This window comes from Erpetoichthys calabaricus, chromosome 16 (genome assembly GCF_900747795.2).
Source record: "Erpetoichthys calabaricus chromosome 16, fErpCal1.3, whole genome shotgun sequence".
Taxonomy (NCBI): Eukaryota; Metazoa; Chordata; class Cladistia; order Polypteriformes; family Polypteridae; genus Erpetoichthys; species Erpetoichthys calabaricus.
The window spans coordinates 91,298,627-91,408,908 of NC_041409.2; the positions used below are offsets into that span (position 1 = coordinate 91,298,627).

At 40.8% G+C, this 110,282-nt stretch overlaps 1 protein-coding gene across 4 annotated transcripts; it reads left to right on the forward strand.

Moving 5' to 3' along the window:
* Positions 1-55,230: 55,230 nt before the first annotated feature.
* Positions 55,231-110,080, forward strand: spint1a (serine peptidase inhibitor, Kunitz type 1 a). 4 transcript variants are annotated; one of them, XM_028821273.2, is made up of 11 exons: positions 55,231-55,382; positions 55,748-56,151; positions 78,663-78,817; positions 82,776-82,917; positions 97,913-98,083; positions 98,280-98,330; positions 98,466-98,591; positions 99,629-99,679; positions 105,796-105,966; positions 108,997-109,056; positions 109,405-110,080. In XM_028821273.2, the coding sequence occupies exons 2-11, from the start codon at positions 55,749-55,751 to the stop codon at positions 109,590-109,592; spliced, it is 1,518 nt and encodes a 505-aa protein (XP_028677106.1). In that variant the 5' UTR covers positions 55,231-55,382; position 55,748; the 3' UTR covers positions 109,593-110,080. The 4 variants fall into 4 exon arrangements, with proteins under 4 accessions (XP_028677106.1, XP_051775782.1, XP_028677104.1 ...); XM_051919822.1 differs by having other exon boundaries at positions 55,234-55,507; positions 55,748-56,145; positions 78,657-78,817; XM_028821271.2 differs by having other exon boundaries at positions 55,235-55,507.
* The last annotated feature ends 202 nt before the right edge of the window (positions 110,081-110,282 follow it).

Here is a 110,282-nt window from a genome sequence, read left to right on the forward strand (position 1 = left end):
CTTCTGTTTTCTGGATTTTTCTAGCTTGTGTCATGCATGCGCGTGAAAGGGTCGCCATCCAGGTTCCTTCCAAGCATGTTAAAGGGGGCCACTAACTGTGTTGTCTCCCTTTGCCTCCACAGTACCGGTGAGGGCAACTGACTTTGCACCTTCGAGCCCCAGGACCATAAAAGCCCACCTGCGGGAGACGAGAGGGCAGGAGAGTTCCTTCGAGCCTTAATAAGAAGCCTTACTAGAAGCCTTGATAGGCAGCAGGTTTTCGTTGGAACGCCAGAGGGTGACATTTCTGTTTGTAATCGCACCATTGAGCACAGTTACATTTTGAGGTAGAAGCAAACGGTGTGACCAGTAGGGGGCGATGCGGCACCTCAAACCCAAGACACAACTTCACAGACACAAATCCCAGTATAATAAAAGGTTTATTGTTACAAAATATCTTCCACAAAGACTCCAAAAGTATCACAAACACAATTCTCTCTCTTTCTTCTCTTCCACCCCTCCCTGGCAAGCTTTGTCCTCCTTCCACCCGACTCCAACTCACCTGGATCAGGTTGAGTGGTCTCTTTCATCCTGGACCCGGGAGTAGTTCTGGTGTTATGGCCTCGCCCAATGGAAGTACGTCTGGGTCAGTCAGAAGTCCCAAAGATTAGGGATTTTGAATCCCCTTCAGCTTTCCCTAGCAGCCCCAACGGAATCCAACAGGGCTGCCTCACTGGACTACAGGTCCCAGCATGCTCTGTGGGAACTTCATGTAAGGATACTAACCCCATTTAGCATATTGGGGGAGAAAATATTTGTCAGTGTGCATCTCCCCCCTGTCCTTCCATTGTACTGGTTTTGCAATCTTGGCCAGGATGCCAGTCTATGCGTGTTGTCCATTACAACATCGACAGCTGGTTTGGCACCCCAACATTTATCATTGTTATCAACCTGTTACTACTTTTTTTTTTAAAGTGTTTGTTTCACTATATTAATCCCTGAGGGGAAATTGAATATTTATATGGCCTTTAGGGGTCAGAGTGCAGGATCAGCCAATTTACAGCACCCCTGAAGCAAATGCCCTTGTATGACGACACTTGTTATGGTTCTGCCTTAGCCGAAGACAGAAATGATTTGAATTATAGGATTAAGAGAAGAAATGATGCCAAGAAATACGTGCAGAATAGTTAGCAGAGAGAGACCAGCTGATCTCTCAACTACCCAGGCGTAGGTACTGACTTTTTTTTTTTAGACCCTGTAACGGACGCCCGTCAGTTTATTCCAGCTGGGACGCCCCAGTACTGGAAGGATGGGGGAAGGCAGCTTATCAAAGACACTGCCTTCCCTAAGATGATAGATGGCAGTTTCCCTGGACTGCAGCGGTGCCCCGGATGCCCGCTGGGCACAATGGGACTTAGAGATTGGCAGCACAGCCCTGCTGGGTACTGTGGGTGCCACCGGGGAATGCTATGGGAAGTTGGTGGGAAAACAAGTTCTCACCTAGCCTGGAAGTACTAATGGACTATGACAACGGAAGTCCCGAAGTACTTCCGGGATGATTAAAACTTAAATTCTCCAGCTGACCCGGAAGTGCTGGCACGTCATGTGGGAGGAAGAATAGAAGCACTTCCGGGTCAAGGACTATATAAAGGACTGCTGTGAACCCAGCAAGTAAGCCGGAGTTGGGAGGTAGTAGGACAGAGCTTGCTGGGAGGAGTGGAGGAGAGATTTGTGTTGATTATTGTGCGGATTATTGTTGTTTTGCCTGTGTATGGTGGCAGAGGTGCTTTTGGGCACTAGTTCAAGAAGAAAGAACATTAAAGACCTTCTTGGTGATTTTACCCTGTGTTCAGTGTGTCTGTCTGTTGGGTTGTTTATCAAAGCAAGGGTGGGGGTAAGGGGGCACAGAGATGTCATAGCCAAGGAGTATCCGATTGGGTTAATCCAGCTCTGGGTAGGACAAGAAGAATTTAAGCTGCTCTGAAGGCAAATAGGGGAGTCCTACCCCGTATTAGGTCCTTGATGTGAAGAGATTGTTGAGTGACTCTCTAACACAACCCCTTACCACCCCAATAAAAGTGAACCCAAGGGAACCACACAGTGACAGTGCCCTGGCATTCGACTTGACTTCGTATAATATTATCGTATGGCCAGCATCAGTTTGGTGATAACGAGGCCTCAAGGCACATTTTCAGAGCACCTTCTACTAGTCCTGGTCCTGGCCCAGTGTCCTAAATAATTCAGCCAAATCACGTCTTCTTGTGTTTTGTTTAATTCATCTGTGAAAGTATTTAAATGAAACACACTGAAATTGTAGGGGAGGAAAGAAGAAGGACAAGGATGCAAACGCACCAAACATCTGAACTGACCGGATAGACGAGTCCACACAATCAACTGAGTCCATCACCGTCAGCAGTTATTTGAGTGTTGCTAGGTAAAGTCACTGTTGATATTTGAAGAAGGGTCACTAAGCACATGAGAGAGTAGAAGGACAACCTAAAATGGCTGAAAAGTCCACAAGTCGTCATAATGAATTCTTGATGTGTTCAGGGAAGCACATGGATAGCCCTAGAGAGCAAGTGTTTAGCTAGCAGTGGAAACGAAAGCCACCCTTATGGGACTGACACAGAGAAACCTTCCAACGTGTTGAAGGACAGTCAGTCACAAGATGAAGCAGCAGTCAAAATCTGAATTTTGGGTCCTATTTGTTGAGTGTAGTTTTGATTCTAATTTAATGTCACTTGAGCAGGTCTTGCTACGTTCTTTGGAATTTCCACTTACGCCATCTCACCTTCATTGTTGTCTCATGAGTTTCCAGTGCCTGTTGTTTTGCTGCATGGTCATTATGACAACTGACCAGTGGCCCCTGTGTCGCACATCATGAAGACCTTTGAGAGGCTGGCCCTGGACAATACGGTACAAGTCCTCTTGTAAAACCCCAAAAGGATGAACTACAGTTTACACATCAGAAGAAGGCTGGAGTGGAAGACGTGATCATCCATCTGCTCCACCAGACTGACCAAAGCTGGCCGCACTGTGAGGAGTAAGTTGTTTGATTTCTCCAGTGGCATACAGCATAGTTGTGTCAGGGGTGTGTGATGCACCCTATGGGCCACACACTGTCCTCTCTACACGCAACACCAATCTTGTTTTGGAGGTCCTCTTTTCTGTCATGGCGCTACCCCTCTCGTGATGTCCAATTATTCTGGCCACAGAACCCTTAGATACTTGTTGGCTCTAATTGCACTGCCACTCCACTAATTCTGATTTTTGCATGTAACTGATGCAGATGGAACACCCAACACCATATGGCATCTGATTTTTTGAGATTTTGTGTGTTATGTTATTGCCAGGGTTCCTTCATTTTTGTGGTTGTTTTTGCTAATTTTCACATTTGTATGTTATTCCTGCTAATTTCACTTATTCGTTGTGTTCTATGACTTTAAATATGCTGTCTTTTCTGTGCTTTGTCACTGAAGCCTCAGGAGGTGGAGCTACTCTGACCTCACAGCTGCTGGATTTATATTCAGTTGGTGAGCAGTCAGGCACTGGGTTTGTATTTAGAGTCCATAAGTACTGCGTTTTCTTTGAATCTTCTGTTTTCTGGATTTTTGTAGCTTGTGTCATGCACGTGTCAAAGGGTCACCATCCAGGTTCCTCCCAGGTATGTAAAAGGGGGCCACTAACTGTGTCGTCTCCCTTTGCCTCCAGAGTACCAGTGAGGGCAACTGACTCTACCACTTCAAGCCTCAGGACCATAAAAGCCCATCTATGGGAGAGGAGAGGGCAGGAGAGTTCCTTTGAGCCTTGAAGACCTTTGAGAGGCCGGTCCTGGACTATATAGTTCGAGTCCTCTTGTAAAACCCCCAAAAGGACCCATTGCAGTTTACACATTAGAAAAAGACTGGAGTGGAAGATGTGATCCTCCATCTGCTCCACAAGGCTGGGCAAGCTGGCCACACTGTGAGGATTAAGTTGTTTGATTTCTCCAGGGGCTTTAATACCATCCAGCCATTCCTGATGAGGACTAAGCAGAGGGATATGTGGGTGGTTTTAGTCTACGACATCCCAATGATGGACTGTCTGTCCAGCAGAATGCAGTTTGTGAGGCTCAGGGACGGTTTCTCTGATATGGACCTAAACAACACTGGAGCACCACAAAGAACAGGCTTGTCACCCTGTACACCTCACACTGGATGCAGTGGATTCTCCATGATTGACAGGAGTCTGCTCAGCACCCGTCGCTCTGCCACAGATGTCAAACTGTCCAACTCCGTGCCTTCCTCACCAGTTTGTCCAGGCGTGAGGCATCTCTCTTCTTTATGCTGCCTCCCCAGCACACCACCGCGTAGAAGAGGGTGCTCGCCACAACCGTCTGATAGAACATCTGCAGCATCTTATTGCAGATGTTGAAGGACACCAGCCTTCTGAGGAAGTATAGCCAGCTCTGTCCTCTCTTGCACAGAGCATCAGTATTGGCAGTCCAGTCCAGTTTATCATTTATATTTCAGAAAGAGGATTTTAAAACCCGGTTAGTTGAAAGCAGGTTGAGTTTGGTGATATTGCTAGACTTGTGATTTTGAGTTATGCTCCTGGATTTACCCGCAGAGCAGCAAGTCTGCCCATATTGCATTACAGCAGTCAATTTTGCCTGAGGCAAACAAACAAACAAGCTTTTCAAGATCCTGCAGCTTCAGAAACTGCCTTGATTTTGCAATACTTTTTAAACAGGAGAAAGCAGGTTTGGCAAAGTTTAGAAATGTGTTGATAGAGAAACAGAATGTCTTTAAAATAAAAAACATATATGCCGACAAAATTACAAAAAATTATGAAACAACAATGTAACACGTAACTCCAAAAAATGACCATGTCTGGTTCCCTGAAAATGGTCAGAAGAAGTGATGATCTAAGTCATGGTCCAGGCCCCCTTCTTCCAGACACCCATTTATTAATATTTTTAATCACATTCAAGGTTGTGGGGAGCCAAAGTCTCTTCCATTAGAACATCAGGACATTCCAACACGCGTGACAAGAACAGGCCCTTCTGTCCTAAACGCTCTCCAATCCCATTCACCTGATTCTCTGAAATAACATCAAGTTGAGAGCCGAAGGCCTCTAAAGGCCTGCTGTTCACCACACTACGTGAGTCTGTGCTCCTCTGTTTGGAGATAGACTTGTAACCTTTGTGTGAAATTTGCTCTTAACAAGATATTGTTAATACTACCACTACTACTGATACTATGATACTAATACTATAACTTAATAATAATACTAATGCTATGACTAATACTAATTTGAATACTATGACCAATAATAATATTATGACTAATATTACTAATGCTATAACTAAAACTAATAATATGACTAATAATAATACCAATACTATGACTAATAATAATATTAATACTATGACTAATAACAATACAAATACTATGAGTAATAATAATTCTAATACTATGACTATTAAGAGTACTAATACTATGACCAATAATAATACTATGACTAATAATAATACTAATGTATAACTACTAGCAATATTAATGTTATAACTAAAGCTAACACTATGACTACTAAAAATACTAATACTTGGACTATTAATAATACTAATGCTATGACTAATACTAATTCGAATACTATGACCAATAATAATACTGTATTATGACTAATAATACTAATGCTATAACTAAAACTAATAATATGACTAATAATAATACCAATACTATGACTAATAATAATTCTAATACTATGTCTACTAATAATGCTAATACTATGATTAATAATAATAATAATGCTATGACTAATACTAATTTTAATGCTATAACTAATACTATGAGTAATAATAATTTTAACACTATGATGATTAATAGTAATAATACTGTGATCAATAATAATATGACTACTAATAATTCTAATGTAATAACTACTAGTAATAGTAATGTTATAACTAAAGCTAACACTATGACTACTAATAATACTAATGTTTTGACTAATACTATTATTAATACTATAACTAATACTAATGCTATGACTAATATTAATGCTAATACTATGAGTAATAATAATTGTGATAATGTGACTATTAATAGTACTAATAGTATGACCAATAATAATACTGTGACTAATACTAATAACACTGATGCTGTGACTAAACTACTGCTGCTCATGCTGCCCCAACAAAGCCCTGAACAAGTTAACAGGGTCAGCCAATGGGCACACAGATGTTCTTTTGTTCTTCGAGTGTCACATGTCACTGACATCATTGAACTTTCTCAGCTGTAGCCTTTGCAGCAGACACTGAGGTCCTTGTTGACTGGCCTTTGTACGCACACACACACTGATGGCGAGTAACGCTCATGTGACTTTAGGTAATGGGGAAGGCCAATAATTGTGATGAAGTTATTCTTGTGCTATAAAAGATGGTGGCCCATAGCGGGGCATCTGAACTTCAGAGAAGAAAATGGAAGGTCTTCTTTATGCTGCATTCATGTGCTATCAGACTTCAGTGCGTATTCAGACTTTCACTTTGTCACGTTTTCTTATATTACAGCCTTTTTCTAAAATCATTTACATGCATTTTTTTCCCTCATCAAGCAAAACTCAACACCCCAGAATGACAACGCGAACAAAGGATTTTAGAAATTTTGGCAAATGTATTAAAAATTTAAAAAAAACTAGAACATTCCATTGCCACAGGTATTCAGACCCTTCACTCAGAGCCTCATTGAAGCCCCTTTGGCAGTTTTTCCAGCTTGGAGTGTTTTCGGGTCTGATGTGCCAAGTGTCACAAGCTTGAATTTGGGGGGTATTCTGCCATTTTTCTCTGGAGGTCCTCTCAAGATCTTTAAGGCTTGATGGAGACCATTGCTGGGCGGCTATTGTCAGGTGTCCCCAGAGATGTTTCATTGGGTTCAAATCCGGGAGCTGGCTGGGACACTCCAGGACATTCACAGAGTTGTCTTTGCTTTAGTCTTGGGGTCAAAGTCCTTTTAGGAGGTGACCCTTCGGGCCAGTCGGAGGTCCAGAGCACTCTGAGCGGGTTCTTATTAAAGGCATCTCTGTACTTTGCTCCATTCAGCTTTCCCTTGACCCTGACTTGGCATTGAGTCCCTGATGCTGCCACCACCATGCTTCTCCCCTGGAATGGTATTGTGCAGGTGGTGTGCGGTGCCCAGGTTCCTCCAGATGTGATGCTTAGAACTAAAGACAAATAGTTTAACGTTGGTTTCATCAGACCAGAGATTCTTGTTTCTCACTTTCTGAGAGCCCTTTAGGTGCCTTTTTGCAAACTCCAAGATGGCCTTCATATGGCATCTGGTCACTTTATCATTAAACCCAAATTGGTTGGATGTAGCGGTGGTAGTTGTCCTTCTAGAAGTTTTTCCCATCTCCACACTGGTTCTCAGCCTGAGTGAACATTGGCCTCTTGGTCTCCACTCTTACCAAGTTCCTTCTCCCTCGATTGCTCAGGTTGGCGGGGCAGGCAGCTCAAGGAAGACTTGTGGTTGTTCCAAACTTCTTCGACTTAAGAATTCAGGAAGCTGCTGTGCTATTGGGAACTTCCAACACTGCAGACATTTTTTGTAGCCTCCCCCAGATCTGTGCCAACAGACAATCCTGTCTCTAAGTTCTGCAGGCATCTCTTCCAAACTCACGGCTTGGTTTTTTGTCAACTGTGGGACCTCCTATAGACAGGTAGGTTTCTTTCCTAATCAGTTCAGCCAATTGAATTGACCACAAGTGGACACCAAACAAATGCTTGGGTGTTTGGCAGGGTCGTGGGGTCCAGCGGCTGTGGGGCATCTGTTGGTGAAGAGAGATTCACTGATCTTGACTTTGTTGATGATGCTGTGATCTTCATGGAGTCAAAGGAGGCTCTGATCAGGGCTCTTGAGAGACTGAGCGAGGGGTCTGAGTGTCCTAATAACAAAAACCAAGATCCATGCCTTTAACGGTCCCTTGGGCACAGCCATCAGCGGTGTGTCTGTCTGCAGAGAGAGTGTCGACCTCGTCGAGAGGTTCAATTACCTCGGCAGTGACATTCATGTCTCTGGTGACTCTTCCTATGAAGTGAGTAGACGGATTGAGAGAACATGGGGGGTCATGAGGTCGCTGGAAAGGGGTGCATGGTGCTCCCGATATCTATGCAAAAGGACGAAGGTCCAAGTCTTTAGAGTCCTGGTGCTTCCTATCTTGCTATATGGTTGTGAGACATGGGTGCTATCCAGTGACCTGAGACGAAGACTGGACCCCTTTGGTACCTGTGTATCTTAGGAGAATCCTTGGGTACCGTTGGTTTGACTTTGTGTTGCTCAAGGAGTCCTGAATGAGGCACATTACCTGCATTGTGAGGGAGCGTCAGGCTCATTGTTGAGGACCCGAGTGGCTGGACCAGGCCAAGGGGATAGCAACGTAATACCTGGCTACAGCAGGTAGAAGGTCATTTCCGGAGTGTGGGATTAGACCACATGTCAACCTGGTGGGGTTGCCAACCAGGATCCCAAGGTGTTTCGTTGTGTGGTGGGTGCAGCAACACTCTGTACCAGTGCATGCTTCCCAACCTGACCTGACCTGACCTGGACTCTCAAAGGAGATGTGGAAACATCTCGATAAAGAGCAATGGAATAAAATACACCAAAGCCAACACAAAGGGTCCGAATTCTTGTGTCAATAGTTCATTTATTTTTATGAAAAACAGGAAACATTTTGAAAGTCCTGTTTTCGTTTTCTCTTCCTGAAGTGTTGCTTGATGAGGTAAAAAATTGAATTTAAACAATGTTAGCACAAGGCAGCAGCATGTCAAAATGTACCAAAGTGAAGGGGTCTGAAGACTTTGGGAAGGCGCTGTATTCATGCATAGCCAGTGTGGCGGACGGCTGGGACCTTTATTATGGAATGACCGGGAGAGAACCAATACCTCTCCTGGAACACGAGAGGGTAGCCCCCCTGGACTGCATCAGGGCCAGGGGCTTGGAGTTTAGAAGCTTAACCCTCTGCCAGGGGGTGCCTGGACACTCGGAAGTGCTGCCAGAAGAGGATCCGGGTGCACCTAGAGTACTTCCGGGTGCCCATGCGGCACTTCCACCACACCTGCCGGAAGTTAATTGAAGAGCGTTTCTGGGTGCACTATAAAGGAGGCCGCCTCACTCCGTTTGAGGAGCCGGAGTCGGAAGGTGGAGGACAGAACCTGCAGGAGAGGAGTGGAAGTGATAGAAGAGAAACAGAGAAGAGGAAGGGACGGAGTCATTTGTGTTGGTGATTTGTGCACTGTGTAAAATAAAAGCGTGTTGCTTTTGGACTTGTGTGGTCTACCTGTCTGTATCAGGGTTAACTTCCACACCAGACGTGGCCACACAGAGCCAAGCTTTAGGATTGTGTGACGAAACCTCCGAGAAGTGCCAAGCAGAGGATGTGGAAATGCCACACAGACAGACACTTGGCATCTGAGCGGCACTGCTAACTGCTGGGCCACTGCAGCTTTGATGATGTCAGCAAATTGTTCCCATGGTGTGACCTGCAGGTGGGCCACAAGTGCACCGTAGTATACGATTAACCAGCTGCTACAAGCAATAAAGGCATTTAATAATGGCGTGTAAACCGAGCAGGTCGCCACTGCTGTGACGCGACACCCGCTGACGTAACGTAAGGATGTGACAGGTCAGTGTAAAAGCTGCTGGAACTCTGTTGGGTTTTTACCAAGTGTGGATGGCAGCGTAAACGGGAGCCATTGAACAACACGGCGGCCTTTTCATCACGTGAAAGGGGCTTTAATGTTTAGTGGTGGCAACCATTCAGCAGGACAAAAGAGACACTGAAAGGTGGAATCTGATAAGGGGGCACATCGAGGTCAGCTTGAAAGAGCTCAGCAGCCGCCTGGGTGACCTGCAGGGGCCGACATCATAAAATGGTTCATTCTTCAAAGAGGAAAAAATTAGCCCGCTGTAGAGTGAATCCCGCAAATGCTGAAATTCTGAAACAAATATACAAAAAAAATATAATGAGACGTGAGTGGGAAGACGGCGGTGCGGATGGTCGGTGTTTAAGTGCTCTTACGGGCGTGTTACACCCTGGGTGTGGTGCCGCGGATTGATTCTTGAATTTTTTAATTAACACGTTTCAAGAGTTTCTGGACTCCCAGTGATTTCATTTTTGGGGCTTCTGTTTAATATTTTCAAATTTATTTTATGATGTGAATATTTAGCATCTCTAGGGACGCTAATTTGTGATTTCATCGTGGTGACGCAAGTTGGTCCCACATTCCAAAGACATGCAGGTTAGGTGCATTGGCGATTCTAAATTGTCCCTAGTGTGTGCTTGGTGTGTGTGTGTGTGCACCCTGTGGTGGGCTGGCGCCCTGCCCAGGGTTTTTTCCTGCCTTGTGCCCTGTGTTGGCTGGGATTGGCTCCAGCAGACCCCCGTGACCCTGTAGTTAGGATATAATGGGTTGGATAATGGATGGATGGATGGACGCGAGTTGGTTCTTTTGGGGGCGTGGCCATACGGGCCGATTGTGATGATGCGTTAAAAGGGTCGTTTTTTTCAGCCATTTTTGCAGATAAAACTATTTACTAACTGTTTAGTGAAAAAAGGAAAAAGAAGTCCTACAAGAAGTGGGTGTTATTCGTGTGCAGACCCCTTAATAATCAAGGACGTGGCTGAGTTCAGAATCAGCCAATCCCAACAAGTCTCGTCTCAAACAGTCGTCACTACACACCTGACATCCACCCAAGTGGCTCTCAGTGAGCTCCGGTACGGTTTGGCTCTTCCTGTCGGACTATTCTGATATCCCGTTGGTTACAACACACTCCAAACACCATGGTCTGCAAAGAGCTTCTAACACATGAACGGGGTCTCATCATTGAAAGGGACCGGTCAGGACAGGCGTACATAAAAAGTATCCAAAGCATGAAACATCCCTCGGAGCGCAGTGAAGACAGCCATCAACAAGGGGAGGAAACACGAGTCAACAGCGACTCTACCAGGATCAGGACATCCCTCCAAGGTTGATGAGAAGACAAGGAGACAACTGGTCAGGGAGACCACCAAGAGGCCTACAGTAACATTAGAGGAGCTGCTGGATTTCCTGGTTGTTCCCCTACATGTGACAACAATCAGTCGTATTCTTCATATGTCCGAGTTCTGAAGTAGGGTAGAAGGACGAAAGCCTTTTATCACAAAGAAAATTTTGCAGATAGTTTAAGGAGTACCTTAAACATTAATAGAGCATCAGTGGTTTTCCGACTTCTATCTCTATTTCTTCTGGTTTTTAAAGTTGCCATCTTGGCCTGGCCTAAGGAAAAATTTCAGAGCAAACATTCCCTTTTACATATTCTAGACTCAGACATTCCATAGATAGATAGATAGATAGATAGATAGATAGATAGATAGATAGATAGATAGATAGATAGATAGATAGATAGATAGATAGATAGATAGATATGAAAGGCACTATATAATAGATAGATAGATAGATAGATAGATAGATAGATAGATAGATAGATAGATAGATAGATAGATAGATAGATGTGAAAGGCATTATAAAATAGATAGATAGATAGATAGATAGATAGATAGATAGATAGATAGATAGATAGATGTGAAAGGCATTATAAAATAGATAGATAGATAGATAGATAGATAGATAGATAGATAGATAGATAGATAGATAGATAGATAGATAGATAGATAGATATGAAAGGCACTATATAATAGATAGATAGATATGAAAGGCACTATAAAATAGATAGATAGATAGATAGATAGATAGATAGATAGATAGATAGATAGATAGATAGATAGATGTGAAAGGCACTATAAAATACATAGATAGATAGATAGATAGATAGATAGATAGATAGATAGATAGATAGATAGATAGATAGATAGATGTGAAAGGCACTATAAAATAGATAGATAGATAGATAGATAGATAGATAGATAGATAGATAGATAGATAGATAGATAGATGTGAAAGGCACTATATAATAGATAGATAGATAGATAGATAGATAGATAGATAGATAGATAGATAGATAGATAGATAGATAGAAATGAAAGGCACTATAAAATAGATAGATAGATAGATAGATATGAAAGGCACTATATAATAGATAGATAGATAGATAGATAGATAGATAGATAGATAGATAGATAGATAGATAGATAGATAGATGTGAAAGGCATTATAAAATAGATAGATAGATAGATAGATAGATAGATAGATAGATAGATAGATAGATAGATAGATAGATAGATAGATGTGAAAGGCATTATAAAATAGATAGATAGATAGATAGATAGATAGATAGATAGATAGATAGATAGATAGATATGAAAGGCACTATATAATAGATAGATAGATATGAAAGGCACTATAAAATAGATAGATAGATAGATAGATAGATAGATAGATAGATAGATAGATAGATAGATAGATAGATGTGAAAGGCACTATAAAATACATAGATAGATAGATAGATAGATAGATAGATAGATAGATAGATAGATAGATAGATAGATAGATAGATAGATGTGAAAGGCACTATAAAATAGATAGATAGATAGATAGATAGATAGATAGATAGATAGATAGATAGATAGATGTGAAAGGCACTATATAATAGATAGATAGATAGATAGATAGATAGATAGATAGATAGATAGATAGATAGATAGATAGATAGATAGATAGAAATGAAAGGCACTATAAAATAGATAGATAGATAGATAGATATGAAAGGCACTATATAATAGATAGATAGATAGATAGATAGATAGATAGATAGATAGATGTGAAAGGCATTATAAAATAGATAGATAGATAGATAGATAGATAGATAGATAGATAGATAGATAGATAGATATGAAAGGCACTATATAATAGATAGATATGAAAGGCACTATAAAATAGATAGATAGATAGATAGATAGATAGATAGATAGATAGATAGATAGATAGATAGATGTGAAAGGCACTATAAAATACATAGATAGATAGATAGATAGATAGCTAGATAGATAGATAGATGTGAAAGGCACTATAAAATAGATAGATAGATAGATAGATAGATAGATAGATAGATAGATAGATGTGAAAGGCACTATATAATAGATAGATAGATAGATAGATAGATAGATAGATAGATAGATAGATAGATAGATAGATAGATATGAAAGGCACTATAAAATAGATAGATAGATGTGAAAGGCATTATAAAGTAGATAGATAGATAGATAGATAGATAGATAGATAGATAGATAGATAGATAGATAGATAGATAGATAGATAGATAGATAGATAGATATGAAAGGCACTATAAAATAGATAGATAGATAGATAGATAGATAGATAGATAGATAGATAGATAGATAGATAGATATGAAAGGCACTATAAAATAGATAGATAGATAGATAGATAGATAGATAGATAGATAGATAGATAGATAGATAGATAGATAGATATGAAAGGCACTATAAAATAGATAGATAGATGTGAAAGGCATTATAAAGTAGATAGATAGATAGATAGATAGATAGATAGATAGATAGATAGATAGATAGATATGAAAGGCACTATAAAATAGATAGATAGATAGATAGATAGATAGATAGATAGATATGAAAGGCACTATAAAATAGATAGATAGATAGATAGATAGATAGATAGATAGATAGATAGATAGATAGATAGATATGAAAGGCACTATAAAATAGATAGATAGATGTGAAAGGCATTATAAAGTAGATAGATAGATAGATAGATAGATAGATAGATAGATAGATAGATAGATAGATATGAAAGGCACTATAAAATAGATAGATAGATAGATAGATAGATAGATAGATAGATAGATAGATAGATAGATAGATAGATAGATAGATAGATATGAAAGGCACTATAAAATAGATAGATAGATAGATAGATAGATAGATAGATAGATAGATAGATAGATATGAAAGGCACTATAAAATAGATAGATAGATAGATAGATAGATAGATAGATAGATAGATAGATAGATAGATAGATAGATAGATAGATATGAAAGGCACTATAAAATAGATAGATAGATGTGAAAGGCATTATAAAGTAGATAGATAGATAGATAGATAGATAGATAGATAGATAGATAGATAGATAGATAGATATGAAAGGCACTATAAAATAGATAGATAGATAGATAGATAGATAGATAGATAGATAGATAGATAGATAGATAGATATGAAAGGCACTATAAAATAGATAGATAGATAGATAGATAGATAGATAGATAGATAGATAGATAGATAGATAGATATGAAAGGCACTATAAAATAGATAGATAGATAGATAGATAGATAGATAGATAGATAGATAGATAGACAGATAGATAGATATGAAAGGCACTATAAAATAGATAGATAGATAGATAGATAGATAGAGAGGTACAGTACCAACGCTAAGCACAAGGCCACTGTTAACAAGAAGAAGCTTTTTTTTTTAACTGAAACCCGTTATTTTGACAACAGTAATTACAGACGGCGTTCCAATTCCAGTTTTTAAGGAATATTTCTTTGCTGTGAACAAATTCCCTTTGGCCAACTGGTCGGATCAAAGGCTGCTTAATTTCCTCGCCAGTTCTAACATACTGAAGTTCCTTTGTCTCGATTTTCCTCTGTGCTGCGTAATCTGACATGTAAAAATCTTCACCCCCCCATGCCCCCCCAGGAAATAAAAGCTGCCGAGGGCAGGCAGGCGGGCACACACAGAGCCTCGTTTTGTTCTCCGTGGGTACGTCAGCCGCCTAGCCACAGTTCCGCAGGTGCCACCCTGTTCTTTGCATCCCGTCTGTTACGCACACTGAATTATTGATATTCTCACCAGCTCGGCTTTCTGAAAGAACAAGTTCATTGAGCCCTGCCATAAACACCTGTGTTCTGTGTCACTAGTCACCCTGAATAGGAGTAAAAATTAAATTTAGAAGCAGACAGTTTCACCTTTCTTGCACCCTCATTGTTGGCTTTCATTTGTGGGGCACAACCTGTGCCGTAGCTGCATGGCAGATCTATTTCTATCCCGGGCAGCGTTATGCGATTCTTTTACAGACCGATTTGCATTGTGTTGTTATCGTGTGGGCTTTGTAAAGTTCATCGAGGCGTTGGGCTCCATGTAAACTGCTATATAAATTAAAAACGCCGGTCATCTGAACAGTTGCACTATGAATTTGTTTCTGCTGTGAAATATTATAACACCTGTAATAACCGGCAGACCATAATAATAATATTCTAATCATTGCTAACTTTCCTGTCTCCATTCCCCATCTGCCTTTGTCACACATGCACATCAGAGAGTCACCCTCCGAGTTCTGTACAGGTATGTCCTACCACCACAAGCTGAGAGGGGGCGCCACCACTATCTGGCTTTCCTTCTTTTTTCTTCACTATGCATAGAAACTGCCATTGTAGCAAACTGAAGAGGGGAGTGACAGGCGCCTGTCTCAGCTGGTTAAATACAAGATGGGCCGCTGTATTCCAGACCACCTACAGCGACTTGTGGGTACTCCAGCCAGGAGATGTGTTGCAGTAGTCCAGCCGTGACAAGGCCAAAGCCTGGACCAGAAGTAGCGCTGCATATTCCATCAGATAACAACAACAACAACAACATTTATTTATATAGCACATTTTCATACAAAAGTAGCTCAAAGTGCTTTACATAATGAAGAAAAGAAAAATAAAAGACAAAATACAAAATTAAAATAAGACAACATTAGTTAACATAGAAAAGGAGTAAGGTCCGCTGGCCAGGGGGGACAGAAAAAAAAAAAAAAAAAAAACTCCAGAAAGCTGGAGAATAAAATAAAATCTCCAGGGGTTCCAGGCCACGAGACCGCCCAGTCCCCTCTGGGCATTCTACCTAACATAAATGAAATAGTCCTCTTTGTAGTTAGGGTTCTCACAGAGTCACTTGATGCTGATGGTCATACAGACTTCTGGCTTTTAATCCATCCATCATTGTTGGAACATCATGGTGCTTTGGGTAGATGGTGGTGGCGCAAGCTAAGGTCTGATCTCGGGGACGTTGTACAGCGTGAACCTGCAAGAGCGAGAAACAGTAGAAATGTGGTCAGAAAAAGAAAGCTGCCCATCCATCACCACCCCAAGGCTGCGTACTGACCTGGCAGGTGTTTGTGACAGTGAGACAGGGGGAGCTGAACAAACTGGCTGGCCGGGATCACAATAAACTTGTTTTTTGCCAGGTTGAGCTGCAGATGGTGGTCCTTCATCCAGGTTGAGATATCAGTAAGACATGCAGAGGCTCCAGCTGATATTGTATTGTCCTCAGGAGGGGAGGATGGGGTCAGCTGTGTATCGTCAACATAGCTCTGATAAGAGAAACCAGGGGATTGAATGATGGAGCCCAGTGATGTGGGGTAAAGAGAGAGGAGGAGAGGACCCAGCACTGATCCTTGGGGCACCCCTGTGCATGTCTGATGCCCAGAGGTGTAGCTAGAGTTTTCAGTGCCCGGGGACAACTGAAGATTTCGCGCCCCCTCCTGTTTGCCAAAATGCAATGGGGAAGGGAAATTTGGCACCACCTGGATGCTGCGCCCGGAGACAGATGTCCCCCCTTGCCCACCCCCAGCTACGCCAATGCTGATGCCCCTTTGATAACTCTCCTCGCCAAGGCACGCTGTAGGATCTGCCCCAAGATGTTGGACTCCAACCATCTGACAGTGGGCCCAGTGATACCAGGGTCAGAGTGGCTGGCTAGAAGGATGTGGTTGACTGTGTCAAAGGCGGAAGAGAGATTGAGCAAGATCAGGACAGATGACATGTTAGTAGCTGTAGCAAGTCATAGCTGGCCGACCACCATTAGTAGAGCCGCCTCAGTCAAGTGATTCCTCTTGAAGTTGGACTGGTTAGAAACAGCATGTTCTAGTGTTTTATATAGTGCCTTTCACGTCTATCTATCTATCTATCTATTATATAGTGCCTTTCACATCTATCTATCTATCTATCTATCTATCTATCTATCTATCTATCTATCTATCTATCTGATATTTTTCCCTTCTGATCCCTTCTGCAGTAGTCCACCCTGCTGCCCTTCAAGCCCAGACTCCTGGTTTCAGTCTCTGACGTGAACAGAGATGTCTCTGTGAGGTCTGCCATTATTTCTGTGTCTTGTCTGCAGACACCTCAGTTTCCTTTGACATCCTTAAGACCTGCAGATTGCACTCATTGAGAGACTGTGGTCTTCTGCGTGAATGAGTCCTACATGGCCTGTCATCCTGCTGAGCGTCGGGTCCTACCTTGTCGCCTGTACAGCCGTGTTAAGTGAGTTCCTTAAATGGATAAAAGAAAAGGATGAAAAATACAGTACGTGAATTACTGCACCTCTATTTAAAGCAATGTCTCCCCCTAGTGGTTTAAATATTAAACTACAAACATAAGCCTGACTCATCGTTGTAATGGTCATAATTGTTGCCATAGTTTATAGGGTCATTTGTGACACGTATACAGAGAACAGTGACACCCTTAACTTGAATGTGCAAATCAATGTGTAACACGTCGTCACTCTCCAGCGCCATAATTAGTGAGTTTGACTACCTGACCTCAAAACTTCTGCCTTCTTTACCTGAAATCCTTATGACAACCAAAAATATGGATGGATGCTGAATGGACAATATGGATACAAGCAATACAAAATCATGAAGCTGATGGTTCAGTTTTCTCCTCTGATTTACTGTTTGCCATTTAATGAGTCACTTCACCTTCCAGTGGACCCATCATAGAAAAACACCGACGATGATAGATAGATAGATAGATAGATAGATAGATAGATAGATAGATAGATAGATAGATAGATAGATAGATAGATAGATAGATAGATAGATAGATAGGCACCATATACTAGATAGATAGATAGATAGATAGATAGATAGATAGATAGATAGATAGATAGATAGATAGATAGATAGATAGATAGATAGATAGATAGGAAATGTATTATATAATAGATAGATAGATAGATAGATAGATAGATAGATAGATAGATAGATAGATAGATAGATAGATAGATAGATAGGAAAGGTACTATATAATAGATAGATAGATAGATAGATAGATAGATAGATAGATAGATAGATAGATAGATAGATAGATAGATAGATAGATAGAAAAGGCACTATATAATAGATCTATAGAGGACACCAAGACTGAACCAGCCTTTTTAATCAGTTTAGTTTGTTGCCGTCTCCTGCACTAACACCGTTTCCCCAGCACACTGACCACTAGCTTGGCAGCAAACACGTCAGAGGGCCCGGCTTACATTGATTCATTCATGGCGAAGGTGCCTGACAACTCCACAAGACCCCAGAAGGTAGACGGCTAAGCGATTATAGTTGTGTGACACCATAAAGCAGTGAGGTGCAGCATAAAAATACAAATCTGATGTCATGTTTCCCACCTACGGTTGCGATTTTAGCAGTAAACTTTTGCAGGCTAACAGTCTTGACATTTCCCAAGCATATGAATTCTGCTTCTTATTTGGGGTGGTAGGGCTGGGTGGTCTCTTAAAAATGGACAACAGCTTGAATATCAGTTGGAAAGCAATACGACTCGATCACGGGGTCTTCGTGCGTTTTCACTGCCCCTTTTCCTAGAGAGCCTTGCCGTGACGTAACTCTGCAGACAAAAAGCCTACAAACTGCCGGTCTGTATCAGGAAAGCTTGACCCTAATGGCGACAGAAACACTGGATGTTTACAAACTCTGAACGTTTGGTTTAGGATCTCCTGGAATGTTTTAGCCTGCAGCACATCTAAGTTTTATTTATTTATTTTTTTTTACTTTTCTCTTTCTGTATTGGCTGCACTTCCACTAACAAATCAGGTCCTACCAGAATGACGACACCGGAGGAGTCTGCGTGAGGTGCTGTCACCGTGACTTTGTCATGATCGACGGGCAAGAAAATACAAAAGAAGTAAATGCTATACAGTATACAGGCCGTACATTATATTCAATTCAGCTCCGCTTATTTAGTATAGCACTCCTCACCGAGTATAGACTCACTAGTAAACAACAGCAATAATATTTATTTCTAGAGCACATTTTCATACAAATGATGTCACACAAAGTGCTTTACAGGGCGAAGAAAAAGTAAAAAAGACAAAATATATAAGAAATAAATTTAGGCAATACTAATTAACCAAGAACTGCGGTGGGTTGGCACCCTGCCCAGGATTGGTTCCTGCCTTGTGCCCTGTGTTGGCTGGGAATGGCTCCAGCAGACCCCCGTGACCCTGTGTTCGGATTCAGCGGGTTGGAAAATGGATGGATGGATAATTAACATAGAATAAAAGTAAGGTCCGATGGCCAGAAAGGACAGAAAAATAAAAAAAACACTCCAGACAGTTGGAGAAAAAAAATAAAATCTGCAAGGGTCCCAAGGTCACGAGACCATCCAACCCCCTCTAGGCATTCTACCTAACATCAATGATCTCAATCAGTCCTCATGGTATTCAGGGTTCACATGGAAGAACTTGATGATGACGGTCCTGTGGACTTCTGGCCTTTAATACATCAATGGAGGGACATCACTGTGCTTTGATCAGATGGTGATGGCGCAGATCACCAGCACAGAAAACCGGAAAAGGAGCAGCAGAGAGAGTAGGGGTTAGTAAGGATTTCACAGCCACCATGAATGATAATGATAACTAATTGAATATACAGAGCATTAGGGTTAAACTAAAATGAAGCTATGAGAAAGCCATGCTAAAGTATTGTGATTTCAGCAGTTTTTTAAAGTACTCCAACCATATCAGCCTGGCGAATTTCTATCGGTCAGCTATTCCAGATTTAAGGTGCATAACAGCAGAAGGCCGCCTCACCACTTCTTTTACGTTTAGCTCTTAGAATTCTAAGCAGACACTCATTTGAAGATCTAAGGTTGTGATTTGGAGTGTAAGGTGAAAGACATTCAGAAATATAGGATGGAGGAGATTATTGAAGGCTTTGTAAACCATCAGCAGGATTTTAAAATCAATTCTAAATCACACAGGTAACCAGTGTAATGACGCTAAGACTGGGGTGATGTGTTCAGATTTTCTTTTCCTAGTTAAGATTCAAGCTGCTGCATTCTGCATTCGTTGCAATCGATTGATGTCTTTTTTTGGGTGGTCCTGAGAGGAGTGTGTTACAGTAATCTAGCTGTCTAAAAACAAAAGTGTGAACTCATTTCTCAGCATCTTGCAATGTTATAAGAAGTCAAATTTTTGCTATATTTCTTAAGTGAAAAAATGCTGTCCTAGTAATCTGATTAATATCACTGCACAACAATTTTTTTTTAATGTCTTGCTTCCTGAAAAGTTTTTGCTGATTGTGACAGGTACCTACTGGTATGCACAAATATAATTTTGGTTTTACTGCATCACATAGGAACTCTGAGAAATAGACATTTATATGTTTACTGACAATAACGTATTTAGTCACGTTTATGTTTTGCATAAACTATTAAATTCAATAGAATTAAAAGTGTTTTGCTCCTGATTTTCTTTTGTATTCAATGTCTGGTGCATCACGTTGTAGTATCCGACAGTACTCAGCAAGCATTGACGGATTCCAGTTGCCCTGGTATCGTTTCTCCATCGTAGCAATGTCGTGGTGAAGCCTTTCACCGTGTTCATCACTGACAGCACCGAGATTTGCGGGGAAGAAGTCCAAGTGTGAGTGGAGGAAATGAATCTTGAGTGACATGTTGCACTTCATTGTCTTGTATGCTTTGAGAAGTTTGTCTACCAGCTGAATGGAGTTTGGGGCTCTGTAATTGCCCAGAAAATTGTCGACAACGTCTTTAAAGACTTTCCAGGCAATTTTTTCCAGCCCAACTAACAGATCTTTAAACCACTTGTCACCCATAACATGTCTGATCTGGGGGCCAACAAAAATGCAATCTTTGATCTTGGCATCAGTTATTCTTGGGAACATCTGTCTTAAATAACGAAAACCTTTGCCTTCCTTGTTCAGTGCTTTCACAAAATTCTTCATGAGTTCCAGTTTTATGTGAAGAGGAGGCAAAAATATCTTTGCCGGGTCGACAAGCGATTCATGTGCCACATTTTTCTGTCCAGGAACTACCTTTTTACGGAGTGGCCAGTTCTGTCGACTCTTTGGCACGGCTGTCCCATTCACAGATGAAACAACAGTACTTTGTATAGCCAAGCTGTAGTCCTAGTAACAGAGCCAGACTCAATAATTACCCCTAAATTCTTTACCTCTGTCTTGACTTTTAATCCTAAGTTTATTTCTAATACCCTCATTATATACATTTTTGCCAATCACTAAAATGTCTGTTTTCTCCTTATTTAGTTTGAGAAAATTACTACTCATCCATTCAGAAACACAAGTAAGACATTGTGTCAGTGAATCAAGAGAGTCGGGGTCATCAGGCGCTATTGAGAAATACAGCTGTGTGTCATTAGCATAGCTGTGGTAGCTCACGTTATGCCCTGAGATAATCTGACTTAAAGGAAGCATGTAGATTGAAAAGAGCAGCAGACCACAAACTAATTACCACAACTAACAAAGAATTTTCTACCTGCCAGGTAGGATTCAAACCAATTTAAGATGACATTGCAAACTTCAGTAATCACATAATGAACTCCCATAAAGACACCAATGTGTTTAAACATGCAGGAAAATAAAAGTGGTTTCAAAATGAGTAACAACAACAACAACAATTTATTTATTGTACAGCCCAAAATCACACAAGGGGTGCCGCAATGGACTTTAAGAAGGCCTATTTTTTGATAGCTGGCCTTGACTCCCTAAGAAGACAAGAAGCAAAAGTAAAATTCTTGCAGGGAAAAAACAGAAGAAATTTTGAGGAGGGCAATTCAGAGAGAGACCCCTTTCCAGGTAGGTTGGGTGTGCAGTGGGTGTCAAAAAATGGGGTAAATGCAGCACACAAAATAGAACACAAGTAATCCTCTTCACAGATCTCGGTGGCCAGTCCATCATGGCCACCTCAGAAATACAACACAACAGTACAAGAACAACAGGACAAATGACAAAGCAAAATGCAAGAACAGATTATAACACTCACTAAAGACAGAACTGTCACATAACAGGACTTAGAGACCTCAGCCAACAAGCCGCCTCCCCCCTACTGGCCAATCAACATCTCAGTCAGTGCTGAGCCGGCCAATCAGACGAAAGGAGCCTTCTACCCGATGATTCCAGTGCTCCTCCATTACAGATGACTTTTCCATATAGGCAGTTGTTGTGCTTCAGTCAACATTTTCCTCCTGGCTGGGGTACATATTTGTGTCGTGGATCTCTTTTGTCTAACTTTATTTCAGTTATATTGTATTCATTTTTATTTTAAGAAATATGTACATTTTTGTGTTTGTATCTTGGAAAAGGAAAAGGGCCTTAGTTATGTCTTTTATACTTTGTGGGTGGTTCCACAAGGGGCGGGGCCACCTACCCATCACCGCCAGGAATGGCCCTCCGCTCCATTTAAGGGGGCCCTCCCATAGTTCCTGATCGTGCAGGGAGTGGAGAGTGTGTGTTTTTTTTATTGTCTTTTATTGAATTCATTTAAAGCATGTAACAGTCCATACAATCAAATCAAATTAACAAATCTAAATTCAATTCAACAACCCACACCTATGAGAAAGAGAGGAACAAACTTTGAGAGCAGTAAAGAGGGAAAGGGGTCTTTCTCCCCAACATAAATGCTTATTCTAAAATGTTATTGATTCAACCCTGCCACGTTTTAAAAACGTTTTGAACAGATCCTCTAAGCGAGAATTTGATTCTAGAGAGTGTTTTGGTGAGTTACTGTGCTATTGCTTTGCTTTGTGTTTCCTGGATTTTCGACCCCATGCTTTGTTTGTGATTACGCCTCTCGGATTCTGTGTTGGAGCTGCGCTTACTGATTTTTTGAACTTCTGACCCATCCTGACTGCGATTTTTGGATTTTGTATTGGCACTGCGTATTTGAAATTTTTTGAACCTCTGCTCTGTTTTTGACCACAATTTTTGGGGTTCTGTATCGGTCTGTGCTTGTTGTGTCTCTGCCTTGTCTTTTGAAGGCATCTCCTTTGTGCTCTTTAGAGCTTTGTGCTTGCACAGCCATTTTTGTGAAAATAGACCTTTAGTTTTATCAAGTTTTGTCTTGTCTTTTTGGGTTTCTGGTCGGGATATTTTGACAGTGTCTCCCCACACTAGTGGATAACCTCGGAACTGTTTCTTGGGAGCTGTGCATTCAGAACTCACTCATTTCACGACAGCAGTAGAGCAGTGCCAAACAAGTGCCACAACGAGAAAAGAAACAGAGTAGGCAAAGGTAAGTAACAGATTATAAATATCATATTACTTATGTTTTAGTACTAATGACTAACAACAGAGATGCAGTATGAACAACTAATCAGCAGCTCTAGTCAGGGTGTGCTAATCTAAAGTTGGGAGTCTTCAGCCGGGTTTTAAAAGCTGAAACCGAAGGGGCATCTCTTATATTAGCAGGCAGACCATTCCACAGCTTCAGGGCCCTGTAAGTAAATGCTTGACCTCCCACTTTTATTTTATTAATCCTTGGAAAAACAAAAATGGAACCTAACATCACTGTATATGTCCATTAACATTACTTTTGTGTTATGGCCAGATGACAACTGAGGTGAGGAAAACAAAAACTCACAGTCAATAGCATCTCTGAAGAGAATAATTCTCTGGGGGGGGGGGGGAGTTAATGGTCAGTTAAAACAGATACAGTCACAGTCCTGGAGACCCTGGCCAACTGTCCATGCAGGAATGTCTAATTTGATGGCGGAATCTTTTCATATATTGATTCTAAGGCACCCAGTATCTCAGGTGTCCTTCCATGGACAGGGAAACAGCTTGAAGGTGGAGCAGTGGCATGAAAGGGGACAACAGGACACCGAGAAGAGAAACAGAACAGAGGAGGGTTATTAACCCTTCATGAATGTTGCTGTACTTATATTTTTTGTACAAATGATTAACAAACAGAGATGCAGTATGCACAGCTAATCAGCCGCTCTAGTTAGGGTCTAAAGTCAGGATTTAAACTTTTAAGCTCACCTGATTTGTTTTAGACCCGCCAGTGGGACCGAATGATAATACAAAATTTTTAAATAATGCATAAAATTCATTCATTTTGTCACTGCTATAATTAAAGTACAGCATTTTTCTAATAAAATGCTCTAGGGACTGTGGTGGGTTGGCACCCTGCCCAGGATTGGTTCCTGCCTTGTGCCCTCTGTTGGCTGGGATTGGCTCCAGCAGACCCCCGTGACCCTGTGTTCGGATTCAGCGGGTTGGAAAATGGATGGATGGATGGATGCTCTAGGGAATGCACCAATACCACGCTGCAATGATTTTCTATCTTCTCTCAAAGATGGACGAATTGCTGTATCACAGCAGCACCTGATAAGAAAGGCTTTTTTTTGAACATCCTGATTCAGTTGTGTACAATTTGACGGACAGACTATTCTCTATTAAATGAGAGGGGGTTCTTCAGCGTTCAAACGACACCATGTTCCACTTTCTGTGGTTCAGAATTTCATTTCTTTTTTTGTAAAGACGCTTTTGAATCTCACAGCTGTTGGTGTTGTCATTTGGATACACAACATACAGTTGTCTATGCCCTCCATGATGTTTGGGACAAAGACACATTTCTCCTTCATTTATCCTACTGCTCCACAGTTTAAAATTACAAATCAAACATTTAAGACATGATAAAAGTGCACATTTACGTGGATTTCCAAATCACACAACCCACAGTCCCTTGCGGTTCATTGTCAATGCGTGCGAGGTGGTGGTGAGTTCTCCTGTGTCTTTTGCTCCTTTATGATTATTGTGATTTATTGGATTTTGTGCATTTTCGCTTTGAGTTTTGGCAATTCTTTGATTATCATATTAGGACTTTTAAAAGTTCACTTTTGGGATTGCCTGTTTTTGAAGGTATCACCTTCTGTGCCTTTGTGCTCATCGGAGCTTTTTATTTTTTTAAACAGAAAATAGATTGTTGAAATAAATCTTTTCATTTATAAAGATTTTTTATTGCCCTCTTTATGACCAGCCGGGGTTTGATGGTTTTCCCTCCACTGGTGGGCATTTTGAGGATTTTTAGGGCTTGCTGCTTAGGAACTCTCTTGCTCATGACAGATGGGGCTTTGTGGTGGAAACTGGGTCAGTCATTGCTTGTGAGCTCCTGAACTACAGATGGAAAATGAGATGGAGTTAATGAGAGCGCCCCCTCTCTGGTCGGGGTGGAACTGTCTACCTTACCGAAGCCTTGAAGATGTCCCCAATGCGTGCATGATAGCACCACAATGTCATTAGTGAGTATTTACTGTTTTATATTTAGTGTTGTATGCTTTTGTTCTTCTGCAATGGAATGGCATGCCATCCAGGTGTCGCTCCTGCCTTGTACCCATTGATTGCTGGGTTAGGCTTCATCTGCTGCACGACCCTGCCCTGTATAAGTGGGTGGATGCTTTTGTTCTGTATTCCTGTGTGAAACTTAAATGCCTTCAGTTAGCAAAAGTAGCAGCGTCTTTCAGACTCAAGAGACCTGCTGAGGTCCGGGCCACACACGCTGCCTTTAGCCTGTGGCCATAAACTATAAATAAAACAAAAAAGAGCGAGAGGCTTCTTTAGAAGAGCAGAGCACTATTAGCCACAAGATGGTAATCGGAGGAATTGGCTTGCAAGGTTTTAAATACTTATTATCGAACTGTTTCCTGTTGTGTGTATTGTGTGTGATTTGAATCTCCACTTATGTATTAACTTTTATACAAAGCAGACAACAAACAAGGGAGGCTAACAAAAGGTTCACAGATCAACACTCATATGAAGCTCTGGTCACACAGAAGACCGACACCAACCTGGAAAGCGGCATCAGGAATGTCAAAGATTCACTCTTAAGTGCGGGGAAGCCTTTTGGCCCAGAGTCGTGATTTACTGCACACAAAATGGCAAAAAAGGGGTGCAGATTTCAGAATACCCCAAACCCATCCAGAGCCCGTATGTACCAAGCATCTCAGGATTACTCCTAGGAACTGTGCTAAGAGTCTGATCAGGATAAGAATTGAGAAGATATGAGAAGTTACATGGCATCCTCCACTTACTCAAAGCTAGGAATCGATGAATTAGAGGATGAATGACGTCAACCTGAGCAGCACTCATGATACCCACACTGAGGCGTTACCACAAAGGTATTAATAATAATAATGAAAATAATTCCCGCTGCCACTTCCAACTCCTACTAAATATTGATCAACAGTTAGGTCGCTGATCTCAAGGTCCATCAGGAATGGCAAGAGCCCAAAACTAATAGAGTGAGTGCAGGTGTGGCACTGCCTGACCTAGAACTAAACCACTGGACTTTCACCCTCCGTCCTATTTTATCACAGCTGTGTCTTCCCCCTCATCCCTGTCTGTAGAATCCTCCCTTGCTTTCCCACTTTCACTTCAGGGTGCTCTCTTTACCTCCTTGAAGTCTAAAGCCACCAAACCAAGAGTGGCACACTTCAAAACTATACCTCCAGACTTGGGTGCCATACCTCTCTCTTTGATACCAACCCCAAGACCACTACAAGGCACCATTTATGCAATGCCAAGGGAGTCTCCACTTGTCTTCTTGTAGATTCCTGGGCTCATAAACTGAAACATGAATGTTCCAGGTGGGGGTCCCAAACTCCGGTCCTGGAGGGCCGCAGTGGCTGCAGGTTTTCATTCTAACCCTTTTCTTAATTGGTGACCAGTTTTTTGCTGCTAATTAACTCCTTTTCCATTCATTTTAGTTGACGTGGTTTTTAAGATTTGCTTCATTTCTTCCTTATATGGCACCCAAACAGAAATGAAATGTGAAGTGAGTGAGCCAGCAGAAGACCAGCTAAGTCAGGGCCTCAAACTCCAACTAATTTCACTCCAACCAGTTGCTCCATTAGGCGCCGATTCTTGTTGTTTGTTAAACCCGCTCTTGGGTTGGTGGCAAGATTGGCATTCCAGCCACCGTAAAAAACCTCATGCTGTTCCAGTGTGGTGCTGAGGTGTGTTTATAACTAGTGGAGTTACCCATCTGTGACGGGTTGATTACAGCTTCAGACTTGTAGAAGAATAAACAGCACTTGATTTACTGTCATTTCTTGAATAACGAAATATGTATTCCGTTTTATAATGCATATCGATATATTTACGGAAGTATTAGATAGATAGATAGATAGATAGATAGATAGATAGATAGATAGATAGATAGATAGATAGATAGATAGATAGATAGATAGATATAATTAAACTGAAACAATAAACATTCTGTTATTTAAGCATACACCATCTGAGTTGAATAAATGTCAGATGTCAACTGATTGCTCTATGGCAGTGGTTCTCAATCTATGGGCAGGCCCCCCTAAGGGGGGCGCAAACTAACAAAAAGGGGGGCGCGATGATGTGAAAAAAAGAAAACAATCAAAAATATGAAAAATGCATCTATTGAAACCAAAACAAATTAACTTAAACTACATTCTGATACTAGAAAAATAAATATAGAGTTAGATAAATGTCGATAAAAGTTAAGCAGGTATAATAAAATATGCATCTATGATATATCATTAATTAAAAAAAAACAAATTGGTATTAGTGGGCTCCTTTCAAAAAAAACGTTAGGGGGGGTGCAATTAAAACTGTTATGAAAACTCGGGTCACAAATACTTAAAGGTTGAGAAATGCTGCTCTATGGAATGAATACTGGCGCTAATCACATAGAAGGTTCTAGTTAAAGCCGAGTTGAATTTATCTCCCAACTCTCGCAGTGCCCCTCTGGCATTTACTTCTGGAGCAGACCGCAAACGCAGGGCATGCCTTAAGGGGTTAGGTTCTTAACACTCTCCACACTAAACGTCTGACTGGAGGTTTTCACAATGAATCTGTTATTATAACTTTAATTCTCTCATATGGCTTCCTTATCTTTAAACAGAAACATTCAAGTAACCCACATAGTACTGCAGAGAAGAAGTAATCCTGCATTTCAGTTCTGCTTTACGTGTCTTCTAATTTGAAAAATTAAAACTGGGTCACAGTTTGTATACTGGCTGTGGTTTGTTATCTGACAATCACAATCGCACAGTCTGTTGCTTGGTTAGCATCCCAGGTGCCACTGCAGGGTGCACTGATGGCTTAACGGGTATTTACCTAGCAGCATAAAAGTATTAAAGTCATTCGTAATGAAATCCATAATAAAATGCATAATAAAATCCAAATACATAAGCATAAGCAAATATGAGTGCATACAGTAAGTTTACCCTCATAATAGAGAGATAATGAAAGGCCCTACTGTATATAGCATGGGAGGTGCTAAAGTATATATAGAAATGAGAAACTGTTCCCCACAAGGTTGGCAGTATGTGCCGATTACAGCACATTGCCACACAGCGAACCACCCGAGTGCAGCCGTGCAACGGGTGCCACCTCAGCACCACACTGAACAGCGTGAAGTTTTTTTTACAGGGGCTGGAGTGCCAGTCCTGCCACCAACCCCCAGGTCTTCCCTGCAAGTTGGAGGACCTCCTCGCTGGGCTGGGTGCAGATTAACGACAACGGAGCAATTACAGGTTAAGGGCCTTGCTCAGGGGCCCAACGTTCCCCCCCACAGTTCCTTCCGCTTTGTTCTTTTAGAACAACCGAATAGGACTTCAGTTCTGAGAGATTACAGAAGGACATTAAAGGATAAGGGGCTGGCAGGTGCAGGATTACGGGGAGTAGAAAGGTAGGATTGAAAGTTATGGTTGTGTAAACTGGGGAACTTTCAGGAAGTATGGTGGTATATTAAGACAGGGGGCCTGAACCCTAAGCACATTAGTACAGGCCGAATCAGAAGGTGACACTAACAATCATATTCTCAATCACTATAAGCTGCCAAAATACACTGACAAATTAGCACAAAGTAAACGATTACAACCAAAGGTCCAATCAAAGGGACATAAACGTATTTCAACTAAGGGGGCATCAATGCCAACCAGGAGGTGAACCATTGGTCATCAGTCTTACAGATGAAGAAGCGGGGCTCACAAAGAGTTCACAGGCATCACAGACCTGTTAATGCTCAATCTCACGTGGTTTAAAGCCACTTGTCCCTCTAAGAAGTTGGACGCTGACCGGTTGGCGATCGCGTAACTATTTAGCAGTAGGGAGTCTCATTCGTTTTCGGAATTAACCAGACAAATCGCTCCACCAATTAAGAACGGCCATGCATCACCGCCCACAGAATCGAGAAAGAGCTATCGATCTGTCAATCCTCTCCGTGTCCGGGCCGGGTGAGGTTTCCCGTGTTGAGTCAAATTAAGCAAAATTTGTGTGTGGTGAGTTGTTGCGTCTGGGCACATGAGCAGGCACTGTGAATGCCTTGAGAGCGTGGGTGGACGCGTGCTCGAGTTGGTGGGCTGGGCTTTGTGAGTTGACTGACATGGCTATTTTTTGCATATCCCATGGTTGTCTTCCGGCAGTGTGAATACCTCGAGAGACAGAGTGTCCTTGTCTGGTGAGTTGTTGCAGTTTGTGAGTTAATAGCTGTGATGGTTTTACACGCTGGTAACAGTCAGGCGGGCAGGCGTTCTCATCCCATGGTCTTAGAGTTGGTGGGCATGGCTCTGTGTTGTCGGTGGGCGTGGCTCTGTGAGTTGTCGGCATATCCCATCGTCTTAGCGTTGGTGGGCGTGTCTCTGTGAGTTGGCGGGCGTGGCTATATCGTGCGTATCCCATGGTTGTCTTGCCTGTTCTGTCGGCTTAGTGAATTATATATATAGATTTGTGAGTGGCAAAAGTATGTGAACCTTTGCTTTCAGTATCTGGTGTGACCCCCCTTTGCAGCAATAACTGCAACTAAATGTTTCCGGTAACTGTTGATCAGTCCTGCACACTGGCTTGCAGGAATGTTAGCCCATTCCTCCGTACAGAACAGCTTCAACTCTGGGATGTTGGTGGGTTTCCTCACATTAACTGCTCGCTTCAGGTCCTTCCACAACATTTCAATTGGATTAAGGTCAGGACTTTGACTTGGCCATTCCAAAACATTAACTTTATTCTTCTTTAACCATTCTAGAACGACTTGTGTGCTTAGGGTCGTTGTCTTGCTGAATGACCCACCTTCTCTTGAGATTAAGTTCATGGACAGATGTCCTGACATTTTCCATTAGAATCTATACATATTAATAAAAGGCAAAGCCCTCACTGACTCACTGACTCACTGACTGACTGACTGACTGATTGACTGACTGACTGACTGACTCACTCATCACTAATTCTCGAACTTCCCGTGCAGGTGGAAGGCTGAAATTTGGCAGGCTCATTCCTTACAGCTTACTTACAAAAGTTAGGCAGGTTTCATTTCGAAATTCTACGCGTAATGGTCATAACTGGAACATATTTTTTGTCCATATACTCTAATGGAGGAGGCGGAGTCACGTATCGCGTCATCACGCCTCCTACGTAATCACGTGAACTAAAAACAAGGAAGAGATTTACAGCACGAGTCAAACGCGGGAACGAAGGTAAATGACGTTAATTTTTGACTGTCTTTTAATACTGTGTAAGCATACATATTAACACATGTGCAATTAAACGTGTGCATTTACGGGGTGATTTCTCAGGCTTAAAAGCTCACCTTTTATCAAACGCGGGAACAAAGGTAACTGACGTTGTTCACTGTCTTTTAATACTGTGTAACCATACATATTAACACATGCGCAATTAAACGTGTGCATTTACGGGGTGATTTCTCAGGCTTAAAAGCTCGCCTTTTACTAAAAAGGTAAATGCAAAACTATTTTCAATCATTCTATGATCTGCTTCTCACAACTGAAGGCACCGTGGCTGATGTTACGTCACTTGCTGTCCAACCATAAGCGTTACCTGCTAGGTAACCGGACACTCACTTCACTCCCTTTCGGGAATCGAACCTCTGAGGTTTTCTTTTGTTCTTAGTTAAAATTTAAAAGCAATACTTCACCGCCGCTAAGCCCCTCTAGCGCTGACGTCCCAGGTTCGATTACCGTAAGCAAGTGCAGTGAGTGTGTAATTACATTCACGGCATTCGTAGTCTGATTCACAATCTGATTGTATGGGTGGTTAGCTACCAGGTAACGCTTATACTTGGCCACCAAGTCAGGTCGAAGTGATCACTCGAGTAAAGGCAGCTTCACAAAAAAACTGATCCTTAACAAACTGTTATTAGTATATTTTCCCTCAATTTAAAAACGTTTTATTTTCTTCTTAATAAAAATTTAAAAGCGGTACTTCGCCGGTGCGAAGCGCGTGGATTTGACCGACTGACACATACAGACATATTCATGAGTGCAGGTACTTCGGAAAGAAAGCACCGTGTAAACCTAAAGTTTAAATTAACTTCATAGACCTACAAAAGGTTGCCATTCATTTGAGGCAAGATTGCTTTTGTTCTGTACAACTATACGTTGCATTCTCAAAAGAGTGTGCTTGCACGGCTTCAGATATATATATATATATATATATATATATATATATATATATATATATATATACATATATGTATGTCTATATATAAATATGTAAGCTTATAAGTACTGCCTTACTTCTCTTTAAGAAAGGAAGATGTAATGATACTTGATTTAAACGATTCCATGTCTTCCTGGGTTTGCGTAGCTTATTGTCAATATCTTTACACCTGTTTTTAACACTTATTTACTGAAGTTAGGGCTTTGCTACAGGATACACCCTCCACAAGTTAAGCAATTAAAAATAAAATATATATTTCTGTTTTATTTAAACCTTTTAAGTTCGTATGCATAGCCCCATTTGGCTGTTTAATTTTTTTTTTTCTTTCTTCAGTAATATTTAATCTCCTTAAAGAAAAAGAACATATCCATTTTACTTTTTTTGTATCTCTTTAGTAATATTTTAGTGTAAAAGGATAACCAGTATTTAAACCTTTTATGTTACTTTATACATTTATTTTACACAATGTTGAAAAATTAATAAGAAAGCTACATATTTTGGCAGCTGCTGCTTTCATTTTCAATGAAATGAAAAAAGCTCTCCAAGAGAAAACGTCAATGAAGAAGAAACAGTTTGCACTATCTAAAAATCAGAAACCCTCATTTATAAAAGTTTGCTGCAGATGACTTAACTGAAAATAAATGAATAGTTCCTATGTGTATAATACATATTTATCTATTTTACTTATGCCTTTATTCCACCAACTTACAACATCTGAGGTACAATTTGTTACATTACTTTTGTTTTTTGCAGCACAGGCAGGTGAAGTGACTTCCTCAGGGTCACACAGTGGTGTCAGTACCAGGATTTGAACTGACAAGCTCCGGGTTTACTGAAATATTACTGAAGAAAGAAAAAAAACGAAAACGGGCAAATACGGCTATGCATACAAATGTCCATCCGTCCATTATCCAACCTGCTATATCCTAAATACAGGAGCCAATAAGTAGATATGTATATATACAGTATATATATATATATATATATACAGTATATATATATATATATATATATATATATGTGAATGTATGTATGTATATATGTATGTCTATATATATATATATATATATATATATATATATATATGTAGATATGTAAATTTGTATATGTATATATATGTTTATGTGGATGTGTATATGTGTATATACGTATGTATATGTAGATATGTGTATATGTAGATATGTATATATATATGTATATGTATATATATGTTTATGTGTGTGTGTGTGTATATTATATATATAAAAGACAGCAACACTCATAACAATGACAACACAATTACATTGACAATCATGTTACGTTATTTTTAAAATGTTTCCTTTTTTTTTTTTCATAACCTCTTTAACACACTAATTCTCCGCTGCGAAGCGCGGGTATTTTGCTAGTTCTCTGATATAATTCAGAATTCATTGTTCCATCAATGAAGGCAAACTGTTCTGGCCCAGATGCAGCAAAACAGGCCCAAACCATGATATTACCACCACCATGTTTCACAGATGGGATAAGGTTCTTATGCTGGAATGCAGTGTTTTCCTTTCTCCAAACATAACACTTTTCATTTAAACCAAAAAGTTCTATTTTGGTCTCATCCGTCCACAACACCTTCTTCCAATACCATTCTGGTTTGTCCATGTGATCTTTAGCAAACTGCAGACAAGCAGCAATGTTTCTTTTGGAGAGCAGTGGCTTTCTCCTTGCAACCCTGCCATGCACACCATTGTTGTTCAGTGTTCTCCTGATGGTGGACTCATGAACATAAGCCAATGTGAGAGAGGCCTTCAGTTGCTTAGAAGTTACCCTGGGGTCCTTTGTGACCTCGCCGACTATTACACGCCTTGCTCTTTGAGTGATCTTTGTTGGTCGACCACTACTGGGGAGGGTAACAATGGTCTTGAATTTCTTCCATTTGTACACAATCTGACTGTGGATTGGTGGAGTCCAAACTCTTTAGAGATGGTTTTGTAACCTTTTCCAGCCTGATAAGCATCAACAACTCTTTGTCTGAGGTCCTCAGAAATCTCCTTTGTTCGTGTCATGATACACTTCCACAAACATGTGTTGTGAAGAGCAGACTTTGATAGATCCCTGTTCTTTAAATAACACAGGGTGCCCACTCACACCTGATTGGCATCCCATTGATTGAAAACACCTGACTCTAATTTCACCTTCAAACTAACTGCTAATCCTAGAGGTTCACATACTTTTGCCACTCATAAATATGTAATATTCAATCATTTTCCTCAATAAATAAATGACCAAGTATAATATTTTTGTCTCATTTGTTTAACTGGTTTTTCTTTATCTACTTTTAGGACTTTAGTGAAAATCTGATGATGTTTTAGGTCATATCCATATTACTAACCGAGAATACACCGGATATGGACGCAGGGACACGGCGATGGGACCATGAGACGTACTGCGCAGGCGCGTGTTCCATAAACCGCAAGCAAAGTCGTATCCACCGCGAACGAAGGAGTCACGGCCCAAAAACGAAAGAACTCAACTAACGTGAATGAGAAATGAAGCAACAACGCGCCTATAGCTACCACTAACGACACAACCACACAGAAAAGAGGATTCTGCGCTGCACCCCAGAGTCAAACGTGAGAGGCTACGGAGGCCCCACAGGTCCACAAAGATAGTACGAAAGGCGTAGGCGTCACCGCCATATTGTGAGTGGCACTACTGCGGAGTGAAGTTAGGAATAATGTGCTGCTTGGGATTGTACAAACCGCTGAACGCTTTACACCAAATTCAAACACAATACAGCTCAACGATACAAACATGAGCCCACCTGGATAAGATCAATGAATGCAGGCGCCTACAACGCGCGTCTGAAACTGCGGAAGCAAAGCAGGCATGGGTTCAAAACGAACTACCTCGACTGACGGATATACAAACACGAGCCCGCTTGGATACAATCAATGAACGCAGGCGCCTACAACGCGCGTCTGAAAAACGAACGAGCTCAACTAATGTATTTCAGGATACCCAACGCCGGGGGTAGGCGAGCGAAGCGAGCAGGGGGCGGAGCCCCCTTGTTTATACAGAAATATAGAAAATTTTAAAGGGTTCACAAACTTTCAAGCACAACTGTAAATGGTTGTTTTGCTGTTCTTGGCTTTCAGATTCCTGCATCAGGTTCTTCTGGCATCAGTAGATCTTGGATTTAAATTGGTTCTCTTTCTAGAAAGCATATAATTTGTAAATGAATAAACAAAAATGGAAAGAGAAGTAGCAAAACATACTAACTTCATTCTCCAGAACCTGAATGGCTAGATCTGACAGGGTGTACCCTCAATGAAAATGTCTAACTGCCAAAGCCTGTGCATTTACCCTGAGGGAAGTACTGAGGTTGTGTGCACAACGCTTTTTAAATAAGTCTACCTTTAATGTATCCCTAAGTTTTCATGACATTTTGTTTGTATACATGCTTGATTCTGACTGAAAATGTAAGAAAAGCATGTGTCTCATGGCTAGACTTCTCAAAGCATAATCTGTGACCAGGACCAAGCCATATAGACACACCACATTTCATATAAATGAGTTCAGCCATTCTTGAGTTATGTTCAGACAGACAGACAGACATTTTAACTTTATTTATTTATTTATCTATTTATTATCCATCCATCCATTTTCCAACCCGCTGAATCCGAACACAGGGTCACGGGGGTCTGCTGGAGCCAATCCCAGCCAACACAGGGCACAAGGCAGGAACCAATCCCGGGCAGGGTGCCAACCCACCGCAGGACACACACAAACACACACACACACCAAGCACACACTAGGGCCAATTTAGAATCGCCAATCCACCTAACCTGCATGTCTTTGGACTGTGGGAGGAAACCCACGCAGACGCGGGGAGAACATGCAAACTCCACACAGGGAGGACCCGGGAAGCAAACCTGGGTCCCCAGGTCTCCCAACTGCGAGGCAGCAGCGCTACCCACTGCGCCACCGTGCCGTCCCTGGAATAACATAAAAAAATAAAAATAGTAATTCTATATTAACAGAAACAACAACAAATCAGAAAATAAATCCAGTAACTCCTCACTATTTGCAGATTTGTTCCTGTGGATTCTCTTATTCAGTTCTATAAAAGTGCAACCTGTTTTGCAACACCCCTGGTCTCATTACTGAGGCTTGAGGGACACGAGCGGTGGGCTGGCGCTTCTGCCTGATGTTGTCTGCCCTGGCCTAACTCCTCTCTCACACCCCCCCCAGGCCTAACCTTGTGGATCCTGCCCATTTGTCCCACTTGATCCGCAATAGTTCCTTCCTTCTCTCTGTTTTTGGCTAAAGGGGGGCAATTACTTACCTTTCTGATTCAGCAATGAGGTTTAATGACTTCATTCTCACGTCCTCTGTTGTGTTTTACGCTGCTTTTCAGAAAAATGTGTTAAATTTTACCACAGTGAAGCGTAGTCCCAATGCCAAGTACTCTTACATGTAAACGCATTGTAATGAGATTAGTTGATTTTAGGTACACGAAAATATATCTTTATGGTAATGGGTAGCAAAAGTACAGTAAAACGTGAATTGGGTCTGCTGGAACTTAACTTGATTTTTCCAATAGGATCAATGCTTCAGTATCCCCAGTTTCCGTTTCTGCTGGGGTTTTTAAAAACATAACCACCGCGAAAAACAGGAATTGACCATACCACTGCTATATGTTGTATCAGATATGCTTTCACCTTTTCAATTGATAGACTTCAGCTAAACAGTCTTGTCATGCTGAACAAAAGTGCAGTGCATTCTGGGACTGCTGAAAGGCAAAGCTGGATTTTCAGCATTTTCCTCAGTTAGAAAGTGCAGCTTTTGGATTCCCATGGGAATTGACCTTGAGCTTGTGAGATAGCTCTGCTAGCGGAAAGAATGCCAAGTGTGTGCATTTAAATTGGGCTACAAGTGGGGACACAGAGTTGCTGTCTCTGTTAGATTTTTTTTCAGAGTTCTCTCAGACAATTTTAGGTTAGTTTTGTTACCAGCTTTTGCAAAAATGGAGTATGTAGTTTCTCTCCTATGTCTTCTCTCTCTCTCTCACATACCAAAACACTGCGTCCCTGGCAAACTGGGAGCAGACTCCTGGCCTTTGTTTTGATATCTGATGTAAAAACCTTTCAGGGTAGCCATTCCCTGTTAGAAATGGTTCAGCCCTTGCAGTGGCGGAACCTAAGAGCAAGTTTGGTTTCGCCACTGTTAAGATATTTCAGAGGTTTAATGTTGAATCCTTCAAAGAAGTTAGACAGCCCTTATTAAGAATTCCAGATGTAGCTATTGTGGGGTATTTTGTGTAAAACAAGACTAATCATTTAGGCATTTCCAGGACCTGTGGCGGCTAAAGTGCCATTTGTGGACACTTTTATGGTAAAACGCATCTGTACAGAGTCCAGTGAAATTCTTATTTGCATGACCCAACAGCATGCAACTCTCTGGTGCCGTGACAAACAACAATATAGTACAATACAGAACATCATTTTCTTTATTATAAAATACTAGTCATTTAATAATAATAATTCATTACATTTATATAGCGCTTTTCTCATTTAGCCCGTTACAATAACGGGCGCTAGAACAGTAGTGCATAAACATTAGTAGAAACAGTCTATATTAAATGGCAAGGGACTTTGACCTCATTCTTTTTGTTGGTCGTATTTTTCTTTCTTTCAGCCTTTCTTTTGTTGATGTTTACTTGCTGAGCTGACCATTCTTCGTGGGCTGCCGCCGTGTATTGTGTGTCTTTAATTTTCTGTGACAGTAATACTGTCTTGTATGTCTGCTGGCTTGTACGTCCATAATATACCTTTAATTTTCTCTGGCAGTAATACAAGCGTGCGCGTCGGTAATATGCCTTTAACTTTCTCTGACAGTAATATCGCGTGTCGCACCGTGCCCCGCGCATGCGCACTTCACCAGAAGACACACACACACATGGACACCTGGACGCACACAGGGATTTTATTAAAGAGGATTTGTGCTGCACATTTCCAGCCATCTAAAAAATGGCAAAACACACTTCAATTGCCTTTGAGTGTGGCATGTGAAAAGAGTAGCGGACAACAAGTGGCTCTGGTTTATCCTCAAATGGTATTTGGATTAGGTTAGATAAGATTAGATAAACTTTATCAATCCCAAGGGGAAATTTAGATGCATACAGCAAAAGAAACATAAAAATACAGACTGACGGGGAAAATAATACAATCGATCAATCAATAAATAATAGTACATTGTGCAGAAACTGGAAAATGAACTTAAAAAGTATAAGCACTTCGTTTAGGACATTGGGAGCAAGCATTGAATTGCCTGACAGCAGCAGGCAATAAAGACCCCCAGAGGTGCTTCTTAGCACACTGTAGTGGTATGAGCCCGTGGATAAAAGTATTCCAAGACAGCGCCTCCTGGAGGGCATTTTTCATGATGGCGTCCAATTTTGCCACCATCCTCTTTTCCAGAACAGCTCCTTTGGTACTGTGTCTCTTCAGAGAGTCCTTGGGTACCGCTGGTTTGACTTTGTGTTGCTCACAGAGTCCCGAATGAGGCACATGACCTGCATTGTGAGGGACGTGTCAGTTACGGCACTACGGCCATGTGGCACCATTCCCTGAGAGTGATCATCATTGTTGAGGACCCAAGTGGCTGGACCAGGCCAAGGGGATGCCAACATTACACCTAGCTGCAGTATCCAGGGGATGGGACTGGACCAGGTGTCTACCTGGGGGGGGGGGGGTTACCAATTGGGATTCCGAGCTATTTCGTCATGTGGTGGGTGCAGGCTCCCCAACCTGACGTGACCTGACCTTCCAGTGGGCCCAGGGTTTGCCCTGTGATGGCGCAGACTTTCCTGAGAAGTTTGATCAGGCGTTGTCAGGCAAGTTGCTTCACCAGAGTGCAGAAGTCCATTACTGAATTAAAACCAAAGTGGTGGAAATATCTGATAGTCGCTGATTTGATGAAAAGTGGGATTTGCCGAAACCCTGCCAAGTGAGGTATGTAACTGTAACACACCTTCACACTTAGCACTTTATAATACTGCTTCATTTGCAGCGGAACATACTAACTGCCTAAGAGATTATTTTCTTATTATTTACTTTCTCTATCGTTTCACATTTCCCTTAACATTTGCACAATAAACATTTATTTATTTTTATTTATCAGTTAATTGATTGGCTGTATTATCTGTCCTGCGAGTCTGTATCTTTGTTTTTTATGTTTTTGCTGCTGTATGCATCTGAATGTCTCCATGGGACTAATAAAGTTTATCTAATTTAAAGATTTCTCTCTATTATAAAAAAAAATCTTGGAAGGAGACAAGACGTGATTTTCTTGGACAGACACTTACATGTCCCGCGAGATGAGGCGCAGTACACATGCAGAGCAGGTTAGAGATAATGGAAGTACAAAAATTCGAAAGTCTCAAAAAAAGGATAGGAAAGATCACATTAGCGCTAACAAACGGAAAATATTACTCAGTGAAATAACAAAACAGCAAAAAGAGATCGAGTATATTGTTCGGATTTAAGCTTTAAGTCAGAGACTTGTACATCGTCTAATTGGTGTTGCCAGCGAGAATTAAAAGATTCCAAAAACGTTGTTGCGGTATGAAGTCCCATGAGATGGAGACTTATAGCATGAGATTCTTTCAAGTCACACTCTACTTACAACTATTTTCAAACAAGACTGCGGTCATCTAACCTCTCAGTCGTGTGAATGCTTTTGGCAGACACACTTCCTACGCTCTCAGCTCTTATAAATTTTATCAGGACAATAATTTTATACGTTCTAGATGACACATCAATGACTAAGAGAAGAAGAAAGAGCATGGAGAAACATTCAAAAAAGTCATTTTATTTATTAGAGAGAAAGAAACGATATTCACTCACGGGCAGTTATACGTTGTGTTGTCACGATGTAAGTCCAAAAACACGGAATCAAAATTCAATGCGATCTGGAAGAAAAGTTAATTCCAAATATTGTTTTTAAATGTATTTTAAGTTATAAAATTTATCTAATTTAAAGATTTTAAAGATAAAGATTTATCCAATCTAATTTTTTGTGTGTGTTTGAATTGTCAGAATGTCCAGTAAATTGCTGGGAGGCCAGTGACACCAGGACAAGTGGCCTTTTACTTTGAGCCAGGGACATACGGTGGTAGGGGATTCATTCAATTCAGTTTTTTCCCCACTTTCTCCATTGTCACCTTAAATATTTCATGTGTTGTACACTTCTTCATTGCTAATTCTGCTTTCACTTCACTGTGCGTATGGAGTGCTTGTAGCTTGTGCGGAGTTCTGAACCAGATTTTACTTTAAGGTAACACTCTAAAAATAAGCTATGGTCTTCATACTTTATCTAACCCTCTGAAAGCCGAAGCCTTCTTTCTAGAACGCTGTGGTTATTTGTTGCCTTTAATGTCTTGCTGCACTTCTGATGACATTTCCTGTATGAATCATTAGCACTTCTAATGTACTGCAACCTGATCCTTGCTTTTTTTTGACACGCACTTCACACAGTGGACTACCAATTAAAGAATTCCTGAAGAATGTGTGGCGTAGCACCCGTATTACTTCTTTGCACTGGTGTTCACACATTTGTGATTCGTACACAATCTGTACAGATTAAAAAAAAAAAAGTCAGAGGTGAGATTGCGTTGGTTTGGACATGTGCAGAGGAGAGATGGTGGGTATATTGGGAGAAGGGTGCTAAGGATAGAGCTGTCAGGTAAGAGGAGAAGAGGAAGGCCTAAGAGGAGGTTTACGGATGTGGTGAGAGAGGACATGCAGGTGATGGGTGTGACACAGCAAGATGACGAGGACAGGAAGATATGGAAGAAGATGATCCGCTGTGGTGACTCCTGATGGGAGAAACCGAAAGACGAAAATGATAGATAGATAGATAGATAGATAGATAGATAGATAGATAGATAGATAGATAGATAGATAGATAGATAGATAGATAGATACTTTATTAATCCCAAGGGGAAATTCACATACTCCAGCAGCACCTTACTGATACAAAAAACAATATTAAAGATTGATAATGATAGATAGATAGATATGAACGGCACTATATAATAGATAGATAGATAGATAGATAGATAGATAGATAGATAGATAGATAGATAGATAGATAGATAGATAGATAGAGTAATGGGTAGCTTGGAAGAGAGGTGAGGAAGAGAGTGCAGGCAGGGTGGAGTGGGTGGAGAAGAGTGTCAGGAGTGATTTGTGACAGACGGGTATCAGCAAGAGTGAAAGGGAAGGTCTACAGGACGATAGTGAGACCAGCTATGTTATATGGGCTGGAGATGGTGGCACTGACTAGAAATCAGCAGACAGAGCCGGAGGTGGCAGAGTTAAAGATGATAAGATTGACATTGGGTGTGACGAGGATGGACAGGATTAGAAATGAGGACATTAGAGGGTCAGCTCAGGTGGGACGGTTGGGAGACAAAGTCAAGAGAGGCGAGATTGCGTTGGTTTGGACATGAGCAGACGAGAGATGCTCAGTATATTGGGAGAAGGATGCTAAGGATAGAGCTGCCAGGGAAGAGGAGAAGAGGAAGGCCTAAGAGAAGGTTTATGGATGTGGTGAGAGAAGACTTGCAGGTGATGGGTGTAACATAACAAGATGACGAGGACAGAAAGATATGGAAGAAGGTGATCCGCTGTGGTGACTCCTGACGGGAACAGCCGAAAAAAGAAGAAAAAAAAATTATATTTGCATCTTCCTCATTTTCTTTTAATCTCCAACTCCAGTCTGTTATCAGGTCTTGTGGTATCCTCTGTCTTCTCCATTCTCCTCTCATCTTCTTTTAACTTTTTCTCATTCCCTGTCCACTCACACAAAATCTGTTTCTGCTACTTAAGCCTTTTTAATAATAATAATAATTCATTACATTTATATAGCGCTTTTCTCAGTACTCAAAGCGCTATCCACACAGGGAGGAACCGGGAACTGAACCCACAATCTTCCACAGTCTCCTTACTGCAAAGCAGCAGCACTACCACTGCGCCACCTGCGCTACGTTAGGCTGCCCCCTGATCTTTGCCCGTTCGCTCAGTTTGGGATGTGATCTATCAATGTCTGCTCCTCTTGGTTGGGTTGGTCCTGATTTTGTAGAACATCACTTGTGCTTCTTGAAATCCAAATCAGCACACACAATTGAAATCTGCACACGGCTGGCATATCGCTCCCTCTAAACATTTTGCTGTTGGCCTTCCTAATGTGCCCCTTTCTAAACTCTCTGGTACTTTATTTTTTACACACATACCAGGAATGTCCTAAGGTTTTTGTCTTTTGCACAATTTTTAATATATTTCTGGTAAAGGTTTAATAAGAAATCAAATAAAATGACGCCTTTTGTTGGCTAACTCTACAGTGGGCTGGTGCCCTGCCAGGGGTTTGTTTTCTGCCTTGCACCCTGTGTTGGCTGGGATTGGCTCCGGAAGACCCCCCGAGACCCTGTAGTTAGGATATAGCGGGTTGGATAATGGATGGATGTTGGCTAACTGAACAGATTACGATATGCAAGCTTTCGAGGCAACTCATATCATTGCATCTTGCCAGAAGAAGGGGCCTGAGTTGCCATGAAAGCTTGCATATCATAATCTGTTCAGTTAGCCAATAAAAGGGGTCATTTTATTTGACTTCTCATTACATCCATAATGGCTAACGTGGCACAACAACCGACTACTTACAAAGGACCAATAAAGGGGGCAGCATGGGGGTAGCACTGATGCTTTACAACAAAAAGACCCGGGTTGACTGACGTCTCAGGTCCACCCTGCATGGAATGTGGATGTTCCTTCAGTGTCTGCACGGGTTTCCCTACCACCTTCCAAACACATGGAGGTTAGGTGGACTGGTGATGCTTAACTGGCCCAACTGTGTGTGTGTGTGTGTGTTCACCTTGTGATGGACTGGCATCCTGTCCAGAGATTGTTCCTGCCTGAGCCTGATGCTTACTGGGATAGGCTCCAACTGCCCTATGACCTCACCTGAAAAAGTGGGTATTGAAAATTGATGGATGGACCAGTAAGGTATGGACTTCTTTTCTGGTTCATGACCAGTTGTGGGCTCCTTGTCTGTCTGCACACACTGGGCTGTTGTTTTGGAGCTAATGTTACCCCAATGTGGAAATCCAAATTGGGCCATTGTTGGCTGCCCACATAGGGCCAATATTTTTGCTCACACAGGGCTTTCCCTGACTCAGTGTCAGTTTGCTTGCTGGGTATCTATTGTGACCACTGGGGGGTTGGGGGGGGGGGGCACTGCAGCACCCCAAACACCTGACACAAGGGCTCGGACACAAGTTCCCATGACAACAAAGGGTTTTATTGTTTGAAACACACACACACACACTCACACACGATTCCAAGACTCACAAATTATAAATCAAATTCACAGCAGTCCTTCTGTCTCTCCTCCGCTCCTCCAGGTTAGCTTTGTCTTCCTCCTCCCGACTCTGGCTCCCTGCATTGAAGGAGGTCACTCCTTTTATACAAAACCCAGGAGTACTTCTGGTGTCCTGAGACTGTGACTATCTATCTTATATAGTGCCTTTTCTATCTATCTATCTATCTATCTATCTATCTATCTATCTATCTATCTATCTATCTATCTATCTATCTATCTATCTATCTATCTATCTATATAGTACCTGTTCTATCTATCTATCTATTATATAGTGCCTTTCACATCTATCTATCTATCTATCTATCTATCTATCTATCTATCTATCTATCTATCTATCTATCTATCTATCTATCTATCTATCTATTATATAGTGCCTTTCACATCTATCTATCTATCTATCTATCTATCTATCTATCTATCTATCTATCTATCTATCTATCTATCTATCTATCTATGTTATATAGTGCCTTTCCTATCAATCTATAATTTGAGAAGGTACTAAAAAGATGTTTGTTACTCAGTCTTACTTTTTTTAACTTAAAAGTTAATGTCACGAAATGCAATATATTCTTTTACATATGTAAACAGGGTAAGGAGTAGACCCCTCATTTCTTCTTTAATAACATGAAGTTATGTATTTTAATACCTTCTTGTTCATTATGGCACTGGAGTGTGGTGACTTGTTTCATGTTGTAAGACGTACAAGAAAGACCCTCCCTGTGCACGTGACACTACTATTACTACTACTACTACTACTTCTGCTCCACTTCTTGTAACAAACCTCCTACTAAACACAAAGGAGGGATAAAGACAGGGTGTGATCAAATTGCAAATCTAGACCAAACAAACAACCTGTAGTCACTCGCAGTTACAATTTCCAAACCACCAGCCCACTTCATTTCCACATTTCCTGTCTCACATTTCTCACTCTCTCTTTCACCTGGACTTGTTTCTTCCACCAGATGAACCCTTAGCCCAACTCACCTCTTACCTCTAAACTGAGGCTTTGGACTCAAGATGGCTATAACCCCAACCCTGCGGGTTTACCTTTGTCCAAAACCCAGAATAACTTCAAGGGTCCCAAGCAAACCTACTTTTTAACAGGGACAGTAGGTCATAGTTCATGCTAGCAGACCCCGCAGGCCTGAAACTTTAATCCTCTGTGGCGACTCTTCAACTGTCTGTAAACGTGAAGGGGGATTGAGGCCCCAGAATGGGATTCATGTCTTTCTCTCTGTTGGCCAAGAGGCCTTTCTTCAGCCTTCTTAGCCCCCCATGACCTCGCTGCCTTTTTCTCTCTGATGAGTCAAATTCCTGTCTTGAGCAACCTCTCCATTTGCACCTGGAGGGGAAAAACTGACATGCTTCTTCTCAGGATGTACCACCCTATTCTCCAGTGGTTCTTTCTAAAGTCATCCCGGGACATCCATTACAGATAGAAGACTCACTCACTGCCTCTTGGCTGTTCACTTCCTTCTGTAATGACATGTGAAGCTGAGGCAACACTTGCACCACATGCTTCTCCCTCGTTTTTTTGTATAGCATTTCTGTACCTTTCCCCTTGTGCCACTTATTTACCGCCTGTACACCCACTGTCCCACGAGCCACCCACCATGTTATATGCAAATATATACACAATGAAAGGCGGGGCAGCAGACCTCTAGGAGAATTTCTGAATATCAAAATAGCAATAAATGAGTTTCCATACATGACAGGGTGGGGATATGGAAGCTGTCGGGGTGTTAAGTCCTGGTCATATAGTAGATGTCTAGGAACTGCAATAATCAGGACAGAAATTGTGCTAAAAGACAGGTGAAAAAGAAAGTCACCCTGATGCCTGACCTTCTGCCAAGGAGGGCTGGCAGCAGACTGGAATGTCCTTTAGCTAATGGGAGCCGTTGGACTGGTGACTCGAAGGAAACAGAAACCATCACCCTGTTGGTTGGCGGCGCACTGTCCTAGACTGGAAAAGTGTATTGTCTGTTTAAGGCAGTAAATGGATGATGTCGATTCGGAGACACTGCTCTTTAAAGGTTTGGTGCTACAGGCATACGTGCAGCCACTAAGTGAGCCATCTTAGGTGGCTACCCAGCTGCCTGCACTCCCTGAGGGATGGCGGTCCTAAACATTCCATTCTGGAATCACATGCCCTCTAGCAGCAAAGAGGTGTTGTCACTTGTGAGGTTCCCTCCCTGACCCCTAGCTGTCTGTCTTTTTTCTTAGCAGGGGGTCGGGCAAGTCTGACAATGGAGGACTGCCTGCCCCCTAGCATTCTCCCAAGTTGCAGTTCTCCACCCAGTCTCCCTCCCTCTCTCTCTCTCTCTCTCGCAGGCTTGAGCCCCTGCCTAACGTCCTTCCAGGCAAGCACTGCACATGTCTATTGTATACCAACGCCTTGTAGCATCCTGCTTTTTGCTCTGACATTACTGTCAGCCCCTCTCTCTCTCTCTGTGTGTGTCATCAAGGCCTTGCTTGTCTCCATTTGTTCCTCCTTTTCTCCGGTCTCCTACTCCCTTGTCGCAAGTCATAAGGTCGTCGAACAGTCAGAGATAAGAATTCAAACACTGTTGTTTATGCATGGACAGCATATCTGGCATTTTGTAGCCTATTTTGCACTCGTGTGTGGGGAGCAATAAAGGACTTCTTTGAATCCTTGCTTCTGCTGTAGACAGAACACCTCTCTGTAGATTAAAAATAAAAGAAAGCAGACGGTCCCTATATGTTTTGATTGTTTTTCTTCATGAGATAAAATTTTAAAAACTTTATTCATTTACATAACCTTTCCTATTTACTAAGCCTCAAACTCTGTTTGTAACGTCGTTCATCCTTGTTAAGTGTCAATGAAGCCTTTTTTTCCCCTATTAGGTCGTTTACAGAAATAACAGTACATGGCGTGATATCACATGTCGGTAGAATCGAAGCTGAGGACCACAGTGAGTCATTACACTCTGTGACACGACCTACTCGTTTACATTTTTTTGAATGCAGCTTACATTTCTCTGACCAACATGAATGTGTTCTCTTACTCGGCAGCACGTTCAATGGAGTCGGAATGGTCTGCAGATGAAGCCGAGTATAGTTGGCCGCAGAAGCTAATCGGGCACAAGTAGGGAATCCATTCCTAGGAATTCGGGAATCCCTCATGTCAATCCCGGGCTCCCGGGGATGACACAGTGCACGGGCATCTCACATGTGAACGGTTTTAGAACGAGCGACACTTATCCTCTTTAATAAAACCCATATATTCAAAAAAAATCATGAGCATACATGAAAATTAGTATTGTATTTCAGTGAGTGCACATTAGTATAGCAAGGGTTAAATAAAAAAAAAGGCCTGTGCCTGTATATTTTTATTTTTCCTAGCAAACTAGAAACCACCAATATTTCATAAGTCAAGAGGTCAGGTATGCAGAGGAAGGCTGACAGGCAAACCCCTGTCTTCTATATAGTGAACGTGAACTTGAGGGCTAGAGACAATGGTGGCAAGCACTAGACGAGTACTAGGTAGGGAGAGGGCCTGTCAAGTGGGCATGATGGATAGAGCGAAGTGCTACACCCATTGAGCTGCGAAAAATCGGTGGAACTAATGAGAAGCAGGACCAAGGGAATGGAATGTTGGGAGTCAGATGAGGGTGACAAATGAGCAAGACGGAGAAGGTTTATGATAAGAACTGTAATTAAAGTAAGGCTGGCCCATCACTTCATCTGAACTCACTCTGCATGTGCGTCGCACAGTGAAGCTCGATTCTGCTGCCTATCCTCCCTCTCCTCGCCCAGTGTGTCATCCTCCATCAGGAACTTTCTCCTCCTCGGTTCCTGAAATTGAAACAGAGACATTGTTCCACTCGGACAATGCAGGATCCGCTCCCTTCTTCAACAGTCACCACCAATGTTCCCTCTAAGCTGAGCGCATGAGCAATCGCTCACACGAATTCAGAGCGTCGCTCATACTTCCCGCACGATCGCTCATTCCGACGGCGTCGCTCGTACTTATCGCACGATCGCTCACTCCGACCGTCGGAGTTGGTGCTCATAAATTTTTGGCTTAAACAAAATGTCGCTCATAAACAATGTTTTTTGCTCACTATATGCTACTCCTTAGAGGGAACATTGGTCACCACCCTGTCTCAGACCCAGGCTCATGAAAATCCTCTTTTTTACGATGCTGACTACAAGCTCAGGTATAGGGACTAACCGTAAAGCTCTGTCTTTGGATAGCGATGATCCGTTTAGATCAGATGTGCACATCGGAGGGAAACATTTGAAAACGAAGTACCTTGTTGTACTTACTGGAAACTCGACATAAAGGTACATAACAATGTTCAGCTGTAGAGCTCTCTGTACGTGGAAAGTTGAACGTCTTTTTCTCAGACATTCTCGCCACAACACAAAAATCACAACTGCAGCAAGGATAACGGACGTGACTGAGCTGCCTGAGATTTCACCAGAAGTACGTCAGCACTACCCTGTGCATATAGGCTATCGGCCCCAGTGTGGGCGTGAGAGGGCCCAGCGATGGATCAGTGCCCTGTACAGGCTGGTTCCCTCCTCTTTGCTGCCAGGATAGTGTCTGACACCCTGCGACCTTGAAGTGGATTGAGTGGATTGGAGAATGTAATGTAGTGTTAAATATTGTTCAACACCCATATATTAAAACAAATGGTATGGAATGGTCAATACTGTACCGTAGTTGCGTCTTTTCCAGGTTCCCAAAATCGAGCAGCTACTGAGTTGGCGAGGTAGGATCCAGCAAGAGTCAAATGTGTAACAAAAGAAATTTATCAGTCCTGTAAAGTTTGTTGTAAACAGGTTTAGTGAAAATTTAAAAATGAGCAAATCAAAAAATTCAGAAAAAAGTTATTACACACGCACAATAAATGGCTAAAAGAGAAAAAAGGTTTCTCTTACAATCTTGGCTTTTTTTTGTTAAACTTTCTATACTTAAAAGTTGCGTTATTTCTCAATGGCTTCAGTTAATTCATTCAGTACGTTCTGTAAGTGTGTACGGCACGGTCTGAAACTGTTTACCTGCCATGCCTTACCAACTGCTAGGCAGCTCATAGAACAGGGGTGTTGAACTCCGGTCCTGGTGGGCTGCAGTGGCTGCAGGTTTTCATTCTCACCGTTTTCCTAATCAGTGACCAGTTTTCTCTGCTAATTAAAATCTTTTCCCTTCATTTTACTAGCCCTGTTTTTAAACATTCAGTCCTCTGAATTGATTCTTTTCTTCATTAAATGACAGCCAAACAGAAGTGAGACGTGAAACGAGCCGACAGATGACCAGCTAAACAGGAATATCAAACTCCAGATAATTTCACTCCAACCAGTCTCTTAATGAGAAGCCGATTCTTGCTGTTAATTCAACTCGTTATTTAATTCTATGGCTTGTTGCTGCTCTCATTTTGCCACAGCAGATATTTCCAAAACTGTTGATTTTCTGTTTTTCCTAAGAACATGTTTTGGTGACCTGAGAGATCAACCTCACCGAGACCTTCACCTTTCTTTATTTCCACATATTGTATGATGGGCACAGGTGAGCTGGTCATGTGGTGGCTCGTTGTGTGTCTCATTATTGTTTGGCTGCTAATTAAGGAAAAAGAAACAACTAAAGGTCCTGAGTCGAGTGAATTAAAACTAAGACAAAAGTTAATTAGCAGCTAAAACTGGTCACTAATGAAGGAGATGGTTAGAATGAAAACCAAGACTGGAGTTTGACAGCCATGTCATAGAAAGTTATCACATCCTGGTGAGCTGAACGACCTCCAGCCTGTCGCTCTGACGTCACATGTGATGAAGACCATGGAGCGGCTGCTGCTTCACCACCTGAGGCCACAGGTCCACCACGCCCACGACCTTCTGCAGTTCACATACCAGGAGAAGGTGGGAGCGGAGAATGCTATCATCTATATGCTACACCGATCCTTCTCTCACTTGGACAGAGGCAGTGGTGCTGTAAGAATTATGTTTCTGGACTTCTCTAGCGCCTTCAACACAATCCAACCTCTGCTCCTTAGGGACAAGCTGACAGAGATGGGAGTAGATTCATACCTGGTGGCATGGATCGTGGACTATCTTACAGACAGACCTCAGTATGTGCGTCTCGGGAACTGCAGGTCTGACATTGTGGTCAGCAGCACAGGAGCGCCACAGGGGACTGTACTTGCTCTGGTTCTTTTCAGCCTATATACTGTACATCGGACTTCCAATACAACTCGGAGTCCTGCCACGTGCAAAAGTTTGCTGACAACACTGCTATCGTGGGCTGCATCAGGAGTGGGCAGGAGGAGGACTATAGGAACCTAATCAAGGACTTTGTTAAATGGTTCGACTCAAACCACCTACAACTGAACACCAGCAAAACCAAGGAGCTGGTGGTGGATTTTAGGAGGAACAGACCCCTCATGGACCCCGTGATCATCAGAGGTGACTGTGTGCAGAGGGTGCAGACCTATAAATACCTGGGAGTGCAGCTGGATTATAAACTGGACTGGACTGCCAATACTGATGATCTGTGCAAAGGAGGACTGAGCTGACTATACTTCCTTAGAAGGCTGGCGTCCTTCAACATCTGCAATAAGATGCTGCAGATGTTCTATCAGACGATTGTGGCGAGCGCCCTCTTCTACGCGGTGGTGTGCTGGGGAGGCAGCATTAAGAAGAAGGACCCCCCACACCTAGACAAACTGGTGAGGAAGGCAGGCTCTATTGTTGGTATGAAGCTGGATAGTTTGACATCTGTGGCAGAGCGATGGACGCTGAGCAGACTCCTGTCAATCATGGAGAATCCACTGCATCCACTGAACAGGATCATCTCCAGACAGAGGAGCAGCTTCAGAGACAGACTGCTGTCACCGTCCTGCTCCACTGACAGACTGAGGAGATCGTTCCTCCACCACACTATGTGACTCTTCAATTCCACCCGGGGGGGTAAACGTTAACATTATTCAAAGTTATTGTCTGTTATACCTGCATTGTTATCACTCTTTAAATTAATATTGTCTTTATCAGTATGCTGCTGCTGGACTATGTGAATTTCCCCTTGGGATTAATAAAGTATCTATCTATCTATCTATCTATCTATCTATCTATCTATCTATCTATCTATCTATCTATCTATCTATCTATCTATCTATCTATCTATCTATCTATCTAGAATGTACTTGTCTGTTGCCAGAGGGACAAGAAATAATTAGAATATTCCATTTATAACAAACGTCCATTTAATGGAAATAAAAAATACAAGCACTCTGCTGGGTTTCCTTGCTGGTACCATTAGCCATTCATTTTTTTAATCCCATAAATGGGGACCAACCATAGAAATGACACCTCTCCATCTCAGAGCACACTCCTGCAGACACTTGCACTTTACAGATACCAAATACATGTAACCTGAACACCTCTGGGATATGGGAACAAAACTGATTACTGAGAGAAATGTCACAAGGACATGGGGAGAACAACCTCACAAAGCGAGTGATCTCAGGTCCCTGAAGCTGGGAGTCAGCCTTGATATGCCCTGTGCTACCATACCACCCAATGCACATACACTAGCGTTCAAAAGTTTGGAATCACCCAGAAATTGTCATTTCTTTGGTAGATGTGGATGCTTTTTTTTTTTTTTTTTTTTTTTTTTTTTTTTTTTATTTTCATTGTAATCATTCCATACAAACAGATCAATTTATAACCCAACAAATTTGAAAACAAATCAAACCCCACCCCTGAGAAGGAGAGCTTAGCTAAAGGAAAATTTCTTTAAGCTTTTTAATAAGGCAACATTAGACAAAAGAAGGGGAGAAGTAAATATCTATATAAATAAGAGATGGAGAAGGGAGTTAAATGCAATAATAGTTAATTCTCTTATTCTAAAATAATATTGATTAAATCCTGCCAAGTTTTGAAAAAATTTTGTACAGATCCTCTAACTGAAAATTTGATTTTTTCCAATTTCAAATAATATAAAACATCGGTTTCCCACTGACTTATCAGAGGAGAATTAGGATTCTTCCAATTTAACAAAATAAGTCTGCGTGCCAAGAGTGTAGTGAATGCAATCACCGTTTGCTTGTCCTTCTCCAATTCAAGTCTATCTGGAAGGACACCAAACACAGCTGTTAGTGGGTTAGGAGGGATTGTGATACTGAGGCTGTCTGAGAGGCACTTAAAAATTTTTGTCCAAAATGATGTTAGTTTGGTGCAGGCCCAGAACATGTGACCCAGTGAGGCAAGAGCTTGGTTGCAGCGCTCGCAGGTCGGATCCTGGCCTGGAAACATTTTGGACAGTTTTAAGCGAGACAGATGAGCTCGATATATAATTTTTAGTTGAATAATTCTATGCTTTGCGCATATAGAACTCGAGTGAATTCTCTGCTTTGCTACCTTCCACTCCTTTTCTGATATATTGATTAAGAGATCTTCTTCCCAATGTCCTCTTGGATCTTTGAAAGGTAGGGACTGTAATAAGATTTTATATATTACGGAAATAGTGTTTGATTCCTCGGAATTGAGCAGCATTTTTTCCAGCATTGTGGAGGGTGCAAGGTGGGGGAAATCGGGCAATTTCTGTTTAACAAAATTTCTAATTTGAAGATAGTAAAAGAAATGTGTAGCTGGGAGGTTAAATTTTGAACGTAATTGTTCAAAAGATGTAAATATGTTGTCTATATAAAGATCTCTGAGCATTTTAATCCCAAAACTTTTCCAGGTATTAAAAACTGGATATACTTGCGAAGGTTGAAAGAGGTGGTTCCCTTGCAGAGGTGCCACTGATAAAAGATTTTCCATCTTAAAATGCTTCCTAATTTGGTTCCATATTCTGAGTGAGTAAAGCACAATTGGGTTATTAGTATATTTGCGATAACTTTCATTTATTGGAGAGCAGAGCAGGGAATATAAAGAAGTACTACAGGATTTTACTTCTATTGCAGACCAAGCCTGTGTATGTTCATTTATTTGTGTCCAGGTTTTTATGGCTTGTATGTTTGCTGCCCAGTAATAAAACTGAAAATTAGGTAAAGCCATGCCACCTTCTGCCTGAGGTCTTTGTAGGGTCGCTCTTCGGATACGTGGGTGTTTTGAGTTCCAAATGAATGAGGTTATTATTGAATCTAACTGTTTAAAAAACGATTTATTGATATATATTGAAATGTTTTGAAATAAAAAGAGAAGTTTAGGAAGGATATTCATCTTAACAATGTTAATTCTTCCGGCTAGAGTGAGATGAAGGGTTGACCATCTATGCAAGTCTTGCTTAATTTTTTCCATACAGACGCCAAAATTTTGTTGATAAAGAGCTTTATGTTTACTTGTGATATTTACCCCTAGGTATTTAAACTGATCTGCTATGGTAAAAGGTAGGGTGTCTAATTTAATATTATATGCTTGTGAGATCACTGGAAAGAGTATACTTTTATTCAGATTAATTCTAAGACCAGATATCTTTTGAAATTCTGTTAGTGCTGTTAAAACAGCAGGGACAGTGTTTTCTGGGTCCGATATATATAAGACCATATCATCTGCATATAGAGAAATTTTCTGTTCCAGTCCTTCTCTGACAATCCCCTTTATCTGATAAGTCCCCTTTATCTGATAAGGCTTTTTTTTAAATTAAGGCGCCATTAAACTGATTTAAAAATATAGTCAATACATTATTAACAGTGGCGCAGTGGGTAGCGCTACTGCCTCGCAGTAAGGAGACCCGGGTTCCTCCTTGCGTGGAGTTTGCATGTTCTCCCCGTGTCTGCATGGGTTTCCTCCCACAGTCCAAAGACATGCAGGTTAAGTGCACTGATGATCCTAAATTGTCCCTAGTGTGTGCTTGGTGTGTGGGTGTGTGTGCCAAGGGGGGGGCTGGCACCCTGCCCGGGGTTTGTTTCCTGCCTTGCACCCTGTGCAGGCTGGGATTGGCTCCAGCAGACCCCCATGACCCTGTGTTGGGATATAGCGGGTTGGACAATGACTGACATTATTAATGTTGCAAATGTCTATTATTGCTTGAAATGACTGATTTTTAATCTATTAGTTTTTGATTTGCCATATTGAACAGAAACACAGGATTTTGCTGTGGTAATGTAATTACCAAATGTAATTGCAAATGTTTCTCAAATAACCAATTAGCATTCAACCGTAATTACTGTAATTACAGACAAGCTAAAAAGAGTTCTAAATTTGGACACTGAAGTAGTGGCTGCTGATAATGGGGACTTGCACTCATATGAAACTAATAAATTACGTACACATCAAGTCATTTCAAGCTGTAGTAGCCATTTGTAACATTATTAACATCTTGGTTGTGTTTTTAATGGTACTTTGGATTTAAAAAGTATCCATTTATCAAAAACACGAACATTTCTGGGTCATTCCGGACATTTGAAGGGTAGTGTACATAACGTTTTTTGAACCTGCATTTACAAACGCGAGTGAAGGACACACTCACAGACTTAACCATAAAGCACTTTACATTTAAATCATCTTATTAGATCCACTGAGAAAAAATAGGGTCACAGTGAAGAACAAATGTCTATTTCGTGATTAATGTCAAAATTGCCACTTTAATTACGAAATTTCCAATTTAACCTCATAGTTTATGTCATCATTAAAGTCGACCGTCTTAAAATCGATGTTTAATTTTACTAGAGTTTCGAAAAGCCCATCGTAACTAAAGTAGCCCGTTAAATGCTTCGTAGTCCAAGTGCTCCCCGACCCAGTCGTTAACCGCTACGGGCTTCTTAAACGGACTTCCTTTTGTGCCGAGATGAACCGTAGGCAGCCATCACCATACAGAATACGTTAAATTCATAAGTTCATGATGTTACAGCCTTACGAACATTTAGAATCCTAAGATGAATACGTGATGTCATTTACATGGTAGGGCGGCACGGTGGCGCAGTGGGTAGCGCTGCTGCCTCGCAGTTGGGAGACCTGGGGTTCGCTTCCCAGGTCCTCCCTGCGTGGAGTTTGCATGTTCTCCCCGTGTCTGCGTGGGTTTCCTCCGGGCGCTCCAGTTTCCTCCCACAGTCCAAAGACATGAAGGTTAGGTGGATTGGCGATTCTAAATTGGCCCTAGTGTGTGCTGGGTGTGTTTGTGTGTGTCCTGCGGTGGGTTGGCACCCTGCCCAGGATTGGTTCCTGCCTTGTACCCTGGATTGGCTCCAGCAGACCCCTGTGTTCGGATTCAGCGGGTTGGTAAATGGATGGATGGATTTACATGGTAAAATGCATTAAAGCATACCTATTACATTTTATAGATATATTGTTAACGTCGTTTAAATAATTTAGTCAGTCAGTCAATCATTTTTTCACCCGCTTAGTTCTAAACTGGGTCGCGGGGGTCTGCTAGTGCCCATCCCAGGCGCCAGTCCATCGCAGGGTCAGCACACACACAAACCAAACACACACCTGACCCAATTTGGAATCGCCAGTTTAAATTACCTGTAAGAGTGGAAACTGGGGCACCCGGAGAAAAACTCACGCTGACACGGGGAAAACATGCAAATCCCATGCACTTTATACAGTTAATAATTAAACACGCAGCAATAGCGCCTCACAGTAAGGAGGTCACGTCCCGTGTGTTCCCTGTCTTGAGTTTGTATAATTTCTAGGTCCCACTTTTCTCGGCGTGCTCCGGTTCCCTTGCAAAGTCATACAGGTTCGAGGATATTGATGCTAGTGCCATGTACAGTTTGTGCTTGTATTCATCATGCGCCCCGTCCAGGGATTGTTTCTGGCTTACGCCCGATGCTTGCTGAGGTGAGCACGACCCTAGATGGATTGGCGGATGGATGGAATAAATAAACATGTATATAAAGGATTTTTCAATGTTCCTTAAAAGATCTGAACATTCGGTGACGTAAGCTTATAGGTAATTTTACTTTCACGAAGACGTTTATTATGTGGTGATTGGTTATGTGGAGAAAGAAAATGGAAGAATAGGCACTGGAGGTTAGTACGTTTGATACGACTGTTATAGGCCTACATGTTTAATTATCCCATCCTTTTAGTAATTGTTCTTGGAAAGGAAAAATGCTGGATATCTCCAATATCTATTGGTATTCTCGAATAATACAAGGCAGGGTGTCCATTTCATACATTCGCAGACAATCTTGGAGTTGGTCAGGTTTGTATGGACTTTAGAAAGTCGCACTCTGTCATGCGTTGCTCGGTACGAATCCCCGATCGTAATTTTCGACGTTACGTTTTAGAGCAGCTCGTGACAAATCCGTCACGATCGTCTTCAGTTTTAACTTCATTGAAAGTGTTTCGTCAATACCGACTGACACGCCCTACTAACGTCATCGGACGCCCCGCCCTACCGCATCACATTCCACTTCCTGGGCTCTGCAGGTAAGAGGCACACCTGTGAGGCGGACAGACGAAAGAAAGGAAACGAAAAGGCCAGGGTTCCGTGATCTCAACTAGAGGCACCACCCAACGTCTGAGTTTCGGCTGAATCCAAGAGATAAGCCGTGTGTGAGTAGAACACAGAAGGAGGGGGGTAGGAGATCGAAAAGTTTGAAGTGAAACGGAAGATCCACGAGGGAGCTCATTCGAGGCTGTTCAGAGCTGAGACGGAGGGAGTGCTCTTGGAACAACAGGTCAGGCGATCGAAAATAAAAACAAAAGACAGGGAGGAAGGTGGGGGAGAAGTTAGGCAATCGGGTTTAATATATTTTCCAAGTTTTTTTTTTTTGGAGTAGTTCGTACTTTACGATGTTTTCGATAAAAAAATCTGCAGCTGCGCACATCTTAAGAAAGCGTCACCTTTCAAGTAATTTGAAGAGATTCTGAAGACTGTGTGCCGATTGATTTATTTATGTATTTTTTTTTCCCCTCAGGATGTTTCCCGAAATGCTCCCGGTGTTCCTGCTGCCTATTTTTTGTACGCTCGCCTTCGCGGCGGACGGAGAAAGTTTCGGGGAGACCTGCCTGGGAAAGTTCAGCACCGGGACGCCCGGTTTCGTTTTGGACACTGACGACTCGGTGCAGAGGGGTGCGACATTTCTGGCGTCGCCCAACGTCACCCGGTGGACTGAGTGCGTGCGCGCCTGCTGCCTCGACCCGCACTGTAATCTAGCGATGGTGGAGGGACCTCACGAGGAGCTCACCCACGACTGCTTCCTTTTCGATTGTCTTTACAAACAGAGTTTTGTGTGCAAGTTCATCAAGAAGGACGGCTTCGCTAACTACATCTTGACGACGGTGTCGAACACGTACCTTTCGCAGCGATATAATCCTCAAGGTGAGCCGGCCGGGTGGGTGCACAGAGTGAATTGTGCTCGTGTGAATACACGCGTGCACGCGCGCTCACATTCGGGCGTCGGGCGAGCATCCTTGGTGTAGCTGGCAGTGAAGTCAAGTCTTTACCAAGGAGTTCGCGTAACTACTTGGGTTTTGTTTTACAGACTTAAGTGTGTATAACTTTAGAGATAATCAGCGGTACTGACAATCTACACAAGCTCTCGTGTTTGGGGTGTAGCTGGAGGAAACTGAAAAGAGCACCTGGGACATATATAAATAAAATGTATTATTGTTATTACAGCGTCCATGTGGAGAGCTAACCAAACGTATCACACGGAGAACTGTATTAGAGGTTGGTCAATGAGTGTTGGCTTTATAGCCGTTTGTATGTTGTGTATGTAATGGCCATTAAAGTAAGCCAAGTTTGGGTCATCATAGACCACTAGTTAAGAGAATAATTGCCTGATTCATCAGTCATGTCTTTTCCTAAAGCTTTCCCCAGTTTCATGTCACTGTATTTAATATTAAACAATTACATTTATATGGCTGCTTAAAGCACATTCTGTAGAAGGTTGAAGAGGTTCCCAGCTATCACCAATGTTACCAATTGACCTGGATAATGTGACAGCAGCCATTTTTGCACCAGTATGTTCACCACATGTTAGATATTAGGTGGTGAAGGGTTGAGAAAGATGGTTGGCCTATAGGGGGCATGGAATGATTAGGAGGTCAGAATGGACGGGGCCGTGGTGAGTAATTTAGCCAGGACATGGGGAAACACCCCATGCCCAGAGAACTTTTATGACCACATAGAGTCGGGTCTCTTCAGGATGATGATTGGACACACTGGGGTGTAAAAACTGGCAGTTACTGCACTTGGGAACTGATATCCGCACACAGACCATTGGATAAGCAGCCCCTGCTGGCCTCACTAATGTGTCTTCCAGCAGCAACCCAAGCTTTTCTCAGATGGTTTCCCATCCAGGTACAGACTGTGGGCCCAAACATGCTTAGCTTCATGGAGATTAACTGTTCTGAAGTGTAGGTGAAATGGTGACCAGCCTCCTCAGTTCTCATCTGTTGTACACTTGCTTGCCTACACCCAAATTTCGTACAGACCCCCCTTCAAATAGTACATTCACTTTGGTTGTCCCTTCAAACCCCCCCCCTCCCTTGTCCTATCACCTCCATATGCCTGATTCTTCTGCACACATTAGATGCCTGTTCCTCTTTGATATTCCTTCCTGTATTTTCTTTGAGATTTCACCAACTTTACGTATACCCCTGACTGTCTCATTCCTGATCTCATCGAGCTTCATTACACCCATCTCAACATCTTCATTGCCTTTGTGTGCTTCTTTAACTGCCTGGGTTTCTGATCCTTACAACAGTGCTGCTCTGACCACTGTTTTATACACTGAACCCTTCACTCTTGTTCTGATTCTTCAATCATAAAACTCTCCTGATACCCTTTGCCAACTTGATTTATTTCCAAGGTATATTTCTAGATTTAGCTCTCCATCCTTTATTGTTGACCTGAGGTATTTGAACATTTTATACCCTTTGAAGATTTTTTTTTCCCTGGATGTTAACCTCTCCATATTGTTCCTTAAATTGTGAATATTCTACATTTTTCCTACTATTATTAAAGCCTCTATCTTCCATAGCTCTTGCTCCATCAGTTATCAAACCCTACTAAATCTGAGATGATTTAAGAACACAAGTTTGATTGACCCCAAAGCATTCAGTCCAAACAAACTTACCAGCTCAGTTTATAGGTTTATAAGCTGGGATATGTAGTGCTGCCCGGGCTAAATTTCCAGACAAAACGTAGTCAGTGGTGGTCCCCCTTTTAAAATGGGGAGTGTGTGCAACATTTGATGGGGAACCATTTAAGGGAGTGGAGATGAAGACTAACAACATAGTCTGAATAACCTAAGTTTTGGAACAAAGTATAGATCGTGGTCTTCCACGGTTTAGATTGAAAAAAACTTTATTAATCCTGAAGAAAACTGCTGGGTTATAGCAGCAGATGAAAAAGTCATCAATATATGTATAACAAGAATTATCTTTTAAGTAAATTAATAAGTGTAGGTATTTATTAAGTATACAGTGTTAGAATTGCACATACTTATCAGTTACAGTTTCACAAGGCACAACATATTGGTGTAGTCTGTTAACTGTTAAGGTTTCTGGTTCAGTACTGTTTGGCACTCGGGGAACAATACCACCTTGACCTTCTCATTACTAGAGCCTAATGGCGTAAGAGAGTAGGACTGACTTTATATAGCGCTCCTTGGAGCAACACCGCTGTCTCGGTCTGTCTGTTCAACCACTTCCTCCAATGAGTCTAGCCTGACGCCTTTTTTAATTCGTTTAGTCTGTTGACATCACCTGCACGTAATGCCATTTCTCCGGCACATTACCGCATAGAAAAAATGCACTGGCACCTTCAGAAAGGTAGAACACATGCAAGAGTGGCCTTCATGTGCCAAACAACCTCAACCTCCTTAGTAGGTAAAGGCGACTCTGACGCTTCTTGTATGCGGTCTCTGTGTTAGGAGTCTACTCAGACCTGTTGTTTTGATTCACCCCAAGGTATTTGTATGTCCTCGCCACCTGCACATTTTCACCGGGTTTGGCCCTCTTGAAGTCTTCAGTTGCCTCCTTTGTCTTATAGGTGGTTCAGTTTGTACTGTTTTTCAACAGGGCTGTGGAGTTGGGAGTCGGAGACAATTTTGGGTACCTGGAATCTGGGTCAGAGTTGGCAAAAATGTACTGACTCCTAATAAATTTTAAATTGTAATAGGGGGAAAAAAAACACAACAAGTTCAAATGTCCCATTTCACAAACAGTCGTCCTAATTAAGTACTTCTCTGATGTAAGAATAAAGCCCAGTGCATAGTTGTGCTACAACTGGTGTGAAGTTCAGCTGAGCGATTATACAACCTGACATTCACATATTATAATCTGGATTATGGTACATTATACAAAGTGTTTTCATTTTATTTCAGATGTAATGTGTTTAACAAGTTCATTTGAGTGTAAACAAGTGTAATGATGTAGGTGTGTGCTATGGCCTGATGTGTGTTCAGGGGTCCTTGTCTTTTGATTAAATTGGCCAATACGGTAGAGAGTTGGCTTCCTAGCCAGTAGTTCTGTGGTTAATGACGTGTATATTGCCTTCCTTCAATCAACATGGAAAATACATTAGCATATTAAATACAGTCATCCCTCACCTATCGCGGGGGTTACGTTCCAGAGCCCCCGCGATAGGTGAAAATCCGCGAAGTAGTGACCTATATTTATTTTATTATTTATACATATTTTAAGGCTTTATAAACCCTTCCCACACTCTTATAAACCTTTCTCACTCTCTTGTTAACCTTTCCCACACTCTTATAAACACTTCCTATGCTCTTAAACACTTTCTACATTCTTAAACACCGCAGGACCAACACTGCACACTGCACACAGCGATCAGCCGTCGATGTGTCTGCACTCGCTTTGTGAAGGGGGGCAGCTGAACTCACGCTGAGCAGAAATGGACTTTGTGCTGCTTCTGCCAAAATGCCTGCTTGTCGCTCTAAGCGTTCGGAAGGAGGAGGAGTGGGGGTGTGTGAGGGCTGAACGCACGTTCGCTCAAACCCCCCTCCCCGGAGGCGCAGTATGCTCCTACCACTTCGCATTGTCAAGGGGGTGGGGAGCTGAATGAACGCTAAGGAGAAGTAGACTTTGTGCTGGCCTTGTGCTGCTTGTCGCTCTGTGTGTCAATAATTTAAAAGCCTGTACATCACCTATTTTTCTGTCTCACTGTCTTGTCTTGCGTGAAGTTAAAATGTTTTATAATAGTGAGATGTTACTCATATCCTTCGCCCGACATCACCATATCATATGTGTTAACAAAGTGTGTTTTATAAGTTTACATGTGTTTAAAGCATGTGGGATGGGTATTTTAAGGCTTAAACTATAAAAATGTTTATTTATATGGTCTTTCTGTATCGCAGATTTTCTCCTGTTGCTGAAGGGTCTAGAATGTAACTTCCGCAATAGGCGGGCAATCACTTGTATTTAAAAACCCGCAAAGTCGTGAATCCGCGAAAAGTGAACCGCGAAGTAGCGAGGGATTACTATACAGAGGAGTTGGGGAGTCAGAAATACCAGAAACTAAGGAGTTGGAGACGAAGGATTTATCTACAAACTCCACAGTCCTGTTTTTCAATAGTGTTCTGTATTCATTCTCCTACCCACAGTCAATACATGCAACTATAACATGATAACAGTGTTGAATCTGTGATGGGATTGGGGGGTACAAACACAGGCAGGGGTACCCAATCCTGTCCAGTATACCTGGTGATGCCTATTCAAATTTTGGAATGAAACATAGCTTGCGGTGTCTTCCCTTGTAAATGGGTGACCTGTGCAAAATTTGATGGAGGTATGTTCAGGAGTGTGTGTTTGCATCCTTTTAAATGAAGGGAGGGGTATCTGGTGCCACCCAGCGTGGGAGTATCCAACTAAAATTTGTAACAGAAAATAAAATCGTCCATCTCTGTATATATGCAAAATCTGTGCAAAAAGTGGTGGAGACAGGAGCAATGGTGTGAATTTGCTTACCAGGCAAACTTTTATAAACCTATATTCACACATATATTAGGTACAGTGGGTACGGAAAGTATTCAGACCCCCTTCAATTTTTCACTCTTTGTCATATTGCAGCCATTTGCTAAAATCATTTAAATTAATTTTTTCCCTCATTAATGTACACACAGCACCCCATATTGACAGACAAAAATTTTTTTGAAATTGTTGCAGATTTATTAAAAAAGAAAAACTGAAATATCACATGGTCCTAAGTATTCAGACCCTTTGCTCAGTATTTAGTAGAAGCACCCTTTTGAGCTAATACAGCCATGAGTCTTCTTGGGAAAGATGCAACAAGTTTTTCACACCTGGATTTGGGGATCCTCTGCCATTCCTCCTTGCAGATCCTCTCCAGTTCTGTCAGGTTGGATGGTAAACGTTGGTGGACAGCCATTTTTAGGTCTCTCCAGAGATGCTCAATTGGGTTTAAGTCGGGGCTCTGGCTGGGCCATTCAAGAACAGTCACAGAGTTGTTGTGAAGCCACTCCTTCGTTATTTTAGCTGTGTGCTTAGGGTCATTGTCTTGTTGGAAGGTAAACCTTCGGCCCAGTCTGAGGTCCTTAGCACTCTGGAGAAGGTTTTTGTCCAGGATATCCCTGTACTTGGCCGCATTCATCTTTCCCTCGATTGCAACCAGTCGTCCTGTCTCTGCAGCTGAAAAACACCCCCACAGCATGATGCTGCCACCGCCATGCTTCACTGTGGGGACTGTAATGGACAAGTGATAAGCAGTGCCTGGTTGTCTCCACACATACCGTTTAGAATTAAGGCCAAAAAGTTCTATCTTGGTCTCATCAGACCAGAGAATCTTATTTCTCACTATCTCAGAGTCCTTCAGGTGTCTTTTAGCAAACTCCATGCGGGCTGTCATGTGTCTTGCACTGAGGAGAGGCTTCCGACAGGCCACTCTGCCATAAATCCCTGACTGGTGGAGGGCTGCAGTGATGGTTGACTTTCTACAACTTTCTCCCATCTCCTGACTGCATCTCTGGAGCTCAGCCAAAGTGATCTTTGGGTTCTTCTTTACCTCTCTCACCAAGGCTCTTCTCCCCCGGTAGCTCAGCTCAGCTTGGCCGGACGGCCAGCTCTAGGAAGGGTTCTGGTCATCCCAAACGTCTTCCATTTAAGGATTATGGAGGCCACTGTGCTCTTGGGAACCTCAAGTGCAGCAGAAATTTTTTTGTAACCTTGGCCAGATCTGTGCCTTGCCACAATTCTGTCTCTGAGCTCTTCAGGCAGTTCCTTTGACCTCATGATTCTCATTTGCTCTGACATGCATTGTGAGCTGTAAGGTCTTATATAGACAGGTGTGTGGCTTTCCTAATCAAGTCCAATCAGTATCATCAAACACAGCTGGACTCAAATGAAGGTGATCTCAAGGATGATCAGAAGAAATGGAAAGCACCCGAGTTAAATATATGAGTGTCACAAAAAAGGGTCTGAATACTTAGGACCATGTGATATTTCAGTTTTTCTTTTTTAATAAATCTGCAACAATTTCAAAAATTCTTTTTTTTGTCTGTCAATATGGGGTGCTGTGTGTACATTTTTGAGGGAAAAAATTAATTTAAATGATTTTAGCAAATGGCTGCAATATGACAAAGAGTGAAAAATTGAAGGGGGTCTGAATACTTTCCGTACCCACTGTATATAGTCTACCTAATTCTTTCCTTTTTTTAAAGAGAAAAATCTAAAATGCCAAATCTCAACAGGAACCAGACACTAATTCCAAGGTATTTGGTTGCTTTCTGTTTGTAGAAATACTTTTTAACATTACTGTAAAATTTACACTTAACCAATACCATTTTGCATGTCCAAGTTCTTAGTGAGGAACTCATTTTAAAGTTGCAAATGGCATCTGCCTAGCAAATTATGCTTATCATTTTTAAACCTCGCTCTATTATTTAAATTCACCATAAATAAAACAATTTAGCTGCTTCACTTTTGAGTTATGGCTTTTACTCTATAATCCTAGAATCATTCTAGTAGCTTGTCTTTTTCTTGTGCCTTTTCTTATTATTATTACTTGGAAGTCCGAGTTGTTTCACAAGGGTGCTGGATTGTTTAAAAGTAACCCCACTTTATTTGTAGTCAATACAGCCTGATGATACACGTATAATATAACATCATATTCACTTTCTTAATGAAGTTGGTGCATTGCCTGAATACACAGTGATAATCCCACTATGACTCCTGTCCCTTTGTCGTGTGCTGTACTTTCAAGTTGTAGGCCTCCACGTTGTGCAATCACGTTTAGTATTTTAGCTTTCTTTGCATCAGTTATTTCCAATAAATTTCATCATCCACTTACCTTCCCAGCTCCAAATTCTCTTCTAATATTTTCCAGACTGTAGATTATCTGCCATTTCAACCTATTTTGTTATCACCTGAAAAGCTAATCAACTGGTTAATTACATCATTTGGAACAATTAAAAAAAGATTAGCAGCCATAGCGGAGACTCCTGTGGACTTTTAACATCACTTAATATGGAAAATGATCTTTGTCCCATAAGTTGTTGCTTCCTGTCTTAAGGCCTTTGTCATGAACTCCCATGTTTAGTTTGATCACAATGCAAAATAAAGCCGATATATGCACTACTACAGTCCTTACTTTCTCAGTTATTATATTTATGAAAACATGATCTTCCCACCAGTGATCTAATATTAAAATTGTTCAGCAGTAACTAAAACAGTGTTGGGTACACTCTAAATCTGATGAATGAATGATAATGGGTTTTGTACATTAAAACATAATTGCAAATTTAGTTAATAGTTGACCATTTATTATTGCTAAAGAATGATAAACATTCAGAATAAGCTACCAAGTAGTGTGATAGACGGTAAGACTTTAGGGACTATCAAAAATCGACTTTTTTGGAAGAAATAAGTGCATGGGACTGGCGAGCTTTGTTGGACTGAATGGCCTGTTCTCGTCTCGAGTCACTATGTAACTTTTCAGGTAGGCTTATGTCATGCCTGTACCATCCTTCTGTACAAAATGTACTGCCTGTTGACTTGTATGCAAATTTGTGTGCTTACTATGGAAAAATTATTGACCAAATGCTGAATGCTTTTCCTGGCAATATAGAACCTTGAAATGTAAAAGTCAGCCAGGAAACCTGCAGGGAGGAGAAACCATAGACATTTGGGGCTTACAGTAGTGTGTGTGTGTGTGTGTGTGTGTGTGTGTGTGTGTGGGGGGGTCTTTTAAGACTAAACTGAGGTTTAACAGCATAGCGTATGTATGGTGTTAACTTCTTGGCAGTTCGTCTGAATGTATTGCAGTTATGGTATTAAAATGACAATTTTACAAACTAAATTCAACGTGTTTGTAGCACTTACAGCCTCTCGTCTTCTTCTTATAACGCTATAGGTACAGTTGGTAATGCCATCTTACAACAGCTGCACTCTGTGTTGACTCCTGTCTGGAATGCCTTGTGTGCGAATCATGCCCGTTATCTCCGCTTTTGTGTAGTGAAGTGCTGTTGATTTGTTAGACCCACTGTTGTGGCTGAAATGTTGATTGGTACTCCACACGGTGATTGATTGAATCCCCTCTAGGGATTTAGCGTGTGAAACCAAATGGGTTTCATACTGGGCTTGCCAGCATTGCTACTAGAGGAGAAAAAAACAAAGGATAACGACAATGGAACAATTCTTTACAATCAGTTTAGATAACATAACATTCTCAACCCCACCCAGTCCAATTTTATGTCGTGCGAGGCTGGGGTGTTCCCCAACAGCACTGGATTCAAAATGTTGAAACAACCCTGGATATGACTTCAGTCCATTGTGGAGGATTTTTGGGTAAAGTCCATTAAAAATATGTAAATGGAAAAAAGTTTTTATAAGCAATGACATTTTTGATGATAGTAGCACTGCTGCTTTGCAGTAAGGAGACCTGAGGTTCACTTCCCGGGTCCTCCCTGTGTGGAGTTTGCATGTTCTCCCCATGACTGCGTGGGTTTCCTCCCACAGTTCAAAGACATGCAGGTTAGGTGCATTGGAGATCCAAAATGTCCCCAGTGTGTGCTTGTGGTGTGTGTGTGTGTGTGCCCTGCGGTGGGTTGGCGCCCTGCCTGGGGTTTGTTCCTGCCTTGCGCCCTGTGTTGGCTGGGATTGTCTCCAGCAGACCCCCATGACTCTGTGTTAGGATATAGCGGGTTAGATAATGGATGGACTTTTTTGATTTTATTGATTTTTTTATTAAAATCGCACAACATTCCATACAAATCCATTTTTTACAAAAATAGGATCGAAAACAAACCTGAGAAAAGAGCTAGGCCAGCAGAGTAAAACTTAAAGCTAGAAAAAAGAAGTAAATAGATGAATTAATAAGGGAATAAAGATAAATGTGGGGGGGGAAAAAAATAGGGAGAGAATCTGCTTCCTCGGTGCTTTTAAAGCTTATTCTAAAATGTTATTGATCAGATCTAGCCAGGTTTTGAAAAAGTTCTGCACAGATCCTCTAAGTGAGAACTTGATTTTTTTTCCAATTTCAAATAGTGTATTAACATCAGTTATCCAGTGACTTAGAATAGGAGAGTTAGGATTCTTCCAGTTGAGTGAGATACAGTACATCCTGAAAGTATTCACAGCGCATCACTTTTGCCACATTTTGTTATGTTACAGCCTTATTCCAAAATTGATTAAATTCATTTTTTTCCTCAGAATTCTACACACAACACCCCATAATGACAACATGAAAAAAGTTTAATTGAGATTTTAGCAAATTTATTAAAAATAAAAAAACTGAGAAATCCCATGTCCATAAGTATTCACAGCCTTTGCTCAATACTTTGTCGATGCCCCTTTGGCAGCAATTACAGCCTCAAGCCTTTTTGAATATGATGCCACAAGCTTGGCACACCTATCCTTGGCCAGTTTTGCCCATTCCTCTTTGCAGCACCTCTCAAGCTCCATCAGGTTGGATGGGAAGCGTTGGTGCACAGCCATTTTAAGATCTCTCCAGAGATGTTCAATCAGATTCAAGTCTGGTCTCTGGCTGGGCCACTCAAGGACATTCACAGAGTTGTCCTGAAGCCACTCCTTTGATATCTTGGCTGTGTGCTTAGGGTCGTTGTCCTGCTGAAAGATGAACCGTCGCCCCAGTCTGAGGTCAAGAGCGCTCTGGAGCAGGTTTTCATCCAGGATGTCTCTGTACATTGCTGCAGTCATCTTTCCCTTTATCCTGACTAGTCTCCCAGTTCCTACTGCTGAAAAACATCCCCACATCATGATGCTGCCACCACCTTGCTTCACTGTAGGGATGGTATTGGCCTGGTGATGAGCGGTGCCTGGTTTCCTCCAAACGTGACGCCTGGCATTCACACCAAAGAGTTCAATCTTTGTCTCATCAGACCAGAGAATTTTCTTTCTCATGGTCTGAGAGTCCTTCATGTGCCTTTTGGCAAACTCCAGGCAGGCTGCCATGTGCCTTTTGCTAAGGAGTGGCTTCCATCTGGCCACTCTACCGTACAGGCCTGATTGGTGGATTGCTGCAGAGATGGTTGTCCTTCTGGAAGGTTCTCCTCTCTCCACAGAGGACCTCTGGAGCTCTGACAGAGTGACCATCTGGTTCTTGGTCACCTCCCTGGCTAAGGCCCTTCTCCCCCGATCGCTCAGTTTAGATGGCCGGCCAGCTCTAGGAAGAGTCCTGGTGGTTTCGAACTTCTTCCACTTACGGATGATGGAGGCCACTGTGCTCATTGGGACCTTCAAAGCAGCAGAAATGTAACTTCCCCAGATTTGTGCCTCGAGACAATCCTGTCTCGGAGGTCTGCAGACAATTCGTTTGACTTCATGCTTGGTTTGTGCTCTGACATGAACTGTCAACTGTGGGACCTTATATAGACAGGTGTGTGCCTTTCCAAATCATGTCCAGTCAACTGAATTTACCACAGGTGGACTCCAATGAAGCTGCAGAAACATCTCAAGGATGATCAGGGGAAACAGGATGCACCTGAGCTCAATTTTGAGCTTCATGGCAAAGGCTGTGAATACTTATGTACATGTGCTTTCTCAGTTTTTTTATTTTTAATAAATTTGCAAAAACCTGAAGTAAACTTTTTTCATGTTGTCATTATGGGGTGTTGTGTGTAGAATTCTGAGGGAAAAAAATGAATTTAATCCATTTTGGAATAAGGCTGTAACATAACAAAATCTGGAAAAAGTGATGCGCTGTGAATACTTTCTGGATGCACTGTAAGTCTACGTGCCAATAGTGAGGTAAAGGCAATCAGTTTGTTTGTCCTTCTCCACTTTAAGCCCATCTGGGGGTATACCAATTTATACCAAGTTTTTAGGTTGGCAAAAACTGGAAAAAATGAAATTTCATACTACTGTATTACAAATGGGCCTGCTTCAGGGAACAACTAATAAGCTTCAGCCTGTTGATGGCAGTTTACTGCTTACCTTTTCACCATTTTCAGGTCATTTCATTGCATTTCAACTGATTAAATTTGAAGAAAACCTGGAAAAACGGAAATGTTCTAAAACTTTTGACTGGTAGTGTATTTAAAAATTGTTTGTTGTTTCAGAGTGATATATAATATGTGTGTGTGTGTTTATAACTGCAACTGTAATACTTGAAAGATTATTTAGGTCTTGGAGTGTAAATGTTTCCAAAATGGGGCACCTTGTGCTGTGCAGTACAACTTTGCAATGCTATGAGATATGAAATCTAAACATGATATCTGACAGACTGGGACACAAAAGGAAATTGATTCCAGGGTTGTGCATCATAAAATGCCTTGGTTGTGTGCTGTAAAAAATCATATTATCGGAGAGAAATTCCTTAAACACCCATTTGCTTTGTGTTTTATTTAGTTGATGGTTTTCAGTCATATCAAGACTGCCTTTTAAAAATGTGGAGTGTTTGACTTAATACTCTTAAGCCATTTGGAGTTCCTTTATACATACTGTAAACAGAATAATAGCTGTTTATTTCTGGTTGTGTAATTTAGGTGCAATAATGCAAAAAAAAAAAACCCTTGGGGCATAAGGAGTGAAAGAATGAGTAGTTGTCACATCATTAGTCACCTTAGAATGCTTCTTCATTTTCTGTCTGAAGCTGATTGAAACCATTTTTTCCCCATGAAGGCTGATATGTTGACAATAGCCCTGTTTGTTTAATTGAGGTGCTTTTGTTGTCTGTCTGTCTGTCTGTCTGTCTGTCTGTCTCAGTGTCCTAAGGTGGTATTAACTATGTAATGTAAATGTGTTCCTTTGTTTAGTAAAACAGGATTTCTCTTAACCCACCAACACCAAAGCTAACTTGTTATACTACTAGGAGTCATCCAATTATGATTTTGCTTGTTTAGATGTATTTGATTCCTTGTTCCCTTTGTCTATATTTTGTTTTTATTTTAATTTGCATAAATATTTTAGGGCTTAAAGCACCATTTGCTGTATGTTTCTGATTTAACCATTTTTGATGGACATTATTAATGAGACTGTGACTGAGGGAAGGTTTGAGAAATATTTTTTTATTATAAATACACTGAATTGTTTTCCACAGAAACCTGATATACTAGTGGGGAGGACCCTCTTTTTTGGGGATAAAGGGCAGTTGCTAGAAATGAGAACTGACATTACATTTTAGCATTTGCAGTTTACATGGGGCATAATTTGTATATATTTTTAAATTAAAGTTGCTTAATGGTTATGATGATTCCTGATTCTTATTTTGTTTATTGCTAATCCTAGGTAATTAAAAAAAAAAAAAACAAAAAACAACAAAACTTTCCCAACTTATTTTTTGATATTAATTAAAAAAACAATAATAAAACAAATTAACAGTCTATTAATAAACACAAAGGGATTTACCTTAAAAATGGTTATTCTTAATAAATTAAAATTGTAGCTGTAATGATGCACAAAAGTTGAGTAACCGTTAAATGAAGGTTTTTATTAAAAAAAATAAATAAATAAATAAAAAATAAAAAATTGCAGATGAGTAGTGTCTCATTTTCTTTTTTGTTACAAACTCTCATCATGTAAAATAATTCCCTAATATTTTAATGCATACCTGGTGCAATGTTAAGACGAAACCATGAAGTAATATAGCAGTGGGATTCTTTTCTCAGTACTCTATAAATCTGAAGTCACGTGTTGTATGGTCTTAGCTTCTACACGGCCTGTATGAAACTGCATGACATGACAAAGATTCAGTTGTCCTGCAATCTAAATGTGAAACTATGATTTAATTTAAGTGCCTGTGACACATCAATATAAAATTTAATATAACTATTTCCAAGAGATTTTATCAAGTCCTGCCCTCCTTTTAAACATTTTCAACCTCACCCACTGTCTTTTCACCTCACTCATGTGAATGCTTTTGTCAGACACAGTTCCTGCGCTCTTGGCGCTCTTATAAATTTTTACATTTTCCTCATTTTAAGTTCCCAATAAAAGAAGACTTATGTCCAAATCTTAAGGACGAATTTCATCCCGAAGGGTTATCAACAGAAGAAATGAGTACACAGGCAATCCTAGCACCGAGAAACGAAGTCAAACAAAAATTGTCGATTAGCTACATGGCAAATTGGTTAAATGCATATCAATAAACCATACTGAAAAATTTGGTGGTGATTGTGCGGAAGATGAAAACATCAACTTACAATATCCCGTAGAATATCTACAACCGTTAACACCTTCCGGTCTTCCACAGGCCAAATTACTGCTGAAAGAAAGATGTATCGTAATGTTGTTGCGTAATTTATGTATGACAAGATTAGTTGTATTCAAAATTGGTTGAACAATTCTGATATGTAAAATTTTAACAGGCGATAAGAAAGCTAATGTAGGACATCTTCAGGAGATAACATTTGACAGCAAAGGAGATCTTGATATGCCATTCGTATTAAAACGTTTACAGTTTCCCGTTAGAAGAGCTTTTGCTATGAATCCCCGTCACTGCCAAAACAGACCCTACTCTGCTGGGCCCTTGAGCAAGGCTCTTAACCTTCAATTGCCCCAGGGGTGCTGTACAATGGCTGACCCTGCGCTCTGACCCCAAGGGGTATGCAAAAACTAACAAATTCCTAATACAAGAAATTATATAAGGCGAAAAAAAGAACCAAAAAAAAAAAAAAAAAAAATAATCACAGGGACATACATTCGAAAAAAGTCGGTTTATTTATTAGAGAGAAAAACGATATTCACTCACGGGCAGTTATACGTTGCGTTGTCACGATGCAACTCCAAACACTGAATCAAAATTCAATGTGATATTGATGAAAAGTTAATTCCAAATATTGTCTTTACTGAAGTTTTACAGTAAAAGTGTAAATTTAAAAAGTGTGTTCGTGTTTATTTGAAAACGTATAATGCAATGAATACCTCTTAATGCAACATGAAACATAATTTTCTTTCAATTTATTACGTTTTGCTATTTTTTACTATGGTTAATTACTCGCTGTAATATAAAATAGTTTATTTTCATGGGAATTGTTACACATGCATAATAGAACTATCTGTTTAAATGCGAAGTGAGCAGGGCCCCCTAGTATGTGTGTGTGTGTATCTATTTCTATCCATCTATCTAATTAATGATGTCGTTGGGCTAACCTATTACTGTTTGCCTAGCCTTGATCCTATTATTGGATAAGACTGGGATGAAAAATTATGAGATGCATTGCATATCAAGGTGGGGAGTGTGGATTTTGGTATTTCCTCTTTACCCGAAAGACACATTTGTGGTATTTTTAGCTGAACAAATCATTTTGATTGAGGGTGTGCACAAGAATGAATAAATAGCCTGACTGATTTATTAGTGCAGGATAATTGGTTATCAAGTTGGCAGCTATGTGGTCAGTCATACAGTGCACAAGACAATACTTAGATTAATTACATTTGAATAGCATATGAATACATATAAATAAATTCAATTTATGTTGATTGCTAAAATGGCCAAAGTAGACAGTGAGCATTAACCATTAAAGTATGGCCATGCAAAAGCTATTAAAAAAACAAAAAAAAAAAACAATTAAATGAAAAGTAGCTTTCTAAATGTGCAGTTTTCATGGCATGCGTTTCAAAAAACATGAAGCACAGCATGAGAAATGGTTGTGGACTTTCATTATTATAATTTTGTGGCAGCCCACTGCTAAATGTTCTATATGGGGAAATACTGCAGTTTAATTCATTATATTTTCAATAAAGAGTAATACCAGTCAGCGTTTTTACTTGCACACCAGCACATCCTGCAGAGGTCCCCATGTACCATTTGAGAAATCCAGCTGATGACCTACAGAAAAGGTTAGAAGACCAGTAGTTTGAATGAAGGCTTGGAAATACAAATGTGAAGATAACTGATCTGATGTATGTGAGTTTAAAATAAAACTTTCCTTTTTGGAAGGTGCTATGAAATATCTCGGTGCACTGTAATAAAAAAAAAAAAAAATAGAATTGTTTGCAGTTTAGTCTTAGCCTGGTGGCATTTCTCATCGGATCAATTAAGATGATGTTTCGAGGTAGAATAGTTTCTTGTTCCTAATCATGGTGCTGGAGAGTGGTGAGGTGTTGTATGTTACTAGCACACATTAAGTAAGAATTTTGCTGTACTCTGAACATGTGATAAAAATGACCCAGCAAACCTACGATGTAAAAATGGCATGTTTATTTTTATTGAAGGTTTTGGGGCATAGCTTAACCACAAATTTGTAATTCCTAAGAATTTTGAATGTTAAAGGATGCAATCTCTCTTCTTTCTTAGAAATCTGGCCTACTTATTTGTCTTGATTTCTGTCTGTGAAGCCTTCTGTTTTGAATTTGGGGAAAACCTGCAAGCACATAGGTTTCATCTCCTGGTTTCAAGATGCTGGATTGGGCCGTCGGCCATCTCTAAATTAGGTTGTTGAGGGCAAGAATGACCTTGGCATTGGCTGTAGCTCTGGATCCCTGCAATGCTGAATTGAATGATGAGATGGTTTCTCTTGAGCTTTTGTAATGGATGAAGAACTGAGCGCTGAACAGGACAGGGATTGTTGAGTAACAACTATATTTGGTCTTAAAGTATTCTTCTTCTTTCGGCTTCTCCCGTTAGGGGTTGCCACAGCGGATCATCTTATTCATATCTTCCTGTCCTCGTCATCTTGTTCTGTCACACCCATCACCTGCATGTCCTCTCTCACCACATCCATCCTCTTTTCCTCTTCCCTGGCAGCTCTATCCTTAGCATCCTTTTCCCAATTTACCCAGCATCTTTCCTCTGCACATGTCCAAACCAACGCAATCTCGCCTCTCTGACTTTGTCTCCCAACCGTCCATCTTGACCTGACCCTCTAATGTCCTCATTTCTAATAGTTTTTACTTATTTCTGTTATGCTGATATTCATCTAGAGTGTTCTTGTGGTGAATGCATTGTATAGAAATTCTATTTCTGCCACTGATTTACAGTATGACTATGAGCAAAAGATACTTAACCTGCTAGAGCCATTCATATTAAGGCGTTTTCATACTTGAGTTGCAACTTTTTTTGTGTATTTTAAAAAGAAATGTCTTTTAATAGTATGTCAAGAGATTACTTTTGTTAAGTGAAAAGGGAACATTATATAGGCTTCAAAACAAGGATAATTTACAGAGTATGGTCGTAATTAGTGCCATAAATAAATGGAAAGTTCTTTTTTACAAATTTAAAAAGTGGACTTGCATAGAGGGACTGTGTTAAATTGGCTTATCGGTGAACCTCTTTATATGAATCCCTCTTTTTATAAATAGATGTAGCCATGAGTTGCAAGATGCTTTTGGATGCACTGCTTCACATTGTGTGAATGTATCAGAACACCCAGAAACCAAAGTACCAATTAAGCATCTGGCACTTCAATATATTGATGTATTTGATGGTTTAGAGAGAGAATTGCAAGAATTAAATTAGGCTGTTTCAAAAATAAAACATTGATAAATAATTTTGAGCAACACTGACAAAGGATGCACAGAGTTTGTCTGTAGATGAACTATCCATCCGTCTAGAAGAGCGACTAAGCTGATTCCAGGGCTACAGGGGTTGAGTTATGAGGAAAGAGTAAAAGAGCTGAGCCTTTACAGTAAAAGAAGGTTAAGAGGAGACCTGACTGAAGTGTTTAAAAATGATGAAGGGAATTAGTCAAGTGGATCGAGATTATTATTTTAAAATGAGTTCATCGAGAACACGGGGACACAGTTGGAAACTTGTTAAAGGTAAATTTCGCACAAACATTAGAAAGTTTTTCTTTACACAAAGAACGATAGACACTTAGAATAAGCGACCAAGTAGTGTGGTAGACAGTAAGACGTTGGGGACTTTCAAAACTGGACTTGATGTTTTTTTGGAAGAAATAAGTGGATAGGACTGGTGAGCTTTGTTGGGCTGAATGGCCTGTTCTCGTCCAGAGTGTTCTAATGTCTAAACCATTTTAGGGTCATAGGGAGATGAACAGCAGTGTCAGACTAACTGTAAGGCTACCAGTCTGTACCAGGGTACATCGTATGCCCTGTTGCTCTCATACAAAGTGTCTTGTTAACCTAATATGAACAGCTTTCTAATGTTGAAATTAAGTGCTCCTAGGGAACAAAAAAGTAAGTTTGACAGATGAAAGGAGACCATTCAGTGCATTGAGCTTATTTGGTTAGCTAATAGCTAAGCTGTCCCAATATCTCCTCCAGATATTTCTTAAAGGGAGTCCAGTTTTTTTGCATCTAGACATATTTCTAGGCTTTGGTCTTAAATACGCTCCTCTTAATTTCCGACTGGTGTCCTCAAGTATGTGATTTTCAATTTAGTTTCAACATTTGCATTGCACCCATTTTCTCTGTTCTTTGAGAACTATGAAAACCTGAAGAAAGCCCTCACTTATCCAAATCTGACAGGCTTAAGCAGAGGAGGCTATGTCCTTTATACCTGTGATGCTCTTTGAGTGCTCTCCTTTATCTTCATGTACTATGGTGACCAGAACAGTAGAGCAGATGCAGTCTTGACTAGTGCTTTCATTCTTCAGACCCATTTCTGGCATGCAGGCAGCTGAAGGTTGCTTCAGTAATGGCAGACAAAAGACGTTATACACTCACCAGTCACTTTATTAGGTACACCTGTTCAACTGCTTGTTAACGCAAATATTTAATCTGCCAATCACACGGCAGCAACTCAATGCATTTAGGCACGTAGACATTACCAAGATGACATGCTGAAGTTCAAACTGAGCATCAGGATGGGGAAGAAAGGTGATTGAAGTGGCAGGGTTGTTTGCACCAGACAGGCTGGTCTGAATATTTCAAAACTTGCCGATGTACTGGGATTTTCATGCACAATTATCTTTTAGGGTTTGCAAAGAAATGTCCATAAAAGGGAAAATATCCAGTTCTCTGGGAGAAAATGCCTTGTGGACTTGTTTGAGCTGAAATAAAGGCAACAGTAACTCAAATAACCACTTGTTACAAGCAAGGTGTGCAGAAGAGCAGCTCTGAATGCACAACACATTGAACCTTGAAGCAGATGGGCTACAGCAGCAGGAGACCACACCGGTGCCACTCCTGTCATCTAAGAACAGAAAACTGAGGCTACAATTCACATAGGCTCGCCAAAATTGGACAATTAAAGATTGGAAAAACATTGCCTGGTCTGATGAGTCTCAACTTCTGCTGCAAATTTGGATGTTAGAGTCACAATTTGGCATCAACAACATGAAAGCATGAATCCATCCTGCCTTGTATCAGCGGTTCAGGCTGGTGGTGTAATGGTGTGGGGGATATTTTCTTGGCACACTTTATGCTCCTCAATACCATCTGAACATCATTTAAATGCCACAGCCTACCTGAGTAGGCTTGCTGACCATGATCATCCCTTTATGACTGCAGTGTGCCCAATCTTCTGATGGCTTCTTCCAGTAGGATAATGTGCCATGTCACAAAGCTGAAATCATCTCAAACTGGTTTCTTGAACATGACAATGAGTTCACTGTATTCAAATGGCCACCACAGTCCCCACACATCAGGGATGTGGTGGAATGGGAGATTTGCATCATGGATGTGCAGCCAACAAATCTGTAGCAACTGTGTGATGCTGTCATGTCAATATGAACCAAAATCCCTGATGAATGTTTCCAGCACCTTGGTGAATCCACACCATGAAGAATTATGGCAGTTCTGAAGACAAAAGAGGGTCCAACCCGGTACTAGTAAGGTGTACCTAATAAAGTGGCCGGGTCATGTATAGCCTGAGCATAACATTACTGGATTTGTATTCAAAAGAGATTCTGCACAACTTCTGCTTTTATATGAAAGTTGAGGCTCTGAGAGCGAAAATGTTAGGTTTTTGTTCCAAGCAGGCGTTTGCAGTTTCATCACTAGCATGTTTTCCTTAAATTTTAGCAAGATTTAGAAGAATTCTTGTCAATTTAGATCAGATACCTTACATTGTTGGCAGAAATTCACCCCAGTCCTCTGCCTTACCAAACAGAAGGCCATAGATCAAGATCCATGTGTTTCTTGAATACTCTTCTTCTGACCTACTGGCGAGTTATGATCTTTCATGTACTTGGAGACTTTTGAGCTTGACCACATTTTTTTTTGAAAGAAATGTTTGTGAGGTAAAACCTGCAGTACAAGAGCATTTCTTTTTCGTGTTTATGAACCATGTACAGTACTTTAATGTTAGGAGCTTAGCAAGCGTGTTATTGGATTTCCTCCGCTCCCCAAAGGATGCAACTACAGTAATCCCTCCTCCATCGCAGGGGTTGCGTTCCAGAGCCACCCGCGAAATAAGAAAATCCGCGAAGTAGAAACCATATGTTTATATGGTTATTTTTATATTGTCATGCTTGGGTCACAGATTTGCGCAGAAACACAGGAAGTTTTAGAGACAGGAACGTTATTCAAACACTGCAAACAAACATTTGTCTCTTTTTCAAAAGTTTAAACTGTGCTCCATGACAAGACAGAGATGACAGTTCCATCTCACAATTAAAAGAATGCAAACATATCTTCCTCTTCAAAGGAGTGTGTGTCAGGAGCACAGAATGTCACATAGATAGAGAAAAGCAAACAAATCAATAGGGTTGTTTGGCTTTTAAGTATGCGAAGCACCGCAGCACAAAGCTGTTGAAGGCGGCAGCTCACACCCCCTCCGTTAGGAGCAGACAAAGAGAGAGAGAGAGAGAGACAGAGTTTGTTTTTCAGTCAAAAATCAATACGTGCCCTTCGAGCTTTTAAGTATGCGAAGCACCGTGCAGCATGCCGTTTCAGGAAGCAGCTGCACAAAAGATAGCAACGTGAAGGTAATCTTTCAGCATTTTTAGACGAGCGTCCGTATCATCTAGGTGTGCGAACAGCCCCCCTGCTCAATCCCCATACGTCAGGATCAGAGAAAGTCAGCGCAAGATAGAGAGAAAAGTAAGCAATCTAGCTTCTCAGCCATCTGCCAATAGCATCCCTTGTATGAAATCAACTGGGCAAACCAACTGAGGAAGCATGTACCAGAAATTAAAAGACCCATTGTCCGCAGAAATCCGCGAACCTGCAAAAAATCCGCGATATATATTTAAATATGCTTACATATAAAATCCACGATGGAGTGAAGCCACGAAAGGCGAAGCGCGATATAGCGCGGGATCACTGTATTCATCGGATGAAGAAAGGTTTTGAGGTTTCCGGTTGTTTTCTGTCTTCAGTTCTTCAACACCACAAAGCTTAAATTTTATGTCTGTCAAAGCGTGTTAGCTTAGTAGTGTTATTAATTCAGAAAGTCCCTCATGTCAGTTTTTCATTTTTAGTAAATCTACAAACCTTTCTGAAAACGTTTTCACTTTGTCATTATGGGTTATTGAGTGTAGATTGATGGGTAATAAAATTAAACCTACAACACAACAAAGTGTGCAGAAAGTGGAAAAGTCTGAAAACTTTGTGAATCAATCGCAAGTAGAATAAGCATCACTTCTGTAAAACTGACTCACTATTTCAACTACTTTTGGGCATGACTCTTCTGATTTGTTTTGGTCTGGCAAGTCCATGATGTTGGTCTCTTATTGATACTAATTTTCTTGTAGTGTGTACAGTGTCAAGACAGAACAGTTTTCACCTTAAGGTTACAAAGATCTTCTGAATTTCGATGCATTTTCATAGACCTTTCAGTTTTGCATCTTTGATTTAATTTCCTCAGGTGGCTGACGTATGGTAGATTGTGTACCCATCAACAATTTCTATAGTCAATCTAATCTATTATTAAAGATGCATCACAAGACAATTTGAATGACAGGCCACTCCATGTAGTCCAAATGTGCTAAGGACTTTCTGGGAAACCTGGAATCAAGACGGGACTTCTCGGCTTAGTCTGCAGGCTCATCACCATCATCAAATGCTCTGATTAAATGCAAAGTTTTTGACTTTTTCAGGGGTTAAAGTGGCTTTCATTGTTGTTTGACTTTCTTTTCTATTCCTTGACCATTTTTTAAACTTCTGAATAATCATTTAAATGGTTTTCCATACTTGATCACAATTTGTCTATTTAACAAGGTTAGGTTTTTTTCCCGTTACATGAATAACATTGTGTGTTCTCCACATAGACTGGGTTTGTCTGATAAGAGCACTTCATATAATATTCAACTTGCTTTGCTTAGTATAGTAAGCTTCATCTTACTGAGTCAGCTTGGGCAGGGCTACAGTTTTTTTGAAGATAGTTGCATTTGGTTGGCTGTAATAAACTAAGAGACAACTAGGCAGTTCTACAGTTTTCACCTTCAGAGACATTTACACACCTTGAAACTGAGCAAGACTCTTTTAAATTATGTATTTAGTTTCTAGTTTAAAAATCAACAGAAACTCATTTCAGAGAGGAGGAGATTGGCATAAAGGTTAATTCACGGCATTTTGTGTACTGTGCACCAACTTTGCATGTCTTCAGGCAGCTTTCCCACAAAGCTGTTCCTGCAGGGTCCTGGAGGTAGATCTTGTCTGACATTATTTTTTCCCTTCCAAATTGGTGCTACTGCCCACCTCCTTCCTGTTTTGTGTTTATGTTCCTGCTTTCTCATTCTTACTGAGCCATCCTGCCCAAACTGCTTAAACATACGTGGGAAATACGGCAGTCAGCACTTTGTTGAGCTAAAAATTAATCCTCAAACTGATGAATGTGCTCATTTGATTCAAACCTTCCCTCAAGAAATCTGGAAATAACCTCCAGAGCTCCACAAGTACACCTGAAATCAACCATTCTCCCGCCCTCTAGATGTGCCCACAATACCTCAGGTCTACAGTAACCCTTCTCGATTTCTGCTCTGTTTCAAGAATATGATGACGTTCAAGTAAATCAAGTGACCAAAATGTGTAGTCTAATTAGCTGGACAGTGGAATTTGCAATGGACTTTGTAGTGTTTGGCCGGGGCTCTTGCCCAGCCGAGACGCCTCCATGCTGGGAGGACTGGGGGAGCAAGCATGGCCAGAGCATTGCCTCCCCTGGGTTGCAGCGGTGCTTCGGACTCCCACAGGGCTTCATGGGAGTTGGAGTTTGGTGCAGCCCTGTTGGGATCCGCAGGAGCTGCTGAGCCCTTAAGGGCAGTACTTCTGGGTGCCTTTATAAAAGGAGCCATCAGCCGCTACTCGGGGAACCAGAGTTGGGAGGAGGAAGACCAAGCTTGACCAGAGGAGTGGAGGAGAAGGAAGAGAGTTGAAGAAGAGTATTGTTTGTGTGTTGTGCCTGTGGGAAACAGGAAAGGCGTTTCCCACGAGAAAAATAAAAAATAAAACCTGTGTGCCTTGAACTTGCGTCCCATGCTTGTCTGTGTCGGGTTAAGCTGGTCGGTGCCAGCCTGTTGGGCCACAACTTGTATATAGATTTTTTTTCCTTTGATTTGAATTAATGATGCATCTCTTTCTTCTCTTTTCCTTGAATACCTGCAGATACAGATAAACCTCCCGTTGCCAAACCTGGTCCAACTAGGGTCATTCAGCCAAATGAAACATTGACACTAACTGGCATAGAAAGTGCAGATGACCATGAGATTGCCAGCTACCAGTGGAGCCTGGTCCAAGGAGATTCATTAGTGGTACTAAAGGTGAGAAAGACCGCATCACATTGCATTGATCTGTAAACTAAACTGACTTCTGAAGCCTTTCCAGCATGGTATATATTTTAAATGGCATTAGTTACACACAAGTTGGGTACCAACGCAAAGTGTGCTTTAGCAATTTAGAGGTTGAATGGTCAAAGTGCAAAATTCAAGTGGATCTGAAAGCAGTATGGTGGTTGATGCCAGACAGACCTGCATGCATGAACTGGGAAAAGTAGTCGTCATGAGGTTTTTACACACAGCAGTTCTCGGAGTATACCAAGAATTAATTGATCAAAAGCCAGACAACAACAACAACAACAAAAGTCCACCTGGGGGAACTGTCTAGAATGAGCAAGTCAACTAAAAGCAGTACACAGATATGGCGCTTAAAGGAGCATACCAAACTATACAACTAGATGTTCCTTGTATCAAATGGGCTATGACAGCTAATGACACAGCCAGAATTCCACAAAAAAGATGCTAATGCTAACAAAGGTGAGATTATGGTGGTTTCATAAGGGTATAGGTTTGATGTGGGAGTCTTATTAATGTGCATGAAGCAATGTTTGAAAGCTACAAGATCATTATTGTTGATCTGTTGTATCCTTTCTTGGCAGTAGCCTTCCGGTTTTTGAGAGGAGATTTTCTTTAAAATAGGCTTCAGCACTCCATAGCAAGGAAAGTGCTACAGTAGTTCCAGGGTCATTAAGAATTCAGTCCAGTGATGAGTGAGGCCTTCTGGGTTCCAAATGTCAATCTGGTTGAGCCTCTGTGGGATGAGTTGGAACCAAAAAGTCTGTATTTGAAATCCATTTGCAATAACTGGGCCACATGAAGAGACTGGAGTGTTGTACTCTTTGATTACATGTACTGTAGGTAGTTTTCACAGCACATTGGCAATTAACGTTTCCTGTTATTCCCTCCCTTCACACCTCCTATACTCTGAATTATCACTATGTGGGCGCTACAGAGTTGTGCCATTTATACACAGCTGAAATTAGTAGTTGTTGTTGTAGTACTGTCGCGTGTAAAATAAAGTGAACCTGCCAATCTGACCAACTTTTTAACACATTACCATTTCCAGATGCCGTGATAATCAAGAATGTGTTACAATGCTTATAACTTAATTTTATTTAACAGAAGGTACAAATTCGTTCTGCTTGTTCATGTTCAATTATGGTCCCATCACCTGAATGTTTGTAGGGGGGGGGGAAAAAACCCTGAGGAAAAACTCTTTATATAATTACTATTCTAACACGCTTATTTCCCTGCAGCTAATAAATTAAACATGAATATAATGAGTAATTACAGTAACATTTGTATGCATCAGTGTCTGTTCTGTATTATCCCGCCTCAAGCAGATACACGCACCTGACTGAATCGGGGAGTATGATGTGTAAGCAGTCAGTAGTAAAAGTTATGTAATTACCAAAAAAAAACCCACAAGCCTAGTAATGTAGGAGTGTATTATAAGTATTAAAGAGGTGGTTTTACAACTTTGTTTTCATGTGGACTCTAAATATAAAGAACGCCAAGTCTGTAAGACGCACCCACACACTAATGATGCACTACGAGAGATTCAACATACAGTGTCTCCCAAAAGTGAGTACACCCCTCACATTTTTGTAAATATTTTATTATATCTTTTCATGGGACAACACTGAAGATATGACACTTTGACACAATGTAAAGTAGTTGGTGTACAGCTTGTATAACAGTGTAAATTTACCGTCCCCTCAAAATAGCTCAACTCACAGCCATTAATTTCTAAACCGCTGGCAACAAAAGTGAGTACACCCCTAAGTGAAAAATGTCCAAATTGTGCCCAATTAGCCATTTTCCCTCCCCGGTGTCATGTGACTCGTTAGTGTTACAAGGTCTCAGGTGTGTTACATTTGGTGTTATCGCTCTCACACTCTCTCATACCGGTCACTGGAAGTTCAGCATGGCACCTCATGGCAAAGAACTCTCTGAGGATCTGAAAAAAAGAATTGTTGCTGTACATAAAGATGGCCTCGGCTATAAGAAGATTGCCAACACCCTGAAACTGAGCTGCAGCACGGTGGCCAAGACCATACAGCGGTTTAACAGGACAGGTTCCACTCAGAACAAGCCTCTCCATGATCAACCAAAGAAGTTGAGTGTACTTGCTCAGCGTCATATCCTGAGGTTGTCTTTTGAAAATAGACGTACAGTATGAGTGCTGCCAGCATTGTTGAAAGGGTGGTGGGTCAGCCTGTCGGTACTCAGACCATACGCCCGCCGCACACTGCATCAAATTGGTCGTCCCAGAAGGAAGCCTCTTCTAAAGATGATGCACAAAAAAGCCCGCAAACAGTTTGCTGAAGACAAGCAGACTAAGGACATGGATTACTGGAACCATGTCCTGTGGTCTGATGAGACCAAGATAAACTTATTTGGTTCAGATGGTGTCAAGCTTGTGTGGCGGCAACCAGGTGAGGAGTACAAAGACAAGTGTGTCTTTCCTACAGTCAAGCAGGGTGGTGAGAGTGTCATGTTTTGTGGCTGCATGAGTGCTGCCGGCACTGGGGAGCTACAGTTCATTGAGGGAACCTTGAATGCCAACATGTACTGTGACATACTGAAGCAGAGCAAGATCCCCTCCCTTCGGAAACTGGGCCGCAGGGCAGTATTCCAACATAACGACTCCAAACACACCTCCAAGACGACCACTGCCTTGCTAAAGAATCTGTGAGTAAAGGTGCTGGACTGGCCAAGCATGTCTCCAGACCTAAACCCTATTGAGCATCTGTGGGGCATCCTCAAACGGAAGGTAGAGGAGCGCAAGGTCTCTAACATCCACCAGCTCCATCATGGAGGAGTGGAAGAGGACTCCAGTGGCAACCTGTGAAGTTCTAGTGAACTCCATGCCCAAGAGAGTTAAGGCAGTGCTCAGAAGTAATGGTGACCACACAAAATATTGACACTTTGGGCACAATTTGGACATTTTTCACTTGGGGGGTATACCCACTTTTGCTGCCAGCGTCTTAGACATTAATGGCTGTGTGTCGAGTTATTTTGAGGAGACAGTAAATTCACACTGTTATACAAGTTGTACACGGACTACTTGACATTGTATCAAAGTGTCATATCTTCAGTGTTGTCCCATGAAAGATATAATAAAATATTTACAAAAATGTGAGGGGTGAACTCACTTTTGTGAGATACTGTAGTTACATTCAAAGCTGTTTTTGGAATTGACCATTTAACATTACACTTGGGCAGCACGGTGGCGCAGTGGTAGCGCTGCTGCCTCAAAGTAAGGACAGACAGACAGACAGACTCCCTGCGTGGAGTTTACATGTGCACCCCGTATCTACATGAGATTCCTCTGAGTGCTCCGGTTTCCTCCCACATTCCAAAGACATGCAGTTAAGGTCAGTTGGTCATACTAAATTGACCCCAGTGTGTGGTTGGTCAGGGGTTGTGTGTGTTCACCCTGTAATAGAGTGCTGCCCTGTCTAGGGTTTGTTCCTGCCTTTTGCCCCTCGCTAGCTGAGATAGCTATCTCCAGCAGCACTCCCCCAAACAAACCACCCTGTTGAGGACAAAGCAGCTTGGAAATGACTGACTGACGTTACGCCCTCCTACTTTATTTATGTTCTTGTGAATTTCCACTTGAAGATTTCTGCCCAGTGCTACCAGAATAGATTTTGAGCTCCTGTGATGCAGAATTGGGTTAAACTGGGTTTGAAAACTTTATATTATGATTTGGGAGAAGCAAAGTTGCTATTGATTTGGTACAAAAAACTGTTTAAAATTTGCAGTTTGTGTGGTGGTGTTGGGAAATGCCATAGTACTGTGTAACTACATAGGGTGTCTGTTAGTAACGCATTACTTGGATATGCATTAGCAAGTAATAATAATAATACATTTTATTTATATTGCACCTTTCCCATGTTCAATGTGATGCATACCTTTTGTTTTCTTTCCTTGGCAGAAAACGGACAAAGCTGATGAAGTGCTTGTATCGAACCTTAAGCCAGGTGTCTACGTATTGCAGCTAACGGTGACCGACTCAAGCGGACAGATGGACTCTGCAAATGTTTCGATCTATGTTCTCACTGCTGAGCAGTCAACAAGTAAGGAGTCTGAACTATAACTTGACTTTTTTGGAATTTATTAAAATGTACTGGTTGTATTTTTTCCACACTTCCAGGACTGCTGAAGTGCTCTTGTACTGTACTGTACTGTAGTGTTAGCACTGTTATTCATTTAAAGGATTGTTAAATTCTTGAGCAGTGGTCTTAAGCTTGTTTTCTCTACCATTGATGCTGGTAATAAGCAGTTATAAAGCTTCTGCTATTTTAATAAAAGCCCTTGTTCAGAATGTGTTTTAGTTTAAACTGCAAGTCCCGTATTTTTAATATTTTTATTTTAATGTGAGCAATATTTTGATATAGTGAAATGTTCCGTGTTGAGCACTTTTAAGAAACCACATTTTAAAAAAGCGGAGCGTTTGTGGTAACAGTGTCTTTAATCCAATGTTTGTCATTGTGCCAAACGTATCAGGTGTTCTGATAATTTGTACCTTCGTGAGAATCACTTGGTGAGCAAGTTTAGCAATGCTGCAGTGTTTGGAAAGTCATTTGAAGTGATCAGTGATGAATGTTTATAAGTGTTAGTGTCTTAAAAGTGTATGTATATGTATAAGTGTGTGTGTGTGTGTGTGTGTGTGTGTGTGTGTGTGTGTGTGTGTGTGTGTATATATAATATATGTAGTACTAGGGTGTTGTACCGTGTTAGCCATTATGAATGTAGAGAAAAGCCAAGCAAAATGACACCTTTTATTGGCTAACTAGAAAGATTACAATATGCAAGCTTTCGAGGCAACTCGGGCCCCTTCTTCAGGCAAGATGAAGAAGGGGCCTGAGTTGCCTCGAAAGCTTGCATATTGTAATCTTTCTAGTTAGCCAATAAAAGGTGTCATTTTGCTTGGCTTTTCTATATATATATATATATATATATATATATATATATATATATATATATATATATATATATATATATATATATAATAAAAATTCACTAAATCCATGGCAAGCAAGACGTACGCAAGACAGCCCCGCCCACCAACAATTCGCGCGAAAGCATTTGGTTCTTGATTAATGAAAACATTGTTGGCAAAGTCGGAGGTTCGAAGACAATCACATACCGTCGTAGTTCCGACCATAAATGATGCCGACAGCACACCCCGTTCCGCCCTCCGCGCGCGACTGCTGTCCAGCCCTGTCCCTTGCTCTGGGAGGTGGGGGCGCGGCGGTGGTCCTCCAGTTTTCAGTCACGGACAGTTGTATGTTGCTCTGTCCAGAGTTCCCTAACAGTCGTATCCTCAAACCCACCCCATAAGAAGAAGCATGTTTGTCGCGGATGTGAATCGCTGTATGCGGCATGTAAAACAGTTTGCGAGGGGTATCCCATGGTCTTAGCAGTGTCTATGCTTCGATGTGAATCGCTGTATGCAGCATGTAAAACGCTGTATTGTATGTTGCCCTCTCCAGAGTTCCATCTTTTCATTCACCTACAGTCGTATCCTCAAAATCAACCCCATTTGGACAACTGTGTCTTTCAGGAAGTGTTCACCCATCAATACATAATTATGCGGCGTATGTTACGCCGCGGGTTGGCTAGTTTGGAAGAATTTTTTTTTTTATTTATTTATATTGATTTTAATCACATAACTGTGAATTCAGGTTATAATAGGGTCTACCCCAGTCATTTGAACTCCATGCAAATGAGCATCTGAGAAATGTTTCTGATAGAGATTCGCCACCAGCTAATTTGCAAAACCTGTGGGACACACTAGAGCAGGGGTGGCGAACTCCAGGCCACGAGTGCTGCAGTGGCTGCAGGTTTTCATTCTTACCATCTTCTTAATTAGTGGCCAGTTTTTGCTGCTAATTCACTTGACTCAGGCCCCATAGTTGTTTCTTTTTCTTTAATTAGCAGCCAAACAATAATGAGACCCAAAACAAGCCACCACATGACCAGCTCCCCTGTGCCCATCACACAATATCTGAAATTAAAGAGAGGTGATGGTCTTGGTAAGGTTGATCTCTCAGGTCACCAAAACATTTTGACGGTGCTCATAGAAAGAATAGAAAAACAACAGTTTTTCGAAATGTCTGCTGTGGCAGAATGAGAGCAGCAACAAGCCATAGAATTAAATAACGGGTTTAATTAACAGCAAGAATTGGCTTCTCATTAAGAAAGTGATTGGAGTAAAATTGGTTTAAGTTTGAAGCCCCAATTTAGCTGGTCATCTGTTAGCTCGTTTCACATCTCATTTCTGTTTGGCTGTCATTTAATGAAGAAAGGAATGAATTCAGAGGGCTGAACTCTTCTAGACGGCACGGTGGCGTAGTGGGTAGCGCTGCTGCCTCGCAGTTGGGAGATCTGGGGAACTGGGTTCGCTTCCCGGGTCCTCCCTGCGTGGAGTTTGCATGTTCTCCCCGTGTCTGCATGGGTTTCCTCCGGGCGCTCCGGTTTCCTCCCACAGTCCAAAGACATGCTGGTTAGGTGGATTGGCGATTTTAAATTGGCCCTAGTATGTGCTTGGTATGTGGGTGTGTTTGTGTGTGTCCTGCGGTGGGTTGGCACCTTGCCTGGGATTGGTTCCCTGCCTTGTGCCCTGTGTTGGCTGGGATTGGCTCCAGCAGACCCCCGTGACTCTGTGTTCGGATTCAGCGGGTTGGAAAATGGATGGATGGATGGATGAACTCTTCTAACAGGGCTATTAAAATGATGGGGAAAAAGTTAATTAGCAGTGAAAACTGGTCACTGATTAGGAAAAGGGTTAGAATGAAAACCTGCAGCCACTGCGGCACTCCGGGCCTGGAGTTCAACACTCCTGCACTAGAGTTTTCCTGAGCTAACATCCCTTCAATATTTTCAGGCTGCCCCGAGGTTAAATAGCTGAACTCACTGCCCCACAAGTGCACCTAATAAATTAGACACTTTGCAGACCATACTAAGAAATCTACCATTTCACACACACACGGTTAAGTAGATTAATTTCAGTGCCATTAATAAATTAACCACATCTAATGTAAAAAATAGTCAACAAAGATGAGCAAAAATAAAATTTTCTGGAGAGAAATAAAAGGGAACTAGCAGACTAGTAGAGGATAAAGAAAGAAAAGATGGACAGAGTTTAAGGAGGAGAAGACGGCAGGAGGGAGAAAGCAGGTGCAGGAGAGTAGGAGAACGAGTGAGCGCAGGCTCACACCGATATCAAGCAGCTGGGAGAGGCGAGCCAGAGTGAGGTGTTTGGTCAGCACCTGAGGGCCGATGGTAGTGGTCACACCTGGTGAGCACTTGTTTGGAGCAGGAGTGACTGGGAGAAGGTTGGCTCGCCATAGCAAAGGCAGCGGTAGTCGGAGATTTGGAATAGAAGCCCCAGTGTGAGCGTCCTGGTTGCTGGGGAGCCCAAGTCTCGGTCTAGATGAGTAGAACCAAAGCCAGGGATCAGAAGGCCACCAGACCAGTAGAGTAAAGAAGGTCAGCTGCATGTAGGGTGACTCCCCTGGTGCATAGCCTGGATGGGAGAAACGGGGGAGTCACCAGTAAAAGAAGGCACCAGGCTTTGGTTTAAAGAGATTGTTTCCAGCCATTGTTTTAACCTCGTTGTTTTTAAAGATTTTTTCTATTGGATTTTAACCTCCACTTTTCACCTCTGTTTTTACTGGATTATTTATTTAAAAGATTTTGGTACACTGCACTTTATTTGGACACTTCGGTTTTTGATTGTTGTTGGTTTTAATAAAAGCACTTTGCACTTTTTGCACCATCCCTTTGTTTCATTGTTTGAGCCTCCCTGCCTAGCTCATCGGTGACATTACCGACGGTGTCGGGTTCAAGGGCTCCCAAAAGTAAGATGGGACCGTGGAGCAGAACCTGCATCATCACAGTGGGATTAACAGTTTTTTAACTATTTGAAACAAAACATCCTTTTATCAGGGAAAACTTTAATACTCTCCACTTTTTTAATGACTTGTTATGGTAGTATTTGAGCTTCCCCTCCGCCCATTGAAATTCAGCAGAGCCAGTCTGACTAGTCCATGGTGTGAATCAGCTCTGTGAAATTATTGACTTGCCTGACGTGTGTTATTGTTGTGTGTTTGGTTTTTTTTTCTCTCTTCTTCCCCAACTGTTACATGTTGGATTATTTACTTTCACATTTGTGTTTTTGCTTGTAAGAAGTATAATACAGTAAAAAGAAGCTCTTTAAACCATGGTTGATAATAATATGATGCTTACCATAAAGTAATTGCTTCAAATTATCCATCCATTATCCAACTCGCTATATCCTAACTACAGGATCACGGGGGGGGGGGGGGGCTCTGCTGGAGCCAATCCCAGCCAACGCAGGGCGCAAGGCAGGAAACAAACCCCGGGCAGGGTGCCAGCCCACCGCAGTGCTTCAAATTATCTGCAACATTAAGTTTTAGTCTCCATGCATTACCAGGATTTTAGGCTCCACTACCTCACCTATGAATTCTCTATTTGCAGTTAAGGGAGAGGCTTGTGTGGTGTGAGAACTTTTTGCTTGATCTGTTGAAGCTTAAGGATCTCATTGATGACAGGAATTGGGTAGAGAGTTATTTTTCCGCACTTACGGGTGAGCTGACTGGGAGAGGTGAAGGAGGCTTTAGATGTTGTAGCCGGTAAAGTATCTTTGATAAAATTAACAAAGTGACAGGTCTGCTTCTCATTTAGAGGCATTCAAAACAAAAAGTGTTCACATAGAGCAAAATAGCACAAAGGAAGATTGTGAGGGGTTGGGGTGAATAAAACTTTATAGAGAAATCGCACATCTCTCTGGGCAGCTTCTATACAGCGCATCACTTTTTGGCAGGGTCCTTTGACAACTTTTTCCATATGAAAGCTTTTTAATTTGCCTTGAGTAATTTGACTTTGTGGTTTTGGTAGCAATTCAATTTACTTTGGATATAACTGGAAACTTTAAAGAAAGTTCTCACTTCTTTATTCGTGTTAGGTGGTTTTTACTTGTGGAACACAAAAACCACTGTAAAACAGCACATAGTGCTCATGTCATTTTTATCTGTACCTTTTTACCTAATTCCAAAACCAAGATAATTTTGCTGTCCTTGGCATATAAGAAATGTTTTAAAAGCTTTAATATGGTTCACACTAACCATTTTTTGGTGTTTGCTTATTGAAGATGTGCTTGATATCCTTTGGTGCTTGTAATAGATGAGTAAGCACAACCTATGCAGTTCATAGCAGCCTTTAAAAATAGTCAAGTGCTGCCAGTAGATCAAAAAACTGATGATCCCTAAAGCTGAATAACTGGTAACGGCTCAGTGACGAGTCCGTTTACTTTTGGCATGGTTGCTCAGTACTATTATTAGTGACATCTGCTTCACTAATGGCTTCTAAAGTGTGCAGATTGTACCCTGATTGTACTCTGAGGAGCGTCATTAAAGTTTAGCAGGTATGATGTGTGGTATAGGGACAGATTTTAAATCCGTAAAGCCGTGTCACTCGTGTCGTGATTGCACGACCGCGGGGAGTTAATGAGGTAGTTGGGGTGAGTCGCACCTGCACATGCGGGTGCTATCGTTCTCAATTGCTTCATTGGCTTCCTGTGGTGTGTGATTTAAGGCGCTACGCCCATGGAGACGTGTGTGTGCGTGTGTGTATATGTGCATACTTGCGTACGTACATACAGTGGGTACGGAAAGTATTCAGACCCCCTTCAATTTTTCACTCTTTGTCATATTGCAGCCATTTGCTAAAATCATTTAAAGTAATTTTTTCCCTCATTAATGTACACACAGCACCCCATATTGACAGACAAAAAAAAGAATTTTTGAAATTGTTGCAGATTTATTAAAAAAGAAAAACTGAAATATCACATGGTCCTAAGTATTCAGACCCTTTGCTCAGTATTTAGTAGAAGCACCCTTTTGAGCTAATACAGCCATGAGTCTTCTTGGGAAAGATGCAACAAGTTTTTCACACCTGGATTTGGGGATCCTCTGCCATTCCTCCTTGCAGATCCTCTCCAGTTCTGTCAGGTTGGATGGTAAACGTTGGTGGACAGCCATTTTTAGGTCTCTCCAGAGATGCTCAATTGGGTTTAAGTCAGGGCTCTGGCTGGGCCATTCAAGAACAGTCACAGAGTTGTTGTGAAGCCACTCCTTCGTTATTTTAGCTGTGTGCTTAGGGTTATTGTCTTGTTGGAAGGTAAACCTTCGGCCCAGTCTGAGGTCCTTAGCACTCTGGAGAAGGTTTTTGTCCAGGATATCCCTGTACTTGGCCGCATTCATCTTTCCCTCGATTGCAACCAGTCGTCCTGTCTCTGCAGCTGAAAAACACCCCCACAGCATGATGCTGCCACCGCCATGCTTCACTGTGGGGACTGTATTAGACAAGTGATGAGCAGTGCCTGGTTGTCTCCACACATACCGTTTAGAATTAAGGCCAAAAAGTTCTATCTTGGTCTCATCAGACCAGAGAATCTTATTTCTCACCATCTCAGAGTCCTTCAGGTGTCTTTTAGCAAACTCCATGCGGGCTGTCATGTGTCTTGCACTGAGGAGAGGCTTCCGACAGGCCACTCTGCCATAAAGCCCTGACTGGTGGAGGGCTGCAGTGATGATTGACTTTCTACAGCTTTCTCCCATCTCCTGACTGCATCTCTGGAGCTCAGCCAAAGTGATCTTTGGGTTCTTCTTTACTTCTCTCACCAAGGCTCTTCTCCCCCGGTAGCTCAGCTTGGCTGGACGGCCAGCTCTAGGAAGGGTTCTGGTCGTCCCAAACGTCTTCCATTTAAGGATTATGGAGGCCACTGTGCTCTTGGGAACCTTAAGTGCAGCAGAAATTTTTTTGTAACCTTGGCCAGATCTGTGCCTTGCCACAATTCTGTCTCTGAGCTCTTCAGGCAGTTCCTTTGACCTCATGATTCTCATTTGCTCTGACATGCATTGTGAGCTGTAAGGTCTTATATAGACAGGTGTGTGGCTTTCCTAATCAAGTCCAATCAGTATCATCAAACACAGCTGGACTCAAATGAAGGTGATCTCAAGGATGATCAGAAGAAATGGAAAGCACCTGAGTTAAATATATGAGTGTCACAGCAAAGGGTCTGAATACTTAGGACCATGTGATATTTCAGTTTTTCTTTTTTAATAAATCTGCAACAATTTCAAAAATTCTTTTTTTTTGTCTGTCAATTTGGGGTGCTGTGTGTACATTAATGAGGAAAAAAATTAATTTAAATGATTTTAGCAAATGGCTGCAATATAACAGAGTGAAAAATTGAAGGGGGTCTGAATACTTTCCATACCCACTGTACATACATACATACATACAGTGGACCCTTGACTTACAAACTCAATTCGTTCATGAGGACTGGTTGTAACTCAAGTTGGTTGCAAATCAAGACTATTATTCCCATAAGAAATAATGGACATACCCATAATGCGTTCCGAACCTCCCACAGCAACACTTACCTTTACATAATAAAAAAAAGGCTTGTATAATGTGCATAATTAACCAAAAACACCAATAATTTTTCTAATGTACTAACGAAAAAGTTATAAAAAGTGCCTAGCCTACCAGAAACAACAATTTCATACTGTACTCGCCATTTAAGTTGACATCTTTGGCTTTCAGGAAGGGAGGAGGAGGAGGAGGAGAATGAAATGGAAGGTAGTTATTGTTTGGAAGGAGAGCCCCCTTCCATAAGAACATCAGGACTCTGGCTCTCTGGTGTCCTTTCTCTCCTTGAGAGAGGCTGTGAGACTCGGATAGGCTATCACCTGCCATCTGCCTTTCGTTTATCCACACTAATAATAGCTTTTCTACACCGTCTAACACTATTGATCGTGACTTACTAATTAACACCTTTAGCAACACTAGCTTCCTTATACAAAGCTTTCCTTTGTAAAATTGTCGAGGTGGTGGATTTCGACATGCTGTACATATTAGCGAGATCGGTCACACAAACGCCACTCTTATATTTCCGCACAATTCTCTTCTTCGTTTCGATTGTGATCACTTTCTTTACCTTCGTTACCGTCTTCTCTTCCTTCCTTAGCTTCTTTTCTATCTTTTTTCGGGCCACTTTGATAGCAATTATCAAAATAAATTATATAAATCACTGCACTGACCGAAATTACGTCCAAAAACGCACGTATCTGGGCTCGGACTGACGCTTATGAAGCTTTTTTCGGGCCATTTTGATAGCAATTATCAAAATAAATTATATAAATCACTGCACTGACCGAAATTACGTCCAAAAACGCACGTATGTGGGCTCGGACTGACGCTTATGAACGCTCTCGGCTGTTTTACAATCGCACAAGCGGATACACGTGTTTGCATTCGGGTCGTAACTCAAGACATTGGTCATAATTCAAAACAGAAATTTTGGTCGTAAACCAAGTTGTTTGCATGTCGGGCCGGTCGTATATCGAGGGTCAACTGTATGTGTGTATATATGTTGCATAGTTTACTGTCAAATAATGCAAAGAGTACACGACACATGTTTCATCAGGCGTACACGCTCTACTGCTCCCCTTGCGGGGATCGAACGTCGGCATCAAAGACGAAGTCCCTTTACGCTGCGCCACAGCATGTAGTTCATTTATTTGGCAGCCTGTAGATCAGAGTAAACTATGCAACATTCCATGATCTGCTTCTCGCAACTGAAGAGGGCCCTGTGGCGGATGTTTGCCAAATGGCAGACCAACCACATGCTTTACCTGGTAGGTAACCACCCACACAATCAGGTTGGGACTCAGACTACGAATGCAATGAATATATATTATATATATATATATATACGGGCCAGCACAAGGAAAGGGGGATGAATCAAAGAAAAGGAAAAAAGATCGAAAGTTAAGGAGGTTAAAGGGCGTGAAAGGCAGGCTTAGGAAGGGCGATCTAGCCACCTGGAAGGAGGAAGCAGAACGAGCTGGGGCCCCCGCGAAGGAGCATTGACTCTGGCGCTCTAGGGGCTAGTTCGCCCCACTGAATATTCAGGTGGAGTATGGTGAGCAAGGCAGATGCCCTCCCTAGGCTTCCGAGGTGTGAGCGCAAAGGAAGACTGGAGGAGAACCGACCTCAGATGGTTTGGCTGCGATGTCCAGAGGCAGTCAAGATGGGGGTCAGCATAATGGAGCTCATGGCTGCTGAATCTCCGCCGGCTACACGAGAAATGGGTGAGCCGGACAGAATGAGAAGGAGGTGGGCTGAGATCAGGAGGAGTTGGTCTGCATTTTAACCTCTGATTTTTATCAGATTTATTTATTGATCCCCACTTTTCACTGGATTTTTATGGACAATTGACAGTTTTGTTGGTTTTACTTTTGTGTTGACTGTTTTTAAATAAAAGCACTTTTTACACCATCCCCTGGCATCATCAGAGAATTGTCCCGCATTTGTCAGCTCATCTCGGTCATAAATATCGACTGTGTTGGTTCAGCAGACTCCCATGTGGGAAGAGGGAGTCTGTAGGGGACTGGCATCGTCGCATGATGTACTGGCTTGGTATTCTACATCATTGTTGGGTGGCAGTAAATTGTAATGTAGTATTTCCAAGGTTAGAAGCTGAAGAGTGTAAAACAAACTACCACAGTAGTACAGAATTCAACGGAGATATTTCAGTACAGCAAGTAGTATTAAAATGGTTTAAGGGAATCCATTCACATTTATTGGAAAAAATCGAATGCTAACCCACTGTGGTATGGAGAGTCCCAACTGCTGAGACTGATATTCCTTTAAAAACTGCCTCATAGGTTTTTAGGGCAACTTCAGACATTTTTAAGTTCTATCTTCTGTTAGACTCTCCAACAATTAAGTTCATTTTTATTATGTATACAATATAGCCACTGGTTCATGTATCCGCTAACAGTTATGTTATTAATTGTATGCTTGATTCCCTGCTTCTGCCTGCTAACGCTATATTTGCGGTCTCTCATTTGTTCATAATGAAATATGGACTGACGTTTTAACCAAGATATCAGTTAGTAGAATGAGGGCTGAGATAAGGAACGTAAGGCTGTATTAGTTAAGAATGCCTTCTCTGTATACTTGTATTTGTCTAGAGGCAGATCTCTTTATTTGCATTGAGATGTAAATACATTCAGATAAGATTTTATCACCAAAAAGCAAACAGTCTGATATAATTTTTTTTTTGTTTACATTGTGACTTTTCTAGTATTGCAGTTTTAAATACTGATTTATTATTGAGTAAATAATGAAAAGGTTTGTTGCATTATAAGTAAGCTTAAAATTGTAATGTTTTAATATTAAGGTATTCAAAGCTACGTATACACCTGACAAAAATATTTCAATGATTTGACTTGTTCTCTAACCAGGAATTACTTAGCCATTTTTTAAAACTAGCCAGTAAAGCTTATACTAATTGCTTAATGTTCCCAAAGCCGGAGTGGTGGCTCTGAGGCTAGGGATCTGCACTGGCAATCGGAAGGTTGCAGGTTCAAATCCCGTAAATGCCAATAGAGACTCTGCTCTGTTGGGCCATTGAGCAAAGCCCTTAACCTGCAATTGCTGAGCACTTTGAGTAGTGAGAAAAGCTTTATATAAATGCAAAGAATTATCCATCCATCCATTTTCCAACCCGCTGAATCCGAACACAGGGTCACGGGGGTCTGCTGGAGCCAATCCCAGCCAACACAGGGCACAAGGCAGGAAACAATCCTGGGCAGGGTGCCAACCCACCGCAGGACGCAAAGAATTATTATTATTATTATTTAAAGCCACCTCAGAAAGAAATGCATAATAAATAAAACATAATTGATGACGTTTGTTCTCCTTAACAGTTTGTTTTTAATGTTGAATGACTTCCGTTTCGTATGTAGTTAAGAAATGAGTGTTTGTGAGCTTGTCAAAATATTATCCAATACTGGGTGCTTTAGTAAGAGGTAATGCCAGTAGCAGAGGAGCAAAAGGAGCAACGTTGGAAAATGTCCTGTTTGATTTCCATCAGTGGATTAATGCCAAGTACACTGATTTTGTTCAAGTCTGCTTTATTTGTTTAAATGCAGGTTCAGCGGGTTGGAAAATGGATGGATGGATATTTTTAGTCAAATCCTTTTCTGTAGCGTATTCAGAAATAAGACTTCAAATCTGTATATTTTAGAGGTACAATTAGCAAATGTATGGAAAAAGTCAAAAATGCACAGTGAAAAGTTACTTTATAATTTTAATTATGGGCTGTTTTAAAACAAAAGTGAACAGATACATATAAGACGGAGGAAGGCACAAGCTGTACATCATCTCTATTATAAAAAAAAAAAATCTTGCGACGAGACGTGATGTTCTGAAGAGAGACACTTCAGAGAGGCAGAGACCCTTTCATTTCCCGCGACACGGTCAAGTCACGTTATAGTGAGATCCATTGGAAGCATGTTCATGTGAGATGGTGACCTAGGCAAGGAAAGTAATAATCAGCCCGTTATAAGTGGAATTGAAAACCTTGCAGGTCCAAATGGGGTCAGAAATAAAAGACAAAGAGTAAAAGACACAGTAGTACTTCATAAAGACGTTCAAAAACGTTGGTGCCATACACACGCAGAGCAAGTTCAAAAATATGACAGTACTAAAATTCGAAAAGGTCAACAACAAGACAGTACAGATCGCATTCGTGCAAACAAAAGGAAATTATTACTTGGTGAAATAACGGAACAGCAAAAAGAGATCAAATTTAACCCATTAACAGCTGTGTTCGGTGTTCTTCCAGACGGACTTGAAGTGGAGAAGGACAAGCAAACGGTGATTGCATTCACTACACTTTTGGCACGCAGACTTATTCTGTTAAATTGGAAGAATCCTAACTCTCCTCTGATAAGTCAGTGGGAAACCGATGTTTTATATTATTTGAAATTGGAAAAAATCTAATTCTCAGTTAGAGGATCTGTACAGAATTTTTTCAAAACCTGGCAGGATCTAATCAATATTATTTTAGAATAAGAGAAATAACTATAACCACATTTATTTCCCTTCTCCATTTTTTTTTACCTATATATATTTCTTCCTTTCTTTTGTTTATTGTTGCCTTATTAAAAAGCCCTAAGAAATTCTCCTTTGGCTAAGCTCTCCTTCTCAAGGGTGGGGTTTGATTTGTCTTCAATTCTTTTTTGTTATAAATCTATTTGTATGGAATGATTACAATAAAATTAATAACAATAAATAAAATAGAGATTGAATGTATGGACATAGGTGATATGTTGGAAGTATGTAGATATTGTAAGGCTTTAAAGTCTGAGTCGGAGACTTGTAGATCGTCTAATTCATGTTGCCATCAGGGAAAAGTACTGCTGCTTCCCAACGAAGAGGCCTATCCGCAAGAATTAAAAGATTTGTTGTTTGGTGAAAGTGAAATCGACAAACACTACAGGCAAAATATACGTTTCTACAATAATCGTTTTTTGCGTTAGCATCATTCAATGCACAAAACGTTGATTTACTCAATAGTGGAAAATATACGTTATGAGAATCTGTGTTCCCGCAACAATTACAGCTACAACAAGTTTCGTTTTGGAAAAAAAAAACACCTGACCAAATTGTGTTTTTATCTTTATGATCACGGAGAAGCGATGCAACATAGCATCGAAACAGTTAAACGATCCGACGTAATAGATATTATATAGCCAATAATGGATACAAATCCATATGTCCAAACTTATCGCACTTTACAGAAGATTTACCAGCAACACACAAAGACATTTTCTTGGATGTCTATATGAATCCGACAGATCACAGTCGCGTTTATAATAAACCCACATGTGACGAATTATCAGCGATTTAATACTTTCGAAAGATGGAGATATCAAAGACAGAATAGATATTTGTGTATATCCAAAGGCAAAGCATGCTTCGCCACTTATGTCAAATACATCGCCACACGCTGACCCTTTACTTTTGCTTTTCCCAGATGGCGAAACAGGATGGTTGTACAATATGAAACAGACGCATTCAGCAAAATGAATAACACCCACACAATATTTCGGGTCAAAATTATCACTACGTTCCCATGTATTTAACCCACTTCTATCATCTCGACGCCTATTGTGACATTGCATTATTAATGCGTATTTAAAAGTTGCAGCTAATCCTCTCTTCTTTATTAAATCGAATCATGTTAAACTTAGAACGGAACATATGCAAGGTCTCATTGATCACGTTCAAAATTCAAATATCGATAGTTCAGACAAATTCAAAATAGGTACAGCAGTAATATTACCGTCCTCCTATCAAGGTAGTCCAAGAGCATTGCAACAGTTATATCACGATGCAATGGCAATATCCAGAACTATCGGTTGGCCAGATTTATTTCTTACAATGACGCGCAATCCATAATGGCCAGAAATCTGCAGCTTCTTGAACAATGTCACCTGCTACATCGGCTGTGGATATTCCCACTTTCATAAGTAGATTGTTTTATCAGAAAAGTCTTAATGTTTATTGAAACGATATTCACTCACGGCCAGTTATATGTTGCATTATCAAAAGTGAACATAATGCGTATGTAGCTGTTCCCAATAAAAAAAACACACTTTAAATTGTATTTCCACAGGACCAAACCTGGGGGTTGGCAAGTGTAGTGAGCAGGGGGCAGAGCCCCCCTAGTATGTTAAAATATTGGAAACTGAGATAAAGCTTATTTATTTATTTATTTATTTTTGGTCCACTGTGTCTTTTTACCATAAAAACAAATTCCAAGCACAATGTGATTAGGAGTTGTGGTAGTGTATACTTCTAACAATAAGCACCTCTGAAAGAAACCTTTCGTGCTCATACTAAATAGCATAATAACGCATTTTCATTTTCTAAGTATTAGTATTCTCCAAAATTTTCTTTTCATTTGGTGAACACTTTAAATTTTTCCCCCCAGTTAATTTTGTATTTATCCTTTACAGACTCTGGTGCTTTTATATTTTGTGTTGATAAACAAGCTGATGAGATAAAATGCTTCATTTTATTATTGATTTTAGAACACTTGTCTTGATCATCTTAACTCCTTTTGTTTTATTATTTTATTCACAGTATTTACCTTGTAATTCTGACTGTCTTTAGTTTCACTGTTTTGCATTTTAGATGTTTACACCACTGGCCTTCATGCTAGTTTCTTGTTTAGGTACTAAAGAAATTTCACTTTTATCATTTGTAATCCAGAAAGTCTGTATCACATGTAAGTGACTGTTGTGCATTGTGTTTATATACAGAAGTGTACATGTGTAGCACGTGAGATCGACGGACAAATCGGGGTGGCGAGCACAGTTATCTGGGTGCTATACTGAAGAGGGAGCCGAGTCAGAAGACGAAGCTCTTGGCTTTACCACTCGATCTATGTCCCTACCCTCGCCAATGGTCATGAGCTTTGGGTAATGACTTTAAAGAATGAGATCGTAGGTACAAGCGGTCAAAATTAGCTTTCTCCACAGAGTGGCTGGGTTCTTCCACAGAGATAGGGTGAGAGGTGCAGACATCTGTGAGAAGGTTGGAGTGGAGCGAGAAGGTTGGAGTGGAGCTGCTGACCTTCCTCATTGAGAGGAGCCAATTGAGGTAGTTTAAGCATCTTATACAGATGCTTCCCTGTGGAGGTTTTATTGGCATGACCAGCTGGGAGGAGACCCCTGGAAAGACCCAGGGCTAACTGCGAGAATTATATCTCACAGATGCCCTGGGAATGCCTTGGGGATCCCACGGTACGAGTTGGCAAATGTGGCTGGGGGAAAAGGATGTTTGGGCCTCACTACTAAGACTGGTGCCCCTGCAACCTCACATTGGGTATGCGGTAAATGAGGAATTTAACATATACAGCAGTCAATTTTATCTTTTAAGATAACCATCATAATTATTCAACTGCCTTCTGCTTACAAATTTGATCATAGTGAGTCAAAATATTTAAATATCAATTATACATCTTTACAGCATGAGGAAAAACTGTCACACTGAAATAGTACATGTGGAAAAAAATCAAGTGTTATTTCATAATTTATGCAGTTGCGTTATGTGTGTGTATTCCAAACAAACCTCCCCGCTATTTCATGATTTTGTTTAAACCTGTGTTCTTTGTAGGTCACTGTTTGGCTCCAAGGAAGACCGGTCCATGTCGTGGATCTTTCAAGCGCTGGTATTACAATGTGGAGTCTCAGCAATGTCAACCCTTCAATTTTGGGGGGTGCAGAGAGAACAAGAACAATTATTTGAAAGAGGACGACTGTAAAAATGCATGTGATGGAGTCACTGGTAAAGCTTGCTTTCAACTCTTTAAAGTATAGTAACACATGATATCACTCTTATGGAGTAACAGTTACAGTTAAATGTTTGTATGTAATCAGTAAAACAGAGTGGTGTGCTTCTACATCGTCTAACGCAATCTTAATGTTGAATGAAACGAACTTAATTGTACTGAAACTAATTGATTATATTTTCCTTCGAACAGCTGCTTCACTTGTTAAGCCTCCTTCTGGACGTGGATCTTTTTCACATGGCAGTAAGTAATCCTGGTTGGCGAATAAAAGTGTCAGTATAAAAAAGTGTAGTGTTTTTTTTTTTTTTTTGTATTTGCACTTCCCGGGCTGAAAATTTGAATCTTGTGACATAGTGTCTCCTTAATTGTTTCTTATAGATTGCAAGACCGACTGTACTGGCAGTCATTACAAATGTGCTAATGGCTGTTGCATAGACAAATACCTCGAGTGTGACGGCGAGAAGAACTGTGATGATGGATCTGACGAGGCTTCATGTGCTTCAAGTAAGGATCAGGCGGGCTTCCTCCATTACTAATTCTGCTGGTGCTCTGAAACTTCTGTAGTAATTTACAAATGGATTCTCCGTCGTGTGTCTTTATTGAATGAAATTCTGACTTGTTCAGTCTCGTTGAAGTTGCTGTAAAATCTACAGGTATAAAATAACTCGCTTAGTTCTGATGCATCTTAATTCTTAATGACATGAGACATGTCATACAAATGGAAAATTTTGACTTGCTTTTCCTTAAGCACTTTGATGTATATAATTTTTAAATTTCTCCCCTCACTGTGATCTGCAGAACTGTTCTTGTTTTGCTTGGTTAGTGGTTTATGCCTTTTTATAGAGTGGATTTTTTTTTTTATTAAAAGATAATAGTCTGTTAGCTCTCAAAGTTGAGCTTTTCTATTGCTTGTGTTTTAACAGAACAGAGATTTTCAATTTAATAACAAAAAAACTCTATGCTATGTTGGTGGCTCTCATAAAGTGCAACCTAAGACCTTTGCAAATGTTAATTAAATGATAGAAGGCAATGAAGTGGGCAATATGACTGGCTCATATTTCAGAAAACTTTTGCTTTACTCATATAGTGAAAATGTAAATTGAACTTTGTTTAAATGAGTCTCTTTTAAAACTTAAAAACACACAAAACTTTCTTCATAAATTAAAATTTACAATGTGCTATCATAGAGCATTTTGGAAGGGTGACCATGCCTTCCAATTGAGTACTTTCTTTGTAAACAAATCATTTATTTATTATGTAATTTTTGTCATATTACAGTAGATTTTTATATAATTTTGCTTATTGTAAATACATGCTCATGACTAACATTTCTATAGTTTTGCTATTTCTGCTCTTTTAGCTTCTATTAATTTTAGTCCAGCATCAGAGTCGCACATGAGGCAGGGATTTGAACCTGGCGGCTTTGCTGTTAAAGTGCCTTTAGTCACTACACCATGCTGTATAATTTAAGTACAAAATAACAGTGAAACTTTGAACTTTAACATTACCCATGGTAAATCGTCATGTTTTATTCTTTCCAGTCCGAGATAAATTTGGACGATTGCTGGATGTACAGGTGGAAAAGGACAAAGGTAAGAGCAGTGTTCCTTGCATTCATTCTTTTTCAGGACATGGTAAGCTGCTCTCCCTTTAAGATGTCTAAGCTATTACTATTATAAGGAGAGTCTGATATTGTTGCAACTTGGATATAATAATGTTATTTATGTAGTATGTATAATATCACAGCCAGAAGCAGAAATGAAGAAATAATTCAGTAAGGTTCCTGAAACAAAATATAAATATGATAAAATCATCGAAAAATACGAACAAGTCACACTACAACTCTATAAGCAGATTTTAATAAATATATGGGCAATAATAAATTTATTTCTGGGCAAAATTGAATGGTGTACAAGACATTGTTCCAAAACTGGGAACCAGCAATGGAAAGGGCACAACCACAAATAGTACACAATCTCATCTGTGGCGTATCAGATAGATAGATAGATAGATAGATAGATAGATAGATACTTTATTAATCCCAAGGGGAAATTCACATACTCCAGCAGCAGCATACTGATACAAAAAACAATATTAAAGAGTGATAACAATGCAGGTATACAGACAGACAATAACTTTGTATAATGTTAACGTTTACCCCCCCCGGGTGGAATTGAAGAGTCGCATAGTGTGGGGGAGGAACGATCTCCTCAGTCCGTCAGTGGAGCAGGACGGTGACAGCAGTTTGTCACTGAAGCTGCTCCTCTGTCTGGAGATGATCCTGTTCAGTGGATTCTCTATGATTGACAGGAGTCTGCTCAGCGCCCGTCGCTCTGCCACGGATGTCAAACTGTCCAGCTCCGTGCCTACAATAGAGCCTGCCTTCCTCACCAGTTTGTCCAGGCGTGAGGCGTCCTTCTTCTTTATGCTGCCTCCCCAGCACACCACTGCGTAGAAGAGGGCGCTCACTACAACCGTCTGATAGAACATCTGCAGCATCTTATTGCAGATGTTGAATGACGCCAGCCTTCTAAGGAAGTATAGTCAGCTCTGTCCTCTCTTGCGCAGAGCATCAGTATTGGCAGTCCAGTTTATCATCCAGCTGCACTCCCAGGTATTTATAGGTCTGCACTCTCTGCACACAGTCACCTCTGATGATCACGGGGTCCATGAGGGGCCTGGTCCTCCTAAAATCCACCACCAGCTCCTTGGTTTTGCTGGTGTTCAGTAGTAGGTGGTTTGAGTCGAACCATTTAACAAAGTCCTTGATTAGGTTCCTATACTCCTCCTGCTGCCCACTCCTTATGCAGCCCACGATAGCAGTGTCGTCAGCGAATTTTGCACGTGGCAGGACTCCGAGTTGTATTGGAAGTCTGATGTATATAGGCTGAACAGGACTGGAGAAAGTACAGTCACCTACGGCGCTCCTGTGCTGCTGACCACAATGTCGGACCTGCAGTTCCCGAGACGCACATACTGAGGTCTGTCTGTAAGACAGTCCATGATCCACGCCACCAGGTATGAATCTACTCCCATCTCTGTCAGCTGGTCCCTAAGGAGCAGAGGTTGGATGGTGCTGAAGGTGCTAGAGAAGTTCAGAAACATAATTCTTACAGCACCCTGCCTCTGTCCGATTGAGAGAGGGATCGGTGTATCATGTAGATGATGGCATCCTCCGCTCCCACCTTCTCCTGGAATGCAAACTGCAGAGGGTCGAGGGCGTGGCGGACCTGTAGCCTCGGCACAGCCATATCAAATGGTTAAGTATTTCTTTGTGTTTATAAGCACACATGCAATACATATCTAGAGATACTGTAGTCTCTTGAGACTTTTTGGAAAGCCCCATATCCCAAAATTGCAGTAGTCAAAGCAAGATTGAATAAAAGCATGCAGCGCTTTATTTGAATTTGACTTTGGGGTAAGTCATGAATTAGTAGAATGAAGTTTCACAAAATTAAGTTTTGTTACTCAGCAATTTAAGTGTAGAACCAATTTTGTCCCCTAGGTTTATAATCCTAGTAGACAGAGGGATTACATGCCTATCAATAGGTATACTAGATCTTATCTAATTAGGGTTGTCCACAAGAAAAGCTTCTTATTTGCTGATTTTCATGTCTAAGCAGTTCTCACTCATCCATTCTGGAATATGACACAAGTATTACATGACTCAAATGAGAGCTGCACAATTACTATTAGCAGTCCGGAGATTACAGAAGTTTAGCCAGGGACAGTAAATAAGACAGAAATAACATTGGACCAAGTACTGATCCCTGGTGATCACTGAATGGTACAAGCCATAGTTCAGATTTTTGCACCTCTTTCTATCCTATAAAACAAGTAATTAACGCAGAAAAACCACCAAATGCTGAAAGTGAGACATTTTACTATTTCATGAAAAATATCCGCTCATTTTGAATTTGATGGCAGCAACATGTTTCAAAAAAGTTAGGATGGGGACAACAAGTAAGTGGCACTAAAAAGAAACAGCTGGAGTAAAATTTTGCAACTGATTAACAGGTCAGTAGCATGATTGGGCATAAAAAGAGCATCTTAGAGAGGCTAAGTCTCTTTGGTAAATCTCTGCCCATCTTTATTTCAATCTGTAAAAAAAATTTCAGAATAATGTTCCTCAATGTAAAATTGCAAATACTTTGAACATCTCATCATCTACAGTGCATAATATCATCAAAAGATTCTGAGAATCCGGAGAAATTTACGTGTGCAAGGGCCAAGGCCAAAAATCCAGTATTGGATGCCCGTGATCTTCGGGCCATCGGGTAGTTCACCATGCCATCCTCAAATGCAGATTAAAACTTTATCATGCAAAGAAGAAGCCATACATGAACATGATCCAGAAACACTGCTGTCTAATCTGGGTCAGAGCTCATTTAAAATGGAAAGTGGAAATTGTTGTGCGGTCAGACAAATTGAAATTTGAGGTTCTTTTTGGAAAACATGGAGACCGAATCCTCCTGACTAAAGAGGAGAGGGACTGTCTGGCTTCTGCTCAGTGCTCAGTTCAAAACCTTGTATCTCTGAAGGTATACAGGGTAGTGCATTGGCACCTATGGAGTTGGCAGCCTGCACACCTGGAAAGGCACCATCAATGTTGAAAGGTATATACAGGTTTTAGAGCAACATATGCTCCCATCCAGGCAATGTCTTTTTCAGGGAAGGCCTTGCATATTTCAGCAGGACAATGCTAAACCACATACTGCACCTATTACAACCGCATGGCTTCGTAGTAGAAGAGTCTGGGTGCTGAACTGGCCTGCCTACAGTGCAATTCTTTCACCAGTTTTAAACATTTAGTGCATCATGAAACAAAAAATATGACAAGACCCAGGACTGTTGAGAAGCTAGGACCCTACATCAGAATAGAATGGGACAGCATTCCCCTCCCAAAAGTCCAGCAACTGGTCTCCTCAGTTCCCAGATGTTTGCAGACTTGTTTAAAGAAGAGGGGATGCTACACTGTGGTAAACTTTTATGAGCCTTTTCTCAGTTTAAACATTTGATATGTTTTCTGTCTTATATTGTGAATAAAATATAGGTTTATGAGATTTGCAAATCATTGCATTCTGTTTTTATTTACATTTTATAGTGTCCCAACTGTTTTTGGAATTGGGGGTTTTAAGCCTGCCAACACCAGATTGTCATCAGAAATGCCAGAAATCAGAAATGCCAACGTTCCTCACCTGGGTAATATTGATGACATGAGTATCGTCAGATAGAGCAAGGTTTAAAATGTGGCCAAGTTTATGAATACGACAATTCACTTAGCTCCACAAATTCAGCAGCAAAGCAACAGCTAGGGACCTCAATATTTATATTGAAATTCCCTTAAATCAACAGATTAGTAAAAGTAGGAGACAAAAGGCTTAACATATTTTAAAACTTGATTAAAAAGGAGGAGCCAGTCATTTGAAACAGATAAAGGCTGTACAGATGGACGAATGCATTTAAGGTGGAGGTGAGATTACATCAGGGATCGGCTCTGAGCCCTTTCTTATTTACAATGGTGATGGACAGGTTGACAGACGAGATTAGACAGGAGTCCCCGTGGACTGTGATGTTTGCTGATGACATTGTGATAGTAGGGAGCAGGTTGAGGAGACCCTGGAGAGGTGGAGATATGAGAGGAGAGGAATGAAGGTCAGTAGGAACAAGACAGAATACATTTGTGTGACTGAGAGGAAGGTCAGTGGAATGGTGAGGATGCAGGGAGTAGAGTTGGTGAAGATGGATGAGTTTAAATACTTGTGATCAACAGTACAGAGTAATGGGGAGTGTGGAAGAGAGATGAAGAAGAGAGTGTAGGCAGGGTGGAGTGAGTGGAGAAGAGTGTCAGGAGTGATTTGTGACAGACGGGTATCAGCAAGAGTGAAAGGGAAGGTCTACAGGACGTATAGTGAGACCAGCTTTGTTATATGGGTTGCAGACGGTGGCACTGACTAGAAAGCAGGAGACAGAGCTGGAGGTGGCAGAGTTAAAGATGTTAAGATTTGCATTGGGTGTGAGGAGGATGGACAGGATTAGGAATGAGGACATTAGAGGGTCAGCTCAAGTTGGACGGTTGGGAGATAAAGTCAGAGAGGCGAGATTGCGTTGGTTTGGACATGTGCAGAGGAGAGATGCTGGGTATATTGGGAGAAGGATGTTAAGAATGGAGATGCCAGGCAAGAGGAAAAGAAGATGGCCTAAGAGGAGGTTTATGGATGTGGTGAGAGAGGACATGCAGGTGATGGGTTAGGGTTAGGGTTAGCAAGATGACGACAAAGATATGGAAGAAGATGATCTGCTGTGGCAACCCATAACAGGAACAGCCGAAAGAAGAAGAAAGGCTGATGGACTATTCCATTTTTAAATATAGATAAAAAGGCACATGTTGGCTAATTTTCTTTTATTTTTGAATATTATTTTAAAATGCATGCTTTGTGCTGCACTGGGAGTGGGCTTTATATAAACAAAAGGATACAGCCTAAGTGATTGAGAGCCCAAACAGCTGCACTAACCCATAGTGTAGATGGATGACTGATGGTGAAGGGGTGATGTGCTTTACAGGAACATGATTACGTTTGGCGTGTCCAGTGAGGTGTGAAATAGAAAGAGAAAGTTGGTCAAAGCTCAAGGAAGGTCCAAAAGTCAATGGTTAACAAGTGCTATAAAACTCCAGTGGGGGTGCCAGGCACTGTGGCCATTTGTATAGGTGTTGCTTTGCGTGAAGCAAAAAGGAGAATGAAGCAAAGGAGTAAGTGGTGTCCTTGAGTCCAGAGCAAGCCTGCTGTGCCGCTGCGAGTTTAAACTGAACAGGCCTGCCATGTAGTATGCCGTTGTAATCTACATTTGCATCTATAGACTTTGAAAGGGAATTCCCACCCCGACATCCGAAATGGTTTACATTTACCTGCATGTCTGCTTACTTTGATCAGGGATGCCCCACTCCCTTGCTCTCAAATTCTTTACATATACAGTACATTCACATCTGTGGACTTTTAAGGGGGACCACATACAACTGATGAAAAACATGAAAACAAATAAGTGAATGACATAAACAAAAGAAAACCATAAACCTCTAAATATGATAAAATTTTACATTATTTCTATCAATTGTCCATTTCAATTGAATACCTTTTTTCTGTAAAATTGTGGTTTGCAATTGCCATCAAAAGCTAAGTCACTGGGAAAAGCAGGAATTGATCTATTGCAGGAATGTTTTGCTCATGAGCTCCAGTGACCTAGCAATTTTCTTATTATTTGACTGATACTTTTATGCAAGGTGACTTATAAAATTTGAGATACAATTGGTTACATTTCTTTTGCCTCTTTAATTGAACCATAGGCAGATGATGTGACTTGCTTATGGTCACATTGTGTCAAGATTTGAACCCACAGCCTCCGTGTTTGAAGTTCTAGGTCCGAAGTCTTAAGTAGTACAACATAATGTGTACCAATAATATTAGCCCCTTGTTAAAAACAAATACAAATATGCCATACAGAAAAGTACTTAGTTTGTTGTGTAGTACTTCTGATACATCCGATTCATCGATGGCACTACAACTAAGGCCCATCGTTTTAAAACATTTCTAGGACAAGGCCAGGTGACACCTTTTGTTTGTGTATATAAAATGAAAAAAGTAAAAAGGTGCTATGTTATAACTGTTGTTATGGAAGCCCTTTATAGCTGTAATGATTTCTTCTGTTCCAGTTCTCTGCACAGATCCTCCATTGACTGGCCCCTGCCGTGCACACTTCAAACGATGGTGGTATGACCCCTACAGCCGAGACTGTCATCCATTCACTTTCGGTGGATGTGATGGAAATGATAACAACTTTCAGGATGTTGATACTTGCAGAAGAGCATGTCATGGAGTTACTGGTAAGGAAAAAATGTATACTGTTTTTTTTTTTTTTTTTTTTGCTTTATAGAAAATGATTACAGTGGTGCCTTGATTTGCGAGCATAATTCGTTCCGGAAACGTGCTTGTAATCCAAAGCACTTGTATATCAAAGCGAATTTCCCCATAAGAAATAATGGAAACTCGGATGATTCGTTCTACATCCCAAAAATATTCATATAAAAATTATTAATACAAAATATAAAGTAAAAATACATAAAACAGATTAACAGGCACTTTACCTTTAAAAAGAATTGTGGCTGGTGTGAGGAAGACGAGAGGAGGAGGAGGAGGGTTATTGTGCAGGACGACTTTCACTCTAACTAATGGAATCACTGCTGTCTGTTGGCTCACTGGAATCTTTTTCGGCGACTTTTAACAAGGAAAAGATCCAATGACTGTTGCTTTTGCGTCCTTTTGAGAATTTTGCAGAAGTATGACATTGCATTGTCGTTAAAAACAGATTCATCGCTCGCAAACAAAATAAAAAAAAATACTTTACGCACACACAAGTGGTCACAATGTTATAGTCAACAGTATCTGCTCGTACGAATGTTGACTATATGAGTTAGGCACGCCGACCGAGATCGAGCATGGGAGACAATTACCCACAATCTCACAGCGAGAGAGAGAGAGAGAGAGAGAACCACCGTCAGCTCAGCTGTGATCACGTGACGCTCGGCAGGCAAAGCATATACACACACTACTCATTATTGCAAGACCTCGCTCGTTTATCAAGTTAAAATTTATTAAAAATTTTTGCTCGTCTTGCAAAATTTACTCGCAGACCAAAGTTTGACTGTATTATTCTGACAGAGGAATAAGCACACAAGTATTGTTATCAAAATAAGAACTACAGTGGTACCTCGGTATACGTCCGCTTTGGAATAAGTCTAACTTGATAGACGTCCAGTTTGAGGCGCAAAAAATTTTGCTTGGTATACGTCCTTTGTTTGCAATATGACTTGTGTGCTAGAACTTCGCGTGCTACCCTTGTTTACCTCTCTCGAGACAAAGTCATGACTGCCCACAAGCGTCAGTATGCCAGTTGCTAGCATTCGGTGAAGAACCCGCGCTATAACTCTGTGAATTTTCACGTGATTTTGTGTTTTTTTTCGCGTAAATTTGAATTGATTGTTGAAAAGTATGAAGGTGGCATGCGTATCCGGGACATGGCTGCTGCATACCGTATGCCGAGAACGACGGTATCTATGATTGTGAAAAGCAAAGGCGTTATTAAAAAGTAAAGTGAGGTTAAATTTTCATTTATTTCATCTAATTGCTTTTGTATATATGTATTTTAGTATTAAGCAGTGTTTAAATTATTTTATACAACCCCATCAATGTATAATATGCCAATAACAATAGGATTTTTTTTTCATGGGAATGGATTCATCATTTTCCCTTTACAGTGGAACCTTGGTTCACGACCATAATTCGTTCCAAAACTCTGGTTGTGAACCGAAGTAATTTCCCCCATAGGATTGTATGTAAATACAATTAATCCGTTCCAGACCATACGAACTGTATGTAAATATATATATATATATATAATATATATATATATATATATATATATATATATATATATATATATATATATATATATATATATATAATATATATATATATATATATATAATATATATATATATATATATATAATATATATATATATATATATAAATTAAATATAAATATATAAATTAAATATAAATATATAAATATAAATTTTTAAGTTTTTAAGCACAAATATAGTTAATTAACAAGCCATAGAATGCACAGCGTAATGGTAAACTAAATGTAAAAACATTGAATAACACTGAGAAAACCTTGAACAACAGAGAAAACTAACACTGCAATAGTTCGCGCTATAGCGCTACGAACCGCTCGGTAAAAACACTTTTTTTTTAATGAGTTTTAAGCACAGGGGAAAAAATGAACATTTGAAAAATCCGTAATTTAATAAACCACCAAGAAAAGTAACATTGCAACAATGCACATTATGAACTGATCACTGTAAACAGAAGTGAAAACAAAAACAAGCCCAGTGCATTCTTTAACTGCCTTCTCTACCTTATGCATCGCCCTCTCGCTCGCCTGTGTGTGTGTCTCTCTCTCGTGTGTGTGTCGCGCTCTCTTGCTCACTGCACAGGGAGAGACTGAACACGTACAATCCGAAAGGGAAACTGGCTTGTTCGTATACCGAGTGTGTGGTCGTGAACCGAGGCAAAAGTTTGGCGAATGTAACACCAACGTACAAAGACGTTCGTGATCCGAGGTTCCACTGTATTTCTTATGGGAATAATTTGTTTGGTATACGTCCTGTTTGGTATAAGTCAGAGGATCTGGAACAGATTAAGTATGTATACTGAGGTACCACTGTACTTAACTGTACCAATGAGCCTGCTATAGTGTAGTCGCAGTACACATTTTGTATTAAATTTTTCTTTTTATAATATGTCAAATTAGTAGAGCCATTAAATCTACAGCTCTAGTTTTATATTATGTTTTGCGAGTTGATTTCTCAAACAAAATAAGTTAAATAATTGCCAATTTCCTCTTTTTTTTTTTTTTTCTATTCCTTTACCTGATGAGGATGGGTCTTTTTCGAAGTCATTGCCCTTTTTTTGCAAAAAAATATACATGGTGTTTTGCTTTTCTTGTTTTGAATTACAAAGTAATTTAACATTTTTCATAACCAATAAGAGTTTTACAGACTGCTTAACTGTGCATTCACACTTAAATTTTTCAATTGAAACCAGAGGACAATATCTTCCTCTTTCTTTAAATAAACCTTGTCTAGAGTAAATGTAGGATACTCTACAGAACAAAGTTTTAATATGTAGCTAGCGTCTCAACTGAAGTAACTACATAATGGATTAGAGTTGCTAAGGCTTAAGAGTAGGAGTGGATCAGTTTGTTAATTTCCAGTGCTGTAAACCTCTGTACAAGGTAGCCATGATTTAAATGTGTCTCTTATGACATTTTGTTTTATTTCTCTTATCCAGAGAAAGATGTTTTTTCAAGAGGACTTTTTGAACGTCAAGAAGGTGATCACTCTAAGTCAGGTAATTCTAAGTTGAATGCAGTGCGTGAAAGGGTAGTGTTATTAAATTTAAGAAATGTAAAATATTACATTTGTGTGAAGTAAAGCATGTACTACAGCAGCCAAACATTAAAATCAAACAGTGGTAGTTGATTGCTGACTTTTTCTCCATTGTTAGAATTCCAGTTCATTACCCCTGCACTTACAAGATGATTAATCCCAGCTTCTTCCAGAGCCATCACTACAAATTAAGCCTGTAGATGTGCAATTGATTTTCATTGCCAATCATTAGACAAATCTGTTAATTATTAGTGAATTTCCATTTCAGCCTTTGCCATTCTGAAATCATCATTTCTTTTTTCTTTGAAAGGTATCATTGCTGTTGCTATACTGCTTGCTGTTGCTATAGCCATTGTTCTTGCTATTCTGGGTTACTTTTTGTTGAAGTCAAGAAAGGAGCAGCCCCGACATCAGGCTGTGTCATCCAATGGCTCCACACTTTCGACAACAGAAGACACTGTAAGACTCGTCTACAACACCACAACCAAACCCATCTGAGGTCTTTGCCAGGAATTCATCATCACTGTGATCTCCACATTTCTCTCCTCAGTTCTAAACTGGATTACTCCACTTCATTTGTGTGTTCATGTATATAGGCCTATCACCCTGTTTCTTGTTTTTATTATTTTTCAGTTGACGGTTTAAGAAAATGTAAAGAATAAAATTATAATAGATTTTTTTTTTTCCTTTTACATTTTTTTTTTTTATTTATTTGGGAAGATTGAGCTTTAAAAGGGGAAAAGAGAGGCCTTGTTCTAATTTACAACTCGGTGCGTTTATCAGACACCCTGAATCCAGTAATATTGTTTAGATGCCTAGGGTTGTGATGCTGAAAATTTGCTATCTTGGCATAGAAGATCTCATTGCATCAAAATATTTAGTTACTGTTTAAAAACAACAACAATAGATTATCACTGTTTGCACTTTGGCTTTTAGGAGACAGCAGGAAGTGTTTCCCGTTTTGATTAATTTGGTTGGAAGTGTCTTAACAAAATTCGCAGTCCTAAATAAAATAGCACGCCATATTTTAATATTCTTCTTAAAAGCATACTGAGAGCATTAAATGTTTGCTTTATTCTTACTTTTGTCAGTTTCAAATCATAGCTGTTCCTCTAAATGGTGGGAATCCCCATTTGCGTTCTTGTACGATGAAGATGTGCAGAATGTCGGCTGCTGCTGAATTTAATG

Coding starts and splice junctions, on each gene's coding strand:
- spint1a (XM_028821273.2), top strand. CDS start 55,749: ATGTTTCCCGAAATGCTCCCGGTGTTCCTGCTGCCTATTTTTTGTACG. Junction 56,152..78,662: donor GCAGCGATATAATCCTCAAG/GTGAGCCGGCCG, acceptor GAATACCTGCAG/ATACAGATAAACCTCCCGTT. Junction 78,818..82,775: donor ATTCATTAGTGGTACTAAAG/GTGAGAAAGACC, acceptor TTTCCTTGGCAG/AAAACGGACAAAGCTGATGA.